General features: G+C 35.4%; 1 protein-coding gene across 6 annotated transcripts; it reads right to left on the bottom strand.

The window, feature by feature from the left end:
• Positions 1-27970: 27970 nt before the first annotated feature.
• LOC149580066 (SAGA-associated factor 29 homolog A-like) lies at positions 27971-118382 on the bottom strand. 6 transcript variants are annotated; one of them, XM_089788857.1, is made up of 9 exons: positions 117854-118382; positions 104742-104832; positions 103133-103209; positions 70076-70191; positions 69695-69780; positions 69504-69554; positions 68362-68515; positions 31357-31370; positions 27971-28440 (listed from the first exon to the last, which is right to left on the bottom strand). In XM_089788857.1, exons 1-9 carry the CDS (start codon positions 118050-118052, stop codon positions 28332-28334), a joined length of 897 nt encoding a protein of 298 aa, XP_089644983.1. In that variant the 5' UTR covers positions 118053-118382; the 3' UTR covers positions 27971-28331. The 6 variants fall into 6 exon arrangements, with proteins under 6 accessions (XP_089644983.1, XP_089644975.1, XP_089645019.1 ...); XM_089788849.1 differs by having other exon boundaries at positions 70076-70194; XM_089788893.1 differs by lacking the exon at positions 31357-31370.
• Positions 118383-144179: the final 25797 nt, after the last annotated feature.

The raw sequence follows: 144179 nt of genomic DNA on the forward strand, positions 1-144179 counted from the left end.
TGAGTATCACTTCTTCTCAAACTCATAATCCTTAGTTTCATGTCCAATCTTAAAACATACAAGAGAATCCCTTCATAGTCCAAAGGTTGAACCAAACTAGCCTTAGAATATTGGATTAGGATCCTACAAGGCAGCCTGTTTGAAACATCCAACTTGACCAAAATTTGAGCATAGGTGGAATAAAGAATGTAAGAAGATTCCTCATCCACTAATAGAAAATCTACAAGAGCATTACCAACATCCTTAAACAAGGACCTAATCCAGAGATGAAAGTGTTGAAAATAATGGGTTAATTGTATATTGTCTTTGATGTTACACAAAATGTCATATCTTTACCAATTAGTGAATGTCAAGCTGACTCAAGCATTGTAGTTTCCTATGTCTGGCAAGCATTCCATAGTTTTTCAAGTTTAGAAGATAGTGACTATCGAGTTCACTCGAGCATCGAAGAGAAGTTCACAGAAGTTGAGTGTTAACTGAGCTCACTCGGGTAACAAAGGAAAGTTGGATTGAATTAGTGCCAACCGAGCTCACTCGGTTACCAAATGAATTTTGTGAAGATGCAGTGTTAACCAAGTTCACTTGGTTAATATAGGAAAATCATTTCTAAGTTAGTTTCTATGGAGCAAGGTTGACTAATAAAGGATTTTCTTGTTTTGGTATATTGAGTTCAATGGATTTGTTTGTTGGTTCTAGCCGAATGAGGAGATGAATATTAATTGTTCTAATTTGTATTCAAGATGACTTGAAAATGCAGAAGGTATAAGTATAAGGTTAATTTAAGGATTGAATGTGTGTGAGTATACGGAAGAATAGAATATTAGAGGAAGTGAATTAGAAGGATAAGTAGAATATCCTTGAGGAGCTGCAAAAATACATTCGATTGGGAAGGATCAAGTATTCAAGCCAAAATTGAGATCTATAATCAGCAATTCACTTGCATCAAAAATTAGGCCATCTCATTGTTACTCTCTAACCATTGTAGCAGTGATCTAAATCTCTTAATGCAGTTGGCTTAATAGCTATTTGTAAATCCTCTAACAAGGTGGTATTTCTAGATTGAAGTTCTAAAGACCTCTAGCAAGGCCACTCCTAATAGGGTGATTAAATCCTCTAATAGGGTCACACCTAATAGTGTGTTTTTTTAACTTTAATAGGGTTGGCTCTTAATAGGGCTCACTTTAGAAGAGTGAAATTCAATAACTAGTTGGAAGTGGTGGTTTTTCCCAAATTGGTTTTCTACGTTAAATCTTGGTGTCACTTGTGTTCATTCTATTTCTTTCATGTGTATACAACTAAGTTAATTAAGTTTAATCATAGAAAATATCTTAAGATTTTCATGTTATGAATTTAACGAGTTATAGTTGTTATTTCAGTGGTTACTGAGTTTTCACATATTATTAGTATTAATCGATTGCCTGTGTGTTTACTAAGAATCAGTATTTTTAGTAGTTTTTATGTTTTGAGTTGACATCTAAGGGATATGGGATTTATTTTAGTGGTAATTGATTCACCCCTCCCCTCTCAATTACTCCTATATTTCCAAAAATTGGTATTAGAGCTTTTGGTGCTTGCAAAAAAGGTTTCAAGGACCCAAGCTAAAGATCAAGATGTCGTACACAAGGGAGATCCCTAAGCTGAATAGAGATAACTTCAAGGCATGGATGAAACTCATGAGACTGCATTTGGAAACCATTGGAGATTCAGGCCTAAAGTACCTAGACACCAAATATGTGACACCTACTAGAACTATGACTATTGAAGAAATTGGAAAGAAGAAGAGTCGTAACATTATGATGATTGGTATTGCTTCATCTCTCAACTATGCCAAATTTGATGAATTCAAAGATTGAGGAACTTCTTATAAAATGTGGATCAAGCTAAAAGCCATCTATGGAGGAGATGATAATGCAAGAAGAGTTAAAGTTGAAAGTCTCAGAGGATAATTTGATCAAATAAAGATGGTAAAAGATGAGAACATTGCAAAGTATAGTGATAGAATCAAAGCCAGTGTTTATGCAATCAAAGCGTCAGAAGGAAAGATTGAAGATGAGACAGTGATAAGTAAGTTTCTCATAACACGTCTTCCTATATATGCAATCAGGGTATCATTAAATCAAGAAATGAGATGCAATCCAAAGAATGATATAACATTGGATGCAGTAGTTGGAAGATTGACAACATTTGAGCTAGATAACTATGATCATAATTTTACTAACTCTAGCACTCTTGAGTCTTCATTTGAAGCCAAGTTGTCACTCAAGAAGAAAGCTAAAAGATCAAAAGCCAAACACTGTTAAAGTGAAGAGGAATATAGTTCTGAAAATGATCTTGAAACTATTGAGGCATTACTTGCAAGAAGATATCCCAAAGGCAGAGGAAAGTATAAAGGTAAAATTTCTTTTATCTTCTTTTCTTGTGAAGAGGTTGGACACATTGATGCAAGGTGTCCAAATAGAGAAGACAAAGATGAAAAGAAGCACAACAAGTTCAAAGGAGAGAATTATTTCAAGAACTTCAAGGATTACAAGGACAAAGGTAAGAAATCTTGTTTTATGGCTAAAGATTCATATAGTAGTGATGATGATGAGATGGTCTATATTGTTGTAAAAGATGAATCTAATGATGAAGGAGATAAAATGGCACTTATCTCTCATGTTAGCAAAAATGATACATGGATTATTGATGGTGGTTGCTCATGGCATATGACTAGTGACAAAACAAAGTTTGAATATATGGAACACTATGATGTTGGAAGTGTGAGATTTGGAAACAATGAACCATGTTGCATAAAGAGAAAAGGTTGCATCTCACTAACCAATGAACTTAGATGTGATAATGCTTATTGGGTTGAAGGACTAAAGCATAATCTACTGAGTGTGGTACAATTGAATAACATTGGATTCAACGTAGAATTCATGAATGGAAAGGCCAAGTTGCTAGATGGGAAAGAAAATCTATTTGGGTCTGGTAACCAAACAAAAGGTAACTTATTCTACGTAAACCTTAGCGAAAGTTCATGTTTCATTTCTCAAGTAGAAGAAAGTTGGTTTTGGCATAAAAGGTTATGTCATGTGAACTTTGATAATCTAGTCAAGATAAGCAACAACAAAAGAGTGAGAGGTATTCCTGGTTTGAAGAAACCTGATATAGGCCTATGCAAAAACTATCAAATTGGTAAGATGGACAAGATAAGTTTCAAAAGAAAAAACTATCATTCTGAAGAAGTCTTGGAGTTGGTTCATACAAACTTATGTGGACCTATTAGAATTGAGAGCTATAGTGGAGATACGTATTTTATTCTTTTTGTTGATGATTATTCTAGAATGATGACTGTAATGTATATGAAAGATAAGTTTAAAGCATATCAAAATTTTAAGTGGTATTTGGTAATAGTAGAAAAGTAAACTTGAAAGAAGCTAAAGTGCTTGAGATCAGATAGAGACGGTAAATTCATTTCCAATGAATTCAATGAATTATGCATTGAAAGAGGAATTAAAAGATAAGTATCATCCCCTAGTACACCATACCAAAATGGTATATCTAAAAGAAGGAATAGATCCATCATGGACTGTGCAAGAACTTTGACGATAGAAAAGAATATTGCAATCAAATACTCAAAGGAAGTAATAAGTACTACAGTACATACCTTAAACAGATTATAGTTGAAGAAAGACTCAAATAAAACTCCTTATGAACTATGGTATGGCTACAAACTTAAAGTAAGTTACTTGAAAGTATTTGGTAGCAAATGTTATATCTTGAAGGAATCTAGGAAAGGTGAATTTGATGTCAAAGGTGATGAAGACATATTCCTAAGATATTCCTACAGAAATAAAGCATATAAATGTTTGAATTTATCAACTCATAAGATCATAGAAAGTGCACATGTAAAAATTGATGATTTTGCAGAAAAGAGTGAAGAAGAAAGCAGCAAAGAACCTGATACATTGCCAAATCCAATTGGAAGTTAGTAGACTTCACCTCCAGAGTCTCCAAAATCTTTAGAGGCTACCAAGTTGCAACCAGTGCAAATTGAGTCACATTCTAAAGGACTCGAGTCACAGTTAGAAGCTACTAAGCTATTGCCAAAGAAAACTGAGTTTGAAGGACCCGAATTATAGATAGTGGGAGTCAAGCTTGATACAGAAGATCATGGCAAGGCTAGTGGAACAAATTCTAAATCCAAAATACATGTGTTACTAATATATGTTAAAAGGCACCATGCACTAGATCAAATCATTGGAGACAAGTCAGGTGGAACAATGACAAGAAACAAATTGAAAGGTACATGTTTTCTTACTAAATTTGAACCTAGATCAGTTAAAGATGCTTTGGATAATGAAATTTGGATTAAAGCAATGAATGAAGAGATAGAATCAATATAAAGGAATAAGACCCAAACTCTTATTCCTAGACCCAAGGATAAGAATGTAATTGGCACAAAGTGGGTTTTCAAAAATAAGTTGAATGAAGATGGAGAAGTTTCCAGAAACAAAGAAAGGTTAGTATGAAAAGGCTATTCTCAAGAAGAAGGTATTGATTATGTTAAAACTTTTTCTTTTGTTGCAAGATTAGAAGGTCCTAGAACTTTACTTTCTTCTATTGCACATAAAGGATTTAAATTTTATCAAATGAATGTGAAATCTGCATTCTTGAATAGAATTCTTGGAGAGGAAGTTTACATAGAACAACCTGAAGGCTTTGTAGATCCTAGTAAAAGGAATATTTTTGTAAACTACACAAGGCATTGTATGGACTCAAGAAAGCTCCTAGAGCTTGGTATGAAAGACTTTATAACTACTTGATAAAGAATGGTTTTCAAAGAACAAATAATAATAGTAGGTTATGTATCAAAGAAGGACCAGACAAGAAGATTGTGTCGGCATAAATTTTTGTGGATAACACATTGTTTACTAGACATGACGACTTGTGCAAAAAAATTTCAAAAGAGATGAATAAAGATTTTTAGATGATCATGTTTGGAGAGATAAAATTCTTTGTTGGATTGCAGATCTAGCGGAAGAAAGATGGTATCTACATTACCCAATTCAAGTATATCAAGGAGATACTAAAGAAGTTTGGAATGGAAAATTCAAGACCAGTTGGAACACCTAGGTCTACTAAACATAAGATTTCCAAGAGTGATGATTCCAAAGAGGTATATTAGACCACATATAGATCAATAATTGGAAAATTGCAATATGTAGTGCATACAAGGCCTGATATTGCATTAGCAGTTGGTATGGTGGCAAGATTCTTAGGAAATCCTAAAGAAAATCACATGATGGCAATCAAGAGAATCATGAGGTATCTGAAAGGTATTGAAGATTATGGATTATGGTATAAGAAAGGAGGCAATTTGTATTTAAAGGCCTTCATAGATGTTGATTGGGCAAGAAATGTTGATGACAGGAAGAGCACCAATGGTGGAGAGTTCTTTCTTAGTAAAAGACTAGTGTCTTAGACAAGCAAGAAGCAAAATTATATTTCTCATTCTACAGTAGAGGCAGAGCATGTTGAAGTAGTAGTTAAGTATTCCAATTTTATAGAATCAGAATGAAACTAAGGATATGTTCCTTACTTTATTTTTCTCTAAAAATTTCATTGTATTATGGCATGTTGTGTTGCCATCAATGCCAAAGAGGAAGATTGTTGAAAACAATTAGTTAATTATATATTGTCTTTGATGTTACACAAAATGTCATATCTTTACCAGTCAATGTATGTTGTGCTCACTTGGGCATTGAAGATAGTTTCTTGTGTCTGCCAAGCATTCTAGAGTTTGCCAAGTTCATAACGTAGTGACTATTGAGTTCACTCGGGCGTCGAAGAAAAGTTTGCAGAAGTTGAGTGATAATTGAGCTCACTTGCATAACAAAAGAAATTTGGGTGAAACCAATGCTAACCAAGTCACTCGATTACCAAAGGAACTTTGTGATGATGTAACATTAACTGAGTTCACTTGATTAAGATATGAAAATTATTTTTGAGTTAGTTTCTACCGAGTAGGGTTGGCTAACGAAGGGTTTTCTTTTTTTGCCATACTAGGTTTAATGGATTTGTTTGTTGGTTCTAGCCGACTGAGGAGATGAATATTAATTATTCTAAGTTGTATTTAATTCGACTTGAAAATGCATAAGGTATAAGTATAAGGTCGAGTTGAGGATTGAATGTGTGTGAGTGTATGGAAGAATAGAAGATTAGAGGAAGCGAATTAGAAGGATAAGCAAAATATCCTTGAGGAGCTGCAAAGATACATTCGATCAAGAAAGATCAAGTATTCAAGCCAAAATTGAGATATGTAATTAGCAATTTAGTTGCATCATAAATCAAGTCATCTCATTATTACTCTCTAACCATTGTAGCAGTGATATAAATCTCTTAATAGAGTTGTCTTAACAACTATTTGCAAATCCTCTAACAAGGTGGCATTTCTAGATTGGAGTGTCTAAAGACCTCTAACAAGGCCACTCCTAATAGGATGATTAAATCCTCTAATAGGGTCACACCTAGCAGTGTATTTTGTAACCTTTAATAGGGTTGGATCCTAACAAGGCTCACTTCAGAAGAGTGAAAATCAATAACTAGTTGCAATTGGTGGTTTTTCCCAAATTGGGTTTCCATGTTAAATCTTGGGGTCACTTGTGTTCATGCTATTTATTTCATGTGTATGCAACTAAGTTAATTAAGGTTAATCACAAAAAACATCTTAAGATTTTCATGTTAAGCATTTACTGAGTTACAGTTTTTATTTTAGTGGTTACCAAGTTTTACCATATTATCAATATTAACCAAGTGCCTATGTGTTTACCGAGCATCGGTATTTTTAGTAGTGTTTATGTTTTAAGCTAACATTTAAGGGATCTGGGATTTATTTTAGTGCTAACTGATTCACCCCTCCCCTCTCAGTTACTCCTATATTTCCAATAGAAAGGGGGGGTAAGGAAGACAACCCTAAATTAGAATCTTTAAGTTTTGAGAAGAATGATTAAACTCAAGATGTTAGGTTTTTAACACTGTAAGAAGATATTTCTTTTTTATTCTAAAAAATGGTCACATGGTATTTTCTTTCTATCCTCTGCAATGTCAAATATTGCATTGAAAAAACCTAAAGCCATAGGGTAAATGTGAATTGTACCAAAGAGGATAGGCTCCCAGAACTCAAAAATCCAAGCATGTGGTTCAAGGAAGTTGGGCTAATAAACCCCTAATTAAAATGGAAAATGATAGCATAAAAATAGATACATTGTGGTCTATCTCCACCTTTGAACTCTCATTTGGCTTCAAAGTTATGGCTCACACAACTAGAATTTAACCCCTACTAGGAAGGCATCTCGAGGGCACCAGCAAACCACCTAAAGCACCTTAGCTAGTAGAAGCCTAAGTGACAAAGTTTAGGCTAGCGCTCATCCCATAATTTGCAAGAATGGAGGGAATTGAACACACAACTAAATCATTCCACACATTCACAATAAATGTGGATGAAAAGGGTCCATGGTTTTGGCATGAGTAGTTCAAATAGGCAGGGAAGGATTTGTTCGCAATTAGGCAAGATCCATTAGCAAAAAAGTGGTTCACCAATTAATGCTCCAGAAATAGAAATTTGAGATTAAAATTTTATTCATTCAAAATCATACTTTCCTCTATAAGTCCAAGTGGGTTGGAGGAGGCTTGCAAAGAGCTAGCTTAGATTTTAGCTTCTAGTGAGTACAACTCCTTGATGGAGCAAGACATTCTAGCCAAAAGTAGACATTCAACTAGAAAGTACTTAGTTTTTGCAGGATATTTGGAGTTATCAAGATGTCTTGGTGGAAACAAGTGTGAAACAATTTTTTTTGGCCCAAATGCAACTTTTGTATGTAGTTAATAATTCAAAACTAATGTCTTACTTCAGATGATTTGTGTAAGTGGGGTATCCTTGGTCCCTCTACGTGTTTTTTATGTCATAATAGCGAGAAGTGTATTTCATATTTTTTCCTTCAATAGTCTTTCTCAAAGGAAATTTAGCACTTTTAGTAGAGTGTCTGGAATCAAGTCTACTAGCATATCTCCTATTTGGCTAAGCTTTGGACCTACTAGGATAAGCCTGCAGTTAAGATTATTTTCTTCAATTTTCCTAGTTTCTAGTACCCACTACATTATCTGACATATTTGGTTAGTGAGAAGTCAAGATTTTTCAGGATGATAGGATGGTATTTCAATAATATTAGTGGCAAATTGTTCATTTTATTCATGAGAATTTCTCAACAAAGTTTGATTTTTTTAGAAGGGTCGATCTTGGCACTAGTGTCTATAATCGGTTTAATTTTCCTCTTCATGGAGATGGTCTTTCTCTTGAGTTGACGAGTGGTAGGTAGGTCATGATATCCAAACATCCTTTGTAGAAGATAAATCAAGAGGGTAGGTGGATCCTTTATCCTCAATGAACTTTGAAAATTAGTACCAATGGCTCTTCTCAAGGGAATCTTGGTCATGATGGTATTAATTAAGTAGGGTGAGATAGCACTGAAGATATTCAATTTTTTTTTGCTTCATTTGAATAACTACACACTCTCACCATTTTGTATGTTTTGGATGATATATTGTTGGTTGGGAAATAATTATTTGTGAGTTTGATTCTCAAGTGGTGGTGATTCCAAAGAATGAGAAACTAGTAGATAATGTCTATTGACAGTTAGCTTTAGTTATTAGACAAATTCTAAGTTGTGTGGCTCTTTCGAATCTATTACTTTATTCATATTTGTAGGGTATAGAATGGAGTAATAGGTTGTCTGACCAAATGGGCTTCTAAACAAATGCAAGGTCAAAAACTAAAAATATGTGAATAGAGGATAATCATTTTTGGAATTGTCTCACATGTTGGATCAATTAGTGGATAAAGACAAGATTAAATAAAGTTATTTTCTCAACTCAACAGTTGAACCTAATTGCTTTGTACTTCTATTTTGAATAAATTTTAATCCCTCTTTTAATAATATCTTGATTTATATTATTCTATTGAATTCTTATGCCTAGGAAATATAAAATGCAACATATACATATAATTGTGAAGCATTTGAATTCGAATATATAAACTCAATTATTGCATGTAAGAATGGTGGCTAACAATTTTCATTTTTCAATATTTAGTTAGCTGGTCATAGATGCCTATTTGTAGCACTGTTAACACTTACTTAAAGTGATAATCCATCTATCAAGGTTTTTATGTGCTTGATCATAATATTGATAGGAAAATAAGACGATAAATGAAAGAGTTTCTGTGAGACATGAATTATTCTTTTATCTTCCAAAACACTATCAATTGTCTTAGAGACATTTTTTGTGATGTTGAAGATTCAAACATTTCATTCCAATTACACAAATCTAAAGCAAAGATGATCCATAACTTAAAGGTGGCTTGAAAAAATCCAAACATTTCATTCCAGTTACATAGAATTATTGATGGACACAATCTAATGCAAAGATGAGTCATTACTTAAAGGTGACTTTAAAAAATCCAAACATTTCATTCCAACCATGCATTAAATCCAAATTTGATTTTGGGAACATCTTGTTCGCTTCTGAATTAACAATTTTTTAATAACCCATTGATAAGAACACGTACACCAAGGGGCAGCAAATTCCCATGTTCAATGTACTTATTCAGACACCAGGGCCAACTATAAGGCTATTTACTCTCCTTCTTCTTCAAGCTCTACAAGACCTAAGCGAGTGGACCTCAGATTCTTTAGATGGTACCAATATCAAAGCATTTAACTGAATCTATATAACAAATATAAAACCCCTAAATCTTCTATGCTTATGCAAACAACATAGACATTAAATAGCTACAAACATGACCTATGAACTTGATAAACTAAGTGAAGGTAACTCTTTTTAGCTCTTCAACATAAAGGGAAAAGAATTTGATTAATGACATTGATTATCAACAAGACCAAGGTATGAACACAAAAAACATGCAATCTCCAAGATGATCAGTCCCTTATCCATCGGGCATAAACTAAGTTAGAACATACATATGGATACCCAAAATATACTCATATACTCAGATATTTGATCTATCTATTCACCTTGAAAATAGACATCTATCTTCAAAACAAAATTCACACTTATCATATCTTCCCGTGATCCCTACAATTATGTCAATGTATATCAAGCAATTTACTCGAGTCCTTGACCCAACAGCAAGATACACAATGGCATACAACTTCAAAGCCAAGCTACAACTAGGCAATATGTACCTTATACATATATCACAGAAAACACAAACCCATAAAAATTAGACAAATTTCATAATGAAACTTTCAACAAAGCTTTCTATTAATTTCCTTGAAATCAATACATCAAGTGTATGCAAAACTCAGAGAAAACACAATGGACAGTTGTCTATCTAAATGCTCATAAGAAACTTACAACTGTTGTTCATAACAGAGCAAATGCTAAGGAATGGTATCACAGCAATAAAATTGAAGTCATCCTTGTGATCACAGTAGTAAAGACTAGAACCTTATTAATATCACAGCAATGAGAAAATTCTCCAAAACTGGAACCAACTATGGTCTCACAGTAGCTGAAAGGAATTTTCAACAAAAAACTAGAACCCTTACAATGAAAAAAGAAGAGGAATATATAGACAAGAAGAGGCTCCCTGATTAGATCCTATACTACCAAGTGTCCAGTTGAAACTCTTCTTTCTGCTATTGTAGAATTTGTCTCTTCCTTCATCTATCGGCAATCAAACCTCATCAATGTTATTGTAGAATGTCTGAAATATCTCGTTAAAGTGATGAGAAAATCCTCCTTTGATGGAAAATCAGATATGCACCAGAAATTAGTAGATATTTCAATTTGATTTTGTTGTCCTCTTCTACCCTCAGCCATGAATCTTCAACTACCTCTGTCGATAGAAACTTTATCACTTCCAACTGCCCTTAAAAACATTCAATTCTTCCTTGGTGGTCGTCAATGGTTCTAATCTTATCTAAAACTAGTCACAATCTTATTGTATTCCATCTGAAAGATCAAATCTACATTATTACTGGGAATGCCCCAGAATTATAAAACTACCTATAACTTATGTCATTGAAGACATGTGCAAAATCTAATTGCAAAAATGAAACCTTTATCTTCTCCTAGTTCCAGTGGTATATTATAGTCCATATTTCTAATACGAATGATGCCCTGGTGCTTTTCAGAAAATTCTAGGCCTGTGCCATGAACTAAGCATTAAATTGAAAAAATTAAAAACTTATATTGTCAAAACTATATAATATCATTGGACGGGGGCCCTAGCTCGATTGGCTAAATCTTCCCTGCTACAGGGGGTTAGTCACGGGTTCTAGTCTCCCCCGTCCCCGTGGTACTGATGGGCATGTCGTGCCAGCGCTACTGGTCACGTTAAAAAGTTTATCCGGCACACTGCAGTTTATAGGGGGGGTCGTGCTGCACTCAATTCCTGCAGTCTAATAAAAAAAACTATATAATATCATTAAATTTGAAATAAATTCCAATTTTTTGAATTTCTGAGAATGTGTGTTCAATTTGGAAGACAAATGAATATGAATATTCAATTTATTTTCAATTTTTTCTCCTTTCCTACTGCCACGGGATGCCACATGTCAAGATTTCATTGGTCAACTACCTAGGCGGGCCCTGCACAACCTTATGCAACATTTGAAACATCTGAACTCATGATGTTACGATTAATCATATCATCTTATTATTAAATTTACCTTCTTATGTTCTCACGCCTCATAGCATCTCAAGGCTTCATTTGGACACTCCTAACACTATGATTTTGAAACCTCTCGTAGCATCGTATCTCAAGATATTTTTCCTCCCGATCTTAAGAATATTCATATCATCATAATGGCATAGCATCTTATCTCTTTAATCTCCACATCCCCAATCACATGCCATGTCGTATTGTCGTAGCTCTATTTTCCTTTCAACCTTATGATCATACGAGAATTGTAACATTGGAGCTCAATTGATTTCTTCTTATGATCTCACACTATGTCATGTTGTCATAGCTCTTCATCTTACTTCTCCCTACCTTACAATGAGACTCTTGGATCTGCCACATGTTGCCTTGTGCTTGGTAACTCTATAGGTCAAAATGTTGTTGACTTTAATGCCAACTTGGCCACAACTGACCCCTCCATGCATGTTCTCGAATTATCCTTAGAGCAAGGTGCTTAAGACACTTCAATACACTATGCTTGTGTATATAAAAATAAAATACTTTCCCCCACCATCAATGTGGGATAACCCATACTGCAGCTACCCCATTTTATGAAGCACAAAGGGAGTGTCTACAGGTGATTAAAAAGAAGGTTGAGGCGTCATTTCTGCTATCCTCTTGAACGTTTCTCTTGCTTATGCTTTCCTCCCAAGTGTTTCCCCTATCATGGACTACCCTACTCCTACCGCTTGCACATGCTCTTCGATGCAAAAGAGTTGCCAATGTAGGGAAACTTGCAACAAAGAATATAATTGTCTCCACATAACCCATAATAGATTTGAAATAAATATGCAATTAAAATCCACATGTAAGATAATAGACAACATATCCACAAAAATTGTGATACAAGATATACCCTGGGAAACTCTCATTGAGGGAAAAACCCAACCTCTAAAAGCATCAATCACTATGTATTATTCAGCAAAAACATCATTGCAATACAACCATGGAAACCTTCAAAGCCATAGCTAGAACTGACCAATCCATGTGAACAAGCATGAATCCACACATCCCATGCCATGCTTCCAACCTTTAGAAATGCTACCTTGGCTAACCTGTCAAGCCTTGTCCTGCTCGTATCTTTCCCTTTTTTCCTTCTATCTTATCACTCCAACAACTACCCTTGTGGTTGCTTATATGGTAGCAAGTTCCACAAAACCACGAAGTGGTATTACATAAACCATGTGCTACCTAACCCATTGACCCCACATTTAATATTGAAATTTTAATTTTTTTCCCAATATTAAATAATTGCATGAAATATAATCACAATGTTACAATACAACTCATCAAGTATATCCCATGGGAATCTTTTCATGTTGCACATCCATCTAGATGCAATATTATAATATAATATAACAATATTATGCAATATGTGCAACACCCATTATCTCAACAATCTCCCATTTGTTGTATACATTGCATAGGGTCAATCCATAGCCACATAAATAAACAAGGGAACAATCCCTCCTAGAACATCTACCATCATGGATCAAAGTACACCATGTGCTCCATCTTGGTACTTGCAACAAAATCAAAGTATCCAGCATCTCAAACATGAATGATCTCACCTCTTATTATGTCATTGCCACCGAACATACATAGAAGCCATCCAAAGTGAAAGCCGCCCAACCTGTCACATTAGAAGATCATAAAATTCCTGGACCAACTAAAATTCCAAGCACAAAAACTTGATCCAAAGATAATCACATATATTTGTAGTTGTCAAAATATCCATAGCTGAAATAGCACCCACAACAAGTGCCAAACCCATCCAATTATCCATACCTCCAAAGGTATACCAAGTGACATGTCACAGATATCTTGCTCATCTATGGCTTCTTTTTTGTTATAGTGACATGATTCCCTTAAGTGGATGCTTTATGATCATAAGTTCACAATATTTTCTTATGATGAGCTATGGGTAATGTGTATTTTGATGGGTAAAATTTAAAATCTTTTACATTTCATTTCCTAGATGTATACCATAAGCCCTTACAAACTCATAATTCTCTTTGACAGGTTCTAGTGCAGTAATGATCTCCATTTTGCAAAATTCAGTCATGTGCACAAACTCCCTAGTAGACTTGTTGCATAAGTACTGGGATGATGTCATAAAAGAGATTGAAGGATCTCATTCTATCACTTAGTGACACATTTTTATTTGACAAGTCATAACTTCTACTACCAAGAAACCAATTTATACCCTCTCAAAAATGCAATGATTTTGGAATGTGCAAACTAAGGTACCCTAATGATTAACATCATTATAACTCATCTTGAAAACATCTTTTATTCCCTCAATTGTCATCAGATTGGTGAAGTTAGTCAAACCCCAAAGCGGGTCCAGCTAAAAAAAATCTAACTGAAACACCTAACCCCTAGAATTCACTAAAATGACTCTCTGACCTAACTAGATTCAATCTGGATCAAAATCAACCACTGATTAATCACTTAAAATTGAGTTTACCATGTCATTTGCAAACTATGATTTACTGACAAGAAGGTCTATAGGTTGGCTTTAAAAACTGACCAAAACACCTGACTGAGCTCTGAAAGATGACATGTTGTCTTTGTTCCGCATTCTTGCACCCTGTCAGGTCTCGTCTTATGACAACATCTAAGTCAAAAGATATTGGCCATCAAAGTTGCCTTCCTAAAACTAGCTACAAACAAACATGTCAGAAAATAGGAAAGTGCATTTTGTTTTGGCATTGAAAACAGGTCAAACAGATACTTGAGGGCTTGAAAACTAGGGCATTAGTTCACTGTCATGAGGAGAGTATAATTCTATGATTTGAGCTCATGACGAATAATAGGGCGCATTTGCCGAGCAGTCAAAATTAGGTACATGGATTTGCAGAAGTAGAAACAATGGCAAACCTATGATTTTATCAAACGGAATAGACCTGGGAAAGTGTGTAGATGGATTTGTCAAGACTTGCAAACTAGCATACTTAAAGAATTTTCAGAGTGGGACATAGTGGTACAATCCATTTGGTGTCATCTATTGTAGATTAAGAGTTATGACATCCCGAATAGGGCTACCAATCAATCTGCACTTTAAGACACCAATAAAATTTTAGAAATTGCAAATGAAATTGCATTTGAAAACTAGTCAAACAAATTCGTCGTAGGCTCAAATCTGGAACATTGCAAGTGTTTTCCCTCTAGAATGCAACGCAAAAACAAAATTCTTATTTTGGTCAATTGGGTCAAAGCTATAACTGGTCAAATAGAGCTTCCGAAAATTCTGAGAAATATGCATCAGCATGACAACAATAAACAACCAACTTTGAGGGATTCAAAATCTAGGCAAAATGTATCGAAATGACTTGAAATCTGAAACATAGGTCCTTTAATATGCATACTAAATACTCCCAAAGTGGCGAGTCATGAAAGATAACCAACTGCAAGATTTCCAAGTGCAACCTAGGCTTTCTGTCGTTGTTTGACACTAAGGCAAAAGTGCAGATGAATAGTGCTCAAAATGAAACTTCACAGGATGACTCACAATGACAATTTATCATTATAGGATACATGAATATGTTAAACACAAGCTATTAGAAACATAAAACACCTCATAGGCCTCAAAAGGATAGTCGGGTACGCATGCAAGACAAGTGCTTATAGGGGCTCAAATAGACTCAAAATTTAAAATGTTACTCAAAATTGGAATGCAATTTTGAGTCTCATCACATCTCATCTAGGTGAACGTTTTGAAAAAAAATGACCCATAATATCTTGCATTGACAATAAAGTGTCAAAGCAAAGATTGCATATTAAAGGCCAAAATCAAGTAATCCATATCAAATATGGATATGAGATATTATGTGTTCAAAAAATCTTGATTTTATAACAATTCAAATTATTATGTAATTTGACTTTTTAAAATTTAATATAAATCTTTTTAAACTTAATCTTTTTAAAAATCAATTATACAGTTTTGTTATTAAAAAAAATTACATCCAAACAAATAAATGTTTTTCAATCTCAACAATCTATACATAAATTTTTAAATAAAAACTTTCAATGCAACTCTAATTTTTGCATATGTAAATTATTGAATCAACTTAAATTAAGTAAATAGCAATTAGTGTCTATAATGTTTTTAAAATCATGTAAGTCTCTTGAAACATGGTGTTCATGGTTAGGGACCGGTCGTGGACACAAATGTTGGACTATGAGGGCCTCCCCTTCCGCAGTTGGTGTTTCTTTTCTACTAGTCATGTGGCTTTGGATTTTGTTATTTTGTGTCGCAAAAGTGTTGCTTCTTAGTGGAAGGTTGCTTGTTTTGACAATTTGACTATTCAAGTTGATGACTCTCTCTCAAAATCCTCTAAGGGCTCCCATACTATTGACAAAGATGTAACCCCTACGAAAGTTCTAGTTGATGCACCTGCTATTGTTCATGACCTGACTGAAGTGTCATTTGTGGACTAGCTTCAATCGTTGTTTGAAGTCTTCCTACTATTGCCACCTCCTCTATTGGTGTTCAACCCTCAGCCTAGGTGAGCACTTTTGCTCCCTCTTCTTATTTGGCCTTGCAACATGGTTTTGTTGGTGTGGCTCAACTTCTTAAGCATTGGCCATTGTTTTGTTGACTACACTACTAGTGTTCCCTTTGTTGGAGAGCCTAAGGATTATACCACTTGGACAATTGTCCAAAGGTAAAGAAGGAACTCATACCCTCATCCTTTTTTGGTGTGAGTTTGACCCTCTTTTTTGGACTTTCCCTTTGTGTTCTATCAGTTGTTCGAAGGATTTGGTTGTTTCTTGCCCACCTTCCCTTGCAATGTGATTTTTGGCCCACTCTGTTTGTGCTAAGGTCTCTTTGCTTTGTTCTTTTAATTTTGTTTTCTGTCAACATCCCTTATTTTTTGGATTAATGGAAAAGTTAGGTTTTGAAGCAACCCGAAATCCCTTACAAAAAAAGCCTCTTACAGGTTGATACACGTGAGAAATACAGTCATAATTTAGTTACCAGCAAAAAACAAAAAGACAACTAACAACAAGAAAATGCACAGCATCAACAATAGAAATGATGAGAGTGAAACAGTCCAACAAAGACATAGAAAGCAAAATAGACCAATACTAGAAAAAATCAAGAAACTAGACCAAGTCCAAGAGGAGACGCTCTATTTGATTTTCCAGATCTTTCAATTTCTGCAGAGTCTAAAGGATGGGGTTCTCTTTAGGCTCTTCCACTTTGGTGTCCTCTATCTTTTTTCTTTTGTTGGCCCTGGTTCTCTTGCTAGGACCCGTGATATCAACACTATCAACCTCATCCTTGTCCAGATTAATGACCTTCTATTTTTGCAGCATTTCGTAGAGCTTTTTATGGTTCATCCTGGATGCCTTTAGTTGCTCGTGATAATAGAGTAAAATGATAACCAACATTGTTTCATTATTTTATGTCCTTTCAGTCAGAATCTTAATTTTGTTCTCCATTTCCTTAACCAATCTACTCAAATTAGTATTCTTCTCGTCACCAATATCATTTCTAGCATCCTTCAATTCCATTTTAATCAACTGAATTTCATTGGCAAGCCAGTTGTCAAATTGAAGAGAATTAGAATACCTACCTTGAGCAATGTCAAGAATCTTCAAGTTAGTCATTTCCTTGTCCTTATTTCTAATCTGGGACTGATCCAACAATGTAGTACCCTGGGTTTTGTCAGGAATTCGATTCAATTCCAATAATACAATCCACCATGTTGTTACTAATGTCATTTAGGGCTTTCACTGCCATGGCTTCCAAATTAGTTTGTTGATTATGATTTGCTTTCTCCTGAGACCTGGGAGACAACCCCTTAGCTTCCTCAATGTAGTCCTCCTCAATCTCATTGCTGGCATCATCCTCCAAAATCTCCTTGTCTTCCACACCATACTCTTTGTCAATATCAACTTTACCCTCCACATTATTATCATCCATCTCTTCTTCTGCCTTATCCTTGTGGAGATCGACATCTTCATTACCTTCCCCACATTCATATTTTGTGTTAAAGTTTTCCTCTTCCTCAAAGTCGACTTGATCTTCATCATCAAGAGCACTAACCTCCTCCCCTTAAAAGCTACCATTATTCTTAGTATCCTGTTCCTCAGTTTCTAATGAGATTGAGTTCTTCTCTGAACTATCAAAAGTGGTGGACATAGCAATCTCTTCCAAATCAGACACTTTGAATGTTTTCTTCTTAAGGTCCTTATCCAATTCAAAAGAGCCATCCAAGGAGTCCTCCGGGTCTGAGATGACAACCCTACTTTTCTTATCCTGTTTCACCTCCCTCTTCCTTTTCTTGCTAGTCTCCTCTTTGGACTTCTCCTGATTTTTAGTCTCCAACAGATCCCCAACTTTGTGCTTCTCACAATATTTTGTTGACTTTGTGCAATCTATGTATTCTTGTTGGCTTATTGTTGTTTGTTGGGCCTTGTATTTGTATGTGCTTGATTGTACCACATGCCAACACCCTCTTGCTACTACTTATTTCAAAAACTTAGAAAATTGTGATAAATATGTGTATGTGATTTTTTAGTAAATGTCACACCATACATATATGTATTGTTTTCAAAGTGGCCATATCCTTATGGTATCCACATTTGTAACCATATTGATATCTATATAACTTTGAACAAAACCTATTTTAATGCAAGTCCATCTTAAAATAATACAATTGTTATTCATCATACAAATGAGGTGGCCAATTTTAGACCCACCATAATAGAATATAATTTTGCAATAAATAATAATTATTTCTTTAACTATTATATTCTTTATTAATGTTGTAAGGATGAGTAAACAATGAGTGGGCGACTAATCTCAAATAAAATATCCATGTAACCTTTCATTTTCATATAATTTAGACTTTGCCTTTATTCAAAGTACTCTATAATTACATAATTACTATTATAATATTTTAATATTACTTTAAACTTTTCCTTTATTTTAAAGTATTATGTAATTACAAAACTATTGTAATAAATTTTTGTTTTTATTTATTGTAGATGAATAGAAGCAATATTACCTAATAATAGTCTTCCAGCAAATATCAACACTAGAAAACTGAAAAATTGAAAGCAAGTTAATAGACCAAGATCTTTCATATGCCCTTGATGTTTTGCATTGCAGTTATAATATAGAAGAAACAATTTATAATTATATGCTAATTTTTTGTAGCAAGATTGATATTACATGGAGAAGAAAATGTTAAAGCCAACAAAAAAATTGCAGAACAAGCAAGAGTTGCTTTTAAAAAAGTCAGATGAAAATCATGATGAAGGAGATAACACAAATATTAACAAACATAACTATGCAAATCATGATTATTTGACTGTCCTAGCCATAGACTCAAATATTATATGACGCGAAAGAGAACAATTTATAACTAGATGACCAGTAGAGAAGCACCGCCTACATCTGAAGGGGAGGTCCCTGACCATGAGAACCACATGACCTAGAAAGGGTGTAAAGATGTAAGGTCAACTAGAATGTGAGAAAATGTAGATCAATTCACTTCAACCATAGCCTTATCCACATTTAAAACCAGCTAATAGAGTTGCCTATAGCCTCAAAGCAAGAATTCTCCCAAAATTGAAAGGGACGATTTGGGAGACAAACCTAAACTAGACGCATGTTGAGTAGTTCAGAAGAGGGTTAAAGGAGACTATCATTGTTCATATGTTAAAACAAACAATTTGACACAGTCTCTACTGGCATTCCAATCTCTATCTCTTATATCTTGTGTGTTGTGAATGCTTATGAACTAAATGTTATTTAGAACTAATGAAGTATAATTTTACGTTTCCTATCTCAATAGTCTTGGAAAGTATAGCATATATGTTAAGGGTAAGTTTAGGAAGTAAAACCTCGAAATTAATAAGTGTGCAAATGAAGTGAAATTTATGTATCTTGTGTCAGTAGTCTTGGGAAGTAAAGTATATACTAAGGGTATGTTTTGGAGGTAATGTTAAATTTATAATAGTGATATCATATTGGTCTGAGAGTGCAGACCGCACTTTAATCTTCTCCCCTTGCATACCATTCGAAAGCATTATATACTATACACTTTGCAAATAGGATGGGTGGCACTCCTTGGGAAATAAACAGGTTATGCACTAACTATAACTAATAGTTATGTTAGTTAATATTTGTGTTATCTCCTTCATGGACGCCGATTTCTATAAGTGTAGTATGGGCCGACCTAGAGAGTGTCATGTGGCTTTGAGGGACATGCCCTTTGGTCATGGTATAATAGGTGGGTCTTATTGTAGTTTAAGAACATGCAATACATTGAAGTCTGCTCCTTACAACAATACTACCCTATACAAGTTATTGCAGAGACAAACAAGTTTCAAAATAGCATTAAATATTCTGAAATTTACCTTCTACATTTAGAAGAAGAAAAAGATCGGAACAGTAACAAATCCTAAAGGTATTATCTCAGATCTGAACCTATAGAATTTGCAGAAACTTTACATGGTATCAGAGCTCTGGTAGTCGAACCTAGGCTCTGCAAATTAGATAATTAGACTTGATATATATCTAGCATCATTCTCCTATCTTCAATGGCATACACAATCAGACCTGAGGATAGGTTTGATGGAAAAGAACACATTGATGCCTGGAAATTCATAATCATGATGATTCTTGAAGAAAATGATGTAAAACAATTTGTTGATTCAAAATCCAGACAACCTACTATTGAACCTCATAAATCTATCTAGAGTAAAGGAAATAAGAAATCTATTCAGATCATATTAGATGGAGTGAAAAATGAAAACAACATTTAATATGATGAATGCATTACTAAATGCATATGAAGTTAACAATGCAACTAAAGTTCTTGCACTAAAAAGGCAACTAAATCATATACAAATAAAGGAGGCACAATCGATGAATTCTTACTTCCTAAGGGTTGTCAACCTAAGAGATGAATTTTCAAGTATAGGAACCATCATTAATGATAGAAAACTAACACTGATGGCTATAGATGATTACCAAATTCATGGAAAACATTCGCACAAGGAGTAAGTGCCAGATATAATCTTCCTGACTTCAATAGACTTAAGGGAGATTGTCTTTAGGAAGAGTCCAAAAAACTTAAGAAAGGAGGAAAACTGAAAATGGAAGGTGAAAAACTTCATGTTCTTAATACAAATTCCTATAAAGGAAAAAAGAAGCATTTCCAGAAGATGAGTAATCAAAAGAATGATAAACCTAAGAAAGATCTATCCAAAATAGAATGTTTCATATGTGAAAAGTTTGGACACTACAGATCTAATTGCCTTGAGAATTCTAAACAACAAGTGAACTATACAAACATCACTAGGGAAGAAGATAACTATGATCCTGAGAATCGCATATTGTATTCGGCACTATCAAATGAAGTCTCAAGTAAAGCATGGGTAATTGACAGTGGATCATCTCGACATATTACAGGATACAAAGAAGCACTAGCCTCTATGTTAGAAATGGCGAAGTCACCATCAATGATAATTCAACACATTTCGTCAAAGGAATTGGAAGTTGCACCTTGAAACTAAAGTCAAGTAGTTCTCTACTTCTCAAAGGAGTACTCTATGTACCAAGAATAAAAATGAATCTAATCACGGTTACAACACTTGAAGATGATGGACATAATGTTGCATTCATGGATGGTAAAATTATAACCTGAGCTAAAAACTCCTCAATTAAGAAAGCAAAATTGATTTGTCAAAGAAAAAGGTATTTTAATTAAATTCAGAATCTAGTCGACCTATTCAAGCCTTAATTCATGAAGTTGCGGACATAAATGAAATATGGCACAAAAGATTAGGACATCTAAATTTCAAAACTTTATCAACCATGGAGAAAATGGTTACCAGTTTACCTAAACTGAATAAAAATCACTTAAGCATATGCAAATGATGCGCTCGGGGTAAGAACACCAAAAGTCCACTTCATGATAGCACTAGAAAAACTAACAATGTTTTGGAATTAATTCATTCATATTTATGTGGACCTATACATGTTCCTTCCCTTGGAGGATTCTGGTAGTATATTATGTTCATAGTCTAGGAAAACTTGGATTTACTTCCTAAAATGCAAAGAATCAGAAGAAATCCTAAAGAGATTTAAAGAATTTAAAAACTTAATTGAAAAATTATTAGGACATAAATCAAAACTCTTAGAACTGATAATAGAGGGGAATACGCCTCAAATTTGTTTAAAAGGTTTTGTAAAGAAACAGGAATTGAGGAGTATAACATTCCTTATAACTCACAACAAAGCAGGGTAGTAGAAAGTAAGAATAGAACAATTATAAAAGCTACTAGAGCTATGATATTTGATCAAAATCTAGAATATTATCTTTGGGCAGAAGCCTCTTGTACTATTGTCTATATTCAAAATAGAAGCCCTCACTCATACCTTAGAGATAAAACCCCTGAAGAAGTTTTTACTAAGGTTAAACTCAATGTAAGTCATCTTGGAATTTTTGGGTGCCTTGTATATATCCATGTTTCAAAAAAAAAAAAAAAAAACTAAGTTAGAACCCTCCAGGAAGAAAAGTATTTTTGTGGGGTATAGTGAAACATCTAAAGCATATAGGATTTTTATACTTGGACAGAAAAATATTGAACTTAGTAGGAATGTAATTTTTGAAAAAGATTTAGCATTCAAAAGAGCCCTACTTTCTGAAGGACCCTCTCCTTTGCCTAGTTCTGAAAGAAATATTGAATCTGAGTCTCAGAGGGAGAACATGGAAGAAATTGAAGATGAAATTCAAAACTTAATCTTAGAGAAACTCAAAATTCAAATAAAAGACCACCTTAGGCCATTAAAACAGTAGAGGAAGCGCAAGACTTTGCTGCACCTTCTGAAACAGTCAGAGAAAACAAAAGACCCAAAAGATTTTCTAGTTATATAGTAAACATGAATGATTTGTCTAAATCAAAACCAACCAATACTTCAAATGCTATTAAACATATAGCTTGGAAAGAAGCTATAATAGAAGAATACCAATCTATTATGAAGAATGATGTTTGAGAAATTGTTCCAAGACTTGAAGGAAAATCTGTTGTTTCTTCCAAGTGGATATTTAAAATAAAGCATATTGTTGACGATAGCATTGAAAAATATAAAGTCAAATTTGTAGCCAGGGGATTCTTTCAGAAAGAAGGGATTGATTATGAAGAAACATTTGCTCCTGTTGCCAGATGCACCTTTGTAAGAGTAGATCTAGCCATCGCAGCATCGAAGGAATGGAAAGTACATCAGATGGATGTAAAAACAACATTCCTCAATGGAAAGATTATAGAAGAGGTATATTTGGAGCAACTTGAAAGATTTGAAACTCATGACTCTAACATTTTTGTTTGCAGGCTCAAGAAAGCTCTATATGGGCTTAAACAGGCTCTAAGGGCTTGGTATGAAAGAATTGATAAGTATCTTACCAGCTTAGGATCCTCCAAAAATGAAGTCGATCCAAATCTATATTATAAAAAGGATAAAGATGATATGGTAATTTTGATATTGTATGTTGATGATTTACTAATAACAGGTGATGATCATCTCATAGATCAATGCAAGAAATATCTAATTAGAGAATTGGAGATGGAAGACTTGGGACTCCTTCATTACTTCCTAGGACTAGAAGTACGACAAAATTCTGACAGCATTATTACTTAATCAAAGGAAGTATACATTAGATATTTTGAAGAGATTTGGAATGTGGAATTGCAAGTCTTATTTCTTTTCCAATAGAGACCAATCTACATAAACTTAAAGAAGCAATAGCAGAATCACCTTCCATAGATTATACTCTCTACAGACAAATGATTGGGTTCCTTATGTACTTGGTAAATACAAGACCTGGTATTTGCTATGATGTCAATGCCTTAAGTCAATTTATGTGTAAGCCAAAGGAGATTCACCTAGTTGCGGTCAAACACATTATGATATACTTACATGGCACTCTTAATCTTGGGCTCAAATATGAAAAAGTTGACTTAGATTTACATGGATTCATTGACTCAGATTGGGGTGGAAATGTTAAAGATAGAAAAAGTACTTCAAGATGTTTCAGTTTAAGATCAGCAATGATATCTTGGATATGCATAAAACAATCTTCAATAGCACAAAGTTTGAATACATTGCAGCAGCAATGGCCTCTCAGGAAGCATTTTAGCTTAGAAAGTTACTTGTGGGATTATCTGGTCAAGCCATGAATCCTACGATTATTCATTGTGATGATCAAAGTTCCATCAAGCTTTTGATGAATCCAATTTTTCATGACAAGTCCAAGCATATCGAAATTTTTTACCATTATGTAAAAGATATGTGTTTACCGTACTAGGTAAAGAAATCAACACACAGACAATAGATATGAATAGCAGAACTTATTATTATTCGCATATGCCAAAACATTACATTATGCTTGAATGATGATTTACAATAATCCCGAAGAGTTTATAAATCCTTTCCAAAGAACCTTCCCGAAGGGGTCCGTCGGCTACATAACAAGAACCTTCCCGAAGGGACCCATCGGCTACATACAAGAACCTTCCCAAAGGGGCCCGTCGGCTACATAACAAGAACCTTTCCGAAGAGACCTGTCAACTAATACACAATTTCTACCGACGACATCATCCCTCCCAAAAAAAAAAGTCGTCTCCTGACGACTATTACAAAATATCTAAGACAAATCAACAACCAAAATACATTGACTGACTAACTGGTCTTCAACACTGTCACCTTAACCAATCTGACATCTGACCCTCATAGCCACCGATGCCGCTTTCTCTGCTTCCAATTTCGAGTACACTGAACCAAGTGTCATTATACTACCTTCAACTGGATGATCAGCTCCTCCCGAGCTCTCTACGCATCCACCAAGACAGCCTCTCGACCAACACCTACTCCCAGTGCCTCTGGCACACAGACAATCTATGCCTACAGTAGCTTTAAGTCTTCTCACTGGTCAGACTCCCACGACTGATATCAACACACAGACAATAGATATGAATAGCAGAACTTCTTATTATTATTCGCATATGCCAAAACATTATATTATGCTTGAATGATGATTTACAATAATCCCAAAGGGTTTATAAATCATTTCCGAAGAACCTTCCCGAAGAGGTCTGTCCGCTACATAACAAGAACTTTCCCGAAGGGACCCATCGGCTATATACAAGAACCTTCCCAAAGGGGTCCGTCGACTACATAACAAGAACCTTTCCAAAGGGACCCATCGGCTGATACACAATTTCTACCGACGACAATATGGTAGACAAAAATACTATAAAATTATAATACATTTGCATTACAGATCAGACAATAGATATTCTCACCAAACCTCTCTCTAGAGTGAAGATAGAGCACTTCAGGAAAAGACTTGGTATGATTGAATTGTAATTCATTTATATTCTTTAAATTATTAATAAAATAATTTTATTGTCAAGTCATTGATTGTTATGGGCTCCACCATTTGTATTCATTATTTTAGAGGTGAGGATCTCTGAGGTAATGAATACTTGTATAAAAGACATTATGAGAGATGACGATCTCTCAGATAATGTGTTCAACAATATAGAACTACTATTAGATCTAGGCGAATTCAAGATCATTTGTGACATAAGCATTTCTATGCCTATGAATCACAACTTGGATAAAAGAAGAATTTATTCTTTAGACTTTATCTTGTGTTCTGGTAGATCTTAACTCAAGATCAAGTTGTGATATAGGATTGCCAGTTCCTATGAGTCACAACCTAGATAAATGAAGAATTTAATCATTCTTCGGATTTTATGTTGTGTGTATTGCATTACATGCAATACTGACATCACTAGTATAAGTGATAAGTCATATCACAAGATGGTTATATGACTCAGTATCATGTGTTCCATGATACCATTTGCTCAAAAGATTCAGATAGATATAAAGTATCAATGTATGCTTATTCATCATAATTGATGATGCTAGATATGTTATCTCTCGGTATGATTATCAAGTTAAGATAGAGTGTTAAATTTATAACAGTGATATCATACTGGTTTGAGAGTGCAGATTGCACCTTAATCTTCTCCCCTTGCATACCATTCGAAAGCATTATATACTATACACTTTGCAAATAGAATGGGCGGCAATCCTTGGAAGATAAACATGTTATGCACTAACTATAACTAATAGTTATGTTAGTTAATATTTGTGTTATCTCCTTCATGGAGCTGATTTCTATAAGTGTAGTATGGGCCTCATGTGGCTTTGAGGGACATGCCCTTTGGTCATGGTATAATAGGTGGGTGTTATTGTAGTTTAAGAACACACAATACATTGAAGTCTGCTCTTTAAAACAATACTGCTCTATATGAGTTATTGCAGAGACAAACAAGTTTCAGAATAGCATTAAATACTCTGAAAATTACCTTCCACATTTAGAAGAAGAAGAAGATCAGAACAGCAGCAAATCCTAAAAGTATTATCTGAGATCTGAACCTATAGAATTTGCAGAAACTTTACCTGTAAAACCCCCAAATTGACAAGTGTAGGTGTAAAATGCAGAGCCAGAAAGCATTATGAAGTTTTCTTGTAGTTTGCTGACAGAAAACAACAGATCATGACCTAGAAGAAGAATTAGAAGAAGAATTGCATAGATCTGTTCCATCCAAGAGTAGATTGGTTCCTAACAAGGTTTTGGTTTGAACTATGCCTCAATCTTTTAAAATGCATAGCATGTTAGTGCAGAATTTGCACCCTCTTGTAATTTCATATTATCGGGTTTCTTGTTTACATACTCGGATTTATTCTCTCCATGAGGTACCACTTTATGCAGTGGTAAATGGGTAGTGCATTAGTAGATATACTGTAGGCACATCCTTTACGTGCATCAAATTTCACAATAGCATTTGGACCTCACAGCTTGAAATATTGAATAGCACCTAACATGTCACCATAGGCAATTTGTGTAATGTAAAATCACATTAACTGTAGACATTCATATTGCACAAATGAATATAATGTCTTGTGTCTTAATCATTCCATTGTTCATATGTTAAAACTGACAATTTGATGCAGTTTGTACCAGCATTCCTATCTCTATCTCTTCTATCATTGCATGCTGTAAATGCTTATCAACTAAATGTCATATAAAGATAATGGAGTATAATTTTATGTATCTCGTGTCAATCGTCTTGGAAGGTAAAGTACATATTTTAAGGGTAAGTTTTGGAAGTAAAACCCTCAAATTCATAAGTATAGGTGCAAGATGCAGAGCCAGAAAATGTGATGAAATTTTCATGTAGTTCACTAAAAGAAAATGAAAAATCATGACCTGGAAGAAGTATTGTGTAGATTTGTTCCATCCAACTGTACACTGGTTCATAACAAGGTTTGGGAGTGAACAATGACTAATTCTTTACGGCTTATCCTAATTCAGAATTCTAGATGTCATAAGTCAACTATGACAAACCATTTTGATCTTTATAAAATCTGTAAAAAGGCATTTATGATCTTTTCTGCATTTCTTTCACTTTCACCACTTGGCCCCTCAGAAGTATTCTCAAAAATTTGCCTCACTTCCTGTAAATTTATTTTTCAATTTAAAATTTATTTGGTATCTAATTAAACACTAAAGTATGCAAACCAAGCCATCATTGTACAAAATCAAAACAGAATATTGAAATAAAAGCTCTTTTATAAGGGATTTTGCCTCTAAAGTATGAATTACAAGGGTACTGAAGAATGGTTACGAACTAAAATGAAGGCTGTTTTAAGGATTTTTATCCAAAAAGAAAGAAAATTCATTACTTATGGTATCTAAAGCCTGCAAAACAAGTTTGTCTATGCCATGACGACAGTATGTGCATCTTGACTGACCAGACATGAGCATCTATTTTTTGAATACTTTCTAGAGGAAAAGGTGAAGCCAATATTGAATAGATTGTATCAGAGTGAAATCGAAGAATATGTCATGATATAAATCATTTCCCATTTCATAACCATGTTTTATGTTTTATCAAAAACTAAAAGAGAACTATATTATGCTAAAGGAGAACCATAAGAAAAATCTTGTTCAAGCAAGAAGGCAGCCTGAAACAGGTGTGGACCCATAAAGGGGCGAGAAATTCCAGCAGAAAAAGTAACAGAAACCTAAGATACAATGAACTAAATAAGAATCAGATTTCATGTTTGAAGCACTGATAGTACAATTACTAAATGCATTTCACATATGTACACAATTAAACACATTATTGACAAATATCTCAATTCATAAATAATTGAAGAAATAATATCTCTGTTTGCCAAAGCTTGCTCAATACTTGAAATGGCGGAGAAGAGGGACCCTTCTTACATGCTGGGATCCCATGGCACTGGAAAACTCTGTTTCTTGGAGGTATACCATTATATGTGACATCTAAGGGACTCCATAAAACATGAACGGATGACCTATGTTACACCTACAAACTATTGGCCATCCACTTTACATGGTCCCGGGGCAAACCCGGGACAAATATTGTTAAGCCCCGAGCAGTTTGATTTTTTACATATATTCTTATAAATAGCATACATAACAGTGAGCATACATCTTCAGATGCTGTCTGATGTGCATCACTGGCGATGGCCTTCAGGAAGCTGTACAACATAATAGAATGGAACAGGCCTTTTTGGAAGACCGTCAACTCCATCTTCTTCATCATCATCGAACTCAAGCAAATAGCTAGCAATGTAAACAAAATGATTTCAATAAAGATAGGCAATTTAATTGAAAACACTATATGTGACATGCAAAGTCTATCAGCTGAAAATATATACAATATAATCATTACCCCTCTTACATCTTATTGCCACTTCTTTATGCATTCCAAATACTCTTTAGAATTCCTATAGTTTCTGATATCACAAGTACACTTTAAATAATGCCTATGCACTTTCCTCAATTAGCATACATAGAGCCTGAATTCCATTCATCCATGAAACTTGACTTTAGAGATAAAAGAAACTTGGGCAAGGAAAAAGGATAAAGCTACAAGGCAACAGTAACGTCCATGTCATTTATTTCACATCAATTATCTTTTAAAGCATGCCAAACAACAACAAAATCATATTTAATGACTGCTGGTTCCATATTTTATGGCAAGAAAAAATAACAAACAGATGATAATTATTATAAATTCAGATAAGGATAGTGTTATGGCTCCCTAAAACTAAATCCCAAAACTTTGAGCATCAGAGAGAGGATACGTAATTAACACTAACACCTTGTAATGTCCCTTTTAGGATAACTTGGGAATTCAGGATAATTACCTCAAATTATCTAGTCTTGTACTATGATGTATGACATCGCTTACAACTTACGCAATAGATAATGGCAATGCTATTCCAATATATATGTATATTAAGTACTTATAGGACAATTGTTTCCAACTTTCTATCAATATCACTGCTATTTCAGATTGAACAATTAGAAATATACCAAGAGAATTAATCTATGTACTTGCACTCAGTGCAATGACCACAGCTATATCTGTTATGACTGACTGAATATGCAAGATGATCTTGATAGCTTCTCTGATTTGACAAGGGGGATATGCTATGATACAGGTTAAAATCACTTATAGCAATTGAATTGCTGTTTCTAGTTCAATCTTTCAATTCATATGATTGTTATACTTATAGCAATAATTGATGTGTCTAATATGCCACTAGATTTATGCAATTCTGAAAAATGCTGCTTTGTCTAATATGGTCAAATAATTCTTGCAACAAGGTGCTGTCTCTGATCTTCTTTTGTAAGTATGCAACTGTTAATGTCAAGTAGGCAATTGCTCAATTGAGCAGATCCACAAAGGGATTAAAAAGATATAAGTTTTCAAATTTGATGATAACTCACGTTGGATAGGACATGTCTCATGTCTCTTTGAAATCACCTTCCTTCATAACAATGACTAATTGCTATAGTCCCGATTGGTTTGCATAAACATATGATGTATAATCAATTTAATTTTCTTGTAGATCACTGTCTTAATCGTGCCTCTTCATTAAGATTAATCTCCCACTTGTAACCTCCGATCATTGGTTAACATTGTGTCTCTTCACAATTTAATCATAATCATTGATCTTAACATAGATTATCTAATTATCAATAACATTGTCACTGTTATTCGTATCGATCATGACATGTTTTTCCTTATGATATTGATTGTAAATAATAATTGATAATTAATGCTATTTAGATATTGATCCAAACATTATCAATTAATGTGAGATCTTCTATTGTCATCGATTCATGTCGTATACAATTATAATCATATTCAATCTTTGAAATATTGTTACAACTGATGACCGATATTAGTTGCTGTCATTGATTATTGGAGATCTTCACCATTTATTGATTTTGCTATTGATATTCTTCAATGCTTGGCAACTATACATATCTTTGTGTAGTATTCTTCCTTCTTGATTGTCGATGTAGATTCTCCTTATCCTTAGTTGATCTGTTTACTAAAATTAATGTTTTCTGTTCCTTATCAATCATCAATGCCTCTGTGAACTTCCTTCGTGCTTGTTTCAATCAATGTCTTACTCTTTGCTTACCACCTCTCGATCAGTTATCCTGTCTGTACATGATGATTGATATCTTTGATTGATATTGTCACTGATCAATACAACATTATCAGTATTGTCTTCCCTTTGATGCTTGGCGATTATACTTGTTTTGATCAGTCTTCTTTTCATTGATATAGATTCTGCTCAAACTGAGTTACTGTATTCATTAATCAATGCTTCTAATCTTAATTATCACTTTTCTTGCATAGATCTGATCAATTGATCTACAATATGGTGATCTCTTTGAAGGTGCTGATGATAGTGTTGATTACTTGTAGCTCTTCCATGGATTGTCTATCAGTAAAGATGCATAATTGGTATGGTTGACATGTTGCACACTATCATTCTTGGAAAGGTAAACATCATCTTGGACAAATCCTTATTCCTCCTAATGTAACTAACAAAATTGTCTTATTCATAAGACTTCACAATTTTCCAAAGATCTTTTACCTTATGTACATTAACTTCTTACTGTGACTTGCCTATGTCTATCTACTTTTGCTAACCTCTAATTGGCTAAAGGTGTTAGGACTGCCACTCCTTTACCTGAAAAGAACTTAAATTACTTTTATATTATTGGTTTAAGGATGGGGACATCACATACCCAAGGGTATGAAAGTCAGTTTGCAAAGTTTTTCAAGTGAACAGTAAACCAATAGAATTTCACTATTTTAGTAAAAGATTCCTAGACAAGGGCAGCATTGTATTATCTTTGTATAATGATCATGTCAGCTCACTAAGAGCTTATCATCTTCAGTATTCACAGTAAGCAATCTTTGGGTCGGCATATATCATCTATAATCTAGATACTAAGGAGATATGTTCATTGTCTTGGCATAGAGGAATCTTGTGTACGGAATTGTATGCATATGTTGATGAATGAAAACTTGTTCCTTGCACAAATATGAGGCTGCAAACACACAATTTATCTCAAAGAGAATTCTGTAATCAAATTTAAATATCTAGGTCTCTCTTACATTATGCAATTGATTTAGCCTAGTAAACAACAAGGTAGATGCCAACTTACTCATCACTTTTTCTCTGAAATTTTCCCCGCACGTGCAGAAAGCCGCCAACAATAACACCATCACAAATCACCAACAATCAGAAAATATATTTAAAATAAAACCATCTTATAATTCAAACCTATAACTTTATCCCTACTGTTGTAAAAACTATCAAATTTGCAAAACTTGGAACTAACAAGCATAATATGCATTTGTCTCATATTTCTATCAACTCTTTTCAAACGGATAATGCAAAGAATGTTTCTGTGTAAGACAATTAAAAAAATTCCTTCTCCATCCCCTTTACATCAATTGCTTTTCACATATCTATTCAAGGTAAGATAAAAGGAATCCCAGTTGTGTATTACAAAGAGCACTCAAATGATGAAAGGCAAAGCTTTAAATGTACGCTTTCTTAATTTTTGCTTCGTCACTGAATCAGTTCAAAAGATATTGTATAATTATAATAAAATTTTGCATTCCAACAGTAAAACAAAGTTGAATTATTGTAGAAAAAGATATAAACATTTGTGAGAGCTCTTCATAAATTTTAAAATTTCCAAAATAATACTTCAGCTATCATTATAAAAGTATAGAACTGATTTAAAACTTCCCACATATTAAATGCTTTACTTGCTCAACAGATAAAAACCCCTGCGATTGAATAGTTTTGAGACTGCTATAATAATTTTGATCTCTACATTACCAAAAATATGATCCAGAACACACTCAAGCTTGCAGAGCAATTGACAAATAAGTTTGATGGAATTTCAATATTATTGAACAGGAAAACAGTGAAACAGACATCAGCAACTGGTCTAGTACATGTATTAAAGGAAACTCAGCAGCTGGATTAATGGTGTACCAAAAGAAACATGCAATAGCGATCAAGCTAAAAAATCATATGCATTTAGTGAGAGGAAAGTAAGTCCTACAGAAGTACCAAAAGATCAAGACTTATATGCATTGTACCGAAGAGAAAACAAAGATCAGAAAGAGAATAGTGCGCTAACAAATGCAGATAAAGTAAATACATGAATTAGTGTGACTTGGATCTTCAAAATCAACAGTCGCAAATTACTATTTCAGCCCTTTTAGTGATGAATTAGGTAACACAAATAACTAAAAATCAAACATATGTAGAGGAGCGAGAAGAATGTAAGAGCTCCTTAAAGCTAGTTGTTTGCAATAGAACTCCCATATGGAACTTCGCCAAGTTAAAAAAACATATACCAAATTGAGATAATGACTTAACCCAACACGACAATTTGTGAGCTAAGTTAAAAAATACATTACTTGTAATGTCCCCTATTGGGAGTCAGGACTTTATTTGATTTACCCTAACATTTCCAATTAGGGTTTAAATTGCACTTTTCAATGGCAATTTGTAATGTCCCTTACTAGGCTTGGGCCTGTTACGACCAGAATCAATCCATATTTAATATGCTTGTGGACTAAGCAGTATTGACGAAGATACAGTGATTGAAATCTGTGATATTTTCTAATACAAAGTAAGGCAGGATTATTCATTTCTCAAACATATTAGTTAGCCTTTTCTATTCTTTAATGTCCATGCTGACCCTATTGCTACTTCAGCTCGAGAAGGACGAGAATATGTAACCAAAGAACTTAGAGACCAAACACAATAGGCTCCCTCAAAGTTTACAGATCCAAGCCCTTATCCCATCTTAAGACAATGCCCTCAAGGTTTTAGAGGGATGTTGATCCCTACCCTATCTTGGGAATCAACCTATTGGCCAAATTTAGACAGGCCCCTCCTTGGAAACACCTCTGTCCTTCCATTCCTAGGTACTAACATAGAAACAGGTTTCGATTATGGATATACATAGATATATATCTAATTGTCTATTAGTCCTTATATTTCTCTATTTGTTCTAACTATCTTCTCAGCAATATATAGATTCTGAATTAACTATCATAAATAATATTAGTTGACTAATATTACAGAGTATATTTCAGATCATATATATAAGTTCCTTGTTCGTTCTAATATCAAAGTATGAAGTTCTTTAGATTAGTATTGATCAGATATATAAGTCCAATCCATCATAAAAAACCATTCTCTAATCCTTTGTCTCTTCTTCCATTTGATATGATCCAAAAGGATATATTTTATATTACATCTTCTTTGATGGTCCTCCAGTATTCGATTGTATCATTGTACCATATAATCTCAGACTTGTATAAACTTACAGCAGTGTTTGGACTGCCTCATAATAACTAGCCATTTACAAAGGATTGATTCCCTTCATATTCATCCTTATCGATCCCCGGTTCATGGCATAGATTGTATTCTGATTTCCCCCTCCTTTCTGATGAAGGATAATGATTGCCATTTTATATCTTGTATTTGAAAGGATGAGTCGTGTTGCAAAGGATGTGACTTATGTCTATTCATAAACACCTTCTTTCTTAACTGCTGCATTTATAATAATGTTAATCCCATCATTGATATATAATCGATTATCTGTCTTTATAACCAATGATTAATCTAGTCATTGTCTTCACATTAATGCTTGACAGTTCATACTTATCATTCATTTAGTTTCCCTTAGACCAATTTCTGCAACCCAGCTTAATTGTTATGAGGGATATGTCATATCCTGCAATTACTTAATTCTTTTAATCATCTTTCTTTATTATTATAATCTGTGATTGCAGATACTCATTGTGCTTTGCCCATATCAATGTTCCTTATGATTAAGACTAGTGGTGTTAGCACATGAGTCTTCATCAATTCAATGTAATCGATGTCCTGAAGGAGCGATCATATTATTTACTCCTCTCATTGATTGCTGACAATAATTCCCTAGCGGTAGTTATTTATTTACTGGAGATTTCAATTGTTATTCTTTGCCAAATTGGAGCTGTTTGATTTGTGAGCACATTCCTTGACGTGGGTTTCCTCGTATGTTTGTCTGTATTCATACTCACCTTATGACTGATTATGTGCCCTGCCATCAATCAATAGTTCCACTATGTAGTAATGTTTGATGTTTATATTGTTTATTGTATATATATTCTATTTTATTTATTAGTAAACATTTTATTATTTAACTGTAATTATAATTAAATTCATTCTATATTTTGTTATACTGTGCTTATATTTTATTATTTATTGGATTTAAATTAATTTAATTTTTTCATTATTATTATTAACTCTTACTTCAGGACGGCGACATGACACTACTTCATCCTGATATACTATTTCAAGGAATTTTCGCACACATTCAACCAGTTTTCTATAAGATTTCCAAAGAGAAAGAATGAGACCATCCAGCACAATAGTGCAAATGCAAAAAGATTGCAGACAGCCAAAAGAAGCAGATAGAGCATAGCATGTCTATTGAAACTATCAGTACATACTAAAGAAGGAAATCAAAAAATTTGATTAAATCTTTGGAAAGCAGCACAGAAAGATTGAGTTGGGCAGAGCTAAGTTTAAAACCACCAAACTAAAAGAAATCTAACAGAGAAGAAGAAAAGATGGTGGACAATACACCTATTGCTTGTCCAATGGTCACTCTTTCCTATCTTAGAATAGTAAAGGTCAAAGAAAGGAGCTCTAATTTATCAAATTCTACCCATACTGTGGATAGTGCATGTGCATTTACTTAAATCTAGGTAGCTGATTTAGGCTTGTGTTTGGGTTCATGGGTTTGGTCTGCATGTTTGGCAAAACATATCTCTGATTGCATTTGTTTCAAGTTTGTGCATACAAAAAGTCTAAAAGATATAGAAAACAAATATATATCAATATTTGTAGCCTAAAGTAGGAATTAAGTTCAGAATACCACATAGCATCATTTAATAAACAAAACCACCATAAAAATTAAAAATACTACTTCAACACTAGTCAAGTTTGAATATTAGGATAGCTATTCAGTGTTTAGTGCTAAAATAATAATTTCAAAGTCCTATGGGGTGGATTAAGGATTATTGTTTCCCCATTGATTCCATTTTAATTCTTATAAAAACACTTATTCAAATTATAAAAAGAGATCAATGAGCCACTTCACCAAGAATATGCCTAGCTAGGATAAATTTATTCCATACCCTAATTGCTGATTTGAAGGTGAGGAGGATGATAGCAACATAAACCCATAGGGTAGTGTTTTGTTGTAAAATAAGCATGCCCCATTGCAAATGGGGGTTCCCATTTCTTGCTTTGTGGTGTAGTAGTCTGTCTTAGTTTGGTTCTAGTTCAGTAGCATTCTAGATGCATGTCCTTGTCTAATTGTGAGATTGAACTACAGAGGGAATAACGTTGTCAAGTGAGGTTCCAACTCTTGGGGAGAATCTTGATTGGCCTTTGAGTGGAATTTCTTCTTATTTGAGTGATCCAAACCCTTGGCCAAGTTATGATTCACAAAATGATTTCAATTCTCAAGTGTTGTCATGATCTTAGCTAAACTCAGGTCAAGAAGTGGGCCTGGTTTGTAGTCTAAGTTCAGATTTGAAAGAAAATTGTAAACCTGGTGAAATGAAGTTGAAATTTTGATCAAGCAATGTGTAAACAAAGAGTGAAACAAGGCTTAGCAGGGTTTTATTAAGATCCAGAAAGAGGAGTTCCAAGGAACATTTTCAAAAGCCCTGGTCAGAATCCAACCATAGGTTCATTCAGTTCCAAACCACCCCCAAGTTCTGCACAAGGGGGGAGAGGGAATTTCAAGATGGACGTCAAACCAATCAGCCAATGATGCAAGTCAAAATTAAATCCAAGAGCAAGGTGGCATGTTGGAAATATGAAATGTAAATCAGGAACAAAATAAGATCATGATGACATGAAAGTTTTTAACTTATGCAATCAGATTTGAAATAAGCAACTTGAAAACCATAAAGAAATCAATTGGCAAAAGCATGACAAGAGTTGAACAAGTATGAAGACAAATAGAAGTTGTGAAATGACAAGACTTAGCAAAGTGCTGAAAGGTGTTAAGAAGGCATTCCTACACCAGGTCAGAATCCAACCAGTGTTGGAACTAAAATTCCATAGACTTGCAACTTCTGCCCCCTTTTAGAGCTAATTTTCCATCACTATAAGAATTCTACTCCCTTTATGAAGTTGAATTCCAAGCAACTTGAAATTTACACTGATGGGATATGCAAAATTCCATGCATCAGCAAATCTCCGCCCAAGGGTTAAGTGAATTTCCAAGAGAGATTAGAATTACGCCCCTTTGTTTCGAGATGATTACAAAACATATGAAAAATCCAACCTTAACTTGTGCTTGATTTCCGACAATCATCAAACTTCCACCCATGGCTCATAGCTAGGTCGGCCACAAGAAATTGTCTAAATTGATTACAAAAACATGTCGTCCCTTGCAAATAATCACCGCCATTGAGTTGAAGCATATAAAGAAAGATGGAGATTCTCATTTATAAGCCATGGAAAATCAAACAGTTTTCTAAGAGTGTAGCAGATAGTTTAGAGTGGTAAAATAGGAATCAGAACATAGAAACCTTTGGAAACTTGGATTACACAACCACTTGAACCAAATATGACTTGGGAATTAAGTTGAAAGGATAGAATCATCGAACCAAGCAGCTTTCTGGGTGTTCTAAAGGAAGAATTGAATGGGAAATCAGAATTTGACATCAGGTGTTATGAATTGTTTAATATGAACAAGAAGAATTCCTTCAAAATGCTAGTTATTTATCAGTGAAAATATTTTAATTTTGTTCATATTTATCATTTTGCGAACCTAACACAAGTCTCTTTCTTGTTTTGTAAGGTGTAATGGAGGAAGGATTCATATGAGAGATGGAAGCAGAATTGCAAAGTGCAAAGGCTCAGGACTTCAACAATGCAAGTATAACATGGGGATTGATTAAACAAGTATGGCCAGAAGATGTTTGAGGTTGGGAATTTCATGAGCAAACAATTCAATCCAGGTTCAAGTTCAAGTTATCAAGATGAAATTCAAAGAACCAATTGCACGAGGAGAATAAGCTCAAAGTTTTCAAAATGCAGAATTTTATCACCATCTTGAATTTCCTTCCAAAATCCAAAATCAATTAGAATGATCCAACAACATGAAGGACCTTATTGCTTCTAGAAAATCAAGCCAAAATAAAATTCAAGCAATCCAGACTGAAGAGCTTCAAAAGATGGAGAAAATTCACGAAGATGAAGCAATTTGGGAAATATGAGCCATCACAATTAATTGAAGGCTGGATAATGTTGAGTATCAAGATTCAAGAGATATCTCTTCATTACAATAAATTGATGGAGAGTGCAAGATAAACATGCTGAGGTAGCACTCACTCACCTTCAACTAATCAAAAGATTTTGATTTCATGTGCCCAAGTTTATCCAATCAAGTTATTCCAAGTGTACATGCGGAATGCATTTAATGCTTATACCGAATTTTCATAGTGGCCCATCAAAGCAGGGTAATTTTCTTATTCGCCCATGTATAACTGCCTTACTATAATTGGATACCATCTAATGCTTGTAGTTGGTGGTTAAATTAGGGCTATGTTGGAACAATCTTGGGCATTGGTCTCAAATTAATCTTGGTAATTATTGTTGTAATACCCCTCTAACCCTAACAAGTATCAATAGAGTTTGAAGATAGGGTAAGTATACTTGGGCTATGTTGAAAGACAAGGTTACTTCTAATACTCCTTGATTTCACAACTTGACAAATATTTGCTTAGGTAAAAACTATGAAATAACATTCGACTAAGTATTACTATTTAGAACATACAAGCACAATGATGCCTATCTACTAGGCAACCTTCTAAGGGAAATTGAATTAACTAGACTCTTATATGTTAAAAAGTGTAGAACCATGTCTATCCTTGCACATCCTTGCAACACTACTTGAAGCTTGCTTACAATGTTAGAGATTTCTTTGCATTTGATCATGTTCTATATAGTGTTCTTAGGAGATTAAGTATGTGATTTAATTATATTGTTTCATTTGTACCTTGGATCATGCTTTATATGCTGTTTACAATTCTAATTCAGTATCATGCTTTCAATACCTTAGTTGGATATATCATTTATGTGTGTGTGTGTGTGTGTGCGCGCTTTATATGTTGTTTAGAATTCTATTCAATACCATGCTTTCAATACCTTGGTTGGATATATCGTTTATTTTATGTAATAACCCTTTCTGGTTATAGCTAAATCAAGCATCAATTTCTTTCACATTTCGATTGTTTGGCATTTTGTCAAACACTTGGCAAGCAACCCAATTACCACTGAATATATGATGTCTTAAATTTTCAAACACAATATCGGGATGTACAACAAACTGATCACAAATTTATTTAATTTTGGTTTTATAAGTTTTGCATAAATAAATACCAAACGCCAATAAACAATTCTAAAATGATTCACACCAGCCTCTGAATTCATTCATCAACAAACCATATAGCAATATAATGAAAAGGAAATTTAATTGTTGGCTGATTGCTATAAATCAGAATTTGAAGCCAGTTACTTTCAAACTATGTAATATAAACTGAATTTTACAAATTAAGAACCTAGTCTTTGTTGTAGAATGTAATTGCAAAGTCAAACTGGAAGCTGCCTGGTCCAATATCAATCTGGCATTCACATTCTACCCTTACAAATGCTGCCCAAAACTGATATAGAAATCACACCAAATACAAGAACCCTTGGCATTCAAGCTGTAAATCCAACACACTAATTCTGATGTAAATCAAACAACCTAGGATATCCAAAATTACCAAACTCCAATCTACAGACTAAACCCTTGTGCAACAACAGAGAAATTATAATATTCAATTGTATAAATGCTCCTCAGCCACAATTAATACAGAAAGAGGAGACGATAGTAAAACTCAAAAGTCCACAATACCTCAGCTGTGGATTCCCAAAATTAAATCTACAATACTTCGGCAATAGGTTCCAAACCCTTATACTTCAGCAAGGGCACAAACTTCAAAGTCAGAAATGTCACAAAGACAACATGAGCAAAATAAGATAATCAAATAATTGAATGTTTTACTCGTCAAATGGGCTCATTTATAATCTCCAAATGGCATAAAGTTTCCCAAATGAACTTCACTTATGAAGCTTCCCACACACAACATTAAAATATAATAAAGTGCCATTATAATCTGATTTATTAATTGTTTTTGGCTTCGAAAATGACCTTTTCAATCATAACTTAAAATTTTGATGTGTAAGGCCACTGTTTCTTGTTCCCATAATTTAAAACTTTTCGTCCCAGTTCCAACAAGCTATGATACTGAGGTGACCAACCAACAACACAATCAAAAATAGCAACCTTAACGTATTTATATGAATAATAATAATTCACCCGTCTTGCGAAAACAACTAAAGAGGCATCAGAATATAAACCTGACAACACCAAAGTGATCCCGATGATGAAAGATGATGAATGAACCTGACAAGGTGACTTACTATAAATAGGCGCTCCCTCCAAGATTCTTGGAGCTCAAACTGGAAGCCCGAAATAAAAATTGAGAGCATCCTCCAACTCCTCTAACTCAACTAAGCTCATCGAAACCAACAGATTGACTTACTATAAATAGTAAGTCCCTCAAACAGAGCCAAAATACACCATAGGTTGTTGGAAAGCCTATAACCAAACAATTGAGACCCTCAAATCCCACTGTCAGCTCACGAGGGTCGCAATGGTGAACTAACTTGGCCAACTACAGGAACCTACTAAAAATGGGGGCATTACATTTTAGTTAATGATTACGATTTGGTTATATGTTAACCCATTGTGCTTTATGTGTGTGTGTATGTTTACTCTACCTGGTTTGTCTTCCAAATGAGGGAAGTAGTCGTAGTCACTTCTTTCAAAGATCTACATGATGTCAGACTCCTCCTTCCTTGTTTGTCATTGTTTATACACACACACACATATATGTATGCATGTATGTATGTTGTATCTTGTCGGTCGGTCATGCAAGCACCAGGCATCGACTCCATTTAGCTACATTGGTATGAGTGTGCCTCAGAATTATCAAACCAGCTGTTGTAAAAGGGAATGGAACCATGATCCATATAGGCACCCTAAGCCTAGAATTCCTTATTAAAGAGTTAGCTATCCGATTTGGGGGACTTTTGGGTTATTATCTTACATTTGATGTTTCGATAAAGTTGATATTTTCATTTATGATTTATGATTAGTTGTGATATTGGTTTCATGATATCTGTGTTGGTTAATCAGGTATACTTATTTGAGTATGTATAGGTGCACACATATATGCCCAAACAAATATACATTTATTATTTGTGTAAGTGGCAATAGTATAGATACAATGGCTTGCATGTCTTAGTTTAATTAAAGAGTCCCTGTGAATAAACAAAGTAAAATAAAAATAGACAAAAATAATAATAATTAAGAGGAAATAAAAAAGACAAATGAAATAAAGAGAAAAGAACAAAATAGTTACAATAAAACATTCTTTGAGACTCGAACACTTGACCTCCCACCTACTAAACCCACTATCCACCATCTCACCACTCACACACTTTGAGAACCTTAGTAAGAGACATGAAGTATAAGCTGGAAAATAAGGAACAAGATGACAAATGAAGAGTAGCAAAAGATCCAGATATTTCAACCCTTGACCTCTTGGATGAAGGAGGAATGACTTGACCGTTGGATAGAGACTTCATGACATGGTAGGTAACCCAGAAACTAGTTAACATTTGAAACAAAATATAACAATAAATAAATAAAAGGTTTGATTTTATTAATTGAACTATAGGGGTGTCGATTGCAATGGCTGCAACCATTTTGCACCTTATAAATTCAAGGCATTCCCAGGAGTTTGGGGAAGGAACATGAAGAATGGAATCAATAGATTTACTACATTAAATTTCTGAAGAAAATTTTAGCAAAATTTAGGGAGAATTCAATAGAGGAAAAATTCATGGAAGAATTTGCAAGAGACCTGAGGAGGAAGCAAGTTGTTATAAGGAAGACTAGAAGACTCTGCAAGCCTCTGCAATACAAACTCTCAAACAACAACAACAAGGCACTAAAACTCCTTTCTTATTTTTATATGCAAATTTAAAGGAGGTAGAAAGACAAAAGAAATAAGATTTCAAAAATTATAAGTATATAATTTCCTTTCTGGCTCTCTGCTTATGGGATGTGGATTTAATCCATGTTTTGAATTTGTGAGCATATATCCATGAGTGTGTTTGGAAAGAAAATATGCTATATATTTATGTTTTCTTACGAATGTGTAAGCATACATCTGTGTGTGGGTTGCCCAGGATGATAAAGCTTGAATTCTCCACTGGAATGGAGCATGGAGGGGGTCATTGATTGGATACTATTCCAAATGTGGCACAGGAACCCTTGCCCAAGCCTAATCTCAATCTGGAAATTTAAAACTTTGTCATTCTATTATATGTATTTTTTATTTCTATTTGGTACAAATGTACAAGTATACTGAACTATGTGCAGCCTTGTGCAAACCCAATTAATCGGCGTAGGTGTCATCCTATTTGCACAAATGCACAGCTTTAGAAAACAAAAACGTATCATTAAGGAATAGATGCACGGATATAATGCACAAAGCACATGACTACTTAGTAAATGCGCAGTTTTGGAAAGTTGAACAAAAGTGCAACAAAAATGAACATATGCACGATTATAAGAAACAAATGTGCAGTGGTGTTAACTTTGTCAAATAGGTGAAATCCGAAGTCCAAAGTTTGATTTCAGCCTTAGAGTAAAGCATAAAATGAATATTTAAGTATAAGTGCATACTTTAAGTTACAGTTTATGTTATACATCCTGCACCTTTTGAGATAGGTTTCAGCCTCATAGGAGTTAAAATAAATATTTTAGATTTTGGAAGTTTTGGGAAATTTCAACATTAGTCAGATTTTCAGGAATCAGCAATTCAGCATAACCTTGTATATTTTGTGACTATATTTGGACCAGAAGCATTTTACTTTCTTAAGATGTGCTACTCATTCCATTCTTGCTTAACAAAGTGTTTGAGGTATGTTTGTTGCAAGTTATTGTTAGAAATAGATTACACTGAGAGGGGGGAAGGGGTGAATCAGCATATTACAGACTTTTGCCCACAACTGAATATTGTTAATTACTTTATGTCTTGCATATGAAAGGAAACCAACAATGTTGAATAGTAAATATAACCATGCACATAGACAACTCATAATACCATTATTTGTTAACTAGGGAAAACCCCAATGGGGATGATACCCACTAAAGGATTCACTAAACAATAGGATCCCATTAAGGATATTGACCCTATTAAGAGTCTATGAAGTACATATAGTGTCTCAAGTCCTTGTTAGAAGACTAGGCCTTGTTAGAAGTATCAGACATGTTAGGAGTTGCTACAACCCTGTTAGAAGTTGGTAGAACAATTACAATGTATGCAAGAAGAGCCCACTACCCTAACATGCAATAATACAATTCAATTCCTTTACAAGATAGGTACACATACAATACTTGCTTTGTTTCTGTAACTCGTACTTTCTCTGATCTTACATCAAATTTCGCATCACATAAGGCTCAAAGACGGTTCTCACAATAGTTCGCATGTCACATATAATCACGCAACTTCTACAATATCTGCGCATCACACACATTCACTACGTAACTCACACTTCATCTATGCAACATAAGATCTTTACTTATATCTTGCGCATTCACAAATTGTTGCTCAGTCGACTTCCAGGTCTTCACACGCTTAACATAATATAAAATAATATCCACATAATCGGCTTAACATGACTTAGTAATTATTATGAAACCAAAATAATTCTTAAACCTGTACAACTCTGTTTTCTACTATCTCTGTTCTGCACTGTTAAATACTAGCACAGTTAAACTTACTATAACTTGTGTCGTACTGACCGTACACACATGCGCACTAGTACACATCATCATGAAGGTGTCACAAAGCTTTCCTCAACTGCACATCGTCTGTACGGTTAATGTTCACTATACTATTGCAAACTGTCTAATACTTAGACAATTTTTTATCTCTGAATGCATAAATGAAATGCTAAGTATATGTTGCCATAAATGACAACCATTGAGACATCGATCTGACCACATTGCCAACAATCTCCCCCTTTGGCATTGATGACAACATTTGGGAAAATTGGCTAAGTCCCAAAATGATGTCATACATAACAAAAACAAAATAAAATAACTACACAAAAATTGCCTTCAAAGCATAACAATTTTATTCATGTTTTGATGGATCATTACATTCCTTATCACTCCTTTACATTGATGCATACATAAGCTCCCCTTACATATACATATTACATTCCTTATCACTCCTTTACATTGATACATACATAAACTCCCCCTTACATATACATTTACATCTATACAATTTTCTTCTACATAATAACACAATACACCCCCTTTGACATCAATGGCAAAGGTGTCAAAAACTGTATCGCGAAACTTGCTGCCTATTGTTGATCAGCTAGTCATTCTGGATATGCAATCTGCAAAATCAATCATCAGTCTGTCAAAGTCCTTCTTCTAGTTGCCTTTGACTGTATATGATATATTGATGAGTGCGCAAAGTGCATAGGATGCCACTTCAACTGCGCTCAAGTCAGTATAGGCGAATTTGTCATAGGAATTCTTTGCTGAAAGACATTCCTCCAATTGCCTCTGCGAAATTACCACTTTAGGTGCCACATATTCTTTGAGATTAGAGAATCTTCTTATTACCTTCTCCTTGTCACATTCAATGCTTCTGACAGCATTGTGGATCTTCTCAATCTCATTCACAGAATCTTCAATTCTGATCTCAAGTTGTTGCAATCTTGTAGCGAGTGAGTGAAGCTCACTCATATGGCCTTTGATCTTTGCATCAAAATCAGATAAGTGTAAGACATTGCGCACTGTCCAGACTCCATACAACTTCTTACCTTCAACAATACATTGTCTTAATTCCTTGATGTTTCCATCAAGTGCCTTCAAATCATTGCGCACATTGGTGCACACTATGTTGAATAGGGCTGCATCATGATTATTTTGTGCTTACGCTGCTGCTACTTCAGCTAAGGTTGTGAATTCCCTATCACAAGTCTTCACCGACTCTTTTGCCTTGGCTTGCAAGTCTGCATTCGCTACAGTTGTGGAAACTGTCTTCGACATGTGCTCCAAGACTTCAGCGAGGTCTTCTCCAAAAACTTTACAAATTTATTTTTCTCAAACAATTTGCTCAAAGTGCCCATTAGCTCTTTATGATCTTCATCATCAGATGGAATAGGTACTATTGTTGATGTTTCAGCTGCTAATACTACTAAAGATACAATAGTCTTTATCTTCTGCTCGTCTACCTTCTTCTTTTCCTCACCCTCTTTCTTCTTTTCCTCTTCTTTTATCTTTTTCTTTTCCTCTTCTTCTTCCTTTTTCTTCTCCTCTTCTTCTTTCTTTTCTCCTCTTCTTCTTTCTGCTTCTTCTCCTATTCTTCTTCATCAAAACTAGTATAGGCAGTGATAGTGCCAACAATATTTGCCCCATACACTACAAATGGATTCTCCTTTCTATCCATAGTTATGTGCGTACTATCCACTTGCATGGATTCAGTACCCATAACAATGTGAGGTGGACATAGTGCTTGCTATGTCCCTTCTGCCTCTTCCTCTTCACTGGAAGGTGTATCTGCCTGTACATATATTGGACTATCAGCCTTTGCTTCCGCACTCTCCTTAGGTACTGAGGACATATATTTCACTAGCCTCCTATGTTTCTTGCCTTACCTCCTCATAATTGCCTCCCATCAGAAGAATTGTTCTTCTTTTGTTCCTCAACAAGGGCTCAATACCCTTCATAATTTTGTCAAATTCCTCTTTTGATGCAACATCACATAACTTAATTATGGATGTGATCCTCATATTCAAATCTTCTTCAACTAATCTTCTCTTCCTATTAATCAACCTATTGTATAGGTCTTCAGGAATTTTATTCTAAATGCTATCAAATCTCTTATTTCTCATTATCATATTTCTTATTATAGCATTCTCTAATTGCCTCCTATCCATACTACTATACATGCTATAAAGTTTATTCAACTAAACAAAATTGTCATAATTTATAATCTGCATGTTCAAATTCTCTACCTTTGGCTTCCATGCCTTTTTGCCTGTGGTTGTCTTGGCTTCTTGTGCATCTTGCTCAACAGGTTTATCTTCATCATCATCATTTGAGCTTTTAGAACTGCTCACTTGCATGGTTTTCCTCCTTTTGCCACCCGTTGCTGATCTGCTTTACTCTTTTCTTCACTTGAGGTGTAGGTTCTTGATTAACCTTCACCAGTCTCCCTGACTTCCTCTGCATTGTAGGTGCTTCCACCTTTGACTGCCTTCTTGCTTGCTCTTACAGGTTGCACTTGCACAACTACTACATATGGTGCAAGCTTGTGCACATGGTTGTGCCACCATTAAACCTTCTGAAGGTCCTGCTATTGCAATAGGTGTTACTGCCAACACTTCTATCTGCCCACTGGCCTTCATCTCTAGCACAATTCCCTTCAACTCATTGAATTCTTGCCTTGACATGCCAGATTCCTTAAGGATGGAATCTATTTCTTTCTCTACTTTCTTCTTGCTCTCCTTGCTATGGAGCTCAGACTCTACAATCCTTAATCTTTCATCATATGTTTCCCATCTAGGACATTCTATGTCCTGCTTAGACTCGAGTATAATCTGCACATACCCTTCAATTAGTTTTGCACTCATCTCATAGCCCATAGGCTCAATGAACTTCACTCTAGGTATCACTACTTCAATGCAGGTCTTATCGATTTCCACCATGAAGCATAAATCATCCTTATATTTATTTACCATGGAGGTACCCTATACCTCAATTTCATCTCAGACTAATGTTTACCGTACAGGTAAAGAAAATGAACGCATACAAACAATGAACACGAACAACAGAACTTATATTATTATTCGCAATAGTAGATGAATGATTATTTACAATGATCCCAGACGGGATATAAATACTACTGCCAAACCTTCCCGAAGGAGTCTGTCGGCCACAATTATTCTATCTGTTACAAACTATTTACCGCCGGACCGTCGGCTACAGGAACACCGCCGGACCGCCGGCTACAGGGACACCGCCAGACCGTCGACTACAGAATGCAAAATACTACCGAAACCATCCAGTCGGCTAACAACTAAAAGTTCATCATCCTGTCAATATCAATGTCTCTGACATTTTCAGGTTTAGATCTGTAGCTTTGAGTTACAATCTTCATTGCACACTCATTGCTATCCCAATTTATCACTTCGAAAAACTTCTTTGTAACATAGAAGAACAAATGAGTCAGTAGGGACTCAAATCTAAATACTGTGTTCTTTGATTATCTATCTTTACAATATTGTCCAGTAGCTGCACTCTGACAATGTCGCACAAATTTACTTTTCTCCTTTCAACAGCCATCAAATATGCTATATGAAGGAATCCAAGTGATACAGAGTTTACCCTTGATCCAAGGTTCAACTTGTAACCTAAGATTTTGGTCAACAATTTGACTCCTTTATCCTGAATAGGATCAACCCTCATATTCCTTCCGTCAAACTTGGTTTTCAAGTTTGTCTCCACTATTTTCCTGATGCTTTTCTCATTAACAGAATTACAACCTTCATTGCTAAATCCTATGACCTTGTGGATTAGGTTATTGTCAATGACAATCTGCGCATCACCTAACCAAAACATATCATCATGTATTCTACTCAATATAATTCAAGTCTACTCATGATTGTCGAATTATGTGTAGAACATATACTTCACCAAATTCAAATCTTCAAGGTACACATACTCAAACTTTAGGGATAAGTCATTATTACACGAGTCCTAAGTCCTTGTGAATCTCCTCATTACTTATACTCTCAATTTTGCAATGTATATAACTCCTTATATCTTCTACATGTAACACATTTTTCGACACTTGTGAAAATGCGCCTACAGGATCATCTAATAAAGAAACAAATGGATGTTTCTTGAACTCATATCTTGGTCTATCACTAACATCATACACTCTTTGATTAGTCATTCCTTTATAATTGTAAATACTTCAAGAAACTGGATTGAATACTCCGTAAAATACCTCAAATTCACGATTTTAGGGCTTCTGCAACTTTCGTCTTCACAAGTTTGCTTCATACTTCAATTGCTGTCAAATCGCTCTTCAATTCACTCAAGACACTTCACATGAACAAATGGTAGGTCAAATCTTGTTCGCGATCCTTAAATCATTTCAAATCGCATTGTGCAATAAATGTGTATCTACCACAAGCTCAAAATACTGTCCCTGTTTACCAGTGACCTTGATCTTACAATTCCCGCTTACTGCGATCACATCAAGACTTGCACACTGAACCATAACTCTCTCTGTCTTCTACCTTCCGTTAACTGCGCAATCTCTCACTCACTCTCTAACATCAATTTTGACTATTGATGCTCTGCTGCTTCTATAATAGCTTAATTCAAACAAGTTGGCCACAAACAATCTGTGACTTCAATTTTCCATCATGTGCATCAAAGAATTGCTCTTCCAATACTGTATGTGAACTCTTTGGATTACAAGCCTTCACAAATGCTTCTTTGAATTCCTCAACATGCTCCTTGACTGCTTCTTTCTGATTGTCGTTGCCTCCATTTTCATTCCTTCTATCATTCCTATTGTTGTTCCTTCTGTGATTAGGGTTCCTATTAAAGTTCCGTCTATCCATTCTACAGAATCTTGTTGTGTGTCCGAAGTTATTGCATAACTGACATACAAGTGCATTTCTCCTCTAATTGTTTCCATTCTGATTCTCAAGTGCTCTGCAATTTCTTGCAATGTGTCTAGGATTGTTACATTTGTAACAAACAAATTGCTTTCTCTCACCATCCTGTTTCTCTCCATTAGATCCACTTTGAGATCTACCTCTTCCATTAACTGCAGGGTTAGTATTCCTAAACATTCTACTATTCCCATTATTACTATCAAACTTAGGTTTCTTACAATCTACTGCTTTATGTCCATAACCATGACAATTATAACGATAGAAATTAGTACTAGGTTTAAAAGACTTACCTGTACAATCTCTCTTGATATGTCCAACTTGATTGCATATGAAACATTTACCTCTAAATTCATGTCTTACCTCTTTGGATGAATCATCTTGCTTGGGTTCTTCAACTTGCTCTGTTGTTCTAAGTTCATCAAATTTCTCTGGCAATTCAGTTTTCTCAACTTCATCAAACCACTTGAACTTTTCTTTAGGGATTTCTGCTATAGAATCTGGTTCCATCCTAATCTCATCTTTCTTTGTTGACTTCTCTCTAAGAAGATATCCAAGGCATGAGTTGTCATAAGGTGGTCTTTGATGAAATATTTGTTCATCAATTTTCTCAAAATTTGTGTAAAGTTTCTCTAACTATTGTTTAGCTTATGCCAACTCTCCTTTCACAATGATGTTGTATTTTTCCAACTCTGCATGCTCTATCTTAATAGAATCTAATTCAGATGTCACTCGACTGGGATCTAAGGTCTGCATTCTCAGATTTTAGATCAGGTTCACTCTTATTCCACTAGTCTTAAGACTCAACTTCAATTCAACAATTTTCAACTCATGTTTCAAAATCTCATTCTCTTTCTTAAGATTTTCTATATCATCATTGTCACTAGTCTATGCAAATGGTTCCTTGCCAGATTTCAGATCATCAATTTCATCTTTCAGTTTGCCAATGTAAACTTTTGCATCTTTATATCTATCTTTCAAGTTATCTCTCTCTTCAATAAGAAGATCAATCTATTCAAGAGCTTCTTCAAGATTCTTCTTCAACTGTTTCATATTCACTGAAATCTTACTTAAGTTGTTAAGCCTCTTCAAAGTAACTGTGCTCTAATACCAATTGTTAGAAATAGATAATACTGAGAACGGGGGGGATGAATCAGTATATTACAAACTTTTGCTCGCAACTGAATATTGTTAATTACTTTATATCTTGCATATGAAAGTAAACCAACAACGTTGAACAGTAAATATAACTATGCACATAGAGAACTCATAACACCATTATTTGTTAACTAGGCAAACTCTGGCCAAGGGAAAACCCCTGTGGAGATGATACCCACTAGATGATTCACTAAACAATAGGATCTGGTTAAGGATATTGACCCTGTTAGGAGTCTATGAAGTACATATAGTATCTCGAGTCCTTGTTAGAGGACTAGACCTTGTTAGAAGCCTCAACCCTATTAGGAGTTGGTAGAACAATTACAATGTATGCAAGAAGAGCCCACTGCCCTAACATGCAATTATACAATTGAATTCCTTCACAAGATAGGTATACATACAATACTTGTTTTGCTGTTGTAATTCGCACTTTCTCTGATCTTACATTAGATTTCGCATCACAAAAGGCTCGCAGACGGTTCTCACAATAGTCCGCATGTCACATCTAATCATGCATCTTTCATAATATTTGCGCATCACACACATTCACTGCGCAACTCACACTTTATCTGCACAACATAAGATCTTTACTTATATCTTGCACATTCACAAATTGTTGCTCAGTCGGATTTCATGTCTTCACACGCTTGACATAATATAAAATAATATCCACATAGTCGGCTTAACATGACTTAGTAATTATTATGAAACCAAAATCATTTCTAAAGCCGTACAACTATGTTTTCTGCTATGCTCTATTTTGCACTATTAAATACCAGCATAGTTAAACTTATTGTAAATTGTGTCTTACTGATCGTACACACATGCGCACTGGTACACCATCATGAAGGTGTCACAAAGCTTTCCTCATGTAATAACCCCAACCGGTTATAACTTCATGAAACACCAAATCCTTCTCAAATTCAATTGTTTGACATTTTGTCAAACACTTTGCTAGCAAGCTCTAATACCACTTTAATATCCCTTGTCAATTCGAACCTCAACTTGTCGATTTGTTGGTCAAGGAAAATTGTCAAACACTTCCAATACAATCTCTATGCTTGTTGTTTCTGAGTTTCAAACTGATTATGCTTGCTTGAAATGATATCAAAGGGAATCTAAAAGCCTATAATTGATTACTACTATATCTAAGAAATGAACTAAATGCATATGCAATTCTCTTTTGGCTTTTCAAATGCATATAGATGAATTCTAAATGAAAAATCTGCACTTACAGCCAATTGATATTTTGTCAAACACTTGGCATGCATACTATTATGTCAATAATGGAAGATATAAATATGCACATTACGTCAACTATATAGACCTGCAACTTATCACTCTTTTAGTGAGATATTTTCTAATTCAATGCTTAACATAATATTCCAGTGCTCTTGGCTTTGCAACCCCAAAAAAAACTGAGTAGAAATGACATTATAAATCTGATAAAATGTGCATCTACAACTACTTATGACAGCCACCTTTACAATGTCAAATGACCAATTTAAATGATGTAAATTGATTGCAGAACCTAATATACAAATTGCCCAATGAAGGAGATGAAATTGCAATCATAATCAAGCCAAGTACTGTAGTGTAGGTACTATTCACGGCACTGTAGCAACCAGCAATAAATGTATTCTCCAATTTAAGCACAAATAGAACTCCAAAATGAAGCTCTTCTGAATGCCAAATTCAGTGGATATTTCACCACCTCAAATGGTTGCAACACTGAAGAATCGACACTCTCCAATGGCTAACTGAAATTAGAAACCCTTAGTTTATTCTCCCAAGTTTATATCAAATGCAATTAACAATTATCGTATGCCTAACAATGAAGCTCTCACCTCTATTTATTCTTTTCCTCCACCCTTCTAAAAGGAAAATAGAATATTATTTAATTGCACTCTCTAGAAGCTTCCCCCTTTCCAATACAATAATTAGTTGTGCTTCTAGAAAATAAATTAAATATAAAGTCACCTTTAGATTTATTTATTTATTGACTTTAATTTAATTTATTTCTCCTTATTTCTCCACTTAGCCTTCGGAGAACGAAAAGCTAAGAACTCCATTGAGGGGCTAAAATATGAGGAACATTACAGTCCGCCCTCTTTGAAATTGTTTGTCCTCAAGCAATCCAGCAACATAATGAACTCCAACCTCCACCTGGATCCCAAATGAAGTAGTATGTGACACCCCTGTCAACATTGAACCAACTACATACCACTAATATTATTAGGACCACAACATAACCTACAGCATATAACTCAAAACCTGTGCCAATGATGTAGGAGTTAGAATATCACTGGAACAAAACCCCACAAGAAATATCTTCATCCTAGCCCCCACCCATATAATATATACTGGACCGGAATCCTTATCAACGATCCCTTGAAGAGACATAGCTACAGGAGCACCATATGCACTCATGCCAACTGTATCAACAATAGGTGTAGTCACGTCAAAATCTGTGGACACAATAACATTACCAATTGCCGCAACACAAAACTAAATCGTTATAGATGGTGAAAGCTGAGCCCAACTCCACTCAGGTGAGTGATCAACATCAACCTCAAACATTAGATTGTCATAAGACTATGTTGCATCCATGTCGAACATAGTACTGTCCATAAAGTGAACATCAACACTTTGTTCATCGATAATATGACATGACTCTGTCACTAATCACTCACCTCGTCGGCAATAACAAGTGTACTATCATCAGAGCACACATCTACAACTGCATGCATATTGCTAGACTCCTTGTTCGATGGTTCAACTGACACAGAAGTGGCTGCTGATATAATAGTATCCTCGCATGCTCCTACTCCCACTATTGTTGCATCGTCATCAAATACATGATCCAAGGAACTCATGCCAACAACTGCATCATCTGACTTAACCTGACATGAATTCTCATCACATTCCACCTCAATTGTGCCCAACTCATGCAGTGTTTCATAAGAAATGTCCTGCAAATATGAAGTAACAATTGTATCATCACATTTCGCTCTTTGAAAAAGCGATATCATGCTCTACTCAAATCTCGAATACGAAATCAGTTGGGTCATCTGTTTGTGGTTTTGATTCATCTCATTCACTAGCACATCCAACTGTTTCCAAATACCCTGTATCTCAGAATCTCCATCCCTTGGCGAAGAAGTACGCCTTTTGCGAGTATAATGAAAACCAAACCTTCTATCACCATCCATAATGCTAAAAACCAAGTCCTCTACTTGTGGGTCAAATGAAAACTGATGAGCACTCCTCGCAATGTAATTCCAATAAAAACTCTCAATCTCATCATCATCAAACTGGGAATCAGAAGATGGCTCCACTCTCTGACTCCAAACTATTGGTCGAGTAGGATCCTAGGCAACCCTCTCAGCAAACCCAACCACCAAATCCCTATTGGAAAGCATTGTAGCGAAGGTCTCTACAATCTTCCTCACCAATCGTCGTATAGCATGAGAGCCCCGAATGAGAGTACCCTCAAATATACTGTATGAAACCTCCCGCAAATCTGAGCTCTCAAGCAAATACTCCATGAATGACTCAATACAGTAGAAATTATATGTGGAAGCATCAATCTGCTCCCCCGCAATCCACAATTGATCTCTCTGAAAATGTGACAATGCCAATTGTCCAATGCTACCAGCTATATGAAAAGAAGAAATAGATTCACTTCCAGTAGAAGGAAGCAAATCACCATGAGAGTCTGTCTCCATTGATGCTCTCACCTCCTTTGTGCATGCTACACTCATATCCTAGACGAATGTGTTCACTACATCATCACGTCCCTCATTCTCAACCATAGCACCAACCACCATATGTAACTGTTTACCGTACTGGGTAAAGAAATCAAAGCACAGACAATAGATATGAATAGCAGAACTTCTTATTTTATTCGAATATGCCAAAGACATTACATTATGCTTGAATGATGATTTACAATGATCCCGAAGGGTGTATAAATACTTTCCGAAGAACCATCCCGAAGGGACCCGTCGGCTACATACAAGAACCTTCCCAACGAGACTCGTCGGCTACACAATATTTACCGGCGATATCATCCCCCCCAAAGAGAAAAGTCGTCTCCTGACGACTACAGAACAAAACTCAAACTAATACAACAATATTGATCTGCCACATCACTCTCACAGTCATCCTGTGCTTGCGCCAAACTGGTTTCCAAAACACACTGTCTCCTTAGTCAAGCTGACCTTGATAGCCACCTGTGCCGCTTTCTCTGCTTCCAACTCTGGGTCCACTGAGCCAAGTGTCGCTGAAGTGCCTTCAACTGGATGATCGACTCCTCCCAAGCTCTCTCTGCATCCACCAAGACAGCTTCATGGCCAACACCTACTCCAAGTGTAACACCCCTCTCGAAATGCTTGTTCCATAGATCTTTCTACCTTTGGCACACTATGCCTGCAACAGCTCCAAATTCATCAACTGGTCACACTTCCCACGACTGATATCTGCAACGACTGGGGGTCCAGGAGGCAACGCCCTCAGTGGGGTCGAGAGGCCACCAAGACCAAATCAACACTCTGAAACCCACCCAAAAATGCACGGAACACACTATTTCTGCAATTTCTCCTGATCCCACTCTTTCTGGCAACCGTTGGTGCTTCCTCTACCCTTTGGCATCATCTGTTAGTCATTCTAAGCTTCCTCATTTGTCGACGTTTTTTTTTTTTGTTAGAAAACCTCCTGTCACCCTTCTGTGCTACCAATGGACAGCTACACCATACATCCTGCCACCGTATCGACTCCTTCCTTATGCAATATCCTGTAATGTCCTCCAAAGTCTGAATGCAATAATAGGTAGAAGCCGTACGCCAAAACCTATAGAATCAATTCGCCACATTATGCAAAAACCGTACGCAATTGGAAGCTTTAAATTTGCAAATTCATATTGAAGCACACAAGGAGCTTATCCATTGAAATCCGTACTGTAGCAATATCCTTCTTCATCCTCAACTCTGTGAAAATTCGTACTATGACTACATGAAAGAAGCCGTACTCTGCTTGCTAAAACACATGTGCTGGCCACTCATTTAAAAATCCGTACATTACATTCCAAACTGCAATTTCCGTACGCTGCCTTTACTTCCAACTTCCTCCAAAGGCCAAAATCCGTACAGTGCCAATGGCTTTCCTCAAAAATGCGTATAGAGATACTGTACAGTAATTTCAATAAAGTCCGTACAATGCATGGTTAAATAGCTAAACACCCATACACTTCCAATCCCTCCAGAAATTCCATACTAAGACTCCTAGTTTATAAGATTTAAAAAATCCGTACACAAGTCTTCATAAAATTTGTACGGTGAGCAAGTGAATAATCCGTACGCTTTCAGACTATAAAAATCCGTACAGTGAGGGGATTAAAAATCCGTACGGTGCTCCAGACTTGACTTTACAGGATGCAACCTCCAAAAACCATACGGTGAGCGAGTTAAAAATCCGTATGATGACTAAAAATGGCTCCCAACTTCTGTACGGCAATCAACGGTATACACTTTCAGACTTTATAATATGCAACCTCCAAAAGTTCAGTGACTTTATAATATATTTTTCATTGTTGCGATTAGCATGTTGATCAAGAACATTGGGTGTTATTGCATGTTTACTACTTCAACTTAGTTAGATTTTTCTTTCAAGTTGTTAAATTACCGCATAGATTAATTAAGAAACGCATACAAATAATGAACAGCAGAACTCTTTCGCATATGCCAACAGATTACATAACTGGTGATAAGATGATTTACAATGATCCCGAAGGGTGTATAAATACTTTCTGAAGAACCTTCCCGAAGGGACCCGTCGGCTACATACAAGAACCTTCCCGACGAGACCCGTCGGCTACACAATATTTACCGACGACAGTAACTGAACAAGGTCTGGAGCTGGTGTTGACTGTACCTACTCTAACTCCATGGTAACCTCATCCAACTGTGACTGTGACTCCTAAAGAGCCAACTGAGTGTGCTGAAGAGAGTCCACAATCGCTTCAAGCTCTTGCGTGAGCTCAACCACCTCCTCCTCTTTCCCTAACAACATCTCATAGCAGGTGCTACCCCACTTTACAAGGTAATCCCTGTTAGCAACTAACTGAGAGTAACTATGCTTCAAAATCCTAACAACCTCTCGAAGCACATAAACCTCTGTTAGAGAAAGAGTACTATTACCATGCTCATCACAAATAGGAGCACCCCAACCAGATGTAGCTAACCTCTGACGGATAACATAATAATGCTCAAGAGCTAAAGAAATGTTATTATCACTTACCTTCAGCTGAGAAGTCACATGATGCCTTTGTAATCCCTGACTCCTATGAAAGCTTTTTGTCTCACTAACTGCATTGAGATAGGAAACTGAATCAGAACTCTTCACCGCAAGATCGCTCATACGTGTGCTATCTTCCTCGGACAATTCTGCATCTGACATACAACTGCCATGTACCTCAACCAACTCCTCATCCGAAGGAATTGAAGCCCTTGTCATATCAATCTCCTCGCATATCTCAACTTCCACCTCAATAGCAAGATCTTGTAAGCATTAATCCTGGGACCCATCCAAAACCTCCTTGGAGTCGTCACCCAATATCTGACAAGGGGTGTCATACCCAATATATCTCATAGCATCATCAAATGTATCCATACTATCTACATCAACATCTCCTGACAGAGCCTCAACTGCTGTCACCTAACTCTGCACACATGACTCTATGCCAGGCTGTGAATAAATAATACTAGAGCATGAACCCACATCTACCAACTCTGCTGAAACACCCACATCACCAACATCACAGTTGGGTGACTCTATACATGTCTCAGTCCCACCTGAGGAAGCAAATGCCTCCTGCACTATAGCAACACCGTGAGATCTCACATATAAATCTGCAATAATAATCCTATCCTCGAGAAAGCCGAAAGTATCAGTGGTAACAACTGCATCAACTGTCTTTGCACTAACTGTAGCAACAGCTCTAGGAGTCTCAACCTACTAAAGCTTAGTGCCGCTATCCTCCAAGGCCACTAACACATCCACATATTCCTGTGAAATAAGTCCATTATCAACACTGTGGATAGGACTAATTGGTCTCGTAGTCAATACAGGTACATCTGCATCATGGACACATATCAAAGAAACTCAAGCTTCCTTCCCTGCAACCTCAATCTCGGCCTTCTAAAGGCAAAAACCATATACCTCACTGCCCTCTCAACTGTCTCTAGATCCAACAAGCTCTTTGTCAATCTATATTGATGAAGCTTAAGTTTCTCCATACTCTCCTACAAAGCATTCATCTTTGCGCTAACTTCCTCATTACTCCATCGACTTCTAGAACTGTCAGTCCTCTTATGTCTGTCCATGGCTAGAAAATGCTAGAGTGATGATCACTCCAAATGCAACAGAAAATCTGACAATAATTAATATTTTCTTACCCCACATGATGGCAGGAAACTGCTCTAATACCATTGTCATAACCCCAACCAGTTATAACTTCATGAAACACCAAATCCTTCTCAAACTTAATTGTTTGACATTTTGTCAAACACTTTGCTAGCAAGCTCTGATACCACTGTAATAACCCCAACCGGTTATAACTTCGTCAAACACCAAATTCTCCTCTAATTCAATTGTTTGACATTTTGTCAAACACTTTGCAAGAAAGCTTTGATACCGGTGTAATATCCCTTGCCCAAATTGACTGATTTTAGCTCAAGGAATATTGTCAAACACTTGTAGGCTACCTTTCTCTTTTCTGATTTTTTGAGTTCCAGATTTGTTTGATATAGTTTGAATGATGCTAAGAAATTTAGAATGTTCACAAATGATATTACAATACCTCTTACAATGAACTAATATGCAAGTGCAATTTTGTTTTGGTATTTTCAATGCATATACATGGAATCTAGATATGTAATGCATACCTACAGCCAACTAACATTTTGACAAACAATTGGCATACGACTATTATGCTAATCATATATGCTATTAGATGGACATTTCATCAAACAAAAGGTATGCAACATATATCTCCTTTATTGAATTCATTCCCATGTACAATGTTGCTATGAATTGGCCAAGACAAATGGACTTACAATAATGACTACAGCAATGCCAAATCTGATTCTGACTTATCACTTACAACAACAAAATTATATACCTAAGATTACAATGTTAAGTACTAATAGTTGCAAGAGGAACCTGATAATAATGATGCCCAATGGATGAAGATGAAAATTGCAAGCGGAATCAAGCATAAATATTGTAGCGCGACACCGTTCACACATACAATAGCAGCAAGGGAAAAAATGATTACTAATGGCTGTCAAAGATGAATCTTCAAGTTTGCACTTGATAGTCCTTTAATATTATTCAAACCCTTTGGTTATTCCTTAACTCTAAGCACAAATAGAACTCTAGAATGAAGCTCTCTTGTATGCCAAATTCAGTGGATATTTCACCACCTCAAATGGTTGCAACACTGAAGAATTGACGCTCTCCAATGGCTAACCAAAATCAGAAACCCTTAATTTCTTCACCCAAGTTCATATCAAATGCAATTGACAATGATCGGATGCCTAACAATGAAGCCCTCGCCTCTATTTATTCTTTTCCTTCATCCTTCTAGAAGGAAATAAAATATTATTTAATTGCACTATCTAGAAGCTTCCTTCTTTCCAATACAATAATTAGTTGTGCTTCTAGAAAATAAATTAAATATAAAGTCACCTTTAGATTTATTTATTTATTGACTTTAATTTAATTTATTTCTCCTTATTTCTCCACTTAGCCTTTGGAGAACGAAAAGCTAAGAACTCCATTGAGGGGCTAGAAGATGGGGAACGTTACACCTCAATTGTACACCATCCGTATTGTTAAGATTTGTTCACTGTACTGCTACAAACTGTCTAATACTTACACAGTTTTTTGTCTCTGAATGCATAAATGAAATGTCGAGTATATGTTGCCATAAATGACAACCATCAAGACATCTAACTAACCATATTGCCAACAGTTATTGCTTACGTGATGATTTAGGGTTAAGTGGATTGACCTAGGGGTATGGGACCCTAGAAATGTGCCCTAAACTAATTTTCCCTCTCGAATAATTGACTTGGATTTCAAAAAGAATTGTTTTGATCACCACAGGCTTACCGATTTTGTGGCTCATTGGAAAAGCAAGTTGTTTATATTTTTGTGATTTTATGATGATGTTTCATGTGAATATGCTTTGATGTATGAGTTAGGATTTAGGACTAGAGCTATGGGACCCTAGGTTATTGGGCCCTAAAACTCTTTATGGCTTATGGTTTCTTTAGGTGAGTAGGGTAGAGACCCTAGGTGAGTGGCTCACCATAGGTGCGAGGACCCGGAAGTGGCCGCTAAAGGATCCTATGTGATAGAGACCAAGGCCCTGTGTAGGTTGGCTTTACATGTGAGTTTTTGTAATCAAGTGGAAACATTAATAAAAATTAATGGGTTATAGGGGTTGGGAATTCATATTAATCAAGATAATTGGATGTTGTACATGTTAAAATACATGGAGTAAGGACATTTTGTGCACCAGGATGGTCCTTAGCTTAGGGGGTTGATTCCAACATAACAGAAATGTACTATGGCACGTCATGCATATTCTATTGGAGTACTCGGGGAGAAGATGTTATGTGCGACAAGATGGTCTTTAGCTCAGGAGGTTGATCCCAACACTATAGTAATGTGCGATGACATGCACCTAGATGTGGTTGAACCTCCCACACATGTTTTTGCCTCTGGTTGTCCATTTTCTTTATAATGCATTTGGCATGATGCTTTCATGTGGCTTTATGTTATCTTTGTACTTTTGATTTCAGGATATAAGCCTTAGATTGCCTTAGAACCTATGTGGATCTATTGGCAATATGGCTAGGTAGGATGAGTTAGGGTTGTCATTTATGGCAACATATATCTCAGGATGAGATGGCAGAATATAAAGTTGGAGAATCTACAGTTAGAGACAGAAAATTCTCTAAGTGTTAGACAGTTTCACTGGCAGTACATAGATAGTTTTTGGTATTGCGAAGTCTACAGTGGTAATCAGCATGTGCATAGTTAAGGACAGGTAGTACAGAGTGTCCCAATGGTATGGTTAAGTGCACAGATCAGTACAGACAGTACGGACAGTACGGATGAAGTTACAAGTAAAACACCAGTAAAGGCAGTTAACACAGCAGAACAAAGTACAACAAAAGCAGAGGAATAAAGTGTTAAAAAATTATTTCGGTCACGAAATAATTACTTAATTGTGTAGGGATGACATCCTAGATATTTGCCCTAAGTTAGCATAATGTGTGAATGCATCAAGCCGACTGCACAAGAGTTTTTGTTAAGGAAAAGAGTATAAGTAAAGAGTCACTACTTATGAAGTAAGTATGTGTAGCAGTGTGAAAATGCAAAGTATATGATGAGTATGCGAACTTATATGAGAGATCCATAATGCCAATTTTGATGTAAGATCAGAGCTATGTGAAGTACAGTAGACTACGGATAAGAGTTTTTTGTATCTATCTCATTTTGTATAAAGGCACTATATTGTATAATTGCATGTTAGGGCAGTGGGCTCTTCTTGCATACATATGTAATTATAATACCAACTCCTAACAAGGTTGAGGCTTTTAACATGGCCTAGTCCTCTAATAAGGACCAAGACACTATATGTTATTAATAAGACTCCTAACAGGGTCAATATCCTTAACAGGATTCTTTTGTTTAGTGGATCATTTTGTGGGTGCCATCCCCACTGGGGTTTTCCCTTGGCTAGGGTTTCCCTAGTTAACAAAATATGGTGTTATGAGTTCTCTTTGTGTATGGTTTTATTTACTGTTTGGCATTATTGGTTTACTTTCTTATGCATGTTGCAAAGTAATTAATAAAATCCAGCTGTGGGCGAAAGTTTGTATAATATTGATTCCCCCCCCCTGCAACACCTCTTAGTATTATCTATTTCTAATAGGATCATGGTCTTGTCTCCTAGCTCAGGGGAGTGGATTGTTTATGGCTCCACGTGGTTGGGTGGTTAAATATTTTCAAAGTATTGTTCGAGTTTTATGGATGACTTTATATGGATCCTTGTTAAGTAGTTGTTGAAGATTATTGAAGACTATATGTTGCATTTCCTTGGAAGAAATCAATGTACGGTTGTAATGTAAAGTTCATATGTATATGTATCATAAATTGAAAAAAGATATGTAAAAGGGTAAAGGGTATCTCTAGGAGAAATGAAGGGATACGCAAACATATTGTATTATTTCAAAAGATAAATGAAGTAATAATGTTGCAATGGCATTGTATATTCCCTTATATTTAAATGACGATAAAGATAATATGTACAATGAACAATAGAACCTTGTGCCCTTCAAAAAGGATATTGTTATTAAATGAATGATCAAAGCAGTTAGTAAATGGAATATGATTGGTAAACTACTAAACACTTAAATCTATTTAATGTATCTTTAATGCAAATTAAGTAGATGCATTGGTTTTACAAGGCTTAGGACATTGGCTCCTAATTTGGAAATGGTAAAAGTAATTAATTGAAGTTGTATAAATATCACTTGGGGTTAATAAACAAATGGTTAGGAAAGACTATCTAAGTGTTTATTATCATACCTTAACTTCTACAAGAATAGATGTGGATTAGCTTGATTAAAAGTGGTTAGATCCTACTTGAGATCTAAGTTTAGAAAGTGACAAATTCAATAAAGAAATGGATATTGAGAGGAATAATGTACTAAGAAAGAAACAATAAGATGTAATTTGGTAGATGGTTTAACTTCAGTAGTGAGAATGAAATACTAAAAAGGAAAATTAAATCATTTACAACTAGGATATACTTGTTGAGTAGGTTGGATTTGTAAACATAACTATTGGATTTGGTAACGAAGAAATGAGTTAAAAGACAACGTCAGGGAACCTGTTAGGATTTTTACATCTATGACTAAGTGAAATTAGCAAGCAAAAGATATTCAAAAACAATTGTTCACCAAACTTGGTAATATTAGTTTTGTCCTTCCAAGTTCCCTGGCAAGGCATTACAATTGTACTTGGAGCTACTATATAAGGCTTTCTCAAGTCCTTTTTTAGGCAGAGACTTGCAAAGCTTGTTGCTATAATACCACCGAAATTGTTCTTAATTCATAATTGGTTTTCATGGTGAATACTTGTGAAAGTTTTGAAGTATTGCATCGTTTCTGCATTTACTCACTTATAGTAAGATTTTATTTATGTTGAGTAAGAGTTAAGTAGATGAATGAAGGATATTGTTGCTGCGGAATTTTATGAAACTTTAGTTCATTCCTTTGGTAGTAGTTGATTACAAGTAGAAAGTGTAAGATTGTTCTGAACTAATTGCAAGCACTTAACTTCAATTGGAAATGTTCATTTGGGTTGCACCATAAATGGGTATGTGAATGAATACTAACAATATGAAAATCATATGCATATCCTTAGAAGATTGCACACACCTTTATGTAGTTGATTTGACAAAGCAAGTACAAGTTTAGTTCCTCCTCCACTATCAATATTGTCTTGCATTGATAAAGTTGGCTTAGCTTTCTAAACCCTTTATCTTTATGCTCTTTGTCTTGTTAGTAGCTGAGAAGCTATTAGAGTCAAATCATTCACATTTGCAAAGTTGATAGGACATTGAATAAAACAATCAAGTCCTTGCATGGATACCAATAAACAACATCATAAAACTAAGTTGTACCTAACAAGAATAGGAACCTTGGAGTCGCCTTTGTAATCTTTTTTGTATTGTGAGGTCTTCACACCATCGCCCCAAAAAATTTGGGGACCCCCTTTTTTTTATCACCTTGGCGAATTTTTGAGTTGTCCAACCATTTTGATTTTTTTGAGAGTTTTCAGCCTTGGACACCTTCAGGCTAGTGAGAGGGACTGAGCTTATTTTCACCCGATTTCACTTGATTTTCCAAAACAACCAATTTCATCCTTAGGCCAGACAAAAATTCAACAAGCAACGCTTGGCAGGATAAAATGGTAGATTTGTACTTAGACATTTTCTTTTGAAAATCCGGATATAACTGTGTAAATTTGAATAATTTTCAAAAGAGAAATTTTGTTAGACTTGAGTTTTGGAAAATCTTAAAGTTTTTCCTATGGTGAAAATTTTAATTTTGTAGAAATGAAGTCAAAATTGTAAAATTGATTTCAGACTCTAGAGGTAATTTTATTTTTTTTGTCAAAAAATAGAATGGCATAGCAAAATCGATTTGGATAAAAATTGCAAAAATTGCCTTTAATAGATTAAAATTGCCTTGAAAACTTTTTGCCTTTAATAAAATTGGTAATTTAATATTGAAAAGTGGCTTTGGGTTAGCCAAAATCCAATTTTAATGACGCATTACTTACTAAATCCTCATTAAATGTAAATATTTAACACCCCAAGGCACCATTTAATTTCTTTTTGCAATTTAGAACTAACTGGCAATTTTAAAGGGCAATTTTCATTTTGGCAAAATTAATTTTTAGCTAAGTATTTAATTGTGGGCCATAATTTTAAATTAATTTTTGCTTTTTTCTCCCCTCCAGGTCCAAGTCAGCCAACTGGGAAGACATGTGGAGTTGGGTATAAGAGGAGATCCTTTCCCCTTTCTCCCTCATTCCTCATTCATTCTCTTCCATGCTTGGGCGAGTTTTCTTGAGAGGACCAGATTTGGTGTTTGGCAAATTTGTTTCAAGGTAGATTTTCTTTCTCCATTTTTGGTGATTTTGTCTTGAGGGCAGATTTCTCTTCCATTGGCAATTTTTCTTAAGGGCAGATTTGGCCCTTGCCTTTGGCGATTTTTGGTACAAAGGCAGATTTTTCATGGTGTTGGCAATTTTTTTTTTGCAAATTCTGATTTTTGCTAAGAGCTGTGATTTTTGCCCTAGGTTGGGCAATTTTATTTGGAGGTGAATTACATGGTAAAATTCTGATTTGGAAGGGATTTGAAGTTTTTGAGGTCTGATCCTAAATTCCGAAAAGTCACTGTCCGGCTATTGGTTAAGGTGAATTTTAATCATTTAGAGTTGAAAGGGGTCCTTAAGCTAACATCCTTCTTTCGTTCTAGTCTAAGGATTTCTTCCCTTGGTTCTGCTAGCCTTCTGGTCCACCACTCTACCATCCCGTAATAGGGCGACAAGTTGGAGGATGTTAGTGCAAGTAAGAATTCCAAGCGGACAAACACTAAGAAAGACAAAGAGGATATGATGCCCAAAACAACTTTCTTCTCGAAAATGAAGCAAATAACCGACACCAATATCGGTATAGTAGACATGATATGAGTGAACAGACTGAAGGAAGGACAATCCCCCTTGGCAAAGAAGATATACAGAAGATGCACATCACAACCCAAGTGTCGACACTTCCATTTCAACCATGATGAGCGACGTTGGGATGGCACTTGATTTTGAGGGCATCAGAGGGGGATATCAATGAGACAGATTTTGGATCGAGGTTGGATGAGTTAGGAAAGGTTGCTATCAAGAAGAAACATTTGGGCACCCTTTCCTCTCTCAATTCTTTTATTGGATTTGCGAAAGAATATGAGAAGGACCATGAAAAGATATTACAAGCAGTAAGCAACGTGGTGAAGTCAGCGGAACTCAGAGCGAAGCACACACCTTGTCCTCCTATGGAAGAAGTTAACGAAAGGCTAGCTAAGTTCATTGCCTTAGCTAAGAAAATGAAAGAAATGGGAAGAGTTATATTAGGTCATTTGATGTAAGCCCAAGTGGCGATTTCTCTTTCTTCTAGAATAGGACAAGTGTCTATTTCTGATTGGCCACCATTTTGGTGCCTTCTCATTGGTTGCCACTTTTTCACTTTTTTCATTGGTCCATTGATGAGGTGGCGTCTTCTCATTGGCCGATGGGGTGGCAACCCTAATTAGGGTTTATAGGATTCAATCTGGATTGTCGGTTTTGCCTCTTTATCTCCACCATCCATTGTATTTTGGCCCCTAAATAAGGCCATTTGCTCTCATTTGTATAGTGTTGGAGAAATTGTTGCTAAGATAATGCCAAAATTCGCTATTTCTTTCTCATTGTTGTGACTTGCATGGTGATTAAGAGCCTTTGGCATTATTGCATGTTTTCTACTTCCAAATAGTTAGAGTTAAATTTCTTTTCAAGTTGTTGAAGCAAATTTCATTTCAAGTTGCTAAGTAAGAGTAAAGTAGATGGATAGTTGTATGGTAGCATTAGTAGGTGTTTGATAGGGATCAATACTAGACCACTAGCATCCTAGCAGCTTGTTGGGAAGCCTTGCATAGCAAACTAGTTTATTTTTCCTTTGAATCATTGCACCTGTGGAAGTGAGGCCGCTGGTTAGCTTTCATTAGGTTCAATCCCAGTCCATTTGCTAGTCTTCCATCCATAGGAGTAGGAGTATTATAGCAAGTAATTTAGGGCTTAGAACTTAGGAGAAGAGAGTTAGAAAAACACCAGTCATAAGAACCATTCACCCTCCACCGCCATCACTTTTCCATCAACATCATTTGGCATTCACAGCAAACCACTATCTCCATCATCCCACCAAAGTCCAAGTCATCCTCAACAATTTGCGTAAGGCCGCCTACGTGATTACCAACGAATCACATCGATAAAACTGAGTGAGTATCCACAAGTGTAAGGAACATTGGAGTTATTCTCATATCCAATGAGCAATAACTTTTCAAGAGAGGAATTGTATGTTTGATATTCCGTATCAAATATCCAATTACTAATATGTTATGTAAGTGATACAAAACTCACATCAACATTTTGCAATCTTTTTGTATACATGGTTCAAGAGAGGATCTGATATTTGGTGTTTCATCTTGGAATGCAAAGTGTTTCATCCTGCATGTTGAAGTGGTCACGGAACTCACATCAACTAGCAGAAGTCTTAATGAAGCGAACCCACTCTTAATCTTTTAATATTTTGATATCCTTCATCAACGAAGGTAAATGAATTTGAATGCACTATACTTGGTTGAAAGTCAAATTGCTTATTCAGCCTGTGAAATAAGTAGGAATAGATTGTCATATAATGATCCGTTCCCCGTTAAGAACGTAGTAGAGACGTGGGATGGGCAAAGGGCCAAAAAAGCATTGGATAAACTCTTCATTTTTTGTTTCTTAGCTTTAGCACTAATTTCAATCTTTGTTTGTCACTTGAAAAAAGAAAATTTATAAGCCCATTAAATTTTGGATTCCATTAAATTCATATTGGGTTCACCTGGGTTTGTTCAAGATGAACACACACAGGAATTGCATGCCCTCACAGAAAACTCACCTAGACTGAAAATCTGAATTGAACCACTGGACCTGGTTCCAAGGCCTCCAAGGCACGAACTAACAACATAGCCTTAAATCACTAATGTTGCAATTACCTAATTCTATGTGTAATATTTCATATGTTCAGTCTTATAAAAGTAATTTGATGTTAAACTCTCTATTGATATAATAACATTAACTCAAATTAATATATGCAGATTGGCTCACAACACAATGTGAAATGGAAAGATTTGAATATACTTACCAAGAAAGTCCTACATAAAGCATCAATAAGATATGAGAAATGATGTACGAAAAGGAAGAAAATAATGTAGGGGCATCTGGGTCCACATGTAATCTTGCATCACCCAAAAGCCAAAAACAATGATAGTTTTTTTTGGGGTTTCAGCTCTGATTTTTCGTGTGGAGATTTCAAGTTATCACTTGTTGGCATGTTTTTTTGGTTTATTGCTAGAGAGAGATTTCAAGTTATCACTTCTCACTCTCATAATGTCAAATAGATAGTATGATTGCAGTTGCTTGCACAATTTAGTAAGTTGATATTTATTCATATTGGTTATCATCTGGTAGGCATCTAGTTGGTCTTCTCTAGTTTCAAGCATTTTTAGTTTCATAAGTTCATTGGTGGACCCACATGCTCGCTGTATGGTCCAGATTGGGACACCCATTCTTCTTCAAAATGGTTGTCTTTTGCTTTCAGCATTTCAAAATTTCATAGCCGATCACGTGTGGTCTATAGGGTAGAGTTGGACACAAATGTTGAAGAAACTAATATATTACTGAGGTCGATTTGTTATAGCTTATACATGCCAATCCCATTGGACATGCATTTATTTTGTCTTAGCAAGAGCATCTAAGTCTAAAGTTCTGTTTTTGGGCATTGACAAAAAATCCCCTTTTTGATGTAAGGACAAACAATCTAAAAGACCATTACTTATGTCTGGGCACTATTTTTCATCTGCCAATCAGTTATCTTTGCCGGGACTCACAGCTGTCTTAAATATTCCTCCATGAATCCATAGCATATTAGAGCTGGGTGGTTTCAGCATATAAACCTAAAAAGTAATTAAGGAGCCCATGTAACCAACAACAGGCGGTTTCTTTTATGGTGAATTGTATTTGTAATAAGATTGTGAAAGTCAAGTGCTGAGTGGTAGTAACAAATATTTTTCTCTATTCTGGTCAATTCTTTTAAAGTCTGGTGCTGTCCATCCCCTGACTCTTATGTGGCCATGGCTATCAGAAAGTTAATATACCATTTACATAAAGAGGTGCCACCCCATTGCTGGCCACTAGATTTCAGACTTCCCTCTAACTATATTGAAGTGTGATTAAGTCTGGATATGGGAAGCTGTTACAGCTGTCTACCATTTCTGCATTTGTGATTCCATTGCATTGCAGGATATTAAGCACATACTATCTTATAACAGACTTTTCAACTTCATATAAAATCAGAGAAAGGCATGTACAAGAGAAGGGAGGTGGTATGAGAAAGAGGAAAGAGGAAGTATAGAGAAAATTTACAGAAGATCCTCCTCCTTGAACATGGCTGTGAGATAAAAGAATATATGAGAAGGTTGTCCTGTTTCCTCAGGTGGCTGATGTACAGTCTTCTTGTGTGGGTAAGAGTGAGAGATGTGAGATTAAGGAGACTGTAAAGTCCCTGTTGCTGGACTATGTGCCTATGAGTAAAATAAGTATTCTGAACTTTAATTAATAAAGATAATGTTGGCTGTTATTACTTCCACAATGCATCTTTGAGCTAGTCATAAGTTCTTGCAATGTCTGATTTAAGACAAGTGCCTAAGTAATTGTTTGTGGCTGACAGGATTCGCTGCCCTTCACCGAGTGCCTAATCCTAGACTGCATCAGAATATATAAATATTATGACAACCAGGTAAAAAAAGTATAAAGAAAAAAACCAGAACCATTGAATGACAAGCAGAGAATGGAATTATTAGGATTAAATTGTACAATCATGCATTGCAGCCACAATGGAGGGGAATTCATTTCAAACTTTATAAGAATCCTTGAAGCAGGTAAGGATGGCAGCAGGCATGGAGGCAGAGAGATGATACAGCCATTAAGGAAAAACTGAACAGGGTACCATAAGAGTCATAACACTTGAAACTAAATCAGGAGATTTTGACCGAAGGCCAGAATTCTAGTGCACCTGTTGCCAGCTAAACCAGTAAAGACAATGAGCACAAGAAACGAGTGAAAACTAGAATATGCATCTACCATAACTATTTGTATTTCCTAGAAAATAACCATAGGACAAGGATGAGTCCACAGTTTTAGAAAAATAGTTTTTGAGGTCAAACACAACCTTTGTTTATCATGCATTAAACTTTATTGCCTTGATATTAATTCATTAATTTAGTCCTCTAGGATAATGATGTTACTAAATTTATTTAGTTCACTTGAATAAATAACTTATTCACAATTATAATTATTATTCAATAACCATATTAAATGTCAATGTCAATCTATTATTTTGCCAATCAAGATTTTTCATGGGACAAGTTGCAATTACAACAGATCATTTCTCTACTTCGTTGACCAAAGACATGGTATTCTTTTGAAGCAATTACAGGCCATATGCTACATTATGTAATTTACTCAGTTATTGGAAAATGAAAAGGATCTTGTGGGCTAGTAGTTATTAAAAGAGCCGAAATACTTGAAAACATAAAATAAAATACATACAGCTTCTCAAGTCTTAAAATGTTACCTTGCGGTGAGAAACAACTACAGCTGCTTTATAAAGTGCAGTAGTTCCAGGATATACTGCAAGGACTTGGCTGCCAGTAGGAAAGTCTGTTGCAGTAGAAGAATCTGTGCGTTTTGGTAATGGTATAACACATGAGAGTGGCAATTTGTACTTTCTGCAAGAAACCCATAAAAATGAGATTTGTTTAAATGTACAATTTACTATGGCAGAAACAATTTCCATAACAAGCACAACAAAGCACATGATCTGTCAACTTTTATACAACATGAACTCAAGGTATTACTTGGTGCCAGCAAGATATTCTTCACTACTTATTTGGCCTTAAGTTTTATAACAGTTACTTTCACGAAGGCTTCATTAATGCTAGTTAATATTGTTTCAGCCTTTGGAGATGAAGAAATGACTTGAGACATTTAATGGTCAACTAGTTTTTAAAGATCACACAAACTTAAAATTATATAAAGACAAAAGCTATTTGATATTCTCCTAATAATTCGCAGCTTCAAACACTAAAAATTGGCCATCAAATTCACAAGTGGACTCACATGTTGGATAACAAAAGGAGGAAACTTGATTTCTTGGAAAATTTGGTAAAATGGATTTGTTGAGGCTTGCAAAAGTAGAAAACATAAGATCTGAATAAAAATTGAACTCCACCACATGAGAAAACCTTGGATAAAAAAACAAAATTGTGTTTAGATTGATATGTAGATCTTGAAATGAATTAAGATGGATATTATAGCTAAATATTATATATGATTCTGTTTGCACCTTTTTTGGGTCTGGTGGAAGACATTGATAATGATGATTACAAAATATTTTCATGATTTGCTAATTTTCAAGCAAACTTAAAATAAAGAATAATAAGTAATTACATTACACTATTGGAAAAGAACCTCTATTAATTAATTTTCCACTAATCTGACAATCAAGACCTAGTCACACAAATGGAGAACATCAAGAATTCTCAAAAAAAGGGTTCATAAAAAGATATGAAATAAAGAGGAAAATGGTATAATATTGTATAAATCAGAATGAAACCCTCTAGGAAGAAAATAATATCATCAAAAGGTACAACAGCTGGACCAAATTTGATCTGCTGGAAACAGTAAATGCAAATATGTTTCAGCCAACAGCAATACCTGGGACCATTCTCTTCATCATCACCAGGCTCTTCATCAATTACTTCATACCTGCAGTGAACTTATAACCAAGTCAAACACTTGCGACTAAAATAGACGGTAGAAGATGTGCTAGAGGAATAAATCTGTTTATATCTTGTCATACATTATGAAGCATGATAGGTAAACAAGTTGACCTCTGATAAACTTACTTATTTACTTCCCTGTCAAAACGTGTCACTTTCACCAGTATCCATTCATCTTTTTCTGCATTATCAGAAGTAACTCTTGCAGCAACCTGAACATAAATAATAACATCACTGACTGTCACATGTAGTGTAAGAATCATAGGCCTATGCAGTTATCATTATTCATGTTTGAGAATTTGAAGCTACAAAATTCTTCACTACTAGAAATAAACTAGATTTAGATAAAGTTACATTTTGTGCCATACAGAGTTGCCTACATTGTTTTCGATTTGCCATAATACATAAAGATTTCTAGATTGAATAGGAATATCCTGAAAGCAATAAATTTACAAGTTTTGCTTCAGTCTATAAATTACTAGACCAGCCCAGGCATGCATGAACAACCTGATCACCACTAAGAACATTTGGATGTTCAGGTGGTGCTCTTAATGTAACAGATGACGATGTCAGCCTGGCAGGATCAACATCAGCTTTTATCCGTTTTCTCTTTTGCTCACTAACTTCTGTCCACCAGGAAGAGTTGAATAATATCTTAGAAGAATCAAGAATGCACCATAAATATACAGCTAGCTTGTATCAGGTATGCATCTATATAAGCTCTTAAAATGCATTGTAATTAACTCCATCAAATACAAAAGCAATGAGATTTACGTTAAAACTTTGGATAATATCTTATAAGAATGTATCATAAACATACAACCAGCTTGTATGAGGTATGCATCCACAGAAGCCCTTAAGACACATTGTAATTATCTCCATCAAATATCAAGATTCAAAGCAATGACATCTGCAGTACACCTTTAATTTTTTTCAAATTTCTTAGAATTTGATGTGCGCTTATTTTGGCATTCAAGGACCAAAGAAGTGGTAAAGAAATAGATATGCCATGCAGAAACAAGAAATGAACACTGGGTTGAAATATAGGAAAGCATTTTAGTGTAAGTGGCAACAGCATTGTGACATTTGGCATAGTTAAAGACCCTTAGATATACAAGAAGTATTTTATGTGTGCATTGTAGTCAAGCATACACTCTGTGTAATCTAATCAATAAAGTTTCAATTAGAAGCATCTTTACCTTTCTACAAATAACTCGAACAAAGTAAATAGAACAGATTCTCATATACGTCACAGAAAGGACACCATTCTCCTCAAATGGATTGCCAAAAAGCTTTGATTTATTCACAAGCAAAACTAATAGGGCCTTATTAAAGAAAAAAAGAATGGCACATGGGAGCCACAAATAAAAGAAATGTTTCAAGGTATATAACAAACTATACTACTCAAAAGGATAAGCAGCAATTTGAACCATATCAGATCAGAAAAACACAAAATACAAAATGCATGTTCATGCCAATCCTACTTCTAACTGGGTTTTATAGAAGATACATGTGTTTAATTCAGATCCAAAGCACCAGTAAGATTACCATGTCCAAGGACCTTGACGCATATCTTAATACCTTGATTGATTACAACTTGCTAAGCCATAGTATAATATTTAAAATTTTGAGGAGTTACATTGTTCAAATGGAAATTTAGTTCTCAGACTCTAGATCATCTATATTGAACTCAATATTCATTAAGAAGTTGCAAGGATTATTTTACAGTGTTCGAAGAGGATGCATCACCCTACCCAAATCCCCCTGTTTTTGGAATGGGGATATTTCCAGGATGCAATGACTTAAAGTGAGACACTCCCCTGCCATCCCACTTACTTTGCTACAGACCTGGGACTTTTCTTACCCGGGTGCGCACACCCGGTGCACGTAAGCACCCAGTGCGGATGTGTCACGCACCCAAGTACCCCCACCAGCAGCTTTGCCGCTGCCGCACCGGTCGAGCACCCGGGTGGGACGTGGTGCTCGGGTGCTTCCCAGGTGTGCAGGTGCATAGGTGCTTCTCAGGTGCTCGCGGGGTGCTTCTTGGGTGTTCGCGGGGTGCACTGAGAAGAGGCCCAAAAAAGTTTTAAAAAACAATAGTTTTTGCATTTTTTTTTTGTTTTTTTTTTTAAGTATGCTAACCCTAATTGGGTGTGGGTCCCATGTGGTCTATTTGAAGGCTTAATAAGACCAATAGATCTCATTTTCATTTCACCAGTTTGGAGCAGCAAGGAGCTAAGTGAGAAAGTGTTTGAAAGAGTTTGTGAGAGATTAGTGGGTGGTTTTGCAAGGGATTGCAAGATCAAGAGGAGCAAGAGGAGCAAGAAAGTTTGATTTGGCAAGTGTCTCCTCAAGTTCAAGCCTTCAAAGTAGGGTTTTTTTAATTTTACTTAGTTTTTTTGGTTTTAAAAATCAATTTATAATTTTTAAATTTACTATTTACTATTTACTATTTAGTTTTACTAAGTTACTTTCAAGTTTCAATGTTCATTCTTGAATCTTGTTGATAGTTGATAGTTCTTAGTTCTATAATTTTTTATTTTATTATCTATATTAATTTTTTATTTTTTTCATTGTTCTTAAAATAAAAATATGGCAATATGGCATATGCTGAAACGTATTTAACATATGCCATATTGCCATATTTTTATTTTAAGAACAATGAAAAAAATTAAAAATTAATATAGATAATAAAATAAAAAATCATAGAACTAAGAAGATTCAACTATCAACAAGATTCAAGAATGAAACTTGAAACTTGAAAGTAACTTAGTAAAACGTTTCAGCATATGCCATATTGCCAAATTTTTATTTAGTATTTACTTTTAGTATTTAGCTTCATTTTTTAATACTTTAAATTTTTAAATAGTAAATGCTAAAATTAAATGGTAAAGTTTTAAGTTTTAAATTATTTTTACTTGAGCTGAAATGTATCATGATCATTTTTATAATTTTATTTTCATTTTGTGAAATGCAGTTTTATAAATGGCTTCTAGATCCAACGAAAGTGCAAAAGACATGGAAATTAATGAGCCAAGTGCATCTAATTATGAGCCTGAAGGAAGTGATCATGGGGCTGATGTAGGTGGTCAATCTAAGCCTGAGGAAGAGCCTCCTTATGTTGCACCAAGGGTGCCTTCTACTGATTGCCCTTGAGAGATTTTGAGGAAGTATGCTAGGGTTCCTTATGACCCAAAGTCCCCTCTTAAACAGTTTGCTACAAAAATTACACGCCCTACACCTTCAAGGGGTGGCACACGCAAATGGAAGTGCAATATATGTGGAGCAGAATGGTTTGGCAGCATTACAAGAGTTAATTCACACCTTTTTTGGAGTGGCTATGGTGTGAACCCATGCATGCTCTTGTCAAATCCTGAGAATGTCAAATGCAGAATTGAAGTGAATAAACTATGGGGCATTCTTGATGATAGTGATGTTCTAGTGCCTAGATCTTTTTCTGCTAGGCAACAGGTACAGCATTTACAGCAGTTACAGGGGCAGCAAGATACATCTACTCGTATCTTGCATCAAAGAGCAGGGACTATGTCACCTACACCATCATTCTCCTCACCTACACATAGTTCAGCAGGGGACAGCTGTAGGGGAAACGAAAAGCAACCACAAGTCATAGTGATAGTAACTCCATTGCTCATTTATTTAACATGCATGCAAGGGACCGGTTAGATGATGTTGTTGGTGATTTCTTCTTTGCCAATGGCATCTCTACACATGTGGCTCAATCTCCCTATTTTGTGAGGATGATGACCATGGCAGTGAATGAGGGAGAGTCATCATATGTGCCACCAGGTGACCACAAGCTGAGGACTACAGTGTTGGATAGAGCCTATGACAAGGTTGGGATCTTGATGGAGCAAATGAAAGCATGTTGGATGGAGTCAGGTTGCAACATTATCATGGATGGGTGAACAGACATTAGTCATCATCCATTCATCAACATTATGGTTACATGCACGGAGGGCCCATATTTTTTGAAGGTAGTTGATTGTTCAGGGCATTGTAAAGATGCTGATTTCCAGTTTCATGTGCTTAGGGAAGCCATTGAGGAGGTTGGACCGCAAAATGTGGTCCAAGTTGTGACAGATGCAGCACATGTGTGCAAAGCTGCAAGGAGGCTTGTTGAGGCAGCTTATAGGCATATTTGGTGGACTCCATGTTGTGTGCATGCCATGAATAATGCACTCAAAGACATGGGGAAAATAGAGTGGATTAGAAAGGTGGTTAATGATGGGAGAGAGGTGCAGATGTTTATCTGCAATCACCATACATCACATGCACTTTTCAAGAGCTTCGCAAAGAAGCAATTCCTGAAACCAATTGAGACCAGGTATGCATCATATTATATTCTCTTGGAGAGAATGATTGAATTGCAAGAGCCATTGCAACTCATGGTTATGACACAAGAATGGAATCGATGGCCTGAGTCCAGAACAGAGCAAGGGAAGAGGGTAAAGGAGACAGTAAAGAGTGATCAGTTTTGGAGTGATGCGAAATACACAGTCTCCATCATTACTCCAGTGTTTCAGGTGATCAGATCACCTAGCCTCGGAGAGGTTTATGAGTGCATTAATTCCATGCTTGGGCAGATGAGGGTTGTTGTGCGTGAGAGAGACCCCACTCTAGCATTCTATACAGAGCACATTGAGCCTATCATTCACTACAAGTGGGAGAAGTTGAACACTCCTTTGCACATGGCTGCCTATGCATTGAACCCAAAGTGGTACATACCTAGGCTGTAATGACCCTTCTTATAAAGGCCACTGAAACCCTCAAACTGAACTTAGGAATTTTGTCAAACACTTGGCATGTAATGAATAATAACAGTAATAATATTCAGAATATGGCAATTTCAGATTTGATACTTTCAGAATATAATCGCAGAATTACAATATATATATAAAGCCTTTGAACGATATTTCAATTACAATGCAATAAATTCTGAAATTATTTTTATTACCAATTCTGGACTGATTATTACAATGATTGTATAACAGCAAATTTACCCAAAAGTTGACATATATTTCAGAATGCAAGAACCTGGTTTGAAGAACTATGGAAGAACACCACGTTCTGATGCAAATCGTTGATGAAGACCTCCAACCGCACCCCCAAACTGTCCTTAATTTGCTGCTGCTGCCCAAACTAGCTGGGTCGTACCAGGCCGTACCTATACGGCTGCTGAAATAAAATAATATTAGGGTTTTGGGACCCCCAAATGCAAGGAAAATGGGCGCCTAGGGTTAGGTAGTAACCCTGTAAAACCATAAAAAATAACTCCAAGGGGTTGAGGAGATATGAGCAATTATGTGGTTCCGAACCCTGCTTTGCCAATTCTGAAAATGCACTTATTCTGTCTTCAAACTCTTGTCAAATGCTTCTCCAATGATAGGGCAAATCTGAAATCCTTATTCCAACCAAAAACAAACCCTAACAACGAATTCTCAATAAGCTCCAATGAGATGGCTGAATACCAACTCCAATTATGCAACAATTCAGGTGATATTTCACACCCTCAAAGTCGCCAATCCAAGGGAGTGATTCGTTCCCAAAGATCGAATAATTTGCAGATCCAAAGTCCACAAATGTCTTCACAATGAAGAAGTAGAAGAGTTCTCCAATCCAAGCATGTCCAAATGAGAGGCCCAGCCCTCTATTTATTCACTTTTCTAAGAAGTTGCTAGAACTTCTAGAAACATCCTTTATAAATTCTCATTATAATGCACTTTTTATAATAAAGTAATTTTATAAAAATAAAAAGTGCAACTCAAATTAAAATTATAACATGTGGGCCCCAATATCACATAATGATAAAATATAACCTCTTAACACTTCTTCAAGAGCAAGATATGACTATCTGATCCGCAGAATTGACTCTCTTTCCACACCATTTGCCTACGAGAGTCTGGAATAGGCAAATCCATGATCAATGCCATGTCGAACTAAAGAGGGGACATTACAGTCCGCCCCTCCTGAAATTGCTTGGCCTCAAGCAATCTCAACGCCAGGTGCTGCAAAATAGCCTCCCCCTCCCAAGTAGCATCCTCAACAGGTAAATATTTCCACTTAACCAAGTATTCTCTGATCACCCTTCTACGAAGTTGCTTTTCTCTGCTCTCCAGGATGGATTCTGGTACTAAAATCAATTTTCCCTCATCGTCTAAAGAAAGTAATACTGCAGAAGGTACCACATTCTGACCCAACGCCTTCTTGAGGCATGACACATGAAACACATTGTGCACTCTGCTGTCTGCGGGAAGCTCCAACTCATAAGCCACTTCACCAACTCGCCTGATAATCCTGAATGGTCCATAATAGCGTGGCTTAAGTTTCTCTGCCCCACTCTTCTTAAGAGTAGATTGCCTGTATGGCTGCAACATGAGGTAAACCATATCGTCTACCTCAAAACTACGCTCAGTTCTCTTCTGGTCTGCATACTGCTTCTGCTGGTTTTGAGCTCTTGCAATATTGTCTTTGAGGGTAGCAACTATATCCTTACTATCCTGTAATAATTCACCTGCACTGGGTACCCGGCTGTCGCTCAACAACAAATCCAAGAAACTAGGTGCTTCATAACCGTAAAGTGCCATGAAGGGTGTCATCTGTATAGTCATATGATATGTAGTATTGTAACAATACTCGCAGAGATATATCCATTTGACCCAAGCTCGCTGCTGAGCTGCCACATAATTCCTTAAATACCCTTCCACCCATTTGTTCACAATTTCTGTCTGACCATCGGTTTGTGGGTGATAGCTAGTGCTGGGTGTAAGCTCCGTGCCACATAACCGGAATACCTCCTGCCAAAAGTGACTCATGAAACGGCTATCCCTATCACTCACAATGTTCTGAGGCAAGGCGTGCAATCTGAATACCTCCCGAAAGAAAACCTCTGCCACCTGAGCTGCTGAGTGTGTAGTGATGATAGGAAAGAAATGAGCATATTTCATTAATCTATCTACCACCACATAAATACAATCTCGTCCTTGTACCTTGGGCAAACCTGTGATAAAATCCATGGAGATGCACTCCCACTTCCTATCGGGAATCGGAAGTGGCTGTAGGAGCCCTGCCGGATAGCTGTGTTCTTGTTTGTTTTGCTGGCAAACAAGACACTCTCGAACATACTGCAAAACATCAGCTTTCAGCCCCTTCCAAGTGAACCGCTCTCGAACTGACTTGTAAGTCTTGAAGTACCCGGGATGGCCTGCTGTCGGTGAGTCATCAAGTGCTCTCATAATCAGTTGTTTAACCTTCGATCCTGGGACTAGGTAAATCCTGTTCTTGTAAATGATCAAATCATCTACAAGTGTGTATCTGGTATCAATCACTGTCCCTCTACTATATCGGAGGCCCATGTATCCCTGGCATACTCTGCTATAATCAAGTGTCGCCAATCCTCCGATATCTGGACCATAAGAGTGAGGTGTGGCCTTCGAGAGTGAGGTGTGGCCTTCGAGATAGAGCATCTGCAACAACATTCTGAGTTCCCTTGACATATGAGATGTCAAAATCATATGCCTGCAACTTACTTACCCACTTTTGTTGGCGATCATTCAGGTCCTGCTGTCCCAAGAAATGCCTCAGACTGTTATGATCAGTTTTAATACAAAACTTGCTACCCACAAGATATTGTCTGAATTTGGCCAAAGCATGCATGATGGCCAACATCTCCTTATCATATATACTGAATGAACGCTCAGGGCCTCTGAGCTTCCTGCTCTCATAAGCTATGGGGTGCTTATTCTGCATAAGTACAGCACCTACTCCCTCTCCAGATGCATCACATTGAAGCTCAAATGGCTTCGTGAAATCAGGTAATGCTAGAACTGGGCACGTAGTCATTATCTCCTTAAATCTCATAAAACAGTCATGTGCCTTCTGAGTCCACACAAATTCCCCTTTTTTCAGTAAATCTGTCATGGGAGCTGCATGTCGTGAGTAGCCACTGACAAACCTGCGATAAAAACCACATAAACCAAGGAACCCCCTCAACTGTGTAAGGTTCTCTGGTGGAGGCCAATCAACAATAGCGCGAATCTTTTCAGGATCCATCCGCACTCCCTCTGCACTAATGATGTGTCCTAAATATAACAGCTCGGTCATCCCTAAGTCACATTTGGACTCCTTTGCATACAAGGACTCCTTCTGTAGAATGCTCAACACCGTCTCCAAATGCTCTAGATGCTCCTGCCATGATTGGCTATAGATCAAAATGTCATCAAAAAACACCAGCACGAATTTCCTCAATTGATGGTGGAAAACTCTGTTCATAGTGGACTGGAAAGTGGCAGGGGCATTGGTTAGGCCGAAAGGCATGACTACAAACTCAAAGTGCCCACAATGACATCTGAAAGCAGTTTTCTCAATATCCTGTTCACGGACTCTGATCTGGTGATATCCTGATCTCAAATCAATTTTCGTGAAATAACAGGCCCCATGCAATTCATCTATCAACTCATCAATGCGAGGAATAGGATACCTGTTCTTAATGGTTCTCTTATTTAATGCCCTGTAATCAATACACATCCGAAGCGTTCCATCCTTCTTTTTTACCAAAACAACAGAAGATGCAAAAAGTGACTTACTGGGTCGGATGTGCCCCATCGCTAGCAACTCCTCAATGGTCCTTTCGATCTCATCCTTGAGTCGCTTTGGATGTCGATATGGTGTGATCATGATAGGCTTAGCACCTTCCTCCAGCTCAATGATATGCTCAATGCCTCTGTCCGGTGGCCTGCCTGGTGGAATCTCACTGAATACCTTTTCGTACTTAATCCTCAACTTCTGAATATCAGGATGATATTCCACCTTATGTTGCTCCTCCTGTGTAGGTATCAAAGTACAAACTGCTGCCCACTCTATATCATTATGCCTAGTTAATCTTTCCAGCCGCCTAAATGAGATAGTCCTGATGTCTCCATTACGGATAGCCTTTAGCACATGAATCCTACCATTCATTTCGAATTGTATCTCCATATCCTCTAATCTTAGGGTAACCACCTTCAATGAATGTAGCCACTGCATTCCAAGTACTATGTCCATGTCACCCATGTTGACCACATGATAGTCCGCCTTAAACTCATAGTTGTTCAAGCGCAAAGGTAAGTCTCGTACCATCCTGTCACAACGAAGAGTGTATCCATCAGCTACCTTGACTCTTAGTCCCTCGAATTCCTCAGTAATGAGTCCACGCTTCTCTACGAATCATGCATCAATGAAATTATGCGTGGCACCTGTGTCCAACAATGTAATAACCTTCTGTCCAGCCAAGACTCCCCGAAGTCTAAAAGATCCCTCTCTCTAGATACTAGACAGTCGTGCTTCCTGTAAATGTAGCTCTGTTTCCTGCCTTTGCCCTGCACTGTCTATCTCCTGCTCTCCCTCTGCTTCATCAGGATCCTCATCATGATGTTCTGAACCATCTGAATCTGAGCCTTCGTAATAAGCCCACATTGCCCGGTTGGCCTTCCCTTTTGGCCTCATAGGACAGTCATGGCCGTACTCATACGGGCCTTTGCAATAGAAGCATAGCTTCTTCCTACGCAAGTCATTAAGTGTCTCCTTGTCCAGCCTCTTACTTTCTTCCTTAGGTAGCTGTGCCTCTCTATGAAAGGGTTTCCTGTCCTTATCTTTTCCTGAAGGGAAACTCTTTGCCTGAAATTTATTTTTAGAAGCTGAAGAGGAATCCATGTCACGAGCTTTCTTAATGGCTTCTTGCAAAGTGGAAGGGTTGAGAGCTTTAATCCACCCTCTCAACGGATCAACTAACCCATCCATAAATAAAACCAATAGCCTTCGTTCAGATACATCTGTTACTAACACTGCAAGTTTCTGAAACTCTGAAATGTATGTTTCCAATGAGCCCCACTGTTTAAGCTGGGCTAATTCCTTGAAATGGAGTTCTGGATCTTTCTTATCAAAACGTTCAATCAGTCTCTCCGTAAACTCCACATATGAGGTAATGTGTGCATGACCCATAGTGATCATACCATGATGCCACCATTCGTGTGCTAACCCATCCAGGTGAATTGCTGCATACTTAAGAGCTTCTTCCTCAGACATAGGATTCAATTGAAAGTATGTGTCAAGCTTTTGAACCCAAGCTCTTGCTGTAGACTTCCCCGAGCCATCATAATATGGTAACTGTAGTTTTCCTACTTTCTTTCGTAGCTCATAGTTCTGAGTCCTGTCTTGTCCACGGGGCATATGCTTCATCCGCACATCCATATACTCTCTAAAGGTGATTGCAGCTGTAAAATCTGGTCCTCCTGCTTCCCAATCTCTCCTCAGCTGATCCTGTATGTCAGTGATCTGGGGTTCTGGTACCAGCTGCTCTGGAGCTCTAGGAAGGAACGTAGGAATCATAGGCCTCGAACTTACTGTCCGAGCTTGCTGGGGGGCATGACCGAAATTGTTCCCAATTTGTTCGCCTCCATTATGTCTCTCATCCTGATTATTGCCATTCTGATTGTGACCATTCTGATTATTTCCTCCACCTATGTTAGCGTTCAACCCCATTTGTCGAGCCATCATCTGCATCATAAGCTCCATTCTTTGATTCTGTTCTTGTGCTCTTTGTTCGGCTAATCGCTGTCCCTGTGCCAGGGTGTCTAATAACTGTAAAAATCTTTCCTCTTGCGGATCTGGACCGGCATTCCCGCCTCTATCCATATTGTAGTCGTAGTCTTGATCAAAAAATACCTCCCCTGTGTCTATATGACTGGATTCTATGTCCACCTGGATAGATGAGCTAGACTGTTCGCTCTGCAGGTCAGAAATCCTATCTTGTCTTGCTTTGGTATTGCGGAAATTATAAGGCCTTTGTCGCATGCTCTGATTTTAGTGTTTTGACATTTCGTCAAACACTTTCCCTCCTATCCAGCTGTTCCAAATTCCCTATAAGACCTCCACAGGATGGCAGGACTTATAGCTCTGATACCACTGTAATGACCCTTCTTATAAAGGCCACTGAAACCCTCAAACTGAACTTAGGAATTTTGTCAAACACTTAGCATGTAATGAATAATAACAGTAATAATATTCAGAATATGGCAATTTCAGATTTGATACTTTCAGAATATAATCGCAGAATTACAATATATATATAAAGCCTTTGAACGATATTTCAATTACAATGCAATAAATTCTGAAATTATTTTTATTACCAATTCTGGACTGATTATTACAATGATTGTATAACAGCAAATTTACCCAAAAATTGACATATATTTCAGAATGCAAGAACCTGGTTTGAAGAACTATGGAAGAACACCACGTTCTGATGCAAATCGTTGATGAAGACCTCCAACCGCACCCCCAAACTGTCCTTAATTTGCTGCTGCTGCCCAAACTAGCAGGGTCGTACCAGGCCGTACCTGTACGGCTGCTGAAATAAAATAATATTAGGGTTTTGGGACCCCCAAATGCAAGGAAAATGGGCGCCTAGGGTTAGGTAGTAACCCTGTAAAACCATAAAAAATAACTCCAAGGGGTTGAGGAGATATGAGCAATTATGTGGTTCCGAACCCTGCTTTGCCAATTCTGAAAATGCACTTATTCTGTCTTCAAACTCTTGTCAAATGCTTCTCCAATGATAGGGCAAATCTGAAATCCTTATTCCAACCAAAAACAAACCCTAACAACGAATTCTCAATAAGCTCCAATGAGATGGCTGAATACCAACTCCAATTATGCAACAATTCAGGTGATATTTCACACCCTCAAAGTCGCCAATCCAAGGGAGTGATTCGTTCCCAAAGATCGAATAATTTGCAGATCCAAAATCCACAAATGTCTTCACAATGAAGAAGTAGAAGAGTTCTCCAATCCAAGCATGTCCAAATGAGAGGCCCAGCCCTCTATTTATTCACTTTTCTAAGAAGTTGCTAGAACTTCTAGAAACATCCTTTATAAATTCTCATTATAATGCACTTTTTATAATAAAGTAATTTTATAAAAATAAAAAGTGCAACTCAAATTAAAATTATAACATGTGGGCCCCAATATCACATAATGATAAAATATAACCTCTTAACACTTCTTCAAGAGCAAGATATGACTATCTGATCCGCAGAATTGACTCTCTTTCCACACCATTTGCCTACGAGAGTCTGGAATAGGCAAATCCATGATCAATGCCATGTCGAACTAAAGAGGGGACATTACATAGGCTTGGTAGAGTCACACCACTTCGAAATGATGAGGTGAAGAATGGGTTCTTTCAATGCATTGCCAAAATGTATGATACTGAGATTGCTAGTGAGATTCACACCAAGTGGTCCGAATTTGCTAGTCTTTCAGGTAATCCTTAAATCTTGATTCGGTGCTCTAAACTCTTTATAGTTATAAGTTCTTTGAATAATTAATTGTTACTTTACTTATAAGTTATAACTTTATTTAGGTTATTTATAATTTCAATATTATGTTGTAAACTTGTAACTTGTAGGATACTCGGATATTGCAAAGGTGGATCTCAAAACCATGGCACAAAAGAATCCCAATTTGTGGTGGAAATGTCATGGGTCACAAAAGTTAAAGATCACCTCACTAGCCATTCGACTGCTTTCTGAAGTTTGTAATACTAATAACTAATTCCAGCCCTTTACAATCTTAACTTGAAGAGTTTTACCTTGCTGATTTTAATTTATGATTCATTGATTCAATAATTATTAATCATCGATTTACCATTTATCATTTGTTACAAATTGTATGAACATTTGTTTGTAACTTGTAAGTTGTAACTTTCAACTTTGTTATCTCAGGTGTCTAGCTCCTCAACTGCAGAGAGGAATTGGTCCACCTATAGCTTCATTCACTCTGTTAAGAGGAACAGACTTAATTCTAAGAGAGCGGAGAAGCTGGTTGTTGTACATGGTTACTTGCGGCTCAAAGATCGCAAGACACGCGAGTACAAGGAGAGCCCTGCAGCACGATGGGATGTGGAGCCAGAGGATGCAGCTCAGATTGATGAGGATGCCGATGCAGAAGCCAATGTAGAGCTAGTTGGTGTTCCTTTAGAGGATCAGGATCTTACCCATGAGGAGTCTAGTAGTTCCAGTGATGAGGAATTCGACATAAGGGATGATTAGAGAGCAATTGAGATGATTCCATTCTCATTATTGGCATTTTGTCATTTTGTTGATTATACTCACTTTGATATGGCTATGATACATTATTATTATTTCACTCTTTCATGCTATTCGGCTCATTGTCATCATGAGCATCTTTATGATATATGATATTCATACAATCATATTTGAACAATGAATTTTAAATCTTGCATCTTGAACTAAGTCAATTTGTCAAATGGTCATTAGTAATAGTAATGGTTATGAAATTTCAAGTTTCAAGTTTGAACTTATGGTTTGTGAATCACATTTTAATTTTCTCTATTCATTGTAGTCAACTATATTTGGTATGTTAATGTTACACTGTTATATAATATATTGAAGTATCACTTCATAATTAGCATTTTCAATCATATATATTATATATATACTATGCAACCCCCTCCCCCCACTCCCTCTCCTCCCCCTCCCCCGCTCCCCCGGCGTCCCCAAATTGAGGCTTTTTTTTTCCTGCACCCGAAACTCATCCTGACGTCCCCCCACACTGCCGCACCCTCGCGCCGGGGTAACACTGCTTTTCTAGGACCCCCCCGAGATATCCAAGGGGGTCTACGAGGGTCTCGATCATCTCAAAGACTTTCAAGCATGTCTGGCAACAAGAATCAGAGAAGACGCATATTCTAAACAATTACATAGTTTTTTATCTATGTGACACAAACCCTAGCTCTAATGGTCTATGGGCACCATTCAAGCCCCACACACTCACAAAAAGTTTATAAATAGACAAATAAGCCTAACCAAATCACTTCCAAGTTTTGAAAAGGTCTAAAGTTGCAATAACAAACTACAAGAGTGAGAAAGATTGCAAGTGAGGGCATTAGGATTAAGGAATAGTGAGAATAAGAGCAAAAGGAAGAGTAACTGTAAGAACAAACACCAATCCACAATGGAATCGATGCATTATTCAAGCCTCATGGTAAGATTTGGTCCTTCATGACTTTTGTAATTTTTTACATTGTTCAATTTAGTAACAAATTGCTTGTTTTAGCTGACAAAATTAGTAATTAATTTAGGCCCTTAGGACTCACAATTTATATAGTTACAATTACAATTTATATTTCAGATCTGCAAATGAATAATAATCAATATTTAGGAATTCAAGTTTTTATAAATCTTTTTTTTCCAAAATTTGCATAAATATTTGATTAGAAAATTATAATACTAAATATTACAAGTCAAATTAGGATAGATGCTACAAGTTTTCCAGTCCATGAATTATATTTTGTGATCTTAATATGTTACCCTTCCTGTTGATAGATCACCGAGTGTGATCTGAAACGTTAAATAAAAAAGCAGACAGCTTTTATCCACAAAGATTGCAACTCAAATCAGGATCTCATCCTTTGTGCATCCTCCATTTTCACATTTTGTGAAACATACTTCTGCACCTGCTGCAACCCAAAGTAAGAAAAAAAAAGCAGAATCCTTGTTTGACAGAGGTTGAAGAAAAAGGATTCATATTTTATGTATCCTCTACTTCTGCACTTCTTGCGACCTGGGTAAGAAAAAAAAAAGAATCTTTGTCCTCAGCCTGTGCACAATTTGTTATTAATGACATTATGACATGTGCAGTAGACAATAATTTCATTTCTTGCAGTATTAGCATGACTTTCAAAAAATGAGTAACAAAGAGGTTCAGAAAGAGCTTGGGGGGGTTCAATATAAGACTTGTGGTAGAAATGGAACCATCTAGCTTTCTCTAAAATAAAATATCTAAAGAAGGAACTTCCAATTCCTTTATGAACTTACTGCAATCTACAATGTTGTCTAAACAAGGATGCTCCTCCAATTTATCTCAAATTATATTTGCCTATTTAGATTTGCATAATCAACGTAGTGCTTCCACCATCTTGGCTTCAAAGATGAAGAATTGAGTGTTTCTCCTTCAATGTACTCCATGAAAAGAATCACCAAGATTTGAGATAGCAAGGACCCCATAGCAACCACATCTAATGGCTCATAAAAAAGCACTTGGGTGCAACATCTCAAAGAAGAGCAGATTGCACAAGTTAAATATAAACAAGGACATTGTTGCCATCAGATATACAAGGAGAATTCCACTATGTTATTACAAGCAATTATGATAGATCATCTAAATGTTACAGAATAATGCATTCCAACATTCTGCTTGTGATTTTAAAGAAAGTGGAGAAATCGATTCTTCCTTACGAAATGGTATGAAGAAACATCACATTCCATAGAATGATATCACCCCAAGTGTATAGGGTGCATCTTAAAATTATAAAGACAGTGTAACATTTCAAATCTGCCTTTATGACATCAATTCTTGTACATAAAATTACTATAATATTTGTTTTCTCACAAAGACCACTAGGATAAAATGATTTTATTAAAGATTCCTCCCACTCTGTAAATTTGGTCAAGTAAAAGTGGTCGGGTGATATAAAATACCAATCAATATTAATGCAGTGTCCTTGTTCACAAATGTCCCAGTTAAATAGGTGATTGAAATTTTCAAAAGGTGCGTTGAAAATGAGACTATTTCACATGTTCAGCTTTGTTTTGTTTAAAATCAAACATTTTCAGTTTCATGGGTGTCTACAATGAGTGATCAAATGAATTTTCTATGGGACCCCACTACCTTCAATAGTGTTGAATTTTTTCATGAAGCACTTCGAAGGAAAAATACTGATTTTTTTCCCTATGAAGCTGACAAGGTGAAAAGTGTTATATTGATACAAATCTTGTCAAAAAAATGGGGAATCATAGAAAGTTCTTTACACAAAATAATATATTGCAATCTATTTGTTCAATAACTACTACATATTTACAATGTTACACCGGTGCGGGGTGCGGCGATGTTGGGGGATGTCAAGACAAGTTTCAGGTGTGAGAAAAAAAGGGCCTCAATTTGGGGACAGCGGAGGTGCAGAGGGGGCATGGAGGAGGTTGCATAGTATACATATATGACTTGAAATGCTAATTACGAAATGATACTTCAATATAACATACCAAATATAGTTGAATTAAAGAATTGAATCTACAATACTTCAGCCGTAGATCTCAAACCCTTATACCTCAGCAAGGGAATTGAATTCACAAATCATAATCTCTGAAATACTCACAAGACCACAAAAACAAATTGATTAATCGAATGATTCATTTGCTTCATGAAGCCACCTTTTATAATCCATTTGGCTTCACCAACACACCATTAATTAGAAGTTCCCATTAGATTCTTTTAATAAATAACTTTTCTAGCACGTGGCTTCATGAAAACGCTTTTCACTTAAGAGGCTTCAACTTTTAAATATAACTACTCCTTGCACTTTATATTTAATACTTCACTTAGGCTTATAACTAATTAAATAAATGACCCCTTATAATGATGGCTCAACCCTCAAGTGAAATTATAAAGTTAAATTATAACTTTATAATAAGTCATTTAATGATTTAATAAAATTTGATCACTAAAATAACAAGCGTCACGTAGTGGCGAGCACTTATCGTCAATTGAATTTGTAATTTTATATTGTACTTATAATAGCAACTATAATTTAATATTCTAAGAACACTTTCTTGTATCCAAAAGAGACAATTTGTTCAAATTTCTTGTAATAAAAGAATGAGAATTTTACAAGAATTGAAAAATAAAGTATTTTGATATTACTTTATTTTTCCAATATCTATGTTTACTTATTTAGTTATATTTTATTTTCATAAATATTTTTAATTTAAAAATTTATAAATATCAATTACTTGTACTGAGTGTAAATGTAACTATTACAATTTATAATATAGATAGTTGTTGGTTTAAAAATAACAAGGAATTTAGAGAAAACTTATTTTCATTAACTACCAAAAGTTGAAGACAAGTTAAATTTTTAATTGCCTTACAAAATAAGTGTTACATTATAGTATAGTATTTTGCAACGAGATTTATTATATTAATTTCAAGAGGCATAGCATATGTGATTACATATCATTATAATATTAAATTAAAATATTTTAAAAATAATAATCTATTATAAAAATATTTCTTATTTAGAAAAAAAGTGTGTATTAAGAAAAGAGAACAAAATTTAAATATCATTGCTAATTTTATAATATTATAGTATTAGAATAAAAATTACAATATTTTTTTTTTTTTTAAAGTAAGATAAATTAAAAAAATGATTTAGCAAAGAGACAATTTACATTAACTTATTAAAAAAATGTTTAGAATATATTAATAATTTTTACATTAGAATAGCTACATTTAAGTTTCTCTATTAGCTAAAATTCATTGAATATTAATTTTGAATGATTTAACATAAAATCAAACAATAGGATGTCATGAAACTAAGAAATCACATTACAAAAATGTAAAATAAATATAGAGGCAAGAGCCTATAACACAATGGTAACTTATGAGCCTCTCATGTGGGAGGTCTTGAGTTTGAGTCTACTTGAGCTTAACACAATAATAATTAATTTCAAAAAATCATAATAATTAAACTACGCTTTGGCCCATTACCTATCAAAAAACAATGTAAAAGAATATAGTAAAAAATAGATCAAACTTTCAAGTGGAAGAAACAATGAATTGAGTGGTAACTTGATGACATTTAATATGACTTATAATGTAAGAGCTACTTGGCACAACCATTAAATCAAAAAATATATTAAATTAAAAGAATATAGAAAAATGTTAATTGAAAAAAATTGATATTGCTTTTGGAAATCTCCAAACAATCTTAACAAATTTTGAAAATAGCATATGAAAATCTGGAAATACATTGTCAAATACTTTCCACGTAGTTAATATAGGCTTTAAAATTAAAATTCTATTCATAATGCTGCAGAAAATAATTGTTATGGTAATCTCCAAAAAAATAGAAGTTTCTATGTTGATTCAAACCATTGTTATCAACATAGTAAACTTCTAAAACCAAAAAAATTCTAATAAGAAATAGATTTTCTTATGGAATGATTTTGTGTACCACTTAAAAAGCAGCCTTATAAGACATTCATTTGAACCAATGATATTGGAGATAAATGATTTTTTTTTAACTGAAAAATAAAGAACTATAAATTTTAACTTTGATAGAAGGATGTTTATTTTGACAAAAATGATTGGTGGAGAATGATTAATTAATAGAGCACAAGTCGACACAATAGTATTGTCTTACAGCAAGTACTAATAACTCCCAAAATACTTATCCTTTAAGTATGTCGTCTGAAATAGGAGTGGCAACTACTATTTCCCCATGTGACCAAATACACTTTTCTAAAATAGAAAGGGTCCCTCTCAATCATTATCCGACTTGCCATAAATAGTAGGTGCATGAAACTAAACCCAAACAAAGTCCAATCTGAGTCAAATGAAGACTAAACTGGAACATATTGAATTGTGAAAAAGACAAGACCGTCCCATAGCCAAGCCTCCACATCAGATGACCCTCTATCCAAAATAATTAGTTTGCGAGGATCACAATAATAGGCTAATCCCTCAAACTTTAATGCTAGCGAAAATGGGGACATTACACCATCCACCAATCAGTTTGCTACTTTCTTGAAACAAATTTGTCTTTTCAAGCTCATTTCATCAACTATGAAAAAAGAATATGAAGATGAAAATAACCAAATACTAATCCAACACTAGAGCAATTGCACTCACCAAAGTACAATCTAAAATTCTTCTAATGTAAGGCAAACTCCACAACTAACACTTGAAATTGAGATGCAGCAGCAAACATATATACAGATATAAAGGAGGAATATCAAGACCATGGACAAGTCAAGAACAAAAAACATTAATCATTCCTCCCAAAGAATATGCATAAGTCTCCAAAGTGCATCAATAGGGTTTTTTGTGTGTAACATCCCGTTTTCCCGAGGTCTTAATTGACAACTAACATACTCATAAAATTACAGTTATTACTTCAATTTCATAGGAAGACAGTTATAACAGTCATGTTCATGTGAATGAGACTTACCATTAAAATTAGTTAGACAAAATTTCTTAGCTAAGAACTTAAAACACCATCAATGAATTTACCATAGAAATTAAAATTCACTTATCGTGAAATTCGAACCAAGAAATCATTGTAGGGATGCTTCTGCAACCACCCAGGTTAGTCCACATATACCATTATAACAATATCAAATAACAACTACCATCCAATACCGCTATATCAAAATTAAATGACTATTATTAAATACCACTATATAAAATTAGGGCATCACAAACCACCGTATCAATTAGGGCATCGATTACCATTGAATCATTTAGGACTTCAATTACCACTGGATCATTTAGGGCATTAGATACCACTATATCAATTAGGGCTTTGGATACCACAGAATTCAATTAGGGCTTCAGATACGACTGTATCATTCCTTTCCTTCCGATTTCTTAACTGTGGCAATAACTTAATATTAAAAGATATGCTCATATTCAATATTCATATAAATAAAAGACTGAGATAACAATCCATCTGCTAAATCTCTATCACAACTAAGTGTAAAGTAATTGTAATAATGATAAAACTCAATTATTCTTACCTTAGTCTTGCGTATACATCATAAAAGTAAAATACCTGTTTTCGGTAACCAATCGAATGTATAACTTATCTTTGTCTATTGTACGTCTGACAACTTGGGAAGAGGTGAAACATTGTCAGGGGCTTAACCACCTAACCTCAAACCACAGCTTTATCCCCACACAATCTCTAACAAGAAAGGCACTCCCTACCCAGAATTTGGACTTGGAACATGTCATCTACTAAGTATCCTGGTATTTAAAAATACACCATTCGACTTGACAGCAGGAGGAAACAATTAACAGGATCATGCATGAGCTATTAAATAATTCAAATTATAAATGATAAACATTGTTATGTCATAATTGATACTGTTTCATGTTATTGCAGATTCCTTTCTCTCACCTCATCACCCATTCCCTTGGCTACACAGTTGGGTGAGTCCCAGGTGTTCGGAATTCTCAAAACAACCGATTCTTTCTGGAGATTCCCAACAAATTCATGAATAACATATATGTTCTAGCTTATCACGATTTGTGATTTGAAAAAGATATTCTTAAAGTTTGTACAATTTATTGTTTAAATAATTAATTTAATCATATATGAATTCTCTTCTGCATTCTTGTAGATTCATTCCACCTCTTCACCATTTCATGGCTACTTGCCGGTGAATCCTAGGTGTCTGATACTTAATAGCATTCTGGTTTAGTGTCATGGATTAAGACTGCATGGTTAATACTATTGTTATTTGATTAAATGGAGATGGTAAATATAATCATTACAACACTCTACAGCTTCCATTTCGACTTCTTAGTGCTAGTAGTAGTACTCAGTAATTAAAGATCAGCAGAACTTATGGAATTCATGAGAGCCATCAGCAAGTATTCATATAATGATTCCAGTTCTATTATTAATCTATCTTGACCTAGCTGACTACAATCATAATTCATAAATCAGAAAGATGGAAGAATAACAGTAACCTGTTATGTATGCGATTGGTATTTAGATTGGATCTTGGCCTCCTATCATCCACCAACCAGTATTCTTACTCGGCTTAATGCACCACCCACTTGTGATGACAATGCAATCCGAAAATATGTAGGGCCTGGCGGAAGTGAAAAAAATATTGGAAAGGACTAGGTCTAGCAGACTGAATAAGCAGTAACGCTATAAAGAGTGGTTAATCGACCTAAACAATCTGACTCTCTTATCGTGTCTTGGAAAGAAATGAGCTTGGCTTGGATTGGAAAAACGTAGCAGAAAGGAAATGAATTGAGAGAGTGATAGAGATGTCGTCTTGGTTGATTCACGGCTTGTTTTAAAAGTTTAGCCGTGGCTCCTTGGCTTCTATCGGTTTCAAGAAGTCCATTCGAATTCCCAAACATTGATTCGATTTAAAAAAGAAGAAAAATGAAGGGGAAAAAGAAATAAAGAAAAGGAGAAGTAGAAGAGATTATAATTTCATTTTCTTATTATAATACATTCTTATATACGTTCAAATAAGTATATCAATGAGGTGACATTATTAGATTATGATACTTTAATTTATTGGTGCCATTTCATTTTTATTTTTACATGTACGTATATGGATATATCTATTATAATAATAAGGTGAAAGATCATGTTAAATCCTTTGAGGTACGTTTTATAATTCAATTTAATTATTTTAATTAAATTATTTTACATTTTAAATTATTTATTTAATAGTTCATGCGGGTCCCACAAATGTATCATGTTTCAAGTCGCTAGGTCCTCAACCCATCTGCCCAGTGATGGTGATGCTCCTACCTAATTCTTTTATGGCAATGCTTCCACCCCTTCGACGTACTTCCTACAAGGAAATTCTCCGTTGTTAAATCATATTATCATAACAAGTTATTTAATCATAAATAATCATAACGGCTAACCGCCTATTCAATTCCATGAATTCGCGATAAGTAATTATAACTAAGTAATTATAACGACTAACCATCTTATCATTTCATAGGATTATAACCAATTTAACTGTCAATTGACTTCATGTGACTTCAACGGCTATATTTTAAATAACCAATTTAACTGTCAATTGACTTCATGTGACTTCAACCGCTATATTTTAAATCGGGTCAAAAATTGGGATGTAACATTGTGATCATGTGCTATGTCAAGAGTCAAATGTAACTATAACTTTAAATAAATATTACACTTATTGATATTACAAGCTCAAAGAGAATATTTCCACCTAATGTTAAAGCTTGGAGCACCCAGAAGGAGTGAAGATAGCTTTCAAAAGATAAAATTTCGAGCAAGAATGTCGATTCAAGATATTTCCAACAGATGTGTAGAACTAAATATGTTGTACTTCACACTGCCGAAAGGGAGTGAGTTGTGACTCCAAAAAAATTCAAAGGTTGAGAATTCGTCCATGCTTGCACTTTAACCATTGTGCTAAAAATGCATTTTGGGTCACCAAACTCCACTCGGGCTTCATTGTGAGAATCTAATGCTAATGCAGATATAAATCTAACAATCATATGCAAACCTACAATCATGCATTAAAAAAGTGGGCCAATGAAGATTGTCGATCATCACTAACTAGTGATAAAATTCACCAACCAATAAAATTAAGGCCAATCTTGGCTTAAGGAATTGCCAAAGAGACTAAGATTTGGTATGTAGGTTATACACCCAAATAACATTCAAAAATGACAAAAAAAATTTGACCACTAGGCATCTCAGAGGGACCAACTAGGGATATAAGCATAGATATTCTCTCCAACAAAAATGGATCAATAGTTTCCACTACATAAGCCTAAACACCATAAACTCGATAATACCTCTAAATTTGCTTCAAATTGCAAATAGTTAGAAATTGAAATTTTTGTTCCAGTATTCTAAATTGGGCAAAAAAATAGAATGGCATTTAGAATTACTCCCATAGAATCTAAGCTTTGATACCATATCAAAAGCATAGGGAATCAACAAAAATTCTTTACAAATCTAAGGTGGCAAAATGGTCGAGCATGATAAGAAACTACATTTCCTCAATAAAAAAATTCTAAAATATCTAATCAGTCCATGTCACACCAAGTGTAAAATAAATACTTAGATATACCTTTACCTTTACCTGCACGCATCTTCCAATCACCATACTAGCCAAAAAGAAGTGTTTGAAAAACTTAAGCTACAAAAGCCTTTTGAGTCTATGCTGAGGAGTTTATCAACTAAGAAATCTCACTTGAATAAGGTTTTTAAAATGAATAGGTACGAGACTAAGCAAACTACTAGTGCAATTAAACAAAGCAAAAGGAGTCATGAGATTTATGGCAACACAAATGACTTGATGGATACCACGGAGGTTTATCTTTCTTATATCGAAGGCATCTCCAATAACATGTCAAAAAAATTGACCAAAGAAGGCATCAACACATATTTTGAACCACATAAGATAATTAGAAATTTGAACCTTTCCTAAAGGATCAAAAGAACAACTTCCTAACTATACGATATCAAACTTCGATCCATAAAACTGAATACTTGTGTGGATCTACCTAAACTAATGAAACATGTTTCTCTACTAGGAATAGGGTTAAAAAATGTGTGGATATCAAACATGAACGAATTAACAAATTTCTACTAATAGAATATTTGTTTCAAAGACACCAAGTTCCTATTGAAAGAAGAATATTTAAAGAAGTTGAAATTTACACACTCACATTATCTCAATAGAAATGATGGGTGGTGTTTCAGCTAATCATTACAACCTATCATAAACTCTCTAAAACATAATGATAGTAGTTCAATGTGATTTGTGATCTATGTTTTAGTAAACAATGAACATTTCTTTTGACCTTTGATTTCATTTTGTCATGTGAACGAAACAACCTATTTCTAACCTTATGTGGACCTCCTCCTTTCCAATAACTTGTCTCCTCATACATAATTTACAACCTACATACAAGCAACTTCCCAACATAGACTTCTTTCTTGCAAACTTTTATTATAAACAACTCATATGTTTTTATTGATTAATTTGTGTTACCTCGTTTTAGGAAAACATTTAAACATTTTTACCTCTTGTTGGTGTGTGTTTTATGACACATACAACATGGAATAAACTACCAGGGGTATTCTATGCTCTTGTTACAAGCTAGGGTTGTCATTGCACCAAAAGATTGACTTGTCAATACACAATACAACCACTAGACATATAAAACACGAGGCAATTAAACCATGTCACAAATCTCGAAGAAGAACATTGGCAGTTAGTTCATCAATCCCCCCCTCAGCATTACCCAAGGAGATTTGAACCTGTGCCCAAGCTTTGATATCACTTGTTACAAGCTAGGGCTGTCCTTGCATCAAAAGATTGACCGAAGGGGAACCTTTGAAGTTGGTCCAATAACTCTCTTGATCAAAATCTTCAATGGCTAAATAGATGAACTGTGTAATAATAACTCCAACGTCCCAAATGTGTGTGGTTTTTACTGTTCACGATAGACTCTCATTGTAGGATGATTTTCCGAAAACCTCTAAGGGGACTTATGTGGTTATTCAAGATTTAATTTTTTAAACTTTTGAATTTTCTTTTTCTTTTCTTTTTGATTATTTCTAGGTTTAACATTTATGAAAATTTCTAAAACAAAGTGCAAAAGAGGAGGATTTGAGAAGATAATTACAACCCTAAACTAATTTTATGAACTAATCCTATATATTTGTAGACAAGGCTGCAAAATTAGAATCTGAAACCTATCCTTGCTTCACCAATTTCAACAACTGCACAAGAACGGTGCAATCTTCTAAGGTATTCTAAGGATTTTCAAATCGCAAATATTCACCAACATTCGAACAATGGAATGTATACGATAATGGAAGTTAGGTTTTTCTATCAAAAATTTAGACTAACTTTGCACAATAGTTTAAAATCATCCAACGATCAAAAGTATGAACATAGGGATTACACAATGAACATTCCCATTAAATCCTTCATTCATTTTAACAATTTAAAAATAAAATTTACTCTATGTGAGATACGGGAAACTATGCAACTTCAAAATATATTAAGTTCACCAACAATTGAGCAATGAATTTACTTAAAAAGTGTTTTATGCAATAATCTCTTTAAATCTCCCTTTGCAAATGAGAGAGGAGGGTCTTCTATAAGAGTTCTAAAACAAATGAACAACCAAGATCAATTTAAGATTGACAACCAAGAATTAAACAAGTATACCCTAAATGGGGTTTTCATTGATTATCCATTGAGAACCAATGAAAAATGAGCAATGCAAATGGAGCTTATCTTGATGGAAGAAAAGGTAAGGTTCATAAACTTGGACTCGACCTAAAATTACCTGATTGGTGAAAACAGGTGGTTGCCACCTTAGCATGCTTATCTCTTTGAATGAAGTTGGCTTTGAACAATTCTTCTTCAATTTTGGAGATTTGGGAATTTGGAAAATTACTTGATTGGTGGAAATAGGTGGTTGCCACCTCAGCATGCTTATCTCTTTGAATGAAGTTGGCTTTGAACAATTCTTCTTAAATTTTGGAGATTTGGGATTTTGGAAAATAATCCCAAATTGCATCATCTTTAAGCCTCCTTAAACTCAGATTTTCTCCCTTTTGAATGCTTTTCTTCATCTTCAATCCAAGATCTTGGACTTCTTGGTGTGAACTTTGAAAGCTGGAAGATGTCTTTGAAGTCTTCCCTCATCCATCCGTCCTTCTTCCCATCTTGGAATTCTTTGTAGGTGATGAAGTCCTTAGTTGTGTTTGTTTTCCTCATCTATGAATGTCACCTTTCCTTATACCATTTGAATTCTATCATTTAATCTTTGATCTTTGCAAATCCACGGTTGTAGCATCTCCTTCGCCTTTGTATACTCTTGTTTGTTTGCTTTGTATTAGACCAGCAAAACAACATTGAGAAAATTGTCAATAACTCATTAAAATGACTCCATTCTTATCTTTACTTTGTAAATGGCCTTATGAATTTTGGAAATGATGAAGTCTCATCCTTGGAAATGCACTTTCAAGTTTTTCTTTTTACAAAATTTCCCATATCTAGGCAATTTTCACCATTGCTTCCTTAATGATTTCACCCTCTAAAAATCTTCTCTCTAAAATTCGCACCTCTAGAAAGTTATACCTCTTCTTTTCTATGCATTAACTTAACATTTTCCCTTTGAAATTTGGCCTTTTCCTCTTTATCACTTGGAATTTTCCTTGGATACTTGGTCAATTCCACCTCATGTAGCTTTGGAATCAACAATTCTCTAACTTTTCTTAAGTTTCAAAGAATGAACTCCATCTCTTGGTTTGCATTCTTATCAAGGTTGTTGACACAGCCAATTTTTCATCATGAGAGGGTGGACTTTACTTGTGTATGTGGAAATTCTCTCAACTTTCCTTGCCAAACTTCATGTGGATTGAGGAGTTTCTCAATACTTCGTTAATTGAAGTTATCTTAAGCTAAGAGGACTTTGTCAATTCTTGTGGATTTCCAACAACTTCCCATGGATAAAATCAGGAATTTTCCATGGTTTTGAATCAGGTATCTTTCCTTCTACTTAGACAAAGTTCACTATAGATCAAGGAATTTCCAACGCACTCCATGGGTAGACTTCATTATTGAGAATTCATCACATTCTTCATGATTGGGCTTCTCTTGGATTGAGAAATTTCCTCAATGCTCAACCAAATTTGCAATCATCCTCCTGTAGGTTGGGCAGACTTTGCGTGCTCGAGGAATTTCAAACACTTAGATGACTTTTCTCTTGGCTTTCACTAGCACTTCTCATGGCAAGATCTTTTGGTAGGGTGGTCTTGACGATGCACTTTTATGGATGATGCTAAGACTTTTGTTTCTGTAGTGCCTCTCGTGTTTGCAGTCTGTACCTTGTTGTATTTTGATTCGAGAGTTACTTCTTGTACTCATGTTATTACTTTGCATTTGAGATGACCTGAGTGTCAAATGTTATACCTTGATTTCAATATCATAGATGTTAGACTACTATGCTATTTAGTTTATCATATTTGCATGATGATGCCATTTTGAGATGACAATATGTTTTGTGATGATATCTGGTTATCTGGTATTTGGACATATCTCTGATTATGTTATGTGGTGGATTTAATACTATGGTTATTTACTTCATTCTTGCTTCATTATGCTTTATGCAAACGTGAGTGATGTAAATGGATTATTTCAGTAAAATTGAATAAATGGTTAAATTAGGTGATTTAATGCATTTATTGCTTCGGCTATGTTATTATATACAATTGTACTTGATCATGTGTTGATTTATATCCCTGGCAGTGGCACATGGAGTTAGTGATTCAACTGTTCATATTTACCAATGTTGTCCCTGTATGGTCAACGTCTCCTATTTAAATGTTTAAATTAAACCTTTCGGTGATTATTAAATATAAACTCATTTGCATTATGTGACTCAACATGTGAGCATGTCTATACATTTAGAGGTTCACATTTGTCGCGAAAGATGTTAAGGAATTTCTATGATTTTGGGTTTTCGGACTTTATTTTATTTGATTTTAATTTCTAGCAACTTTGCCATAGATGAATTCCTATTACTAGGAATAGCCTCTTTTCGTTTGGTAAGATTCGAGGTTTAACTAGACTTTCTAGTTATTTTCCCTAATTGATTATTCACTCGAAAAGTGAATAAGTATTAAAAGAGGAAATTAATTCCTCACTTCTCACTTTTGCAAATTACAAAATTGAGAGCTTTTTTGAGAATCCTCTTATGGAGGATCATGTTTCTATTTGTTGTGAGAGCTACGGGCGTGGGATCTTCGCGAGGTCAGTCTCGTTGGATCCAACTCGAGGAGACCTTGCTATGCCGTTATTTCCGGCAGCTACTGCGGGTTATTTATTTTGTTGTGTTGTTTCCTGTTTCAGCCCCTTTTGCTGTCATGTAGGGCTCTCCCATTTTCATGTTTCAGCTCAGTTTCTAGTTATGTTTATGGTAGTTGTTTGTTAGGAGGCTGAGAACTATTGTTCCCCTCCATTTTTGTTTGTTGGTCCTACCCAATCAGTCGGGTATGAACGTTTTTCCAGTTTTTGGGATGAGGGTTTGGGGTTTTGCACTGTTATGCTAATTGTTTTTGCATACAGTGTCCGAACTTTATTTTTATTGGATTTTGGTGGCTTTTGTGCCCAAAGGCAAAATGGGTTTTATTTTCGAAGTTTTCCAATTTTGGGGTTTTTATCGTGTTTTGCATGCTGCCCTATTTCCTCAGGTTTTCTTGGCATGATGTTGGTCGTGGACCTAGATCATCCATTGGGATGCCAGTTAGATCATTGTTGCATTGGGATGCGTGTCGCATCCGTTCTCCATATTTTTCTTGTGTTCTCATCATGTCCTTGTGTAATGATCTTTGTGATGGCGGTGTGCCACACACGAGTACATACACGTACATTTGTCGGGTGACTTGCGAGGCCCAATCTTCCGGTGGTACTTCCGGGAGTTATGATCATTTGGGGTTGGGTTGGGAATGTGCATGCCTACGGGCACTCACCATTGGATGAGCATGGGTAAGGTAGGGTAGCATATGAAGGGGGCTTCTATCTCCGTAGCCTAGTGTCCATGCCCAATGCGTTTGCGTGCAGAAGTTTTAATCAAGTGATAACTAAATAAAACACTAGGTGGTAATAAAATTTAAGATAATTAAAAGTTGGATTGTGTGCCTTCCATTGGGAAGTTGATGCTGCCAAGATTGTGCGCCTTCCGTTGGGGAGCTGATGCTACCAGGATTGTGCGCCTTCCGTTGGGAAGTTGATGCTGCCAATACTAGCTTGGGCTTTTCGATGCCAAGTGACTCTCCATGATGTCAACCCCTACGTAGTAATCCTTTTGAGTGTCTGACCAGGACCTGTAATACTTGCATTGTCTCATTTTCTTGGTTTTAGTCATCATTATTGTCTGGCGTGAGTGTTAGCCATGGACGTTTGCTTTTTGTGTGTTTGTGGTTGAATTATTATCTCCATCAGCACGGCGGGAGTGGACCTATGGGTTCCACATGGTTGGGAGGCGTAGCTACCTTCACCACTGTTGGGGACCGGTGTACAAAGATGGCCTATTATCCCAGTGCGACCGTTGCTTGATGTTTCACTTGGTACTTCGGATTTTAGAGTATGTTATCTTGTGATTTATGCTTTCATTGGAATGCTTGGATATCATGTTTAGATGATGTTAGTTTATTTGACGTATTCCAGTATTATGATGTGTAGCACATGATTTGATGATGAATTTGATTAGTTGGAATATCTAATGCTTTACTTTTTAGCATGTTAGATTTCCTTATTCTTATGATGTAGTACATTTTAGTAGTGACATCCTTATAAGACAGCTCTGACGATCTGGTCGGTAGTTTGGGATGTTACGCGTGGGGGATGGCTAGGACCTTCGAGGTCTCATGATGTTATTATGGTTGGGAGGAACCGCGCATGAGTTTGGTTATTCTTGTCCATTGCGATGTTGCTTTCAATACGTTCTTTTACTAGTATGTTTCAGATGGTTAGATGTAGTTTCCATCTTGCAGTTATAGTGTTCGAGTGTCTATGCCTCAATTTGTGGATCCAGTACTCCTTGGTGTGGAGGAAATTCATTTCCTAGCTTCTTACCTTAATTTTTTCTTGCTTGCTGATTTGTATCCTCGAATGAAATTGTACTTTCTCACACGAGAGTGCAAAAATTTGCATCGTGTACTAAGTTTCCTCGTGCAGTTCATAGTGCTTCCTTGCGTGAAATTCCACACCAGTTATGGGTGTTTTGGCTGTTGGGCCAAGCATTTCCTCGCATTAAAGACAGATCCTCGTGTCGCGTGTTGTACTTCCTCGCGCGAAATTTTGTCAGTTGTGTGTCCTCGCACGAAAAACAAGGGGCATCTCCACTGGTTTTCGGGGAACACAATTTGGTGTTTTAAGTACCCTTTGGGTTTGCTTAATATTCCATCCTTCAACAAATTTGAGATTCTTTATTCTGTTGTCGTCTTGGGTTTCCAATTTTTTGTTTCAGTGTGTCAGTTTGGTAGTGGCGTTTGGAGATTCGTTGGTTGCCGGGATTGTGGTTAAGTCTTCTGTTGTGATCTTTGTGATCCTCCTATGTTGAGTGTCATGTACATCCATACTTGTTTTAAAAAAATAATTACTTGGCTTGTACTGAATCCTTGTTCCAAGGATCTTTGGGCGGGGCATTACAGTTTCCCCCTTCTTGTGTGGGCACGTCCTTCTTGGATGATCAGTTTATTGATAACCCTATTACTCTTGTTGTTCCTTCAGAGTTTAGGGTTACTTCATTGAAAGCTTCCAATGATTCTTTGCACCAGGATCATCTATATCCTCTTGATTCAGTTCCATGGGATCAATTTCTATCAGACATCTCTTTTTTGTTTGTAGTATCACTCATTTTGGATCTAGATGACACTATTGATTGCATGCCTCTTCTCTTTGACGAGGGTAATTCTTCTTTAGTTGCTGTAAGGGAACCTTCTGACCCTCTTCCTCATTCTCTACATTATCATATTTGCAAGTTTTGTTCTTCTTTTACTTTCAGCTAGACCAATTTCTGTTGTAGCTTATAGCTGGACAAAATAAGTAACTAACTAGCACATCTCGTGGCGAAATCCTTTGGTAGGGTGGTGAAGGATATCGCATATTTGCAAGTTGTGTTCTCATTCTCAGCTCTATTTATTTTTCTGTATTTCATAATTGCAAGTTTTGTTCTTCTTTTACTTTCAGCTAGATCTATTTCTGTTGTAGCTAGATCTATAGCCAATTTCAAAGCTCCTTAGTTTGAGTAGACTTCATCTTGGAACAAAGAATTTCCTTCTTGATAGGAGCAGCCTTCAAATGAGTTTGTGGAATTTCTCAACACTTAGATGAATGTCTCATCCTCCTTTCAAGGTGGACTTCATGTAGGACTATGGAATTTTCCTCCTTTTGAACACTTAACTGAATTTCAACATCATTAGGGAGGGAAGACTTTCTGTTTGTGGAAATTCCAGATACTTACCAAATTTTCATCTTCTCTTGTCTGGAATTTGTTTCAAACCTTCATGCTTGTGTGGAGTTTTAATTGGTTTATCGATTTTACCCATACTTAGACAGATTTCAAGGCCTCCAAACTGAGCAGACTTCATGTCCTCTCAAAGATTTTCTTTGAACACTTGGCAATTTTTATCACCTCCTTGGCGAAGTACATCTTGAAACCAGAATTATTTGTAATTAGTCAAACCTTTTCCCTTCCTTCCTATCTATGCTAGATAGGGTGGACTTCATCTTTGGTTGAGGAATTTCATACTTAGCCACTTTTGATCCTTGAAAATTCTCTCCATGGCAGTATTAAGCTTGGACTGAGGATTTTCCAAATTTTCAAATCACCCGAGGCTGGGTGGACTTCATCTCTTCTCATGGATTTCCATGACTTACACACTTTTTCTCCTCACCTTGCTATAGGTGATTTCATCTTGGTTTATGGATTTTCTTCAAGTCTGCATATTATCCTTCGGAATCTGCAATTAGAAAAACCTAAAGAAAATTAAAATTTTCCACCTAAGAACTGCCTCTAATTCTGAAAGGTCAGATTTTGAATGGAAAAAATGAAAACTCTATTGAATGTCTCATCTATGCCATGGAAAACCTTCAACAAATATGAAATCCAATCTGCAAATTGTTTAAAACCTCTTCACTTTTTCTGAAATACTGCTAACTCCAGAGTTATGATTTCTTGTGAAGAATGAAATGCCAAACTTATGTATTTATAGGAATTGTTCATGTTCATGAAGAGATCCTTTCTTTCTTTTGTTTATCAGATTTTTTCCTTTCTGCTTTCTTTCTTGGTCAACTTCTTGGAGAGGTTTTCCTTTAAACCTTGCTTTATTTTCTTCATAGCAATTCCTCAGCTTTCTATTTGCTTTCTTCTAGAAGTTCTTATGAATCGATTCCTTTATGCTTGCTTTCTTCTAGAAGTTCTCATTTAAATTTATCTTGCTTGCTTTCTTCTTCCTCAAGTGATCTCTTCATGCTTCTAGAACTTTCTTTCAAGTGTGAGAAGACTTTGTGTTGAAATAAGGAATTCTTCTTTTCTTTGACCGGATTCACATGATTTTAAGGATTTTCCTTATTCTTAGGTCAGATTTTGGTGTGAAACAAGGAGTTTTCACACTTTTGTTTGAGCAGACTTCTCTTAAGACTAAGTATTCTCCTTCTACTTGGACAGACTTCATTTGAGTTTAAGGAATTTCCTCATAGTAGAGGGAGGACTTCACCACGACTCGAGGATTTTCCATGAAATCTTGGGCCGTGTTGGGGTCTTGATGAGGATTCTCAAGCTTGGAGGGTGAACTGCATAAATAAAATATAACATTTAAGTCACATATTTTCCTTTCTTAAATGTTATATTTTATGTATATAGTGTAAGGATGTTTAAGAGTAGTTTTAAATCTATAGGAGTTGTGATGGAGATCTTGATTTCAGATCTTAAAACACTTCAGAATCAGCCAAATTTCAGTAATCAGCACGCTTCCATCAGTGTTCTTTTCTGTATTTTTTTTCAAGATTTCTTATAAAATTGATACTGGAACCAAACAAGGACTTTCCAAGAATTCTCAGAATTTTGAATGCTTTCCCTTGTCTTGAAATCTGGGATTTTTCACCATTTTTCATGCTTTTTCATGAAACCCGAAATGGACTTGAAGTTGAAAACAGGAATTTTATACTTGGGTGACTTATCACTTTTCTCAGTTCCAAATGTAACCTTTCGGCTTTCCCAAAATAGAAACTTCTAAAAATAGAAATTTTGAAAAGGAAAAAAGAAAAAAATGTAGGCATAAAAAAAGAAAACCCTGATTGGCCTGTAACTGTCAAAAATGAAACTTTTAGAAGAGAATAAAAAGAAACTCTTTCCTATAAAGTAGTTGTCATTTTGAACTCAAACAATGTTGATCTTCATCCCTTTGCCTTTCTGAGCACCTCTGTGGCATCAGGATACACATTTGGTCGTGCTTTCTCACTTCAAATTTTGAATGACACTCCTGAACTTGGCAAAACTCTTATTTTTGCATTAGTAAGAGATCAGAGACAGAAACTACATCTTAAAGAAAACCCCAGAAAGCAAAAACTAGAGGTCTCGATTCACAATGAGGCAATGTGTGCTTATGTCACAAAACCTATATAGTTGATTTCTTATATTAATTGTTAGTTACAATAAAAATTGTTATCTCCTACCTTAATTAATATTTGGCGTCCATGTTTCTCTGGCTCTACTCCTCATGGCATGACATTGACTATTTATTGAGCTATTCTTCCAGTTCTTGCCTTTCCTAATGTTCATAATGGCTCACAAAGTGTGATAAGAAGTGTTCAATAAAAACATAGGAAAAAATAATTCAAAGCCCTTTTTACTCAAGAATGCTCTCAACTGTTTTGAGAAACATATTCTTCTTTAACAAGAAGGACCAGAAGGATTCCCAACAAAACGTGCAAAAACTCAGCTCCTATTCACTCATTCTGATTGGTCTGAGCCACATTAATGTATTAGAGATTTGTAGAGATCAATTTTTCTTAATATATTTCTCAATATGCAGGAAAGGAAATGATAACAAAACTAGGAATGTAACAGCAATGCACATAAATTTCATCATATCAAAAGATTAGTCTAACAATGAATGAAATTCTGATGTCAGAAATAAGGCATTCTATGAACTTTTCAATGCTAATTTGTTTATCCTTTGAGCAAAGAATATCCTTTACAAGATGATGGTTTAAAAACCTATGCACTATGGAAACTACCTAAGTTGACTACTAAAGATATAAAATGAAGGCAAAAGAAAATAATAGAACCTCCCTAGTAAAATAAACCTTAGATCTGGATAGTAGAAAAGATCGCGTAGTATTTTTTGCATAAAACTAAAAAGTAATGCTTCATGCATACCTAATTTTCTTCGATGTGGCAAAGATGGTACAGGTTGCAACAAAACATCCAACTGGTTAATGAAAGCATTAGATACACTGCAGCAAAATTAATAAATACCAACATCAGAAATACTGAAGTTTTCCATTGAGACCATTCCATTGGGTCTTTGGAAGCGAATAAAGTGTTAAATGCATTTCACTTAAAATGTAGCAATAAGAACACTTTGAAGTCAGAAATGAGTTAAAAAGTGTGACATTTCATGTTTCCTTTATGTGCTATCTTTGGTGGATGTAATTTTTATTTCTGTTTTTTAATGTTATTATTTGGCTCAGTAAACAGCCTAGGCCTTGTATTTTATTAAATTTTGTAATAAATATTTTTTATTATTACTACTTATACATAATCTAGGTTAAACTCATCTTGAAGATGAACTGAAGGGCAGTTCATGTTGAAAAAAATGTACTTCATAATATATTTTGAGGTTAATGAGAATTGGGCTTCAGTAGACTTTTATTTTAAACTTCTTTGTGGTTCATTTCTTCGCTTAATATTGGTATCAGGGCTGCAGTAAAATATCATTTACTACATTGTTTTTATTAACTTTCTAGATCTCACTATTTGAAACCTCTGTACCTGTATTTATTAAAATGAATTTTTTTATTGTGTCTATGCTTCTTTGATCTTTGTCAGTAGTGCAACCAAAGGAGGAACAAGAGAGCAGAAAAAAAGAGATTACTGTGTGCTATTTCTGTGGTTACCAGTAGTCACACCAACAATATGCCCTACCAAAAATCATTGAAGCAGAGAAGAGATGTTTGCAAGGTGCACATAAGCTTTAATATTTTTTCTAGACTGTGCAAAGGAATAATTAAAATGCGAACAATAGAATCCATCATCAAAATTTAATAGGGGAAGAAACCTGGTCAAAAAGGTATAGACAAGTTTAAATTAATCTAATTTTCAATGATTTGTAGTATGATATTTATTGAAACTTAATATACGAAGAATAGCCCTTTCAAATAAATTTCACAACTAAGAACAACCTACAACCAATATAATAAATTATAAAATCAATGGTAATAAATTACTAATCAACATGTTTTGTACACCTTCTTCAAATATTTGAAACTCCCAATTGGTATCGTCACTATCACGCCTTGAAAACTGTATTTTGCTAGAGTCAATTTAAGATCACTGTAATCATTGTGAAAATCTATTAAAAACTATAGCAATGGATGTTGAGGTAAAAATTCCCAAGTCAAATCAAGGTGCTAGCAAAACTTTCTGTCAAGTGAAAACATAGCGAAAGGGAAAAGGTCGTCAAAGAAATGGATGGTTGTGGAAATACTTAATTACTGTCAGTCAAAATCAAAAATAAAATATCTCGTCTTTAAAACAGTGTAAGAATATGACTAAAAATATACCTGAAGGGTTAGAAAATACAAGCTTCAAAATTTGTGAGGCGTTTTAATTTGTGAGGCGTGTAATTGGACAATAACGATAATATCAATGGACTAATAAGCTTTCCATTGTGCATATAAAAACTAATAAGCATGGCAATAAACTAAAACGTGAATAGTATCCCCAAAACAAAAGTCATATCATCAAATTAAGTGTATGGTCTTACGTTTCTTCATTTTCCGCAAGCTCTTTTGCCTTTACATAAAGTGCTCGTAATTTTGGCAATATAGAATCAAGTTTGTCAGAAACCTCTGGAGCTGCATTGGGCAAAGAAACAAAGATCAGCTAAAAAAAGCTTGTAGTTTACATAACAAATGCTTCATGAATAATTAATCCATCTGCCAACTGCTACATTCATTGAAGACTGGTTTATAAATGCAACAGAACTGCAAATTTATCAGCTTTTGCATTAATTGCAAAGTTCATGAAAAAATTATTATGAAACACCCTAGAAACCATTCTTTTCTTTCAAGTTCTTGACTTCATAAAAGCTTGCAAAATTTTACAAGGGCAAGCATGAACATTAAAGGGAATAAACATCAAGTTATACAAACCCCAGAATTATAAATCATTTGAAAGGATTTGACCAAGATATGAAACCAACGCACTTCCATATACAAAGTCATTTGAAGTTTCAATCAATAAAGGCAAGTTTCTTATGGAATAGTTGTGTGTTTCATGAGCTTTTCATATCTAACAACAAAAATAACATTGTTAATTTGTTTCAAACACAAAAAAATCATATAAATGTCTTCTAGTAACTAAAATAGATTAATGGAACCCAAAAATACGCCTAATTACAATCTTGTAGACCTCTTAAGGAAAAACCCGACCAAGAGATAAAGCAATGCAGTATCCTATTAACGATTAAAACAGAAAATTATCAAAAGCTGATGGAAACCTAGGTTAAAGGCTCCACCTAGAGATTTGTGCATATAAAACATGGAGAAGTGAACCTAGCATTGTTATGTGGGGTATAATGAGTAGTAGCATCATCATCTATCACTATGAGGGGGTCAATACATGATCTAGAAATTACTAAAGGAGCATCCTGAAGACCACAATAACTTTGTTGGACAAACCTAGATGGGAGCAAGAAGCTTCATTTATCACCTCTGCTAACACCTAAGCACAAATGATCTCTGAATATAGGTAGGAAACTATTGATACCTATTGTCCTTGTGGCCTAGGTTGTGAGAGAGGGGAACTAGAGAATGCTTGTGATTGAGCAAAGGTAGATCCCCAACAAGTATAAGTAGCACACAGGTGGATAATGTTGCATAGACCAAGTAGCTTGCCCTCGTGAATAAGCCGAATCAAATGGACACTTAATGTTCCCTCAGGCTGATCACCCTAGTAGCAATGGAGCCCCCTAAGGTGCTTGATGTCTAGGTGACAACCTCCCAAAGCTAAAGAGATTGAAACCAAAGTCAAGAAAATAGAATCAAGCTGAAAGAGAGTTTCTAGAATCTTTGTCTAAGGAAGAAGAAGAAGACAATTTTTATGTCCACGAGACTAAACATAGCCTATGTGACAGCCTACCCAATCAAGTCGAATTTAGTAGATCAATCCTTTTCCTACACAATTTGATGACGATTGCCCCCCAACTTCTCGATGTATTCGTTGAATAATTATACCACGAACTAGCGAGATATTGATAAATTTGCCCTTGTTGTCCTTGTAGGCATCATAGTCTACAATAAAATGCTTTCCAATTTCCACTTTCCCAAAATTGCAAAAAGTGCATACTCTCTCTTCCCTAGTGTCTTTTGGCCTTTTCCAGTACCTAGTCTCACAATAGAGCTGATGAAAGTTGACTCCAAGTTGAGTAATAAGAATTTCAGCTCTCTATAAAATATTGGCCCCTAATGTAAGCTTTTCGAAGTTGATCACATGTGGAATTGAACTCATTGATATAATTTTATTTTTTTCCCTTCCTAGCAGAACACCCTAATTACTCTTGTACAACTTATGCATAACAAAAGCCTTTATCTCTTTTTTATTTGTGGGGTAGATATTCAAATGGATGTTCCACTAATCATCCATTTGATGTTTTGTTGTATCCTAGTCTTCCTCCTTTTGCACAATACCATCCACAAATGTCATAATGGATGAGACATTTATAATAAGAAGCTTCTTATTTTCAACTTTTATAAAGAATCTAGCCATAAATTACATTCACTATGAGGGCTATGGTGGTTCAACGCAACTCATAATTGATCCAAACAAACTCTTGATTGAATAAGTAGGATCCTTACACCATGTGACCAATGATACTTGAGATAGGGTTGGTTAAATGATGATATCATCAACAATCTATAAGAAATGTTTGTGTAGAAGAATAGCTTGGGGTTGAAAACAATGGTGGAGACAATCAAGTGAGCTTAATTTACTATCCATATATGTCCTTACAATCAGGTCTAATAATCACATCCTTGGTGGCAATAAGTCAAGTAGGGCATCAAGAGAATATTATAAAGGAGTTCTTAGAATTGTTTTATTATGTGTGCTAACATTGATTTTTTGTCATTGATGTCAACAGGTTTCTTTATCCCTAACAATGTTCTTAGTTTGTCATGTGCAGAGATTGGATTCACGTGTTTTCTATATTGAGAATCAAATGTTGTGTAATTACAGATAGTTGAAGGGATGTTTGTACTTGACCTATGTCAATTTACAGAGGTTTGCATTATGATTTGTGTGAGTCACAATTTGTTAGCCAGTAACTGATTTTCTAGTTATTTTGGACATGACAATGGTGCGTTTCTTGGATCGATGTGGATTGGTTATGCAATATTTTTGATTGCTAACCTAGTGGTGAGTTTAGGACATAGATATGTGTCCTCAGCTCAAAAGGTTCATGATTTAGATACCGGCAAGCTATGTTTCTTTAATGACAGATGTTGTTTGATGTTCATGGTCATCAGTGCAAGGATATTTGTGGATTCTGAGACAGAGTTGTTTATGTTGATGATGTAGCGTTTCACATTGCTTGTTGATGTTTCTAGATCATGTCCTATTCCTATTATTGCATCGCATTAGGGTTATGTGATCGGATTCAGAAGATCTCTTGAGACGTGTTGATATTTTCCCTTGTTCTTGGTCAACTTAGTGAGATAGTGTGTTGCAATGGATAATGATGTGTTCAAAAATGATTTTTTGGGTCCTAGCTATGTCTTAACTGACATGTCTTGGTCGCATTGATAAGTGTAATGTAATTTGTGCAATTGAACTTAAGGTTTAGGCCGACCTTGTTTATGTTTACAAGGTTGATGTAATGTAAATAAAGATTAAATCATTTGTGTGGTAGAGCGAGAGTGTGAGAATATGGATGGAAGAGAAGATGTATGACAATGTGTGAGCATGTTGTATTAGAGATTATGTGAGGAAGTATGAGTGGAATCCGTTATTGACACAAAGAATTGTTGTACTTCATTGGAATTGTATTGGCATACCAAAGATGCTATCAGTCAATTCATAATTCAGTAGATTGTTGTCCACAATGGATTGTAGTCTATATTGGGTTGTTGCCCTAAAGGCTATTGCCCTCTTGTAATTAGAGCAGTGAACTCTAAGTTGAATGCATGAATGCATGTGCATTCCCTTTGTACCTTTAACAAGGTGTTGTGCTAGTACATCATCTTGTGGGTTTGATCCCCACTATGGTTTATCCCTTAGCTGGATATCCACACAAAAAATTCTACTGTTATGTGTTTGTTGATGCGAGTTTTGTATCACTTACATAACATATTAGGATTTGAATATTCGATATGGGATATCAAACATGCAACTCCTCTCTTGAAAAGTTATTGCTCATGGGACATGAGAATAACTCCAATGTTCCTTACTCTTTTGGATACTCGCTCAATTTTATCAATGTGATTTGTTGGTAATCACGTAGGCGGCCTTACGCTATTCATTCAAGGATGACTTGGACCTTGGTGGGATGATGAAGGTGATGGTGGCTCGGTTTTTGAAATGTGCGGAGGCAGATAATGTTGATGGTGGTGATGATGGAGAATGTGTCTACCAAGGATGATGTTGGTGGGAAAGTGATGGTGGTGGAAGGTGAATGGATGTATTCTAATACTTGACCTACTCCTCTAACTTCGTTCTCTAAACTTCAACTACCCAGCTACTCACTGTTCTACTCCTACTCCTATGAATGGAAGGTTAGCAAATGGACGGGGATCAAACCTAATGAAAGCTGACCAATGGCCTCACTTCCACAAGTGCAATGATTCGAAGGAATAATAAACTAGTTCACCACACAAGGCTTCCCAACCAGCCACTAGGATGCTAGTAGTATAGTATTGATCCCTATCAAACATTTTACCATACAACTATTCATCTACTTTAACCTCATTTAAACAACTTCAAATGCAACCAACTTTAACAACTTGAAAGGAAATCTAACTATGTGGAAGTAGAAAACATGCAATAATACCCAATGTTCTTAAGCAACATGCAAATTGCAACAATGAAAAAGAGAGCAATTTTGGTATTATCTTCGCAACAATTTCTCCAACACTTTACAAATGAGAGCAAATGGCCTTATATAGAGGCCAAAAATACAATGGACAATGGAGATCAAAACAAGATCAACGATCCAGATTGGATCTTCAAAACCCTAATTAGGGTTGCCACCCCATTGGTCGATGAGAAGCTGCCACCTCATCAATGGACCAATGAAAAAAGTGCAAAAAGTGGCAACCAATGAGAAGGCACCAAAATGGTGGCTAATCAGAAATAGACACTTGTCCTATTCTATAAGAAAGAGAAATTGCCACTTGGGCTTACATCAAATGATCTTCTAATATAAATCTTCCCTTTTCTTTCATTTTCTTAGCTAAGGCAATGAACTTAGCTAGCCTTTTGTTAACTTCTTCCATAGAAGGACAAGGTGTGTGCTTCGCCTTGAGTTCCACTAACTTCACCATGTTTCTTGCTGCTTGTAGCATCTTTTCGTGATCCTTCTCATATTCCTTCACAAATCCAATAAGAGCATTGAGAGAGGAAAGGGTGCTTAGATGCTTCTTCCTGATGGCAACCTTTTCTAGCTCATCCAATCTCAATCCAAGTCTTATCTCATTCATATCCTCTTCTCTAATTTATTCAAAATCAAGGGCTGCCCTGTTGTCGCTCATCATGGTCATAATGGAAGTGTCGATGCCTGGGCTGTGATGTGCAACTACCTTTTGTATATCCTTTTATTGTACCGCCATTGGTATCGGTTGTTCGCCTCATTTTCAAGAAGAAGGGTGTTTTGGGCATCATATCCTTTGTCTTTCTTAGTGTTTGTCCCCTTAGGATTCTTGCTTGTACTAACATCCTCCATCTCGTCACCCTATTACGGGATGGTAAAGTGGTGGACAATTAGACTAGCAGAACCAAGGGAGGCAATCCTTAAACTAGAACGAAAGAGAGAAATCCGCTTAAGGACCCCTTTCAACTCTAAATGATTTGAAATTACCTTTACCAATAGCCAAGGGGGATTGTCCTTCCTTTAGTCTGTCCTTCATCTGTATCATGTCCACTGCATCGATATTGGTGTCAGTTATTCTCTTCATTTTCGAGAAGAAGGGTGTTTTGGGCATCATATCCTCTTTGTCTTTCTTAGTGTCTGTCCGCTTGGGATTCTTACTTGCACTAACATTCTCCATACTCGTCACCCTATTATGGGATGGTAGAGTGTTGGACCAGAAGGCAAGTATAACCAAGGGAAGCAATCCTTAGACTAGAACGAAAGAAGGATGTCAGCTTAAGGACCCCTTTCAACTCTAAATGATTAAAATTCACCTTAACCAATAATCATACAACGAATTTTCGGAATTAGGACAAGACCTCAAGAACTTCAAATCCATTTGCAAATCAAAAAAAAATCATGTAATTCACCTCCAAATAAAATTACCCAACCTAGGGCAAAAATCACAGCCCCTTGCAAAAATTAGAATTTTATCTCCCACAAAATTCGGCTCCCACAAATTTCGGCCTTTCACAAAATTTGGCTCCCACAAATTTCGGCCCCCTCAAATTTCGCCCTCCACAAAATTCGCCAAGCAAGAAGAGTGCAGATCTGCTCTTGCAAAATCATCAACACCTTGAGAAGGAGAAGTGAGAAGCGCGGAGGAAATGGGAGAGAGGCCTCCTCTTATACCCAACTTTCTTACTCTCTCCAAGCTAGCCGACTTGGACCTTGGGAGAAAGAAAAACAAATAATTAATGCAAAATTATGGCCCACAATTAAATACTTAGCTATAATTAATTTTGCTATGATAAAAATTAACTTTTTAAATTGCCATTTGGACCAAAATTGCAAAAAGAAAATAAATAATGCCTTAGAGGTGTTAAATATTTCCATTTAATGAAGATTTAGTAATTAATACGCCATTAAAATTAGATTTTGGCTAGCCAAAAGCCATTTTTCAATATTAAATTACTAATTTCATTAAAGGCTAAAAGGGTTTTCAAGGCAATTAATCCATTTAAAGCCAAATTTTGCAATTTAAATCCCGATCGATTTTGCTAAGCAATTTTAGCATTTTAACACAAATAAAATTATTTCTCTAGAGCCAAAAAATCGATTTTGCAATTTGACTTCACCATCACAAAAATAAATTTTCTTCACCAAAAAATAATTAAGATTTTCCAAAAGACCAAATTTAACAAAAATTTCGTTTTTTGAAAATTATCCAAATTTATACAATTATATCCAAATTTTCAAAAGAAAATGTCTAAGTACAAAATTCACAATTTTATCCTGCCAAGTTGGAATTAACTTTGAAATTTGTTCGGGCTAAGGATAGAATTGGTGGCTCTAGAAAATCAAGTTAAAAAAAATCGGGTGAAAATAAGCTAAGTCTCTTCCATTGGCCTGAAAGTGTCCAAGGCTCAAAATTTTCGAAAAATCAAAATTGTTGGACAATCCAAAAATTTGCCGAGGCGATTAGAAAAGGGGGGGTCCCCAAAATTTTGGGGCAATGGTGTGAAAACCTCACAACAGTGTTCTAGTGTTGTTTACTTCTATGCTCTATTGTTTATCTTTCACATCTGAGTTCTAACATTCATGAATTTGTTCAAGTATTAAGTTTTGGGACACAATCAATTCACCCCCCTAATTGTGTGCATTGCCTTCTTTCTAATGGGATCAGGATAATGGAAAGAGATACAAATGAATTGGAATAGCATCTATTCTTAGAATACTAACACCACCAGTTCCTAGTGAGGCCCATGGAAGAAATCCTCAAACATGAACAAAGTGTGAAATATGTATCTCTCAGGAATAGAAGTTAAACCATTCATCATTTAAGTTTGTGATGATAAAACAAAAATCCAACCACACTTCCACACAAGTGTTGAATACCTCCAAATGTTGACAGGAGGGGAGTGGGTGAATAATTATGCACAAAAACTTATCTATTATGTCACAATCTCTTGATGATTAACCATAATCCAACTAACCAGAAGTAAAGATATTAAAATGATAACACATACACAAGAACATCAAATTTAATTGGAAACCCGATGAAAGAAAAAACATAGTGAGAATCTTACTCGGAATATAAATAACAATATTACAATGTTTGTTTTAAGCTCACTACCATGGAAGTACATTATTCCCTAACAAAGTACTTGCAAGCCAAGGCACACTTCCTTAGGGCAAGATACAAATCTGCACAAGCTGCCAAAGAAGCAAACAATCTTCTAGCAAGCATTGGAAAATGATAAAATAAAAAGATGTAATTCTACTAATCCAACATTGCAACAACTTTATCAAACTTGCACTCTTCCAACTCTTCTCTTTCATATTTGCATTACACTGACTTTACAATCAATCCCAAGTCAATCCATCCAAAGCCACCACCAATCTACACTCAACTATATATATCAATTTGATCAATCAAAATCACAACTAGGTCAACCACAATAGAGATAAGCATCATTTACACAAGTTAGCCACCTCGAGCATTTACATCCAATGCAATCCACCCCAAGTGATAAAGGGAGCCAATAGACATCATAAAATGGCTCCCATAAATCATTTCATCAAAGCGCAAGCATCACAACAACCTCCAAGGTCAAATCCAAAGGAAACATGCAAAGTCAGTTTGCCCAAAAACACTCCCCAATGCACAAATAATCATGCAAACCACAAAATGGCATGACAGAACCTATTTAAATCTCTTAACTTCCCTCCAAAGCCTATACAGACCAATAAGTCATAAATCAATTTGTCATAATTAAGTGAGTCAATCGGAGAATATAACAATATTGAACTTAGAACAACATAACTTCACTTATGGAGCAAACAAACATAGGATATCTAAAATAGAACACTGCACGGATATTAGGAACATGTCCACCAAATCACACAACCTAAACTACCCATGTTGAGTAATACAAAGCATTCTCCATCCCTGTCCTGGCTATTTTTGACAAAGAACCTTACTATGGGCAAACAACAAAACACAATTTCTACCTCTAAACTTTTGTGGACTTAAAACAGGATAATACAATATTTACATACCCTACATTACAACACCAAAACCAAAACCGCATGCCACCAAAATGTTATATCGAGGAATGCAAAGCATTCTCCCATTAAGAGTTCAAATACTGTTTCTTGCATATTCCAACTTCCCATACTTCCATCTTCCCAATACGCCACAAAATGACTTGTTCAAACCACCTGACCTCAAAAGAACATGTGAACATACAATATGGCACTTCAAATACTCTTTCTTGCACATCAACCTTTAGACACTCTTCCCTACATATCTCAACCTTCCATAACATAACTTTCCATTAGATACAATACTGAACACAGCTCTCATACTTCTTTACATCAAGTTGACGTCAATGCAAACATAATGTTTACATTAATAAGAACACTGAACTCGTTATGCTAACAATATCCCCCTTTGTCATTGACAACACTAATGACAAAGAAACCTAATGACCCATTATCTACAATACTCATTACCTATACTTCTCTTCCTCTTTGAGATCAAGGACAAAGGTCACAAGAAAACAAAAGATATTTTGATTGTGTCACTCCCCTTTCACGGACATGTTTGCTCTGATCACTCTCTCTTCTCATTTATTATATCTTTCTTGCTTCCTAATACAACATCATCAACAACACCACTCCCCCTGTCAAGGAAATCCTATCTCTACAACATTTTTCTTGCAATCAAGAAATCACAAACTTCATTGCCCCCCCTAGGAGCAATAACCGCATCAATCCAAGAGACAAAGGATAGATAATAATTATCCCCTTGGAAAGATGAACCTCTCCTATGAATCTAATTTGAAAAAGGAGAGGCAATAACCCCTAACCTCTACCGGAGATACTCAAAAGTATCTCTTACTAGTGCCCTAGTGCAAATATCTACAATTTGTTCCTTATTGCGTACATACTCCAACTTTACTTCCTTTTTTAGCAAATTTCTCTTTTAAGAAGTCATATTGGATAGAAATGTACTTGTATTTGAGTGCATTACCAGATCCTGTGAAATATTGATAGCGCTTGTGTTATCACACATCATCAAAATAGCTTCATGATAAACTATCTACATATCTTTAAGAGCAAGCTTCATCCACATTATCCCAGTACAGCAAGATGCTGCTACAATAAACTACGCCTCTCTAGTAGATAATGATACTAAATCCTGTTTCTTGTTTGACCAAGAGACCATCCTATATCTAAGGAAAAATGAACCACCACTTGTACTTCTTCTGTCATCTGCAGATCTTCCCCAATCAACATCAGTGAAAGCTTTCACAAAAAAGTCATTTTTCCTTTTGTACCATAATCCAAAGCCCAAAGTCCCTTTCAAGTATCAGAAAATCCTCTTCACCGCTTTTTTCATGAGGCTACTTAGGATTGGCTTGATATCTGGCAACTTTATAAACTGAATGCATAATATCAAGTCTTGAAGCTGTCTAGGACAGCAGCCAGATCATAGAATTGAAAAGCTTTTGAAAAACCCTTAAAGATTCAACATCTTCACTCAAGTGACAACCAGTAGCCATGGGGGTTCCAACTGGTTTAGAAACCTTAATTCCAAACTTTTGAGTATGTTGTCTTTGATGTCAGAGGTTGATGATCAAGGTCATATAAATCTAAGAGGATTAGTCAAAATAATAGAGAATTGGCATAACCTGCCTGATTGTCTGCTTGAGCTGCTTGGTTGTGTGGTTGAACTACTTGGTTGCTTGCTTGAGCTGTTAGGATGCATGCTTGAGTTTCTTGGCTGTCTAGTTGAGCTTCTTGGGAGTCTGCTTGAGCTATTTGATTGCATGCTTGAGCTGCTTGGCTATCTGCTTGAGCTTCTTGCTTGTCTTCTTCAGTTGCTTGGTCAAATCATGCGTCAGATTATGGGCCACAAAATTGATGTTTGGTTTCAACGCATATATCAACAGCATCTGAGAGAATCATTCCATCATTTCCTCATGTGCTTGTGTAATGCATTTTCCATTTGCATTTTGAATGGTTGATCTAATCCGTCAATAGTTGTTTAATCATCCGCAATCATGTGCTTCACAAAGGAAGGTAATCTTAGGGATCCCTTTTTTTCAGTCCAGTCTTTTGGTAAGCTGATTGTGTTGTATGGGACATACGGGAGCAAACAAGCTCAGATAGCACTGATCCAAGTTATGGATTCCGAACACAATTCCTGGTGTGTAACCTCCAGAATTATTGACCTGTTTCAAGAACATCAAGCTCAAAAAGAAATTGTGCAATCCAAAAAGCGGTTTGCTTCATTTAAAAAACAATTTATACAAGTTGCATGAGATCTTAAGGGTCATTGAAACCCCTTGGAATCCAATACGAACAATTTAGACAATGTTTATTACAATAAAAACCAAAAATTAACAAAATACTGTATATATTTCGAGTCAAACTTTGTAGAGCCATAACTTTTCAATCAGTGCTCGAAACCACGAACCGCTTACATTGCTGGAATGATCTCCAAGAGCTCTAGTTTCTGTCCTTTAATATGATGCCTTCAGCTATCAAGATAACAAATGTCAAAATTTTCAAACCCATTATCTGCTCTGAAGACCTCCAAAATTGCAATTTACTAGAACATAGAAAATACTGAAATGTTAGATTTTTTAAATTTTCCATTATCACTTATGCCAACTACATCTGAGATCTCCTGGAATGTTTTCTGATCAAAGTATCCACAGATTTGTTCTACCCTAACTATTTAAAACCCAACAGCAGCTTGCTGCTCTGATACCACATGATCATTAAAGATTCCCCTAAATTCTACTTGTGGGCAAGTATTGCAGATCTCATTTTTACAAGTGCTGCTCCTACTTAAATTTACTTCAAATGGCAGTTGTTGCGGAGTGTACTCTAACAACTGAATGTGCATTAGAGTATATCACTTGCAAAACTATAGAAGGTGGAAAGAAATGAAACCAGTCCACGTGACAGAAGGATAGATTACGTAGATATCCTGGTGTGGGAAGAACCAGCTGGACATGGGAAATGCACAGCTTCCTCTCCTTCCTTCAACTATGAGGTATTTTCGAAGTACTCTATGGTATAATGATCACTGAATTCTCTGGTGTCTGCTATCTTCTGAATGCTGCTATTAATAGATTAACATGAGAATAGAGTATGCATCAGCAATAAACAGCTGATTGGTCACAGCACCCACTTATACATTCATCAATACATCCACAATCCTCTTTTTCTCTCTTCCCTGAAAATTGAAATAGATGTGTCCCCATTTTTTATAGAACTTGTGGATGTGTCCTTTCATGCAATAAGGACTTCTGGTCAACAAAAATGGGAAGTGACACTGTTTTCTGCCATCTCTCTGCCTATTCAGGTTTCTCTGATAATCTACCAGATCAGACGGTAAAAATGTCATGGACATCCACAACTGCCAAATGACACATGCACAACTACCATATATTCTTGATAACACAACACATGGAGCAAAGCCTGTTGACATATCCACAACCACCAAATACTGTGTGCAAAAAAAGAAAAAAATCATTCCTTTTACAAGTTTGATTCTATAAATTTTCAATTGGTTTTAAATTCTTATAAAAATATGATATTATTTTATTATATTTCCAGAATCCATTAGATCGTCTCTTTTGCTTGTGGGTTGGATTGTGTCTATTTTTTAGCATCAACGTTTCAGATCACTTCTCTGATCCATCATCAGGATGTTCAAGAGTGCAAGGAGATGTAGGAATTAAATCATTTATGGGTCATATCCAGATTTAGTTATAATTTATTACAGCCTAAGTGTGCAGACACAACTAAACAGGTTTTCCATATCAATTTGCACCAATATTTGCATATGCTCCTCAATCTAATTTATGGGCCATAACCAATTTTACATATAATTTACAATGAAGTAACTGGCATCGCCCAAATAATCAAAAATCTAGTTTTCATATAAAATTATAACTAAGTATCCACAGGTTTCATGTATGCAGAGACTAAGAATGACAGTCATGATGTCATCTAAATACAGAAAAAGAGCAACTGATCTATAACCAATTTCAGCTACATATTTTAGAGAAAAATAGACATAACAATGGATCAAACATTCAGTTTCAGTATAAATTCAGACCTAGTACTCCACAAACTCTATTCAACGTAAATTTTGAAACATGCCCAAATTCAATTATAATTAAACTGGACTAACTGTTCTTGATCGTAATGTAACCTTGAGTTTTCCTATTACACCGCAACTAGATATCCACAGCTCATATGTAGAAAGATAGATACGGCATAGAAAGTAAGAGTCAAAAATGACGAGGATTAAGAAATACCCACTTTCTGTTATTTCTCACGGTTAACTAATCATTATGAAAATGGTCAAACAATCTGTTTTTATATTCTACAGATTTTTCTCCATGTATTTACGAGCCATACCTAATTTCAACAATGAATCACATTGGAGTAAAATAAATTCATAAATTCCCAAGCCATACCCATCTAATCATAAATTCAGTTTTCCTCTTAAATCGCCAAACAAAAATATCCACGGCTCATATGGGGAGAAACGTCAGAGAAAGTAAGAATAGAAAATGGAGTGGATTAAGAAATGCCCAATTTCAACTACGTTTTACAGAGAACAATATAGTCAATCATTCTGTTTTTACATTCTACAGAATTTTTTCTTCTGCATTTAAAATCCAAACCCAATTTCAAAAATGACCAACAGTGGACCAATGATTATGACCCATCTTATCACAAATTCAGAATTCCTGTAAGATAGAGGAAAAGATTGAACTTACGCATCTGACAAAGCCTCTGATGGAGCTTGTTGATCTTTGAAACGATGACCTCCTGTTCCTTCCGAATTCGATCCAATTCCTTGAGATTCTCGTTTGCACTCTCAAAAGATATTGGCCCTCCTAGCAATCCAACTTCTTCATTGCCTTCTTTCTTCACCAATAGCAGGGTGCTATTGCCACCATTCTTCTTTCCATTCATTTCTTCCGTCTACAAAATTCTAAAGACAGCAGAGGCTGTACAAGTGGAAGGGATAGGCGGTTCAAAAAATTAGCGCAATTGAATGGCTGTCAACGTAATCATCACAGATGCTTGTACCTTCGGAAGAAATCGAATTCTTTTGGCGAAATTCTGAAGTTACTTCTCCAAATTTCTCTCTGGAACAAGATTTAGACGCAAAATAGATTTCTTTCAGCATTTAGAGCAAAAATAGAGCTCCTTCAGAAATTTATTTTGCTTAACACTCTATATCGCCTTCTGTTCTAGCACACATCCACGAAGTTGTGCGAGAAATTTGCCCCTCTTGACTTTGGACGTGAAAGCGTATGATCAGGGTTATAAGGTTTAGTCTACGAGAGTTACTAGGTAGTGAATTGGTAATTCATGTTTTACGAGAATATTTTGGCATAGGTTTTTAATTAAATTTTGTCAGAGTGTGGATCGCCTTATTAGTATCTTTCTGTCTTCTTTTTTTTCCTATTATATTGTATGTATTTTTGTGAATCAAAACTTGGGGTCATACAATGTGAATCATATTTTTTTATCTCTTTCCTACTTTCTTGTTGTGAAGATGGTTCACAAATGTGACAAAGAAATGTTGGTAATGTTGACTAAAAACATACACACTATCTAAATCCAGATGGAAGAAATGTTGGTAATGTTGACTAAAAACGTACACACAATCTAAATCCAAATGCAAGAAATGTTGGTAATGTTGGCTAAAAACGTACACACAATCTAAATCCAGATGCAAGAAATGTTGGTAATGTTGGCTAAAAACGTACACACTATCTAAATCCAGATGCAAAAATAGTTACTTCACACACTTTGAATTTTATGAGTAGTATTTGTATGTACTTTTGTGAATCAAATTTGGGGTCATACAATGTGAACCATCATATTTTTTATCACCTTCCTACTCTCTTGCTCTCAAGATGGTTCACAGATGTAATAGGAAATGATGGCAACAAGTTACTAACATCCATGAGATCAACTAATCTGTATGACAATAACAAAATCACATTTAGTTCATCTTCATATTTTATTTTTCATATAAGATTTCTTACTATTAATTTTGACAAAGAAGTTGATAGCTATAAATTATTATTTTTACAAGCAAGATATTTTATCATTTATATTTCAAATAAGTATGATTTAGAAATTTATTATTTTTATTGACCTAAATTACCTACTTTCTAATTGCTTATTTCATCTCATAATGGACCATGAAATGTGATTCAAAATATTGGTGATAAAAAGCATCATACATAGTTTAAACTATAAATTATAAAGTCTATTATTATTTTTAATTAGTTAAAATATATTTAATGTGTTAATTAATTTTAGAGTAGAAATTTTAAGTTTGTAACTAATTATAATTTGTCTATCTTGACTCTCCATCATCATATTGATAGATCAAGTGTGATTTTAAAGGTATTGTTCTTAACTAAGAATAAGTAATGTAATTTTTTGTTTTAAATAATTATGATTTACAAATATATTTTATAATTAAATTTTTCAATAATTTTGAAACTAATTCATGTTTTATGAGAATATTTTGGCATAGGTTTTAAATTAAATTTTGTCACACTCTAGATCATCTTAGTAGTTTTTTTTTTTTTTTTTTGCTATTATATTGTATGTATTTTTGTGAATAGAGCTTGGGATCATACAATGTGAATCATAATTTTTTAACTCCTTCCTACTTTCTTGTTGTGAAGATGGTTCACAAATGTGACAAGAAATGTTGGTAATGTTGGCTAAAAATGTACACACTATCTAAATCCAGATGCAAGAAATGTTGGTAATGTTGGCTAAAAACGAACACACTATCTAAATCCAGATGCAAAAATAGTTACTTCACACAATTTGAATTGTATTAGTAGCATTTGTATGTACTTTTGTGAATCAAAATTTAGGGTCATATAATGTGAACCATCATTTTTTTTTTCACCTTCCTACTCTCTTGCTCTCAAAATGGTTCACAGACGTGATAGGAAATGTTGGCAACAAGCTACTAACATCTATGAGATCAACTAATCTATATGACAATAACAAAATCACATTCAGTTCATCTTCATATTTTATTTTTCATATAAGATTTCTTGCTGTTAATTTTGACAAAGGAGTCGATAGCTATAATCTTTTTTTTTTTACAAGCAAGATATTTTATCATTTATATTTTAAATAAGTATGTTTTAGAAATTTATTATTTTTATTGACCTAAATTGCCTACTCTCTAATTGCTTCTTTCATCTCATAATGGACCACGAAATGTGATTCAAAATATTGGTGATAAAAAGCATCATACATAGTTTAAACTAGAAATAATAAAGTCTAATTAATTTTTAATTAGTTAAAATATATTTAATGTGTTAATTAATTTTAGAGTAGAAATTTTAAATTTGTAACTAATTATAATTTGTCTATCTTGATTCTCCATCATCATATTGATAGATCAAGTGTGATTTTAAAGGTATGGTTCTTAACTAAGAATAAATAATTTAATTTTATGTTTTAAATAATTATGATTTACAAATATATTTTTTAATTAAATTTTTAAATAATTTTGAAACTTTTTAGTCTTGTTCTATGATTAATCAAGTTTTATTTCTTTAAGTCTCCATTATTTGATGATGGATCACTAAGTTTGATTTTATAAGTTACAGTTCTAAATTAAAAATTAGTATTTTAATTACTTATATTTTAAATGTTAAAGATCTATTTTTTAATTTTAATAAAATAAATTTAATTTGTTAATTAATATTGAAGGAAAGTTAATTTTAGAATATATCATATTGCATTGCCAAAAAAATTAATATGTCTATGTTGGCTATCTATACGTGACATTGACAAAAAAAAAATTAATAAAACTAATTGGCTTAAAGTGTGACACTGAAATAAATGGTATTTTTTTGTGTAAAGTTGGGTTCCTTGTCATATGCTACCTACTTGTATATTGCACACATTCTTATATAGTTATTCCTTAGCACATTTGTGTGTTTACAAATCATGTACATTCACCATATCAAGGTATGTAATTTTTAATTATATGCAAATGTATTTACATGTATAGAATCCCCCTGCTAATCTCATCTCTTTTGATTTTCTAAAATCACAAATGCGATGGCGAAGTTGACCTTGCAATTCTAGACTTGACCCTTTCAAATTTTGAAAAAAAATTGCAAGACGTGTGCCTACACCCTTCTTGTTGAGGTCAACTTAACACAAGTTTGTGCAATTCGGCATTATGTCTTTGTATTTAGAGGCATTAATCATAATCTTCTCTAAGTATTTGATCAGTTGCATCAAAACATTTGGATTTTGTGTATTAAAAGGAATCTAAATTTGCATGATGACTATAAGAACACATGTATGACAAAAGAGTATTTTTTTATACTATGCATACATTTCTATAAGTTGACCCATGAGAGCTTTAGGCCAATTAATGACTTGGACCTAAAAGACGTGTTAAAACATGTGTCTTTCAAAGAAGTGAGGAAAGTTGTCTTCTATTTTGGATCTTACAAAGATCCAAGCTCGGATGGATTTCCACTTACTTTCTTTTAGGACAATTGGGACATCATCTATGAGGGCCTTCTAAATATGGATAGACATTTCTTCATATTAGGTAGAATTCTTGATCAAATTAATGCTAATTTCAATGCTTTGATCCCTAAAAAAGAGGATGTTATCTCTATGTAGGATTTTAGACCTATAAGCTTATGAAACACCATTTATAAGATCCTTTCTAGTACGGAGATCAATCTATGCTTAAATTTGTTCTAAATAAACTAATAACTCCTAGTCAAAAAGGATTTGGTCAAGGAATACACATAACGTATGTTTCCCTCCCCACTCGTGATATGGTTCACTTTATGGCCTTATCCAAGAAACCAAAGGTGGTCCTAAAAGTAAATATCTCACAAGTTTATAATGAGTTTTCTTAGATCTTCATGATGGAGGTCGTGAAAAATAATTGTTCAAGGAAGATTTATAAAGCTCATCTATGCTTGTGTCACTATGCCTTTATGCTCTATTCCACTGATTGATACTTAAAGGTCTATTTCTCTTGTGGTAGAGGTACAAGGTGAGGAGACCCATTATCTCCTTATTTATTTATCTTGGAAGCAAAATTTCTTAGAAGAAATCATCAAAACATACTAGTTATGAAGATTATTAAAGGAGTGAAACTTCCTCCTTTCTTCCCAATGAATCTCATCATCACTTTATTGATGTCACTATTATCTTTGGAGAGACCTATATTATCGAGGCTAAGCATTTGAAGACTATTTTAAATTATTGTGTGTTTTCCATGGGATAATTTACAAACTATAACAAAAGTTAGATATATTTCTTTAGTGTTGATGTTATTATTAATTCCTCTAAATCCTTATGTTCTTTTCATTTATCATACTACATTTACTATAGGAATAGTTTTAGGTTGTTATGCCCTCGGCCTTCTATAGCCCAGCAATTGATGCTAGCATTGGAGCTGATGTTGTTGGCGCGAATGGCTTTGTTGAACAAATGTTCACACAAGTTTGTTCCCAAGGTGTTCCACGAGGTAATCCCTCTCCTGATATTGTCCTCAATGCTAAATATTTTGACAATGCTTGTCCATGGCTTGAGCAGCAAACCTTAATAGGTTTTTTTTTGTCACACTCCTTCTGAAAGCATGCTTGGAGAATGGGTTTCCAAGGTCTGGACATCACAAGGTGTCTGCCTTGAGGGTGTTCAAAGCCTCACCAAGGGCTTTTTTTTCTTTTTCATTTTGGTAACCATAGCCAAGCTTAACATGTGTTCACTCGTGGCCCCTAGTCTATTAGGTCTTCCCTATTATTCTTTCAAAGGTGGTCTTGAGACTTTTCCATCTCTGATGACCATAAGCTTAAGGTCCCAGTTTGGGTGGTGTTTCCTGGGTTTCCCATTCTATGTTAGTATTCTTGCAGCCTATTGCACAAACTATTGGTAAGGTGATATGCCTTGAGCTTGAAATTTTTTATAATGCCTGACCCCAATGTAGGGTTTGTGTTGAGGTCAACCTTTCTAGGGACCTCGAGGAATTTGCGGACATTCAAATTGGTGGTACCACCTTCACCTAAAAGGTGATTTACCTAAATCTTCTGAATACTTGCTATTGGTGCTAGTCGGCAAAATAGAAAATTAAGGATTGTCCCTTGTTGGAGCATAACCATCAGCCAACCCCAGAAGCTAAGTTGACACCAACCACTAAAAAAGATGAATGGACCACTATTGTTAAAAAGGGTAAAGGAAACTATGCTTCTAAGGTATGTTCCTCATCCCAAGATACTAGATGACCCAACTCAAGTCTAGAGTCACATGTCTCTTTGGTTCCTTTGCTCATGCCTCTGCCTCCTTCAAACCCTAGAACTCAGGCAATGGAAAGTACTATAGATTCAAAACCTCAACCTACATGTGTTCAAGCATTGCAAGCATCTTCCATGATCTCTACCTAGTCCCTTTGTCCTTTCGGTGCCCCAAAAGATTAGAAGAGCTCTCCAATGGTGGGAAGAAATGGAGGGTCATCTCCATAGGAGATCCCTCATTTGATTCTTCAGTGTTCTTGCATAATAGTTTCTCCTCTGGCATGCAAGTTGGTTTATGATGAATTTTCTCTCATGGAATGTGCAAGGGCTAATAGACCTCCCTAGAAAATTATATTTTGTTCGTGATACCATGTGCAAGCTTGGGAATCTTGATGTTCTTTGCCTTAAAGAGGTTAAATTTATTGGGTTTCTTCTCAACTCAACCTATCATGTTATATGGCCATATAGCACTATGTTTTCTTCCCAACATGAGACTAGAAGAGGTGGTGTTATTACTGTTCTCTCACCTCATTTTACTTTCTTTAGTTATTTACACAACTCTGATCCTATGTAGAGAATTATGTCGATGTTGTTATCTTTTCAAAATCATTATTTTGGTACTGCTAATGTCTATGCTCCCAACAATGTTGTGGATCGTTCACACCTATGGCTTTGGATGGCAAATCATCTGCCCCTGCCACCTACGTCCTTTGTGGGGACTTCATTATGGTTGAGCTAGCTACTAAAAAAGGACTTCTACCTTTTCGATGGTCAGCTAGCAAAAGAGAACCCTAGTTTTACATGCATAATAAACTAGGCCTTTTTAATACTAACATTCACCGTCGTTATTCTGGTGGGGTTTGGTACACTTTGTCTAATTTTTAAGCTGGTATTGATAGGGTTTTGAAGGGACTTGACCATGCTATGCTTACAACTCAGCCCTTCTTTTCATTCTCTCAAGAGAGAGACTTACCTATCACTCCATTGGCAAATGTGACCTTATTGAATCACTTTTGTAAGGAAACTTGGCAATAAAGAATATAACCGTTTCCACATAACCCATAATAGATCTGAAATAATCACGGAATTAAAATCCACATGCAAGAGAATAGACAACATACCCACAAAATTGTGACACAAGATATACCCTGGGAAACCCTCATTGAGGGAAAAACCCAGCCTCCAAAAGCATCCATCATCATGTATTATTCAGCAAAAATACCATTGCCATACAACCATGGAAGCCTTCATGGCCATAGCCACAACCGAGCAAACTATGTGAACAAGCATGAATCCACACATCCCATGCCATGCTTTCAACCTTCACAAATGCTCCCTTGGCTAACCTGTCAAGCCTTGTCCCGCTCGACTCTTGCCTTTTGTCTTCTCTTTGTCACTCTCTCTCTCTCAACAACAACTACCCTTGTGGCTGCTTATATAGTAGCAAGTCCCACAAAACCACTAAGTGGTATTACATAAACCATGTGCTAAAACCATGTGCTACCTAACCCACTGACCCCACATTTAATATTGGGCATTTAATTCTTTTCCCCAATATTAAATAATTACATGAAATATTTTCACAATGTTACAATACAACTCATCAAGAATATTCCATGGGAATCTTTACATGTTGCACGTCTATCTAGGCACAACATTACATAATAAAAATAAAATAATAAAATAACAATATTATGCAATGTGTGCAACACCCATTATCTCAACAATCTCCCACTTGTTGTATACATTGCATAGGGTCAATCCGTAGCCACATAAATGAACAAGGGAACAATCCCTCCAAGCACATCATGGATCCAAATAAACCAAGTGCTCCATCTTGGTACCCGCAACAAAATCAAAGTATCCAGCATCTCAAACATGAATGATCTCACCTCCTATTATGCCACTACCACTGGACATACATAGAAGCCATCCAAAGAGAAAACCACCCAACTTGTCGCATTAGAAGATCATAAAATCCTGTACCAACTGAAATTCCAAGCACAAAAACCTGATCCAAAGGTAATCACATGTATCCGTAGTTGTCAAAATATCCATAGCTGAAATAGCACCCACAGCAAAGTGCCAAACCCATCCAACTATCCATACCTCAAAGGTATAACAAGTGAATCTCATATCACTGACATATCCAATCTGCAACCTGCAATCACAAGCCTCAAGAGCAATACCTGCCACATATATACCAAGAAGCTCCCACTGCAAAAGATAATGTCAAATCTATAACCAATCCACTCAACACATCTCAAAGAAGTGAATCCATGTAGTATCAAGGACATCCACAATACATAAACTAATATCCCGCAAGAATAACTCTCATAAAAAGTCTCCAATAGTCTCTCAATTTCTCCACAACCAACAAAGGAAAGAGAAAGAAATAACCATGTCATCTCTCACATGACATACATGAGCACAAACCAGTGATCACAATCTCCAACCAATCTCAAATCCAATGTAAGCAAAATTAAACATCCAGGAAGATAACCAAGACCAGAGAAACCATGCAAATCATAACCTGTATCATGTCCTTCTACACACACCTCTAGATGTAAACTGTGCAAGTATGATCTCCTCCATAAAACCCCAACAAGAAGCCTCAACAACACCCAAACCATACCATATAACTCATCATGGATGTAAGCCTCTCACAAGAAGATCAAACTCATAAAACCATTCCTAATCCAAGGAATATGCCCAATATAAAACCATCTCCCAAACTCAACCAGCATAACAACATATGCACATGGAGATAACCAATGCTAAACCATCTCTCAAATGAACCCTCCAGAACTAACTCATGTACCATAGCTCAAGATCCATATCCATGAAAGACAAGCATAAATATAATGCACTTGAGAAAAAATGGGCTATACCTCTCAAGTAGCAAACCGCCGAGTAGACCAAGAGTGGGGAATGAGAATGCTCATCAAGATACCCAAGTCTCCAACCAAGACTCATCTAAGAACAATCTCCTCTCAAGTCCATATCAGGTGACTGCCCCTCGGACTTCCTGCTGAAACCATCAACCGTCCCAACAAATACTTCTCTAATCTAAGAGAAATCAGCATCACCACCGTCTCTAAGTATCCATGAGCACCTGTAACCAATCAATCCATGCCAACTCCAAATGCAACATAGCAATATCATGAAGTATCCAGCTTATGATTAGTGTACTCAATACCAAGAAACTAAACCAAGATCAATGTCAAAGTTCCAACCATGGCCTCAGGAACATAAACATGACAACATGATCTTACCATCTCAACTAAAGAGATGACATGCTCCATATGAACATACCATAACATGTCACAACTCTAAACGCGTATCAAGAGTATACCATGACATAATAATGAAAACCATCCTCATACCAAGGATAACATGCCAAATAAAAAACATAAACCACACCTTTGCCAAGAACCCTGTGAGTCCTCAAGATGCAACCATCTCCACACACCATGAAGAAAACCATCTCCACATACCAGGAAGAACCATCTCCACATACCATGAAGATAACCAAGAACTCCATGAGTCCTCAAGATCTAACCATCTTCAAACACCATGAAGATAACAAGTGCACCATGCAAATGTCAAAGACGCTTCTGCAGCAACAGGATCTAAGACAAACCTCCAACATCTGCAAACACTCAATAAATATATCAATGCCAACAACTCCCACTCAACTGTGGTACCAAGTCACCTATGGCATCATAAAATCCATCTCCTATATGAAGATCCAAATCAAACCAGGAACTAATCCTGCACTGTCACCCCATCACTGTCACAAGCTCCCACTAAACTGTGTATCCAAGCTATCCATGACATCATGATGAAAACCCATCCTCTAACCATGAGAATCAACCAAGGCATCAAACCATCAAAGAACTCAAAGTGCACTTCATGAGCTCCTCAAAAGAAACCAAATAACCATGATCCTCAACCAAGAAGATATACCACCATAACCAAATCAGAAATCCAAGCTAATAAACATCAAGGATGTACCTATATAACCAATCATGTCATGCCAAAATCCATGACACCATGATCACATCCATGAACTGAGCATCTGGTTCTCAATATGTCCAACCTGTCAGCATAAAATAGTCAACCACAATCCTCCACCATGACTGTACCTGGTAACAACATCTCATCCCTTCTACATGAAGAATAAAATCAGCAAATCATGTGACTCAGGGCATAGACAACCCAAATCTAAGCCACCAATCTGAATATGCATCAATAATGAAAGATCAATGGGCAAAGACAACCCATAACCAAGCTATAAATGCAACCTGTAAGTATAGACCGCTTACAACACTGCACAACTTGTAGATCCAACAAGTCATCATGCATATCCAAACCAAACACTGATAACCATATCATCATGAGACCAAATTTGAGTATACAATGACATCAAAACTTAAATCTCCAATGTCATAAACTCACAATGTTACCATAGTCAAAATATACTTATAAACTGTTCAGATCAATATATCAACAAATAAATCATGCCAAACCTACACCAAATCTGAACCAATGTGTAGAGCTCTCCAAGAGCTTTCCGTTGACTACTCGAAGTCCAAAATCTGACTCCGTATGCCCAAGTTATGCCCTAATTTGTGCTCAAAATAAATAACATCTGTCTTTAGGGCTCTTAAAACCTAACAAAATTTTAAAATCAAAAAACCAAACCTACACCATCTTGTAGTGCTCTGAATTAGCTTTCCAATGCCTGTAAGAACTCTGAAATCCGATATTCTGAGAGAAAGTTATGGCCGTTTTACTAAGACAGTATTTTTACCATTTTCAGTACGATTTTTCATTTTTTATTTTTTTCAGTGACGAAAATTCCGACGGGATTAAATTTGACGGCCATCATGGGCTGAAACCAAAAAACTCTTTCATTTCCTCTGAACATGGCCAAACTAGGGCATATTATATATCAAAATTTATGGAAATGTCGACCCGGATCCAATGGTGAGGTCTATTTTTACCCAGGAGGTCATTTCTGCAAGCTACCCCCCAAAACCCTCATTTTAAATGAAACATCCGAAAAAATATTTTTGTCCAACAATTTCCCATGCCCAAATCTTTTAACATCCCATCATAACAGCAAATCCAAAACCCTCAGATTTGCAATAAATCATTCATATATCTTGCCCTTTTATTTTATCCTCTCATGCATTCCCATGGATTCAATCTAGGGTTACAATAATAAAACCATAGCTCTGATACCACTTGTAAGGAAACTTGGCAATAAAGAATATAACCGTTTCCACATAACCCATAATAGATCTGAAATAATCACGGAATTAAAATCCACATGCAAGAGAATAGACAACATACCCACAAAATTGTGACACAAGATATACCCTGGGAAACCCTCATTGAGGGAAAAACCCAACCTCCAAAAGCATCCATCATCATGTATTATTCAGCAAAAATACCATTGCCATACAACCATGGAAGCCTTCATGGCCATAGCCACAACCGAGCAAACTATGTGAACAAGCATGAATCCACACATCCCATGCCATGCTTTCAACCTTCACAAATGCTCCCTTGGCTAACCTGTCAAGCCTTGTCCCGCTCGACTCTTGCCTTTTGTCTTCTCTTTGTCACTCTCTCTCTCTCAACAACAACTACCCTTGTGGCTGCTTATATAGTAGCAAGTCCCACAAAACCACTAAGTGGTATTACATAAACCATGTGCTAAAACCATGTGCTACCTAACCCACTGACCCCACATTTAATATTGGGCATTTAATTCTTTTCCCCAATATTAAATAATTACATGAAATATTTTCACAATGTTACAATACAACTCATCAAGAATATTCCATGGGAATCTTTACATGTTGCACGTCTATCTAGGCACAACATTACATAATAAAAATAAAATAATAAAATAACAATATTATGCAATGTGTGCAACACCCATTATCTCAACAACTTTCCCATTCTTTTTTCTATCATCTAGCACACAACTCAACCCCGTACGTGTAAAATGCAGTTTTATCTCAATACCTCATTATTGTCTCATGCACCCATTGTTGCTCATACCTTACACATCTAGAATCTTGAGCCATGACCCCACTCCCAAGTTGGGTGGATTCAATGCTTGAATGATGCCATCATTTGTACTATGAGATTTCTCTGCATTTATAGTAGATAGTTGGCTAAATACCATAGAAGATCTTATAAAGCCACAACTAAAGATCTTTGTACAACCTCTTAAGCCCTCGCGATGAAGCATACAAATTTGCAGACTCGGCATGCCAACCTTTGTCGCTAGAAGCATGTTGATGATAGTTATATTGCTAGGGGAGTGCAGATCAAGGCTCACCTCCATTGGTTGGAGGTTGGCGATTAGGCTTTAAAAGAGTTTTTTCAACCTCTCAGGGCTTAGACCACTCTTATGTGGTTATCAAATGTATCAAGGAAGGACAAAAAACTTTGTGTGACCTTCCTAATATTCTTGAGGCTTTTGTGTGCCACTATGAGAAAATTTTCACTACACATGGTGCTTCTTTTATGTGAGATCAAGCTCTACAAGCTTGCATTGTTGCCACCCCCAATAGGCTTGCTCTAGAGCAATATGCCTTTTGTGAGCAGAAGCTTATGCTTATTGATCTCAAAGAGGTTGTTTTTTCCATGGTATATGAAAAAGCCCCTAGTTGAGATGGCTTCCCCTGTGATCTTTATAAAGCCTTTTAGGATGAAATTGGACCTCATCTACACAAAATTTATCTTGAATCATTTAACTCTCAATCCTTAGGGAGCATAATTAACAAGGGTAACATCAAATTCATACCCAAAGCCAATAACCCCAAGGATATCTACAATTGGAGGCCCATCACACTTTTGAATGTCTCTTACAAGATCACTACTAAGGTTGTTTTCCTTAAGATCTAACATTTCTTGCCTCAGATTGTGCACTCTGAACAAACTGGCTTTATGAAGTCCAGGTATATTCTGGATAACATCATTTTTTTCTAAGAAGGTATGAAATGGGGGCATCAATCCAAGCAATAGGCTTTGTTTTTCAAGAATGACTTTGCTAAAAATTATGACTGGATTGAGTGGCCCTTCATCCTAGCCATGTTGCAAGCTTTGGGGTTTGGTCATGTTTTCCTTTAGTTCGTACAAATGCTTTTTGGGAATTCCTTTGCATGTATTACCATTAATGGGTGGCAATTTAAGGCCTTTAGGCTCTTTAGGTCTATTTGCCCAAGGTGCCCTCTTGCACCTTCTCTTTATGTTTTGGTCGCAGAAGGGTTTGGCTACTTGCTTGTTAGTTCCATTTATGTGGGCCTAGTGTGTGGCATCGATCTCCCTCCTTGTTTCAACAAAAAAGTTGGTTAATGGCCACTTTGTAGATAAATTCCTTCCTCACACTCATTGACGATGAGGAAAATGTTGCCAACACTTGTAATGCATGGACACCTTTTGTCTTGCCTCTAGTTGTGTTATTCAATGTCACAAGACCCTTTGTTACAAGCAGTCCTTTCTATCTTGCTCACTACCAATGGAAATGGGTGCATCATGGAGAAATTTTCTGCTTTCTTTGCATTGCTTTTGCATTTCAAGCTTCTCCTGTGGAGCTTTGGAAAGTTGTTTTGGCCAGGATTGCAAAAAAATTAGAATACTGGATCACTAAGCCCCTTTCCTTAGTTGGAAAATTTTAGATTTTCTCTAATGCAGTGGTCACCACTCATGTTTACTACTCCTCATGCTAGGCTCCCTCAAATGTTTCATACATCATTCTTGAGTGGTTGTTGAGGGATTTTCTCTGGGCCTCAGATGCTTCTCATCATGGCTTCCATAGGGTGGCATGGGAGTATTGTTGTCTACCCAAATACTCTGGTGGCCTTGAGCTTCTTTCTACCCAAAAGCAAGGCATTTCCCTTTGTGTGAAGTAGGTCATTCGAGATATCACTGGTAATGATGCATGGAAAATTCTTTTGAAATATTACATTTTTGCAGACTTCTTGGTTAATTGACCAACCTGGAAGGGTATTAGCTTTCAAACCCTTCTTATCACCTCTAAACTTGTGCAAATTCAAGGTACTTTTATTGCTAAAATCATTTGGAAATCATGGGAAGCTATCAAGTTGTAACTTCAATGGGCTAATGATGGATTTAAAGATGGTATCTTCACTAACTAGCACAACCTATGATGGTCACCCTTATTTATCATTCAAGGTGTACCTCTGGCCAAACTTCATGGAGTCGATGCTCTACATTTTTTTCAAACATGGCATCAAGACACCCAAAGATCTTTTTTCTAGAGTTACTATGAGCCTTCACTCATGGGAGGACACGCATGTTAAGTTCAGGCTTACCCGTCCAGATTGGCATGCATTTGATCTTCTAGTTTCTACAATGCCTCCCAATATGTTACACAAGCTTGGTATTCAGTCATCATGCCTATGATGGAAGGGTTGGAAGTGGTATCCTACCACTCCAATGACCAAGTACAAACCCAAATTGGGTAATCGACGGTTGCTCCTTGACCTACCTATGGTTGATGTCCTCAACTAGCATTGGCATTTGTAGTCCTCTCAAAAGACTTGGAGTCTTAGGTTTGCCACTATATGGAAAGCTATTACCAAGCCAAAGATTGTTCATTTTTCTTGGTGTATCCTCCTTTAGGGACTACCTTTGGGCCCTCAACTCTAACGTTTGGGTGTTCTTGACCCCAGATATCCCTTTTGTGGGTAGCCAAAAAGTTTTCTGCATATTTTTTGGTTCTACAAGAGTATTCAACATTATTGGCACTGTATTCATGATTTTTTCAATCTATTTCACCCAGAGGCAATTTCTTGGCATATGGTTGTCTTGGCAGATTTGCCTAGGATCCCTTATAAGTACTCCCATATCTAGCATGCTTTTAAAATGAAAATTTTGTTTACTCTCTAGAAAGATTGAAATGTTATTTTATTCTCTCACAACATTCCTCATACAAATGTTTCTATGTACACCAAAGATTGTATTTGTAATAATGTAATTATGAAAATTCAAGTATATATTGACAAGGTGGCTCACCTCCAGGAGCTTCTTTCTCATTGGGGAAACACTCCCTGGACAGTGGCCAAGGTTTCATATGAAACTATCTTCAGAGACCATGTGTTGCCTCACAATTATAGTAGTTATGCTCACCACTCACACATCTTGAGGTTGCAACCTTCGTGTCATGCCCCTAATGGTAGATGTAGTGGTTGTCATCGCTTGGCCTCACCTCCTCAGAGGTTAGGCTCAGTTTGGTCCCACTAGTGCATTTAACTCTAAATTTTGACCAACTCTTTTAAATGGCTTGGTTGGTCAATTTATAAAGCAAACTTCTTTTTTAATAGCATGCCCGTGTTGGTCACAATTGCAACCAATTATTGTTGGTCTCAATTGTGACTCACACGACAGCATAAAGACAAAAAAAAAAGGGGCAAAAACACATTTCATTTGAGAAGTCAGTGTTGAGGGTTCCAGAGCATTCTAGCATTTCGCATGAGGGAATAGTGGTCCTATTTGTGAGATTTGGCAAAGTCTCTACTTTTTGGGTTTTTTTCATTGCCAACAATCTACTAGCCTTCTCCCAAATCTCCTCCGTGATAGATTGCTTCTAAGGGATTTTCAGCAGATACCAAGTAGATGGGTTTTCCTTAGGTTTGTTGCTTTCCCATATTGTCTAGAGGTTTTTGTTGGGAGATATCCTTCGCTTTCCATGCATAAAGGCTGAAAATTAATCTCTGTGTTAACATTCACACTGAAGAGTTGGACAATATAAATGTAGGTGTTTGGCTAGAATCAAAAAGCTTCAGTGATGCCAGTTTGCCACCAGTACCAAGTTGCTTTAAAGGAGCGTGTCAAATGAGACCTGACTTCGATGCCAACCATTGTAATAAGTAAAATTTTAGTCTGTATCAATTGGGTTTTCAGCCAACTGCTGATAATTTTCTTGGATATTACAAAATAGTGGAGATTTTATACAGTACGTAGTGCTATTTGCTATATGTTTCAGAGATAGTGTATAGTCTTTCTCTAGTAATTTCTTCCCCTTTAATTTCATGTAGTTAGGAAAGGGCTTTAAAATTGTTCTTGAGGGCATTTCGCTTGAGGGCATTTCACTTGAGCGAAGAATTTAGCATTCTTTATCGATTGGAGCATCATTCAAGCATAGAGGGCCACTTGAAGACTTACTGCCATCAAAGGTAAGGGAAAAATGCAACTATTTCTATGGTATATGCAGCTTTAATATATAATGTGGCTTGTTATGTAGAGTTTATTTGTAAATGGCTTGTAATGTGAATATGATTGGGGTCTGACAACTCGTGCGGCTAACTTCATCCTTCACTTTTCCTTCTCGAGCTGATAAAATTAGAAGAGGGTTTTATGGTAGATTGAGGGCATCAGATTGTGATGGTTCTAAATCTTTTCTTTTTGTTGGTTCTTCATCTGCCCTACCTACTCTTTCATAAACAGTTCAGTTTTGGTGAAAGAGAATTCAAAAGTAGCCAGAGGTCTGACATCAGTGCTTAGCTATAAGAAATTGAATGTATCAACACTTGATGCATTATCTAAAGAATTTTCTTTTGTGTGACCTTGTTTAGGATGATGATAAATATTTCTTTAAAGTGTATGACATTATGGTGGTTGCCACTACTTGTAAATCTATTCTTTGTTTAGTTAAGCCTATGCTAGATCAATCAAATGCAACTCTACTTGTCTAGTTCTCTTGACTAAGATTTCAAAATCCAATATGGAATTTGGCAATGGACAAAATGGGAGCTTGAGAAGCTTAAGCCTATGCCAAGTCAATTAGATGCAACATCACTTGTTCTAGTTTCTTGACTGAGATTTCAAAATTCAATAGTGCAAACAAATTGACCATGGCCAAAGTGGGAGCTTTAGATGATTTATCCAAGTATCCATCCTTAGGTCCTCAGGATGTAGTAGAAGAGGGTATGATAGGGTTTAGGGTTTAGGGTACTATGATTAAAGCAATAAGTGCTATTGTCAAGTTTAGAAGGCATAATCACCTGTACAAAATTAATATGGTCAGTGATCAATTGGAAGGCATAATCTCCATTTTCTCATTGGAATCTAGATACATGTTAATTGTAGAACTTAGAAGGCATTAAGATGGTATCTAAATTTTAGATTCATATAGGCATCAAATTCAATGAACTTTGACTACAAACCATCTTTAGGAAGGATCTCCAATAAATATATCTTAGAGAATTAGTACTGCAGTGTAATGTCCCAAGGTGATGTATTACCTTATTTTGCTAAATTTTTAGAAATAGAATACAAATGATAACACATTTTTATTCTTTTGATCATTGAGATCCCAATATGAGAAAGTTGAGAATATACAGTAACTAGGATGTGAATAGTAAACAATTTATTTCACTTACCCAATTTGAACAAGTTAAGAGTGCATGGTAGTTGGGGTGTAAACAAGAAGCAATTTATTTTGCTTATTGGTGTTAAACTGCATAGTATATAGGCTAATCTAGAGAGTCAAAGACAATTGGTGGCACACTAAAAATGTTGAAGTTATGATAATGCAAGAAACAAACTAGAGTTGTCTCTCTCTCATTTTTTAGAAAAAGTTTGTCCACACATGCTTAGAAGAGAAATAGTTCATTAATTAGTGTGTAGTTTATAGGTAATCAACATAGATATATGGGAAGGAAAAGGCAATGAATGAGAGAAATAAAAATGTTAAATGATTACTGAAGATCATAATGATGCAGTAAACAAAATGCAATGGCCTTTCACAATTTATACACTTAGTGTATTTATATATCTTTATATACAAGTACAGACCAAAACCTAATGCTCTCATGGAACCAGGCTATGGAAAGTAGGGGTTTCCCCTACAGTAACAAAGAGCAAGCTATCACACACACACACACACACACACACACACACAGAGTTAGTTAGTTAGTTTCCAGCATCATGATGGATATATCTGGTTTCTTTCATCAAACAATGGATGTTTAATATAGCCATCGACAATATACATGTATGAATTAGTATAATAAAGTGATGAATAAATATTGGAGAATATTATGATGCATAAAATAATTGTAGTCACCTCTCATCAAACAATTTTCCTTGTCTAAGTGTGTAGGCATGCACACTACACACACATGATGACACAATTTTGTGAGAGATGATTGTAGCTTGTTTTATGTATCATTGCGATCTTTAATGTTCAATCAAATTTTTAATTCATTCACAAATGTCTTAATGCTTATTTATTTTTGATAACTACATTCCTATAACCAACCATTGTTTGGTAAACTGCTACATTTTCGAAAACATATTTAGGCAATAGGCATAGACTTTCTTGATAGAAGACTTTGCACATTACAACGTTCTCATGTATTGATGAAACTTTCTTTCCTTAGGCACATGTTGTAGGTTACATTGGTTATTGATTTTATGTATTATACATATTTATGCATAATTGTTGGTAGTTTATATTATATATTTCATAATAAGTTATCAATTGTTGATAGTCTACACATCTTATAAACCACTCATTGTTTGAGGCATTTCTCTTGCTGAAGCATTCTAAGGAAATAATGACAAACTTTCTTGAGGCAAGACTTTTCATATTATAAAATTTTCTTTCAATCTTTTAAATTTGAGCCTAAGGATTGATGACTTTTCTCTTCTTAGGTACATCAAGTAGGTTTAATTGACTATTTTGTTTATATGCACTTTTAAGGTGGTTTTGTGATACATTTTTTAAACGTATAATCATTGATAGTCTGAACATGTATGTGTAGACTAGTTTATGTGTAGACTATCAAATTTGGAAGCACCATGCAAAACAGATCACATAAATTTTCTAAAAATGTGCATATAAAGATGTATGAGACAATCAATTATTGATCAAATAGAAGTAAGATGTCAAGAAAATTGTTATTTTAAGGACAACATTTTTAGGTAAACTTTAGCAACATAACAGGCATCTATAAAGGAAAAATGAAGTTTTCAAGTCACTGATAAGAGAGATTCATGACATTGACTGCAACATCAGAAAGTATTGATGACATCATTCTTAGAGTGACAACTAACACTAAAATAGAAAAGTATATTTGAGCCCTAATTGAATCTAAACACAAAAAAAATCAACAAAAATTATAAGAAGCCTAGGGCTACAGTAGGGTTTGGTATCATCTCTTGAAGTTTTTACTGCTGATTGGCGAAGGGTTTTATATTGTTGAATATTATTTCTATATTGTATCAATCAAATATAGAACTTTAAATCAATCTGAAAGTAATATTCTCATCACTATTTCTGATGTCCATCAATTTTGTGTATGTGATGATCCACTTTTTTATCCAAATGATGGCTTGATATAATGGCTAGTCTAAAGTTTTTTTATCACTATTTATGATATTTAATCTTATTTCTTATGTGATCTTCTTGTTAAGATCATCCTCTCTGATTGAGGCTATATGCACATGCAATCTTTATTTCTTACCAATGGTCGATTACTTCCACCCTCCTTGGTTGTTGTAAGGCTCTTGGAGTCCTCGGTATGCTACTAAAATAAGGTTTGATAACTAAGTCCAAATATTCATGTTACTTTGGGTTTCAATTTAAATTTTTCAAAAATTTCCAAGAATTAATGAAAGTTTCTAAAGCCAATTTGTTTATGGTCATTTAAACTTGTTCTATTTTATGTTAATATTAGGATTAAATGGAATTTATAGAAGCAGAAAGTACCATCTAACTTTGTGTTTCTTTGTTTGTTTTGAAGTGTAACTTGCATTTCTTGGAAGTGTTCCACAACATAGATCTCCTTCAACAAAATTATCTAGGCTGAACAATTGGTAACTTCTTTTCTTTCTATGGAAGATTGTAATTGACAAATTTAAGACCTTTATAAATATTGTAATGAAGCTTTTAATGATATGATTGCTCATTGGATAAGTGGATTATTGAAACAAAAAGACCAAAATATTGTGTGTTTTCATTTGGGTGGTTTTGTAGATTAAATGTCATTTTAATAATAATAACCTTATTTCTTGACAAGAGTATGTATATAACCATTAAAAATATCTGGAACTATATCTTGGATTAGAACTAAAATTAACATTCACATCTTCTTCTATTTCAAAATTTCAAACTATAATATATGATTTTGATATCCTTCACAATCAATGAATACCATAAATTCGTCTTCAACTCAATCTGGACTATTACTATACTTTCGTTCTACTTCTTTTTACATCAACTTATCGTGGAAATTATTATCAAATATTGATGGTGTTCTTTTTATATAAATTGGATAATTGGCACTAGTGAAAGTTAAATAATCAACAACTTTTTTCTTTTTCAAAATAGAGTTCAAGCTTTATTGAATCAAAGTCTACTTAAATAATAGGAGCTAAGAAACTGAAGATAGTACCTATGCCTTTCGAAGTCAAGTTGCACTATAAAATTTGACATATAATACCAAATTGAGCATATTGATATTTTGACTAGTCACTATAATTCTTTGTATCGAAATGTGTCACAGAGCTAGTAAGCATTCTATTTCTTTTAGAAAGTGAAATTCTCTTACCATATGCAACAAGACATCACCTTTGAATTGATTTCTCTAACGAATGGTGCTTAGAACCTTCTTGTTAAATTCAACCAAATCTAAGTTAAGTTTTTTCGTGAAGAACAAATATTAGTTTTGTTCTAGGTTAAGTGAGCTTTATTTGTCTCCAAGTTTGTAAAATTATCATCCATGCAAAGTATGTGAAAAATACTTTGTTTGTGCTGGATGTTTCCCTATAATGTTTGGATTTTTAGGTTCTCTAAGCCATATCAAATTGGTTGTTTTATGTTACAAGTGATTTTAGATCTCATATATTACTTAAAGCTCTGACTGTTCCATACACTCCTTTGATTCTGACTATTCCAACATAGTGACCTTCAAAATGACTTAAAAACCATGATTTTACAAAGCAACTACACTCTATTTGTATCCTTATCACTCCAAATCATCAACAGAGTCATGATCAATCTCATCTATGAAGCGTATTAAAAGCTAAGGATTTAGAGTGACTCTGTCATTTCATTTTTTTCGAGATCTTGTTCAAACCATATAATGCAATCTCATCTTGAAGCGTATTAAAAGCTAAGGATTTTGAGTGACTCGTATACAATTCATTTTTTGTCATTCATTATATGGTTTGAACAAGTGTGGGAAAAATTTATATTTTTATTATGAATTTTATGTTCATCGATCTATGTTAAACTAATCAGCAAAGCTTTGGTCCTCTGATTTGTAACGATTTTGAGAAAAAACCTAACTTTTAATCACCATATCTTAAATGAATTTTCATGTTGAGGTGATCAAAGTTTGATCAATTATTCTCGATACAAGTTGGTGTCAATTTTCCTTTTTATTATTTTGTATATTTGTTGCTATTTATGTAATGTGCAATTGTGGAGAACTTTTCAGATTATCAACTTTTGTGTTTCTGAGGTTTTCTTACAAGTAAGAAACATTACTTGATTAAAAAGTTCATAATGTCTTTTAGACTCCTGTGGGGCAGATGTTACACATCCACACCTTGGAGAAGATTCTAGTCCATCAATAATGGTAGTAGGTTTTCAATATAGATCATTGTTTGTTGTTGTTCTGGTTCACACAATTCATATGAGAAATGCTTATCTTAATATTTTAGGTTTGGTGCAAATGTCAGGTGGTTGCATCTCAAGACTGGCCTGAAGTCACAAAGAATTAACTTGGGGAAAACTTTTACAACTTCACACACCATGGATTAGGGACGTGTTCTGAATTACTAAATGATGAAGAGGAGAAAACCCTCTAGAGCACAATTTTTGCCTTGATTATTATGCATTTTATTAACACTGAACCAACCAATGAAATTGAAAATTCTTAGAAAAGTTACTGCTTCTCAAAATTAAAAATATGATTTTTGGAAATTCACTTGCTACTCAAAAATTTAAGTATGATATTAGGAAATTCGAATGATTATTTCATTTTGATTCTTTGCAGGGAGCTACTGATTTCTTTTCGTAGAGCAACAGGACAAAAGCCTCTGCGAATCATATTTTATAGGTAATTTATTTCATTTTGATTGGTTTTTGTGGTGAGATTTAGTTCTACATTTCTTATGTCTCCTTCGTGATAGCTTTGGTATTTATTCAGAGATGGTGTAAGTGAAGGATAATTTTACCAAGTTCTACTTTATGAACTGGATGCTATTTGCAGGGTCAGTTTCCTAATACTCACTATAGTACTTGCTATTCAATTGAGATAGAAACAACTCAGTAGTTAGATTGTATTCTCTTTGGATTTTGTTAAAGAAGACAGCTGAATGCTATACGAACTAAAATTTTTGTGGTGTCAATAGGCTTGTGCATCTCTTCAGCCAAATTACCAACCCTGGTGACATTTATTCTTGTTCAAAAGTGGCACCGTACTAGACTATTTGCAAACAACCATTCAGATATGCATTCTATAGATAGAAGTGGGAACATCTTGCCAAGTCTTCAATACATAATAAAGCAACTAGATTTCATAAATTATTTTTTTGATAATTGATTTGTTTAAATATTGCCCATCAAAAATTACTTAGTACATCTCATCTTTTTTCTGCACAAGAGCTTGAAGTTTTGAAGAATCTAATAGCGAAGAATCTGAAGAAGATAGTGTTCTTTTTTAAGTGAAAATGTGACTAGAAATTTTGTATATTGTAATATTTCACATGCAAAAAGGTCAAATTGTAAATAGAGGTGAAGCCATATGGATTTAAGTTTCTTCTTCATTATTTATAATGCTCTCGATTCCTCCTTTGTAACTGTAAAAATACTTGTTTGTTTTCACCTTTCTAGATACCCTTTACCAGGTTCTTGAAGATTCCAAAATATCTTGGGTTGACCCCACTCCAGCAAGTCCTAACTCCTACTTGGTTCACAGACCTAACTCCTTTCCTTTTTCTCCAAGTTTTAGCTTTACTACTATGGCAAAGCAAGGGGTGTTTTTCACCTTGAGGGTCTTCAAAAACTCCTTCTCTCCAACCATCATCACACTAGATGCATGTTGGATATCCTTCCTATCTTTTGGCAGTGGTCTCATGGTGTATTCCTTCCCATTTTTGGCTTAGAATTGACATCAAATTGCCAGGGCTTGCCTAACAATAGTTGACAAGCATCCATTTTTGCAACATCATGGACAATCTTGACTTTGTACTCCCCTATTTGAAATTGAACGTGAACTTGTTCATTTACTATGACCTACTACTCCTTATTTAGCCATGAAACCTTATAAGGGTTAGGATGAGGCAACTTCTTCAATCCAAGCTTCTCTACCATTTCTACTGAGGCTATATTATCAGTTGAACTAGAATCTACAATAACTTTGTAGACCTTACCTCTTACCTTGTAGAGAGTTCTGAAAAATGTATTTCTTTGGGGAGGTTCTTGCTCTATGACAGTCTTCAACAGGGTTCTATTGAACATTAGAGACTCTCCTCTCTCTGGATCAACATTTCCTCTTGCCCCTTGGTCACTTTGTACATCCTCCTCTTGATCCAAATGGACTCTCCTATTCCCTTCTTGGTTGTTGGTGCCCATTTTCTAAGGAAGTGCTTGTATGTAGCAAGTGCAATATGTAGAGGTAGAGATATGGAAGGTCAACTAAGTATTTGTTTCTTTTCATTTTTTATATTTCTTTATCTCTTTATCAATCTATCTCTCTATCTATACCTCTTTCTATATGTCTTGCTTTAGTATTCATTTCTATATGTGTCTTCCTCTTACTACTCCATCTACAGGTTGCAAACAAATCATCCTTCTTCCACCAACGAGTCATTCCATTCAAGAAAGACCATGTCTAATGATATCAACTCACAAAAAAATAGGGAGACAATTGCTAGACTATAGTCTAATTAAAAAAGAAAAGGTGATGGAAAATGTTATTGCCCTTGCAAAATTTCTAAGGGCTTAAAGACTTGAAGATATCTAATCACAACAGCTGAGCAACATTGTAGGCAACATGATCACATTGAAGGCATAAATGAATATCGTCCATTGGTATGTATTTTAATAGTTTATAAATTACATAAGACATGATTTGATGATGAAATCATGGTCATGGTTAATATAAGGTCATCATTTTCATATAGGTCAACGTCCCTGAGTTTCATGTTATGGACCATGACAATTCAGAGAATGTGGATTTCCAAATGAGGGAAGATGGAGGTGTGAATATTGAAGTAGAAGGTAATGATACCATGGAAGAAGACCATGATGATGAAGATCACGATGATCAAGATGATGATGATGATGATGATGATGATGATGATGTTGATGTAGAGCTTGATGTACCTATACTTGAGAAGGCACATGAGTCCCTATATGAAGACTCCAAAACAACTCTTCTTGCCGTTGTATTGTTGTTGGTGAACTTGAAGGTTATGAATGGTTTATCCAACATAGCAATGACACATATGTTAAGGTATTCCATCTTCTTTCATTATTTTACTCGTAGTTCCCTTAAAATTAACATTGGGTTCATGTAGCAATTAATATTCTTTAAATTAACAAATTATATTTTTAGTCCTAGGTTGATAGGTGAGTGTTTGTTACCACCATCAAACATTCTACCTTGCTCATACCGAGAATTATCTGCCATCATGAAAGATATTGGAATGGAGTATCAAACAATACATGCATGTTCGAACAATCATATTATATATCATAAGTAGCATGAATTTGCAACACAATGCCCTATTTGTCATATTAATAGATATCAATCAGATCGATTAACAAAAAGGGTGACTCGCAAGGTTCTTCGGCATATTCCCATTATTCCACATCTACAATGATTATTCAGGTGCAATAGCTTGGCATAATTTATGGATTACCTTGCACGCAATAGAAGTCAAGATGACATTATGTGAATGCCTGCAGATGGTTCAACATTTAAGAAAATAGAGGGAAAATGGCCACACTTTAAAGAAGAACCTTGTAATCTCAAGCTTTCATTGGCAGCAAATAGTGTCAGTCCTTTTGGAGAGATGAGATCTACTTACTCAGTGTGGCCTGTTTTTGTTATCAACAATAACATACCTCCTTGGTTGTCCATAAAGAGAGAGCACATAATGTTGACACTGATTGTTCCAGGTATTTTTTGATTTAGTGGTCATCTAAATTAATTTATTATTACTAATATATCAAAATGGTCATAATAATTATGTAATACTTTTGTTCATTCAACTAGGTAAGTACCAAGTTAAAGATATCAATGTATATATTGAACCCCTTATCGATGAGTTGATGGTGTTATAGAATGGGGTTACTATGTATGACATCTGTAGACCAATAAGACAAAGACAATTTCAATTTCATGCAATGTTTGTATGGATAATACATGATGCCCCTGGGCTAACACATTTTTGTGGTATGTTCTCTTCTTAACACCTCTTTTTTGGTATGTTAAAGTTAACACATTTAATCCAATTATACATGATCTTGTAGGTCTTTAGACAAAGGGAAAAGTTGCATGTCCAGTTTGTGGTCCAAAGATGAAATCTCATCATTCAAAAAGTTTAAGAAAGCAGGTGTTCGATGAGAATAGACACTTTCTACACAGAAATCATAAGTACCAAATTATCAAAAAACATCTTTTCAATGGGAAAGAAGAGACTATGTCAAAGTCACAGAGAATGAAACCTCGCCTATGGAAGTTGGCATACAATAAAATAAATCATTGAGGTAATGTCATTCTATCTGATGGCTTTTGTTTCAAATTTATATTTCAATATTGTGTTTTGTTTACTGATGATGTGATTGATGCTTGTGAAGGTCGTCAAGGCATCAATGACCAACTTCCAAAAGGAATAAAAATTTATCCTATGCAATTTACTAGGTTGTCATACTACGAGCAACTCCCAATTGTGCATTTGTTTGATTCTATGCATATTGGAAAGAATGTAATAGAGACATTATGGAAAATCTTGGATGGAAGGCGTGACAAAGACCAAATTGTCAAAACTTGTACTAGCATTGAAGAATCCAACCATGCAATGAAAAATGGCATTTAATCAAATATCAATGGAGACCAGATTGATACAAGTGCCCTTAGTTGGTTATTGTCAAAGTAGTAGAGCAATGCTATAAAAGAAGTCATAAAAAAAAATGATTTCCTATAGGATTTGCTACGAACATAAACAATCTCATATCAAAGAAAAGTGAATTTGGGCCAGGGTTGAAAACACACGATTGACATACATTTATTAAGGTAATTCATGTTATTTTGTATTCACTATATATTACATGTATTTTTAATTTCATTCTTTTATAAAATATTGACAAGATCATTTTACAAATATTGCAGTACGTTCTACCTCTATCTCTCCCACACCACTTCGCCAACAATGTCAAACAGGTTATATATGATCTTGGAAAATACATGAGGTGGTTTTCATCTAAAGAAATCAATAAAGAAGATATAAAATATTGGAAGCAAAAAATTCCTCTTCTGATGTGTGAAATGCAAGTGTCTACCTCCAAGTTTTTTCAATGCACAAGAACACTACCTCATACATCAAGTTGAGGAGATTGAATTGTGTGGACCTTTACCAACCAGGTCAATGTGGATGGTTGAGAGGCACTTGAAATTTTTGAAAGGCTTGGTTTGACAAAGAGCACATCCCGAGGGTTCTATGGTGGAGGGATATATGGTATACCAGACCATGGTGTACATTAGCGAATATC

Source organism: Cupressus sempervirens, chromosome 1 (genome assembly GCF_028749045.1).
Source record: "Cupressus sempervirens isolate cs-2001-9-10 chromosome 1, ASM2874904v1, whole genome shotgun sequence".
NCBI classification, from domain to species: Eukaryota; Viridiplantae; Streptophyta; class Pinopsida; order Cupressales; family Cupressaceae; genus Cupressus; species Cupressus sempervirens.

Coding starts and splice junctions, on each gene's coding strand:
- LOC149580066 (XM_089788849.1), bottom strand. CDS start 118,052: ATGAATGGAAAGAAGAATGGTGGCAATAGCACCCTGCTATTGGTGAAG. Junction 104,833..117,853: donor TCAGAGGCTTTGTCAGATGC/GTAAGTTCAATC, acceptor TGCCCAATGCAG/CTCCAGAGGTTTCTGACAAA. Junction 69,781..70,075: donor ATGTTCTTAGTGGTGATCAG/GTTGTTCATGCA, acceptor ATTTATGTTCAG/GTTGCTGCAAGAGTTACTTC.